General features: G+C 39.8%; 3 protein-coding genes across 4 annotated transcripts; 2 read left to right on the top strand and 1 right to left on the bottom strand.

Annotated features, from left to right (window-relative positions):
* Positions 1-38,104: 38,104 nt before the first annotated feature.
* On the bottom strand, positions 38,105-116,379 carry LOC126613691 (uncharacterized). The gene is made up of 2 exons (XM_050281271.1): positions 116,261-116,379; positions 38,105-38,607 (listed from the first exon to the last, which is right to left on the bottom strand). The coding sequence occupies exons 1-2, from the start codon at positions 116,376-116,378 to the stop codon at positions 38,192-38,194; spliced, it is 534 nt and encodes a 177-aa protein (XP_050137228.1). The 5' UTR covers position 116,379; the 3' UTR covers positions 38,105-38,191.
* LOC126613692 (copper-transporting ATPase HMA4-like) lies at positions 47,836-50,580 on the top strand. Of its 2 annotated transcripts, XR_007620170.1 has the most exons (3): positions 47,836-48,536; positions 49,323-49,725; positions 49,922-50,580. XR_007620170.1 is itself a non-coding variant. In XM_050281272.1 (2 exons), the coding sequence occupies exons 1-2, from the start codon at positions 48,306-48,308 to the stop codon at positions 49,593-49,595; spliced, it is 504 nt and encodes a 167-aa protein (XP_050137229.1). In that variant the 5' UTR covers positions 47,836-48,305; the 3' UTR covers positions 49,596-49,910. The 2 variants fall into 2 exon arrangements, 1 of the variants encoding a protein (XP_050137229.1); XM_050281272.1 differs by lacking the exon at positions 49,922-50,580 and having other exon boundaries at positions 49,323-49,910.
* Positions 69,828-70,582, top strand: LOC126613690 (nuclear transcription factor Y subunit B-9-like). Its single transcript, XM_050281270.1, has one exon. It carries the CDS (start codon positions 69,844-69,846, stop codon positions 70,498-70,500), a length of 657 nt encoding a protein of 218 aa, XP_050137227.1. The 5' UTR covers positions 69,828-69,843; the 3' UTR covers positions 70,501-70,582.
* Positions 116,380-144,179: the final 27,800 nt, after the last annotated feature.

Here is a 144,179-nt window from a genome sequence, read left to right as displayed (position 1 = left end):
AATTGCATTCATGATTCATAGAATCACAACTGGAAGTAATCAATTCATATTGCATATATGTTCATGGCTTTGAATTTCCCCTTAGCTAAAACGAGTTTAGCTCCTCATGTTCAGAAAACAAAGATAATTAAATTTAAACATTGAAAACAAAGAATGAAAACATCTAAAAATGCTCCAGCAATCCAATCTTGAATGGCAAGCACGTCCAAGGGTCCTCCTTCTTCTCTTTGTTGCGACACAAGGTGTGGGAAGATCGATGAGTGGTAAATTATGGTGGTGGATGGATATAGGTGAGTTATGGTGAAAGGTGGATGGGTGGATGATTCTGAATGGTGTGGCAAAGGGCTTTATTTATAGGGAAAAGAAAAGCATGGCTGGGAATTAAATTGGGAAAGAGTTTAATGCTCCAAATCCTCCAAGAAAAGGGTATCAATCAGAATCCAAGAGGAAAAAGGTATGTGAGGTGCGGCAATCTTAGAAATAAAGGGGAATGTGACTTCCTTGCATGGCAAGGAATGATTCCTTGCAGATTTGGTGCGGCAAGGCTTAAAAGGAATGGGAAATTGGTTTGCTTATGTGGCAAGGTATTTTAGGAATGTAATTAGGTCTGAATTTAAGTCTCCTAATTTAATTAAAAGATCGTCCTTGCAGTAGAATTTAAGTAGTGAAGGATTAGGAAAGTTTAGGACCAAATAAGGTAACTTGGCTAACATTCCTTCTTTCTTGATTGCATCCTTAACTTCCTGTTTTCTTGAATTTATTTTCTTATAACTTTAGCATAATCCTAGCCTCTTTTGGTCTTCAATTTCGTCCATCCACCTTGCTCCATGCATGTGATATCCATTCCAACCCCAAAACTACTCCGAAAAGCTCAAAAATGCACTTTTTTGCTACTTTAGCCCTTTGGAACTACAAACACACGAAAATAGCTTAAAATACTAAAATAAATATGAGCTAACAACATAAATGCAAGAAAACAAGCTAACTAAGTTAAATATGCTCCTATCAGCCTTTGACTTTGGGTGCTGTCGTCTTTGGGGCCAAGAGCTAGGTCAAATTCTTTGTAGCTCGTCTATTGACCCCCTGACTATGATTGCTATGTTGACTTTTCCATGAGGGCATTAGAGCTTCGTTATTCCTTCCAGATTATGTTTATGCTTTTGTCAGCACATCAACGTGTCATCGATTAGTCTCCTTTTATTTCCTTTACTCTACTTAGAGCAAGGTAGCGAAGTAGTTGATGGTACAATTTTCATCTTGTGTAACTGATTCTGGCTAAGGATGGCATTATGGGGAGTTAGGTAATCCATGATGTGGAAGGTTACCAAGTGGTTATAGGGCTCTGCCTGGACTGCTAGCTTTATCATCCTTAGAGATCAGATCGGAGCCTCGTTGAAAAGGTAGAGGGTAGTCTTTCCTTTGTTGATGTTATCAAGAACTCCCACTTTTTGATAGCGTCATTAAAGAGGACGTTAACTCCTGACCCATTGTCAACTAAGACTCAACATACTAATGCGTTAGAGATCTGTACCTTAATGACAAAGGCATTATCATAGGGCGAATAAACATCTTCCAGATCCTAATCGGAGAACATTAGGATATTGAAGTCGATGGTCAGTGGTTTGTTGATAGAGGCCACCATTCTCAGTTTCTTATAAGTCGCATTTCTTTCTCTCCAGGTGTTTCTAGATATTCTTGTTCACCATATATGTAATTCACTTCATGGAATGTCTATTTCTTTAAGTATTGGACAGGGTGGAAACCTCGAAGTCTTCTAGATATCCTTCGGTGTTCCTTGGGGGCCAAACGTTGAGGAGGTTTTTCGAAGGTTAGATCAATAACTTCGTTACTTCAGGTTGTTAATTCCATGAAGCAAGAAATAGCTTCTTTTAGATCTTCATCTTTTCATGTGGGCAAGTCTTGCAGGTTGTTTAGCCTGGGGACTTCATCGGACACTTTGTAGGGACAAATAAACTTCCATCCCGTTTTCCCACTTCTTATCTATGACGGTTACCCTGTCATATTCTTAGTTTGTGTCAATCGTGGGAGCGACAAAGCTGTCACATATGATGATTTGGTAAAGAGCTTTCTCACTCAATGAAAGCATTAGTTGTTGGAACAAAATTCGCGTAACACCATATGTGAAGGAAGTGCAAAAACTCAAGTAACCTACAAGACAATAAATAATCATGAGCAAGATAGGATCGAAGGGGTATGCCGGCTAAGGGCTCTTCATCGATCAAGTTAGTAAACTGTTTTAGACTCAAGTAGTGGGCAATGAAATGTAAGTACAAAGTTATGATACTAAAGATGAACCATAGATATGTGTATCCATATCATAAGGAGAGATCTTTATAGGGTAAAATCCTTGATCCAAGCCAGGAGAATCCTAAAGGATATCTAGAAGTAGATATTGCACCATTTTAGGACTTGTGATTCCTTGTGGTGCAAGCCCTATATTATAGGAACTCTAAGACTTATAAAGGATCTGATTATGTCTATATCCGAATTAGATCGTGTGTTTTGCAAAACAAGTAGTGTTATCCAGCAGAGTTGCTAGGACTCCACCTCTTGCCCTGGAACAGCGTGATGATGGCATCGCTGCTTCGTTTGGTCCAACTTCGCTCGAAGTTAATGAGTCCACGATCGGAATTCTGAGGTAACTGTATTCGGATTAACCTTACTCTGGCCCTGGAAAATCATGGTCTAACACCTAGGTAGCATTAATTCGGGGAAATGCTACCTCCCAAACTTAGTGTTTATAAATATTTCCATCGCAATAGTTGGAGTACCACCTTACTTCGACATGAGGTATTTGGCCCATGGAAATCCTTCTTGCCCTAGACTTTTTTTGTTTTTTTTTTTTTTTTTTTGTACCGATCAGGCTAAAGGTAAAAAGTCGTTAGGTATTAACATTAGCATTAACAAAGTTCTCTTCAACACTTATGTTTGTGGTAAAGTGATTTGGTCAAGAGGTTTTTGAGTTCAACTTTCAATGAAAGCACTGATTATCAGAACCAAATTTTGCTCTGCTGCTTCTGGTGGTGATGCCTAAACTCGTTAACTTGTAAAAGAATGAACAACCATAAGTAAGCTAAAGACCGGGGGGGGGGGGGGTGTACCGGTTAAAGGCTTTATGAAGATCAAGTTAGTAAGAAATATTAAGACTCAAGCAGTATGCAAGGGAATAAGTGTGCAGAGATTAGGTTATCATATAAGAATCCTAAAAGTGTGTATTTATACCAGTCGTGGAGGAGACCTGTTAGGATAGTAAAATCCTTATTGAACAAGAAAAATCCATAAGGATATCTAGGAAGTAGATATGCCATTCTCTTAGGAGTATGATTACTTGCAACACACACTAGTCTTTATATTGTAAGGACTTCAAGACTATAGGAAACCTATTGATTTCTTGTTAAATTAGGTTCCTAAATCTTGCGAAACAAGCATGGTCTATCTCAGTGAAGTCGACGAACTTCGGCCACTGATTCCGGAACAGGATGATGATGGCATCACTGATCTACTCCGCATCGGAAGCTGTTGTGTTTATGACCGAACTTCTAAAGTATTCATATTCTGATCCGTGTTAATCCGGGCCTGGAAAAACATGGTTCGACATAAGAGATCTTGGAGGTGGTCAATCATTGGAATTTTTGTAAAGATGATCTATGAATCAAGACTTACAAAATAGACGATTCAAATCATTGAAATTTGATGTGGAATGGGCCCCACACCTAATCCTCATTTTTTGAAAAAAAATGTGGATGCTTTTGTATAAAAGGCCATATATGTATGAAATCTCCAATATACTGGACTGCAGAAGGTGATAATTGTTCATTAACCTCCTACCATCATAAATAATTTATAGAAATTTATTCTGATGTAGAAAATAAAAATTGCTCGTGCTAAGACAAACCTAAATTCTCTATGTCGTATTCTAAAATTTGGGACCTTCGAAAGCAAAAAGAAAATAATTTACCCCTTCCATAATGAGATTGATGAATATGTAATCTCCTAATTTTGTAAAAGATGTAAATACTTTACCCCATATGGTAATTTTACAAACAACAATGCACTAATTAATGAATTCATTGATTGTATCAACTTACACATTTTATTTTTTATTTAAGAAAAATAAAATAAAAAAGAAGAGTGTTAGACTACGTGACTGTAAACACGAAAATTCTGTTTCGAATGAAACAACAACACGTGTACAAAGTAATTTTGCATTGATTTGAATTTGTAGGTTACAATCTCTGTTTACAACTTTTCCTTTGATTCAGTCTTCAAATTTGATGTAGATGGTTGATTGTTAATCCAAGGGTCGCGATGACTTGATCTCGGACGAACGGTTGTATCATTGCTTCAAGTTTTGAGCTTGAAACAAACGCGTGGATGATCATCACCTCAGAGGGTGCGGCAAAGGTAGTGTTTGATGCAGGATTTTATTGCTTCAAGGGTCTTGGCGACTTGATCTTGAAATGAACGTTGCTATAAGTTTATAAGCTTGCAACAAACTCTTGAAAGAATCGACATGTGTGCTTGTTCATTCTTCAAGGAAGTGCTTCGGCTTTGGTCAAGAGAAAGCTTTGGCTTTGGTTAAATGTTCTTCATAGAGAACTTTGGCAATGTATTAGTCTTCAAAAGTTTGGCAGAGGTTCCTCTTTGTAAAGATTTTTTTTTTACCCTTATGCTTGTGGGAGGACCTTGTATTTATAGGCTTCTCAAGGCTTGCCTTTGGGTGGATTTGGCTTTGATTTATGTCCTAATTCATCCATGGGAGAATTTAGGTATGTTTTGTGTCTTAATTTCAGCCACTTTACTCCCTTGGCCAAAATTATGAGGCCTTGTTGCCTATTTTGTGAGCAATCTTCAATTTTTGCTTGTTTTATGAAAGATGCCTTAACTTTCTTTCTAGTTTTAGGACCAATCTAGACTCTTTTGCTGATTTTTAGGAAGATTTTATATTTCCTTTGCTTGATTTGTGCCTCATGTCATTGATGACATGTCCATTTGTGATGAATCATATGTCACTGTAAACACAGGAATTCCTGCGATGAATGAGACAAGAACACGTGTACAAAATAATATTTTTTTATTGATTTCGGGGTTACAATCTCTTTTACAATTTAATCCTCTGATTCTATCTTTGTAAGACGTAGATTTGCAGATTGTGTTGTTGATCCAAGGGTCGTCGGGGTTTGATCCTAGATGAACGATTGATGAATGATGAACACTTTCTTCAAGGGCCGTCGGGGCTTGATCTTGAATTGGTGGAAGTTCTCCAAGGGCCTTTAGGGCTTGATCTTGAAGGAGGATTTCACGAAGAACGAAGAGGGTTTTCTTGATCCTTCAGGATATGCTTGAGAGTAGAGAAAATCTATGTCAATTTCCTCCTTTTGATTGCTTGATGGAGAAGCCTATTTGTAGGCTTTGAGAATGAGTCACCACCATCCATTTGTTTTGGTGGATGTTGTAGGTGGATTGGGTGGATTGTTGTAAGTGAATTGGGTGGAGTTTGTTAGGTGAATTGAGTGCGTGTTATAGGTGAGATGAGTGTATGTTGTAGGTGAAATGAATGGGGGTTGTAATTTTAATACAATTGTCAATATTTATTTCACCAAAATTTCAATGTCTACAAATGCCCCCACTTCAAGGCACGTTGTATACATGTGCCTGTCACGTGTAGAATATGCGTTTTGAAGTCCCTTAATGTAGATGTTGATCCAAGGGCTGTTGAGGCTTAATCTTGAATTGGGCCGGGAGTTTCTTTAAGTGCCGTTGAGGCTTGTTCTTGAATTTTGTTTGAAATTTCTTCAAGGGCCGTTGAGGCTTGATTTTGGATAAATTTGGACCACAAAGAGCTTCATGTGGTAGATGATCTTTGGCTTTGGTAATGGATGAATTGGCACGTATTTTTTTGTGCTTGTTAACTTTCCACAACATTGATCTTGAACTAGGTCAGAGGGTTTTTTGGCTTCCTCCAGAGGTTCGAAGTTACTCATTTTATCCGGAGTTGATTTTGATTCAAAGGTGGTGGACACTTGATTTTGAATCGGACTTGTGATTTCTTCAAGGGTCGTTGAGGCTTGATCTTGAACTTAAACATGACCACAAGCAGTTTCAGGATTTGAACACATGGTAGGTAGACACAAGATGGAGGTGATGGTCTGTTTCTTTGTTCAATCTTTCCAATTCATATTGAAGAAGGTCAGGGGATAAGGTCAGATGTTGCAAAAAATTTGCTTTGAAAGATCAAGGAAGTTCGCAGCATTTTCATATGAACCCTGAGCAGTTTGGTTTACGGTATGATCTTTAAGGGTTGTCGAGACTTTGCTCTTCAACGACAGAGCCAGCGAAAGGTTGTTGAAGCTTCTCGAGCTCTTTGATTATAGATACGATGGTGGGCTTGGATTTGACTTAGACTCCTCCATCTGGATTATGCAATTCTGCCGAGAAGGGTGTCCTGCTATAATGATTTGTTCCAGCTCATCATGCTGCATTCTTCTTTGCTTGTTTCTTTCACGTAGTAGAAGTGGTGCGCAACCCTTTGCCTTCAGAGCATCACTTTTCAGCCATTCATCCATGCTTAGCAGCTTCAGTGTAAAAAGCCAACACTATATCAACTGTCTTGAAGTATTTACCGAGGAAATTCGAGACCCGTCAATAGTTGAAGATGAACACTCGAGAGCAATGCTAGGTAAGCAACCAAGAAAAGGTTCCGGGTAATCAGTTCCCTATCGGAAGTTTGATTTCGGGTTCTGACTGATTGCTTTCTTTCTCCTTGTCCTACAGGTAAGAGCGAAGGCAAAGGGAAAAACAGGGGAAAAGCATGATATGAGATACCTTTGCTTTCAACCCCGATGATATGAGATACATTTGTTTTTGAAGAAGTAGCGGATGAATCAACACGTATTTTGTTGCGCTTGTCTCCACATGCTTCGATGTATCATCTTCATTTGCATCATCTGTTTTCCAAGCAGATGTGGTGTCTTCCTTGGAAGTACATTAATGGTTGAAGATAAGTACTTGAGAGAGATGCTAGGAAAGCAATCAGGGAAGGGATTTCTAGGCAGTCGGTTCCAAGTCAGAAGGTTGACTCCAAGTGCCGGCTGATTGCTCTCTTTCTCCTTATCTTGCAGTGAAGAAGAAGGACAAAGAAAAAGATCGGGAGAAAGCATGCTATGAGATACTCTTGCTTTTAACCCTAGTGATATGAGATACATTTGCTCTGGTGTGACTAGGTTAAAGAGGTGTTTCCAGGGAGGAAGAAAACTGAGTATGTTGAAAGGTTTCGTTGCAGATGCATTTGGCAAGGAAGAAGAGTCAGGCGTTCTGGATGTGTGCCTTGCCATAGAGGATGAAGGTTGAACTATATAGTGATTTCCCAATGGCATGCGTCCTTGTCACCCACACTTGTGGGCCAAAAGTGTGGTAGTTGGAATAATGAACTTCGCACGTTTTCAACTCTGTCAGTGATCTTTGACAAAATTGCACGTGATAGCCGAAATTTGAGATTGGGTTTGAAAAGTGTTGACGAACTTTATGCAGGAAAATCCAGCTTTTGAAATTCGAAAAGTGGTGTCTCTTCGATTTTTTTTTTAACAAGTGGTTGAGTTGCCTCTCCTTATAAAGAGGTGACAATTGTATTCAACATGCACACTTTGAAGATTGCCCGCTCGTGAAAATCGTCTCCGGTGTATTTCTGAGCTTTTACTCTATCCAACCCTTTTCTTTTAACATTTTTGAAAATGGCTTACCCGTCTAACATTTGCTTAGATTTGAGTCTCAGCAGTAACACAGGCGCACCGCGTTAGGGTAATATATAGTGCCTGTCCTTCTTATCTTTTAATGGCCCTTTTATAGTTGAAGACTTTGTGATGAGGGATGCGACAATAGCTATGGTTGTAGCTAGGAACCTCCTCACTCCTACAGATAATAAGTTGCTTTCAAGGCGGTCCGATAAGTTGGTTGTCCAAGACTTCCTGGCTCTCAGTGTTCAGTGTGCGGGCTCTGTGTCCAATATGGGCCAGCGCCTACTTGCTCGAACTCGCCAACTTGAATCATTGATTGCCGAGGTGGAAAGCTTTGGATGAGAGATCAAACGTCTTAAGCGCGAGAATTGAAAGTTGCGCATGCTTGCAAATGATTATTCGATGAGCATGAAGAGAAACCTTGATCATCTGCAGGAATTTGAAGGTCGAATTCAAAGCGACCATTAAAAGTTTGTGGTTTTCTTTCAGAGGCACCTTTTGCCTTCGCTTTCTGGCGTTCGACCAAGTATTCAGGCGCCACCTGATCAATCTTTAGTGCCTTATTCTTCTAGGGTTTTGCCGAGTGCTAAGGCTTCACGTGAGCAGCCGTTGTGAAGTTTCCCTTTTTTTCTGTTTTTTTTTTTTGTACTTGTACTTTCTCGGAGATATTAATAAACAGACTTTATTTTATCAGTGTATTGTGTTGAAACACATATCTCACGAAGATGTGTTACTTTCCTTTTTTTTTTTTTAATTTAGTATACACTTGTGAGTGGTTTGACGATAGCACGATTGGATTTCTTGGTGGGTGCTTAAATTGGCATAGGATATCATTCCTTTTTAGAAAAAATGTGAGCTCCACCTTTGAATTGGCATGCAGGAAATTATGTCAGATGTGTTAATGGGTTGCTTTTGAACATGTGCCTTTATCCTACAGCTTAATCCCACCTAGAACCCTTCTCATGGTGCCGTGCATCATCCCTGAATCTTTATATATTTTTTTTGTTTTTTGTCGGCCATCGCCTTCCCTTTTTTGTTCTATATATACCCCTCACATGGTACAGGGAGAAATGGAGAGGAGCTTGGAGCTAGATGAAGAACTTTGTGTTTTTAAATCTAAGCAGCTCCTTAGCCGATTCTAGAGCTCCCATTAAACGAAAGCAAGACCTTCAGAGTGTCTTGAGAAACCTCTTCCTCACTGCTGTGGAGGAAGGCTGAGCGTTACGTACTGCAAATGAGGAGTCTTGGTGCAGTGAGAGGCTATGATGAAGAGGTCTTTAGGTATGAGTTGACAAACTTTGGTTTTGTCAATCACATTCAAAGGCAGCAGTCATGGCGGAAAGATGAAGCTTGTATCGAGCTTTATGACCGGCTAGTTGTTTGACGGCGGTCACTAAGGTTGTTGGCAGCGGCGATGAGGCTTGTAAAGCAAGAGAATGCAACTGGCGTCGTCTGTGCCTTTGATGACAATTCCGACGCAGAGGTTGGTGTCTAAAATCAGCAGCGCAACAGATGAGGAAATTAGTGACAACTGGGTGGCCATGGATTCGTGGAGCATGCAAGAGGAAGGCAAGGGCTGAGGCCGTTGCGGTAGAGACGGTAAGGATAGTTGCTGCTGCGATTAGGGGAGGTGGTGATGTGGCTGGGCAACATTATTGTAGGGTTTGGAGCTTGTACATGTGCAACTCCCATGGTGGTTGCCGTCTCGTTTGTCAGAGACGAACAATTTGACAGAGAAGTGAAGGAGGTTGCGGTGTTTCTAGGCTGCCATCGACTGAAGCACTTGAGGCTTCAGGTCAAGTACAGGTCGAAAATGTGGTGGGGTTCTCAGGTTGTCAGCAAATCTCTGGAAATCAGGTCCTGAGTGATTTGGGTAGGCTCGATCCGAGCAGCCGGCACAGCGGCATCATAGAATGCATCGCCACTACCTTTTTCACCCCTTTCGTGCAGAGTACCAACCGTCCATATGCCTTTATCATTGATTCGAAAGTTTTGGGGCTTCGAATCCGACGGTGGAGGTGAAATCTCGTCCCGGCTCAGCCCTGAATCTGAATCTCCTTCTGTTGATTTTAACCTTGACCTTGACCTTTCTCGTTATGCTCTGCATTGTTGATGCCGTTTGTTCTCAGTCTAAGTTACCACGTTGGCGGTGGCTTTACCAGTGGACTCGCTGACCGACTCGATCTTGTACACTTTGCATTCGTTCAAGTCGATCGAGCTCCATGATTGGTTTCACCAGCGTGAAATCACAACAGAGTCGAAATAAGCGTTAGACTTCAGCGCCTCTAGCGGCGGGCTCAAGGACCTCGACAATGATGTCTCGAGAGCCAGATGGTTTAGCAATGGATCAAGAAGAATCCTAATCAGATTTCTACCGTGCATAACGTCACTAGAAATCATCTCACGAAGTGGAATCTCTGGTCGAGCACGCCTTTCTCAAGAGAGCGAAGACTAGTGAGTGAATTATTTGGGTGGACAAGAGAGGCCCGTTGTTGTATTTGAGGAGCTTAGAGGTAGTGGAGTCGGCGCGGTTGAAGGAAAAGACGAATTAATCTTAAAAGAACGCAATAGAGAGAGAAAGACTAATGCTTCCGGGTCTTACCTTTGAAGATTTTGGTGTCGAAAAGCAGCGGAGGGAAGACGAGGAAGGCGATGAGGAGAGAGACGGCTGCCGCCACTCCAACTGCGTTACGAGCTCTGATCAAGATGGGGATGATGATGGTACTTTGCTAAGAGTTTGAAGGCGCTTGACATTTGCAATGCTGCTCGTGATGGGCCATCGGCGAAAGGGACTTTGAGCCATCGATGGATTTGGAACTTGAAATGCTTGGTGAGAGAGACTCTAGGCCATCCGCGCTAACACCTAGCTCTATAGCTACAGACCTCGAACCTCTTCCAGGCCCATTATTAGCATACATACATACATTTTTTTTCGAAGAAACTTTAATTTTGTACAAAGAAAATTACAAATTTTTATTTTTTTTATTTTTTTTATGCACAATGTGTGTGTCCCCACTGATGGATTTCTTTGTTTGTAATGTCAGGAATCTTTAATCTTGAGAAGGTAGAGCATGATGCCGGGACCTTTATGAAGCTTCCAGAGGTGTAGTATTTGGAGTGAGCAGGACGTGGGCGCATCTGTGCTCTTTGCTGCCTAGTGCTTATGCAAGAGACTGCAACAGGGTTTCGCTGCGTAGTGCCTTTTGATCACAGTTTTCCCTCGGTGGTGCGCTGCCGTGTGGTGTTCTGCAAGAGACTGCAGCGAGGCTTCGCTGTGAAATATCTTTTGATCATAGTTTTTTCCTTTGGTGGTGACGTCACCGTGCGGTGAAAGAAACTGCTTGCGTAGTCGCTGCGGGGTTGAGTAATGTGATTGCACGGCATTTTGGTTTCTTCACTACTGTAGCGCGCTTTGAAGAACCATCTTATAGCTGCCCTCTTTGCCATTGCTGCTGGGAGCCTGTTCCAGAGTGTCGTTTTTACCGTGTGGGGTTATGCAAAAGACTGCAGCGAGTTTATGTTGTGTAGTGCCTTTTGGTCATAACTTTCCTCAGTAGTGACGTTAGAGTAATGCTCAACTTTGTAATACGGCTTTGTAACCAAATCATTCCTTTAAAGAAATAAAGTATTCATATTTTGAACTTGCTTTTTATTCTTCAAAGTGTTTGTGTTTTTTTTGGTGATGTGACTGTACTTGAAGTTTTAAAGTTTCAAGTTGCCTACGTACTCTCGGTTGAGGAGGGATCAAGTCATGACGTAGTTCAAATTAGTGATGGTTTTAACAGTGATTTTGATGATGATTTTGCCGTACACAGTTTATGCTCTTGTAGGCCAGGAGCTTTGGTTCGTGCAATTTAGGCTCGTGCGAACAAGGAGCATTTTGGTTGCCGTATTGCAGTTTTAGCTCGTGCAGGCAAGGAGCTTTGGTGTTTTTCAAGCGATCCAGGAGAGTCGTTCCTCGCAATCTTCATAGCAATGAGCCTTAACTGAGTAGCTGAATAATTTTTTAAGGAAGAAGAAATCACGGATGGTCGATCTTTGTGTCGAAATTTCCTCATCTTTGGAGGTTGGCAAAAACTGCTTTGCATCCTTTTTGATTGGGACGCTTGTGGAGAAGACATATGCTTCTTGTGCAGTTTCTTCGAAGTGACATGAGTCCATCCTTCAACTTTACTCGGCTTGACTGGCATGGTTTTGAAGCATGCCCCCAGCGATTGAGGTGAAGATTTTGAGTTGATAGGGCCGGAAGTGTTGTCTTCTTCCAGGATTTCTTTTTCTTTGTCCTCTTGGGCCTCCTCTTCAGTGCCATCCTCTTGGGTTTGTTGGCGTGAAGATTGGCCGATGTTGATGATGGTGCACCTCCTTACCTTTAGGGGTCCTTTTGTGTCAACCTCCAAAGTTTCTTGGCGCTTCATCCTTGAAGGAATCAAGCTTTGAACATCATCTTTTCCTGCTAGGCTGTAGAGATTTTCTTCCTTTGGCATTGTCTTCCTCTTTCTAGAAGGTTTCTTGGTTTCTTCAAGTCTTTCCAAAGCTAATTGACAAGGAGTAGAGCTGGCTATGTTGCTTTGCTTCTTAGGTTTTGACAACCTTTCAAAAAACAAAGCTTTGGGATGTTGGCATGTTAAGCCTCTTGAAGACGAAGGTTCGATTTTGACCACTAATGTGATTAAGTGCTCACGTTCTGGGTCTTGAATGATTCATCCTATCGAAGAATGACGTCCGAAGGGCAGATTTAGGCTCTTCTTGATCTTGTTCAATGCTCATGCTGATATGTTGAGTGCTAGCATTTTTCGCTTTGCTTGAAATTTTCACGGGTGCATTTGGTGTAAAGCCAAGTCCAGCTATGTTGTTGTCAACTCCGTAACCATGCTTCTTTAACTTCTTTTGAGTCTTGGTGAGGTTATGTTATTTATCGTTGACGGTGTTTGAAAATTTCTTTCCAGGATTTGACGAGGAGGTGAAGTCGTACCCAGCCTTCGGCATGAGTTTGTAGGCATTTGGATCAAAACCTTTTTTGGTCCTTTTGGTTGGGAGAAAGCTTAGTTCCACCTCTTTTGGCAGAGCTTTTATGAAGTCTTGTGGTAGTCTTGCAACCTTAGCGTTGCTTAGCTATGTCAGAGGCAAAACTGCATTCGTTTTGAGCAACTTTACATTATCCCTGTGCCGCTGTGCATCGGCTTTGCTTACTTCAGTTTCGAACGGAGATTGACCATTCTTTCTTCTTGACATTGAGATGTATCGGAAGACGGGTGTGTTTGGTCCATTTGAGGGCGTTCTACTCCCTTTGGTTGTTGCAGGTTTAGCAAGCTCATCATTGTTCTTGCTTGAGGACGACATAGCTTCTTCTTCTTGCTTCTTAGGCATAGCTTGCCACTCCTACTTTTTAGGTGTTGCTTTATCCGTCGATTTGATCTCCTTTGGAAGAGCTTCAGGCACCATGTCTCCATCCATGTAGAACTTGGCATCTGCGAAATGTGATTTAGTTTCGGTGAATTGTTTGGTGTAGCCATAGATCACCTTCACTCTTTCTTGGTAGAATTTTAAGCATTGGTGAAGAGTGGACGGTACTACTCAATTCGCATGGATCCAAGGCCTTCCTAAGAGCAAGCTGTAGGAAGTTCTTGTATCAAGCCGTAGGAGTTCACCAATAGTCATCTCCACTCGGATCATGCCCATCACTCTTTGTCCTCCTTGATTAAAACCTTGGATTAGTAGACGACTTAGGGACAGTTTATCCGCCTTGATGCCGATTGTAGTCATTGTTGACTTTGGCATGATGTTTATAACTGATCCAGCATCCACAAGCATGTAGTTGACTTTGTGCTCCCTTACATACCCAAAGACGAAGAGATGACGGTTGTGAGGCTTGGATCCTAGCAGCAAGTCTTTGTCGGTGAAGTGAATTGCGTCCTGGGTAGCACAACAAGTGGCATACGCATGTGGTCGAAGTTTCAAGCCTTCGTCCTTGCTTTCTTGTGCTTTGTGGTCATTGAGACTTGCGAAGATCGCTGCTAGTGCTCATCGCATCTTCTTTGGCAATCGTAGTGCTTCCTCAATGCTAAAGTGTATCGACATGCCTTCTTTGGGTGTGAAGGCAATTTCTCCCTCAATGGCGATGGCTTTGCCTTTTGAAGGTTCTTCTATTTCTACTTCGACCATGTGACATGCAGAGATATTGCACTGTTAGAAGAAGTCCTTCGAGAAGTATTCGTGTAAGGAGACAGATATGCGTGGCTCTTGCTCCATAGGTTCCCCAACATATGTTGGCTTAACAGGTTTTACGTTTTTTTTGGGCTTCCTACTGTTACGGCGACGGTGCTTTCTCTCTTGTTCCACCTTTGACTTTGTGGCTTGTGGTTTTGGTTTCCTTGTTTTTTTGTAGGTCGCCAATGTCCATCCTTCTTCATCATCGGTATGTGCATCTTGGTCGCTTGCCCCCAGTGATGGTTGTGTAGAAGGTGCCATGCAACTTGAGCATTGACGAAAATGGTCAGTTGTCACGTGGACAGGCACGGGATCGAAAGATCCAAATGCAATTGTAGTAGTATGTGTTGCTGCTGTGTCTTCAAGCTCGAGTTCGATTTTCCCTTGTTGCGCTAGTTTCATGATGAGCTCTTTGAGGACGAAGTACTTGCCAATAGGATGGCTCACAATACGATGGTACTTGCAGTACCTAGGATCGTTTACGCGATTCATCTCTTCAGGGCGCTTGCATTCAGGTAACTTGATCACCTTCATTTTCAGCAAGTCGTCTAACATTGCATCCATGTCTGAGTGATGCGAAATATATTAAGCACACAAATTAAACCCTCTTTTTGTCAAATTGTAGCAAAGATGTAAGTAGGGATCGTTCTAAACCGGGGATTAGGAGGGATTGCTAAACACTTGGAAACTGACTTAAAAACTCAAAAAGAAAGTTTAAAACACTAAACTAGACTCAAAGAATGCAAAAGTAAAGGTTAAAACACTTAAACAAACCTAAAACTCAAAACAGCAACTAGAAGGCTCAAAACTGCCTAAAAACCACTTTCTGGGCAGTTTTGAGCACCTACACTAATTTGGACGAAATTTGATGAAAACTTGAATCAAAATACTGAGAAACACAAATCAAAACACTTTCTAACTAATCTAAGACTTCAAATTAAAGGGGGATTTGTTTTGGACGAAAATTTAACACTAAACAGAAACTTGAAACTAAACAAATTGTAAAAACGATTTTGGTGAAATAGATGGATAAAAGGCTAGTTAGGAGGTTCTTCTCCACACATGTCACACTTGCAAACAAAACGATTTTCAGTTGTTCTTCCAATAAATTATAAAGACTCAATGCCCCGAATTAACCGTGAATTGCACTAATTAACCCTCAGTTTTTCCAGAATTTATCAAGTTGGATGATTGCATACGACAACCCAAAACATTCCCTACAAGTTCCCTACATGAATTGCATAATAGAGATACAAGCAAGAATCATTACGTTCTATGAAAAACATAAGCATTGACGAAGCATTTGTTACTATGAATTGCATGAAACTTATGCTAAGAATTCATTCAACGCGATCGATTTCAAGCGATCTTCACTACTTGTGATTATAAGGTTGTAACTATTAGGTGAAACTCCCTCATAATCTAGCATCATATTCATGCATGAAAACTAAGCGTGCACTCTCAATCAACATACATAAATAAGTATCAATCAAATAGATGAACGAATCGAATCCACAACTTATGAAATAACAACTGAATGTAATCGAATCAAATTGCAAACATGTACATGGTTTCGAATTACCCCCCAACTAAGGGGGTTTAGTTCCTCATACTCACAACACAAAGTTTATTGAATTGAAACATCAAAGACATAAGAAAGATTACACCTAAAATGCCAAAGAAGTCCACTTTGAAATCTGCACAGAAAGCTCCTCTTTCTTCTTCTCCTTGCTGCGGCAGTGAGGGTTTAGGGGCTGTTTGGATGTGATTTCGGTTTAGGGATGGATTTGGGATGATATGGTGGTTCGGCAAAGGGTAAGGGAGGTGTATGGTGGTACGGCACAGTGGGGTAGGTTGCTGGAATGGATGAGTGGCGGCTGGAATGGATGGATTTTGGGTGATGGTGGCTGCGGCAAAAGGTGGGGAGAAGGAGAGATGATTTTCTGATTTTGTGGAGAGGGCCAGATCTCTGCGGCTAGGGTGTAAGGGTGGTATATATAGGCACTTAGAAACCCTAATGAAATCAGATTTTTAACAATGGGCTAGGGTTAGGTGCGGCTTGGGTTTAGGAGAAATGGACTAGGGTTTAACATGGCAGATTTTAGATGATTAGGCCCTAGGGTTCGGCATGGGTTGAAGGTCCACAAGGAAATTTGGGTTTAGGTCATCTAAAAGCCCAACGCCAAGAATAGAAACTCTCGAAAATGGAAACCTCCAAGAATAGAAACTTCCAACTTTTAGAAACTTTGGTTACCAATTCCGATTTAGGAAAGATCGACCCAAAATGGAAACTTTTAGGCTTAGCTTTCCTACTTCAAGTAGGAAACCTCAAATCATCAACTCTTCAATTCCATCCCAACCTTGCGTTCCAAGCATGTCCTTTTCAATTCAAGCTCACTTTTTGCTCCAAAAGCTCCAAATTGCATCATTTCATGTAATACGTCCGCTAAACCTGAAAACACAAGAAAGTAGCTTAAAAGACTACTTTAACGAAGAAAACATAACAAAGATGCATAAGAACTAGCTAACTAAGGCGCATAAATATGCTCCTATCACTGAGTCAGGAAAAGGGTACACCTTCTGCTCCAATTCCCTCAAGGTGTTTTTATACCTGTCTTGGGTGCAAGGAGGCTCACCTCTCTTTATCTCCTTTGCTTTGGTCTTGGAGGAGATCTTGATAGGCACGGATGAGGTCTTGATGGGCGTAGTGTTAACGGTGAATGGTTCCTTGTGGGGCATCTTCCCAGTCTTGTCTACATTTGGGGAAAATACCTTATCATTCTTGAAGTCGGTGATCGGCTTCTTCTTCCCATAGTTGGCGATACTCAACTCCATGTTGTGGGAACGAGTTGCTAGCTCTTCAAACGTTCTTGGTTTTATGCCTTGAAGGATGTAATGTAGCCTCCTGTACATGCCTTGAACGCACATCTCAATGGCGGAGGTTTCAGAAAGCTGATCTTTGCAATCCAGACTTAACGAACGCCATACATTGATGTAGTCGACGACAGGTTCATCCTTCCATTGTTTCATACTGGTCAGCTCCAGCATGCTTACGTGCGACGCGTGCTGCAGAAGCGGTTGAGGAATTCCCTTTCTAGTTGATCCCAACTGTTGACAGATTTGGGCTCGAGGTCGGTGTACAAGTCAAAGGCGTTACCTTTCAACGAGCGCATAAACTGCTTGACGAGGTAGTCTCCCTCCGTTCCAGCATTGTTGCAAGTTTCAATGAAATGGGCGACATGTTACTTTAGGTTTCCTTTTCCATCGAATTGCATGAATTTTGGTGGCTGATAACCCTTCGGCATCTTCAAAGCGTCAATCTTCTTAGAGTAGGGCTTTGAGTACAGCACGGAGTCATGTGAGCTTCCTTCATACTGTGTCTTGATGGTGTTGGCGATCATCTTCTGCAGCTGCTGGATAGAGAGAGATCTCATGAGTGCCGCTGATTAGTCTGGCTTTAGCTTCTCTTCGACTTTCTCCGCAAAAGGCTCCTCATCCTCGTCGTTTTCCTTCTTTACTGGATTATCCCCTTGCTCGACTTTCATGTCGGGCTTCACATCTAGTTGGTTGACGAGTGCGGCGATTTGCAAGTTTTTCTCCTCCACAGTCCGTATGAGTTTTATGATCGCTTTATTCATTTGAGCCAGCTGCTCTTCGATTGAAGTTGCTCCAGTAGTCATGACTTACATGGCTATGCTGCTGCTTAAGTCGGCATCGAAAAGTAAGGGCTTCGAGTACATCATCGGGCTTTCCTCTCTTGGCGCCCTTAGCGAGGCCAGGGTGATCATGGGCTCGTGCCTCTGGTACTCTTATGCCTTCAGCGGAGCTGATGCAAGGGTGGAAGTAGTGGCAGAAAGAGCCATTGCCTTGCTTCGGGTTATGATGCCTGATGTGATAAAAGTTAAGCACACAAATTAAACCCTCTTTTGACAATTGTAGTATATGTATAAGGAGAGATTGCTAATCTAATTGAAACTGACTTAAAAACACAAAAATAAACTTAAAAACACTTAACAAGACTCACAAGACTCCATACAAACTTAAAAGACTCAAAACAGCACGAAACAACCAAATAGACTCAAAACTGACTCTAGGGAGTTATTTAGACGAAAATTAGATTCCACTTGACTCAAGACAATTAAAAACACAAACCAAAACAGATTTTAACTAATCTAACACTTCAAAGTCAAGGGGGATTGGGTTTGGACAAAAATAAAGTAAAACAAACAAATTAAAGACTAAAACAGATTTTGGACGAAAATTGGGAAATTGGATGGGTGATGGTCTGGCTAGAAGGTCCTTCTCCACACATGACACACTTGCATACAAATCAATCTCCAATTGCTTTTCAATAAACCATGAACATCAACACCCCAGATTAACCGTGAATTGCACTAATTAACCCTCAGATTTTCCTAATTTCATTGAATTGGATGATTGCATACAACAACCCAAACTATTCTCCACAAGTTCCCTACATGAATTGCATAATAGAGATACGAGCAAAGATCATTAAGTTCTATAAAAATCATAAGCATTGACGAGGCACTTGTAACTATGAATTGCATAAAACTTATGCCAAGAATTCACTAAACATGATTGTGACAAGCAACCTTCACTACTTGTGAATATAAGTTCATAACGATTAGGTGAAAATCCCTTATATTCTAGCATCAAATTCATGCATGCAAACTAAGTTGGCCACCTTAATCAACATACAAGAATAAGTTTTGAGTAAAATAGTTAAGCGAATTGCATTCACAATTTATCAAATCGCAATTGAAAGTAATCAATTCATATTGCAAGTATAATCATGGTTTCGAATTCCCCTCTAACTATAAAGAAATTAGTTCCTCATGTTCGCAATTAAACAAAGATAACTTGAATTAAACATTGAAAACAAAGATAGAATACACCTAGAAACACTCCAGATGGCTCCTTATTCTCCTTCCTTAGCTGCGACACAAGAGGATTGTGGTGGATGGTGTGGTGGATGGATGTAGGTGATTTATGGTAGAGGGTGGTGGATTAATTGCTGCACAAAGGTTTGTATTTATAGGGCTAGGGAAACCCACGAATTTCTGAAGGAAAGGAATGTGTATTTGGCACAATTCATGAAGGAAAAGGACTAGGGTTCACCAAAATTTGAAGGGAAAAGGATTGCACAATCATAAGGGAAAAGGATTGCAGGTTCTAGGGCTTCTAGAAAGGGTCTAGGCGCCAGATTTTTAGGTGCTTCTAGAAAAGATGTTTTAGCACCAATTTAGGGGTTCTAGAAGGATAAAGGTTCTAGAATCTGAAATATATAGTTTAAATGCATAATTATCCCTTAGAAATAGCTGGAATTAAGTCACAAATTGATTTGGATAAGATAGGATAAGATAATGATGCGAAATATATAAGCACACAAATTAAACCCTCTTTTTGACAATTGTAGTATAGATGTAAGTAGGGTATCGTTCTAGGCCGGGGATTAGGAGGGATTGCTAATCTATTCTAAATTAATTTAAAAATATTAAACAAGACTCAATGATACAAAACTAGGCTAAAAACTCTAATAACTCGAAACACACTTAGGATGACTCAAAATAATGAAAATGATCTGATTAAACACTAAGAACTGAAATGGACGGAAATTGAATTAAAAGACTAACAATAAAGAAAACTAACTAAATAATATAATTTAATAATGGATGGGTGTTTGGTTTTGATGAAAAGTAAATTAAACTTAATTAAATTACAGAATTGACAAAAGCATAAAATTAAGGTAAAATGATAAATGACAGACTAGCTAGAGGGTTCTTCTCCACACATGACACATATGCAACCTAAATTAATTTTCAGTTGTTCTTTCAATAAGTTGTGAATTTCAACACTTCAGATTAACTGTGAATAGCACTTTTTTAATCTTCAAGTTTTCCTTAAGTTATTGAATTGGACGGGAAAACGCATACAACAATTCAAAACATTCTTCAAAAGTCCCCTACGTGAAAAGCACAATAGAGATACAATCAAAGATCATTAAACTTTGTGAAAACTATAAGCATTGACGAGGCATTCGTAACTATGAAAAGCATGATACTCTTGCCAAGAATTTACTTAACGTGATTGTGACTAGCAACCTTTACTACTTGTGAAAATAAGTTCATAACGATTAGGTGAAATTCACTTATATTCTAGCATCAAATTCATGCATGTAAATTAAACGTGCACTCTCAACCAACATACACAAATCAGTTTTTATACGAACGGATAAGTAAATTGAAATCACAACTTATGAAATCACAACCGAAGGTAATCAATTCATATTACAGATATAATCATGGCTTTAAATTAACCTCTAGCCAAAATCAGTTTATTTACACATTATTAAAAATAAAATAGAAATTTGGAAAGATTTAACCGAGAGAAAAGAGTGCTTCAGTGCCAGTCTGCCCGTGCCTCTGGTCTTCTGCCCGTGTGGACTGCGCCTTCCCAGCTGCAAGTGCAGCTTTCTGCAATCCTCATGTCCTCACGTCAGTCCCCCTCAGTTTCTGTCTCCTCTCTCTCCCGCCTGTTTCTTTCCACTCACGCTGTAAGGGCAGTTGTCTGCCTTCTTTCCTTGTGCTGCAAAGGCAGCTCTTTCCTGTCCCTCTGCGAACTGCCCAAAGGGCAGTCCCTTTCTCCCGCTCCCAGACCCCCAATTATTTTTCTGTTTCTCGCCAATCTACTTCTCCTTCTTTTATTCTTTTCTGACCTCTTGTTCTCTGCTTTTGACTCCTTGGATTCCTTCTCCGCGTCCAGCTGCAAAGCAGCTCTCCCTCTTGGATCCCTTTCACGTTTTCTGCTTTTCTCTATTGCTCACGCTGTCTCTCCACTTCTTCTATTTAATTTCTCAGTGCTTTCTACTTTCTTCTCCTACAAACACAATAAATTAAAAGTATCATAAATACTTAAAGCTTTAACTAAATTAGACAAGACAAGAAAAGAAATATAAAAGGATGAAATATATAGTTTAAATATTGGTTTATCATTTAGCGTCACAATGGGTTGGCAATATTGTAATTTAAATTTGCTTTTGACGAATTTATTACATAAAATTTCACTTGTTCTATTTTTATTTTCTTTGCATAACAAATCCTATAAACACAAAAATAACGTAAATAGCTCAAAACTAAAAGGAACTAACTAAGAAAAGACGAGTGAATTCGAAGTAAAAATATATATAAATATGATCCGATCAGATAAGGTTAGGTTAGGCAAGGATAAGATAAGATAAGGTTGGATAAGGTTTTGGAAAATGTTCCTTCTTTTGAGCTGATTTCTTATCTTCCTTGACTTGGATTTATTTCTTCACTCTTTTCAGCACATTCCTAGCCTCTTGAACTTCAAATTCGTCCATCCATCTTGCTCCATTCATAAGCTATCCATTTGGTGCCCAAAACTGCCTAAAAATGCTCCAAAATGCACTTTCTTGCCAACTTTGTCATATGGACCTACAAACACACGAAAATAGCTTAAAACACTATAATAAACACAAACAAACTATGAAAATGCAAGAAAACAAGCTAACTAAGTCGCATAAATATGCTCCTATCAATGCCTGAAGTGATACCACCTACGACGATGACGCTCTTGTTCCTTGCTATGGTTGTGAGAACGGCTTGAGCCTTCCTTGATGCAATTTTTGCTTTTTATTGATTACGAAAATAGAGATGAGAGGCAGAGACGATCCCACTGGGCATGCCAAATTTTTAAACACGGGAATTCCTGCAATGAATGAGACAAGAACACATGTACAAATTAATATTTTTTGTATTGATTTCGAGGTTACAATCTCTTTCACAATTTAATCCTCTGATTCTATCTTCATAAGACGTAGATTTCCAGATTATGTTGTTGGTCCAAGGGCCGTCAGGGCTTGATCCTAGATGAACGATTGATGAATGATGAACACTTTCTTCAAGGGCCTTCGGGGCTTGATCTTGAATTGGTGGAAGTTTTCCAATGACCGTTGGGGCTTGATCTTGAAAGAGGATTTCACGAAGAACGAAGAGGGCTTTCTTGATCATTCAGGATATGCTTGAGAGTAGAGAAAATGTATGTCAATTTCCTCCTTTTGATTGCTTGATGGAAAAGCCTATTTATAGGCTTTGAGAATGAGTCACCACCATCCATTTGTTTTGGTGGATGTTGTAGGTGGATTGGGTGGATTGTTGTAGGTGAATTGGGTGGAGTTTGTTAGGTGAATTGAGTGTGTGTTGTAGGTGAGGTGAGTGTATGTTGTAGGTGAAATGAATGGGGGTTGTAATTTTAATACAATTGTCAATATTTATTTCACCAAAATTTCAATGTCTACAGCCACGTGGAGCTTTGTCATGCATAATTTGTATGCAACGAAATTTACATGTCTACAAATGCCCCCACTTCAAGGCACGTTGTAGGCATGTGCTTGTCGCATGTAGGAAACGTGTTTTGAAGTCCTGCAATGTGAATGTTCTAACTGAAGGGTCATTGAGACTTGATCTTGAATTAGTTTGGTTCTTGAAGGGCCTTAGAGGCGTATTTCTTAAATTGCAATGATGAATTTCATCAAGGGTCGTTGAGGTGTATTTCTTGAACAAAGCATTTCTTCAAGGGCCGTTGAGGCTTGGTATTGAATAGAAATGATGAATTTCATCAAGGGCCGTTAAGGCATATTTCTTGGACGAAACATTTCTTCAAGGGCCATTGGGGCTTGATCTTGAATGAAATGAAATTTTTCTTCAAGGGCTGTGTAGGTGCTTCATCTTGAGTGAAATGAAATTTGTTTCTTTAAGGGCCGTAGAGGCTTGATCTTGAAAGAAATGAAATTTGTTTCTTCAAAGGCTGTAGAGGCTTGATCTTGAAAGAAATTTTGAAAATGGATAAATTTGTGCATATTTATTGGGCGTATTTGATTTTCCATAATATTTGACAAGATACATTAGGCATATTTTGAATTTTTCCTTGTCGTTGTAGGAAAAATGTTTTCCTTCCTTCGATAGGAATCCCCTTCAATTTTGGTAAACGGATTACTTCCTTCAAAGTGTTGGAAAACTTTTGAAGATTTCCTTCAAGGTTTTGGAAAGATTTAATGCTTGTCCGTGGGTAAGTAAGATGTACATTTTCCTTTCCCTTTTTCTTCTTTCCCACGGTAGGGAGGAAATTTTTTTTGTTTCCTCTTTTCTTTTTCTATAGCAAGGAAGGAGTTTTGTTCCATGTTTGATTTCCATGGCAAGGAAGACAGTTTTCTTTCCCTTTTTTTATTCCCATGGCAAGAAAGGAGTTTTTATTTCCCCTTTTGATTTCCTACAGCAAGGAAGGGTATTTTTTTTCTTTCCCTTTTGATTCCCTACAGCAAGGAGGTATTTTTCCTTTCCCTTTTTTTTTTTTTGTTTTGGGAAACATGTCATCTGAATTGTGCACCCAGTTTGAGGTCGATTTCTCTTCTAGAAATTCTGAAAAAAAATATGGGAAACATAGCTTTGTCTCTTATCTTTTAGGCATATATCGCACACCTCTAAGAAAAGTCTGGAAAGCCTTCAACTTTGCATTTTCCTACAGCTGCGCAATCCTAACGGGAAAATGACTTATGCAAGAATGACTTTGAAAAATGGAATGTTAGTCTTTAAGGAAGATTATGAAATTTGGATACAATGATCCTCAGCCACTTAGCTTTCTTCTCCAATTGGCCTTGGATCAAAATGCTTCCGAAAGGTTAAATTATCACCAAAAACGTTCTGCTTGCGCAGACTTGCTGAAACTTGCCATTTTTTTTTTAAGAATTTGCTTCCTTCTTTTGGTTGGAATGTGTTTCCTTCTTTTGATTTTTCTTTTTTCTATTTGTGTATGTATTTCCCTTACAGCATTAGAAAGCAATTGACCCATATATATAGGACCAATGGGTGTGTATTTTTATTCACACACACAATTGCTTGCCATGGACTACGTTGAAACTTTTGTTGTGGGTCTGCTGCTGCTGCCGTGCCCTATAGTTGTTGCTGCTGTGCCCTATAGTTATTGTTGCCATGCCCTTTTTGCCACTTGGAGTTTGTTGCAGTGGGTCACTTTTACCGTGCGGGGTTGTGTAAAAGATTGCAGCGTTTTTACGCTGTGTAATGCCTTTTGGTCACAACTTTCCTTGGTCGTGACGTTGTCGTGCATCTTGCCACTTCTTGGAGCTTGTTGCAGTGAGTCACTTTTACTGCGTGGGGTTGTGCAAAAGACTGCAGTGTTTTTACGCTGTGTAGTGCCTTTTGGTCATAGATTTCCTCGATGGTGACGTTGTCGTGGAGTGCAAGAAATTGCTTGCGTAATCGTTGCGGGGTTGTGTAGCATTTTGGTTTTCTTTGCTATTGTAGTGCGTTTCGAAGGACCATTTTGTAGCTGCTCTCTTCGTCGTGCAGTGAAAGAAACTGCTTTACGTAATCAATGTGGGGTTGTGTGGTACGATTACGTGGCATTTTGGTTTTCTTTGCTACTGTAGTGTGCCTTGAATGACCATCTTGTAGCTGCCCTTTTTGCCTTGCTTTGTGGCTGATTTTCCTTCGTAATTGTGACTTCATCATTGTCATTTTTCAACGCTTACAAGGTTTGTCTTGCAAGTCTTTTACTTTTGTTCTTATGTCACTTTGTTTATTTTCTTGCAGCCATGGTATTTTTCAAGTGCTTTAAGAATAATACCATCACTATTCTAGCGAAGGAAGGCGATTAGCAAGATAGGGGGACGATGTTGAAGCTTTGTGCGCCATTGATTGGCCTTAAGGCGCTTATTCTTCCTGCAAAAGATAACCTGATGCATATCAACTCGTGGTCTTCTGAAGTGCCTTGGGAGGTGATGGATTTTGATCAACTAACTTTGAAGAAGAAGGCGTGTATATCAAGGATTCTTATTTTAAATCCTTCGCACCATGTTCGCGACAATTCACCGGCTTCATTTGAGCTTCTTGGTGATCGCGTCCATAACGGAGCTATGACTTGGAATAGCACCTTGTCGACTACTAGAGAAGTCATCTTTGTTTTTCTTTTCACTTTGTAATAAGGCTTTGTAGCCGAATTCTTCCTTTAAAGAAATAAAGTATTCACATTTTGAATTTGCTCTTTATTTTTCAAAGTGTTTGTGTTTTTGTTGATGATGTGACTATACTTGAAGTTTTTTGAAGTTTCAAGTTGCCTACGTATGTTTGGTTAAGGAGGAATCGAATCATGACGTAGTTCAAGGGAGTGATAGATTGTGGCGATTTTGATGGTGATTTTTTTTTGTTTTTGTTTTGTTTTGCCATACACAATTTATGCTCTTACGTCCCAAGAGCGTTAGGTGTCGGCTATTAAGCTCATGCGAACAAGGAGCGTTGTGCGTCATTTGGTGTTGTTTGCAATTTAGACTCATGCAGGCGAGGAGTGTTGTGCCGTTTGCAATTTAGACTTGTGCAGGTGAGGAGTATTGTGCCGCTCAGGGGTAGTAGCACTTCAAGAATTTTCCACTGATAGGGCCGATCTTCAAGCTATCTTCCGCCATGATTAGGTAGGCACCTTTGGTGTAGACATCTTGTATTACGTAAGGTCCATCCCACTTTGATGTTAACTTACTTTTTGTTTTCTAAGTTGTGATAATGGGCCTTCGTAATGCCAATATAAGATCTTAAGTTTGGAAAGACCTTGGGCGAACTTGCTTGTTGAACGTCTTAGATAGCCGTGCTTGGTAGCATTCCAAGTGTTGTTGGGCTTCGAGCCTCATTTCGTCGAGTGCTTCCAACTCTTGAGATCTTAGTTTTACGTTTTCCTCTTCAGTCAAGCCTTCTTGTATAGCCATCCTTAGTGAGGGGATTTAACTTCTGAGTGGCATAACAGCTTCTATGCCATATACTAGAGAATAGGGTGTAGCTTGGGTAGAAGTCTTATGTGTCGTCCTATATGCCCAAAGTGATTCGCTTATTCTTTCATGACAATCTCTCTTTGTTTAGCCGATAACCTTTTTCAGGAGGTTACACATCATTTTGTTAAATGCTTCTGCAAGACCATTGGCCGGAGCATGATATATAGAAGCATTGTGCTGCTTGAACTTGTATTTCTTCCAGAACTTGTCCACGAGTTAGTTGGAGAACTGTTTTTCGTTGTCGGTGATGATGTAGCGAGGCACATATCTGTGGATCATATGCTCCTTGATTAAACGGACGATAGTTTCCTTCTTGACTTCCCTTAGAGGTCCGGCTTCAGCCCACTTAGAGAAGTAATCCATTGCTGCTAGGATGTAGGCCTCTTCAGCAGATAATTTTGGTGCGATTGGTCACACGACGTCCAATCCCCATGCATTAAATGGCCATGAAACAAACGTAGTGTGTAATTGCTTAAGTGGTTGATGTATAAAGTTGGCGTGGAACTGGCAGGCCTAGCATTTTTTGGCGTGTTCCATGCAATCCTTCACCATGTTTGGCCAATAATAGCTCATCCTTTTGAGTTGGAAGTGCATCTTTAGTCTAGACTGATGCGCTTCGCTTATGCTTGAATGTGCTTCTTCCATGGCTTGATTAGCTTCTTCCTCACCTAGGCATCTTAGAAGTACTTATTCAAAAGAGTGTCAATAGAGTGTTCCTTTGTAGTAGAGAAAGCAAGATGCTCGTCAACGTATTTCAGAGCAGTGTTTATGATCGTCTAGAAGCTTTCCATGCTTCAAATAGTCGATAAGTGGTTGTCTCCACTCTTCAGTGTCGACTAGAAGTACTGAGATGAGGTTTGTATCATTCAGTAACATTTCAATGACGAGTGGGATCACCCATCTTTGGCAAACTGGCACATCTGCAGCTTCGTCTTCTCCTAGCACCATAATTGAGGCTAAGTTAGCGAGAGCGTCAGCCATTTCATTTTCTTTTCTTGGCACATGTTCTAGTGTCACGGCCTCAAACTTTCGGAGCAATTGAGTTGCTAGCTAGAAGAAATAGGGTAGTATTTGTCTTTATGGTGACATGAATACTACTCCTTGCCTCGCTCCGTCTGCTCGTGCGGATCCGTCGAAGAACATTGTCCATGTTGGGAAGATGTCGACGAAGAACACCTCATTGTCAAGCAAGTCATATGAGATTTTCCAATTGGCTAGGATTAAATGGTGGGCAAGGAATTCTGCTAGCGCTTGTCCTTTGATGGCTTTAGCTTGAACTTCAATGATGTCGTATCGATTGAGAAGCAATGCCTATTTTGCTAGTCGCTCTGTCAAAACTGGCTTGGACATGACGTATTTGACTGGGTCAGCTTTAGCAACCAAGTGGATGGTGTAAGCATGCATGTAGTGTCTGAGTTTTTGGACAGCAAAGACTAAGGCAAGGCACATCTTCTTGATTAGGGTGTAGTTGAACTCGGCCCCAGTGAGGGTTCTACTTAGGTAGTAGAGTGCTCTTTCCTTTTTGTCTTCATTTTCTTGAGCTAAGAGTGCTCCAATGGAACCTTCTTGTGCAACAATGTACAGGATAAGTGGTTTTCCAGGCATGGTAACTCCTAAGACAAGTGGGCTTGCCAGGTATCTTTTTATGCTTTCGAAGGTATTGTGGCAGATGTCATCCCATATGAATGAAGCGTCATTCTTCATGAGTCGACTAAAGGGTTAACCGCGTCTAGCGAGGTTGGAAATGAAATGTCTAATGAAGGCAAGTCGTCCTTGTAGACTTTTCAGCTCATGTAGATTCCTTGGCTCGGGCATGCTTTGAATGGCCTTAATCTTTGATTGGTCCACTTCAATTCACGGTGCTTGACAATGAAACTGAGGAACTTCCCAGAGGTGACACCAAATGCACATTTTAACGGGTTGATCTTAAGGTTGCAGTGCTGTAGTCTGTCGAACACCATTCGTAAATCCTTCAAGTGATCGAATCTCTTCTTGGTCTTGACAACTACATCGTCTAGGGGTGGGTTGGAAATATTGAAAACTGAAAAAACCGATAACGGAACCGAAACGAGGCTGAAAAAAACCAAACTGAAAAAAAAACCAAACCGAACCGAAATATGAAAATAAAATATAAATACTCAAAACCTGTTTGAGTGAAGATTTGAACTCTTTCCGTCCAGGTTGGGGATAGCTTCTTCAAACCAACTTGACTGTAGGCTTTGTATCGTTATAATTGTACCAGTATATTATTTATAGGTATTCTAATCTTAATGTTTTATAAAATTTATAAAGTTTACAAACCCTAGTCGTCACTCCTTTTCATTCTCACACACACACACACTCTATCTCTCTCTCATCCGCTGCTTTTCCTCTCTGCTTCCTCAGTCTCTCTCTCCCTCATTCTCTTCCTCTCTTCAACTCTCCTTCCTCTCGTCATCTCTCCAACCTGCCAAGTCCATGGTTGTAACATAGATCTTACTTTTTTAAAGGATTATCACAAGAGGCGTAGGGTTTGTGATGAATTTATTTGACAATCCCCATTTTTTCCCTCTCCAAATCTTACGCCTCTTGTCTCTCTGCTCCTCGTCTGATACACTCTCTCTGTGGACTCTCACCTACAACAACAACAACTTCTTCACTCCTTTCTAATATTCCTTTCTTTCTCCATAAACTTTCAATCTTTGCTTTTCAAATACAAGCCAAATAGTTTTACTCTGGGATTCATATGGAGGTCGCACCAGACATCCATCTTTATTCCTCCGGATTTCTTTAATAGTAAGTATTCAATTTATTCTTTTTTTTTCTTTTTCTTGTTTAATTCTTTAAGTGCTGAAAATGGTAGTTTTTTTTTTTTTTATGTATTGATTAATAGTTTTTATTTCTTTGGTTTGTTGACTATGCAATGTGAATTTATTTGTTGACTAAATTTTGTGAATTTTTTTGTTGACTATGCTTTGTGAATTTTTGAAGAAAAATTGGCTGATGTTGTTCTTGGATTTGTCTTTGTGGAGCCATATGTGCTAAAGATCTTTGGTTTTTGGATCTTTATTTTTATTAAACCCTTGGATCTCGTCTGTTTGGCTGTGTTCGGATAGGTGCTTGTGGCCGAATGTTACAATCAGCAAAGCGTTGGTTGGTTGGTGATGAAGTTTTGTGCTAGTAGGGATGCTTGGCAGCGGGTGCTGCAGTAAAAGCCTAGATTTTCTTTTGTTGTATTTTATGGCTTGGGCCTTTACTGTTTGTTGGATGTATTGGGCTAGTTTGGCAGGTCCTCTTTTGGGCTAGTTTACTAATATCCAAATCTAAATAATAATAATAATAATAATAATAATAATAATAATAATGAAAAAAACCAAACCGGACCGAAACCAAACCGAAAAAAATAAAAAAATATTTGAACCGAACCGAATCGAACCGAAATTTCGATTCGGTTTCGGTTTTGACAAAAAACCGAACAGTTTCGAACCGAACCCAGCCCTAACATCGTCTACGTAACATTCTACATTTTTGTGCAGCATGTTGTTGAAGATCCTCTGCATTGCGCTTTGATATGTAGCTCTAGCCTTCTTCAAGCTAAAGGGCATTACCTTGTAGCAGTAGATACCTTTTGGAGTGCGAAAGGTGGTTAATTCCTCATCTTTAGGAGCCATGCAGATTTGATTGTACCTAAATGAGCTGTCCATGAATGATCGTGCCTCGTGGCCAGTGGTTGCGTCCACCATGATTTCGATGATTCGTAAGGGAAAGTCGTCCTTCGGGAAAGCATCGTTGAGGTCACGGAAATCCACGTAAACACGTATTTGTCTGGATTTCTTAAGGACAATGACGATGTTAGAGATCCACTTAGGGTATTACACCTCTTGAATGAAACCTGCTTAGATTAGCTTGTCAATCTCGACCTCAATTTGTGTGAGGAGTTCTGATCGATAGAGTTTTTTAGTTTACTTTATTGGTCGATAGTGTTGTTGAGTTTGCTTTATTGGTTGTGTTCCAGGCAAAGGTCAGTCATTTCCTTGTAAGTCCAAACAAAAACGTCTTTGTACTCCAAGAGCAGTTTGTAGTACTACTCGATCTCGTATGCGCTTAGTAATGCACTTATGAAGATGCTTTGGCTCATCGCTTGTGCCTAGGTTGAGTTCCTTGAGATTATCAACCATGGCTTGCGCACCCCATCTCCAAGTTATGGTGGCACATCAATGACATCCTCCTCGGGAACTTTATCTTCCTCGTCCTCTTAGATTGTGATGTGGAAAACGTCTTGGACCTCCTCTTCAGTCTCGTCCACTTAGGCTTGTTGGCATGAAGATTAGCCAATAGGGATGATGGTGTGCTTCTTTACCTTTAATTGTCCTTTTGTGTCCACTTCTAAGGTTGCTTAGGGCTTCATCCTTGAAGGAATCGAGTTGCGAACATCATCTTTTTCTTCTAAACCATCGAGCTTTTCTTCCTTTGGCATTGTCTTCCTTTTTGTAGAAGTCTTCTTAGTCTTTACAAGTCATTCTAAGGTAGATCGTCGCGAATGAGAGCTACCTGTGTTTCTTTGTTTCTTAGGTTTTGACAACCTTTCGAAGATAGAGCTTTGGAATGTTTGCAAGTTAAGCCGTTTGAAGACAGAAGTTCGTTCTTGACCTCCAATGTGATCAAGTGCCGAAATTCTGGGTTTTGAACAACCTATCGAAGACTGATGTTCGAAGGGCGAGTTTAAGCTCCTATTGATTTTGTTCAACACTTATGCTGATGTGTTGAGAGCTAGCATTTTTCGTTTTTGTTGAAATCTTCACGGGTGTATTTGGTGTGAAGCCAAGTCCAACTTTGTTGTTGTCAACTCCATAACCATGCTCCTTCAACCTTTTTTGAGTCTCAATAAGGCCACATTCTTTGTCATTGGCGATGTTTGCATTATTCTTTCCAAGATTTGGAAAGGAAGTGAAATCGTGCCTAGCCTTTGACATGAGTTTGTAGGCGTTTGGGTCGAAGCCTTCTTCGATCCTCTTGGTTGGAAGAAAGCTTGGTTCCATCCCTTTTAGCAAGGATTATATGAAGCCTTGCGGTGGCTTTGATATTTTAGCATTGCCTAGCTGTGTTAGAGGTAAAATTGCTTTTGCCTTGAGCAACTTTATGTTGTCCTTTTGAAGTTGTATGTCAGATTTCCTTGTTTCGAATGGGGATTGCCCCCTCTTTCTTTTCGGCATCAGGGTGTATTGGAAGACAGGTGTGCTTGATCCTTTGGAGGGCGTTACATTCCTTTTGGTTGTTGTGGGCTTAGCGGACTCATCATTGTTTTTGCTTGAAAATGGCACGGCTTCCCGTCCTTGCTCTTTGGGCAAGGTTTGCCACTCCTTCTTTTTGGGTGCGACTTTGCTTGTGGACTTGATCTCTTTTGGAAGAGCTTCAGGCATTATATCTTCATCCATGTAGAACTTGGCGTCACCGAATTGTGATTCAGCTTCGATGAATGGCTTGGTGTCGCCTTGTATCACCTTCACTCATTCTCAGTAGTATTTTAAGCATTGGTGAAGGGTGGACTACACCACTCAATTCTTATGGATCCAAGACCTTCCCAAGAGCAAGATGTAGGAAGTTCTCACGTCAATCATATGGAATATTGTGCTCAACTTGAGTTCACCAATGGTTATCTTGACAAGGACCATACCCAACGCCCTTTGTCCTCCTTGGTTGAAACCATGGATTAGCAGACAACTTTGGATTAGTTCACCCACCTTAATGCTGATTGTAGTCATTGTTGACTTTGACATGATCATTATGGCTGAACCATCATCCATAAGCATGCGGTTCAGTTTGTACTTTTTCATGTTCCCAAAGACGAAGAGATGACTGTTGTGAGGCTTTGACCCTAGCAGCAAGTCTTTGTCAGTGAAAGTGATTGCATCATGGGCGGCACATCATGTGGCGTATTCATGTGGCCAAAACTTCAAGCCTTTGTCCTTGCTTTATTGCATTTCGTGGTCGTCGGGGCTCGCCAAGGCTGTTATTAATGCTCTTTGCATCTCCTTGGGCAATTGTAACGCCTTCTCGATGCTAAAGTATAATGCCAGGCTTTCTTCAGGCGTGGAAGTTTTCCTTTCCTTTATGGCTATAGCTTTGTCCTTTTAGGGCTCTTCTATCTCTACTTCATCCATGTGACAGGCAGCGATAGTGCACTGTTGGAAGAAATCATTCCGGAAGTATTCATGCAAGGAGACTAGAATGCATAGCTCTTGCTCCATAGGTTCCTCAGCATACGTTAGCTTAGCAGCTCTTACATTTTGTTTGGGCTTCCTATTGTTGCGGCGACAGTGCTTTCTTGCTTGTTCCACTTTTGGTTTGACAGCTTATGGTTTTGGCTTCCTTGTCTACTTTAAGTCACCAGTGCCCACCTTTCTTTATTGTCGGTTAGTGCACTTTGGTCACTTGCCGCTAAGGATGATTGTGTAGAAGGTGCCGTGTGGCTTGAGCATGGACGAGAATAAGCATGTGTCAATTTGAGAGGCATAGGATCGAATGATCCAAACACAATTGCAGTAGCGTGTGTTGCAGCCGTGTCTTCAAGGTCAAGTTCAATTTGTCCTTGTTGTGCCAGCTTCATGATGAGCTCCTTAAAAATGAAGCATTTGTCAACATTATGGCTCACGATACGATGGTATTTGCAGTACCTAAGATCGTTTATGCGATTCATCTCTTCGAGACACTTGCATTCAGGCAACTTGATCACTTTCTTCTCTAGCAGGTCGTCTAGCATTGTGGCCACGTCAGAGTCTGGAAAAGGGTAGGCCTTCTGCTCCAACTCCCTCAAGGTGTTTTTGTACCTATCTTGGGTGCGAGAATGCTCACTCCTTTTTATCTCATTCTTTTTGTTCTTGTAGGAGATCTTGACGGGCGCAAGGGAGGTCTTGACGGGGGTAGTGTTGACGGTAAAAGCTTCACTGGCAGGCTTCTTCCTAGTCTTATCTACCTTCAGAGCGAACACCTTATCTTTCTTGAAGTTAGTGATTGGCTCTTTTTTTTCTATGGTTAGCGATACTCAGCCTCATGTTGTGGGAACGAGTCGCCAATTCCTCAAATGTCCTCGGTTTTATGCCTTGGATGATGTAATGTAGGCCCCAGTGCATTCCATGAACGCACATCTCAATGGTGAAAGTGTCAGAAAGCCTATCCTTGCAATCCAGACTTAATGAGAGTCGTCTATTGATGTAGTCAACTGTCGGTTCATCCTTCCATTGCTTTGTACTTGTCAGCTCCAACATGCTTATGGTCCCAGCTGTTAAAGCGATTGAGGAATTCCCTTTCAAGCTGGTCCCAGCTGTTGATGGATTCAGGCTCAAGGTCGGCGTTCTAATCAAAGGCATTACTTTTTAGTGAGCGCATAAACTGCTTGAAAATGTAGTTTCCCTCTATTCCAGTGTTGTTGCAAGTTTCGATGAAATGGGTAATATGTTGTTTAGGATTGCCCTTTCCATTGAATTGCATGAACTTTGGCGGCTGATAACCCCTTGGCATCCTCAAGGCGTCAATCTTCTTGGAGTAAGGCTTTGAATATAACACGGAGTTATGCGAACTTCCTTGGTACTGCACCTTGATGGTGCAAGTGATCATCTCTTGCAGCTGCTAGATCGAGAGAGATCTCATGAGCGTTGTTGCTTGGTCCAGCTTCTATTCGGCTTTCTCCACCAAAGGCTCTTCCTTTTTGTTGGTTTCCTCCTTTGGTGGAACAACCTTCAGGTCAGCTTTGTTGTCGTGTTGCACCTCTAAACGGTTGATGAGCATAGCAATTTGTAAGTCATTTTCCTCCACGTTCCTTGTTAGTCTTGCAATTGCTTCGCTTATTTGAGCCAACTGCTCCTCTATGGAAGTTGTGCCAGTAGTCATGATTTGCATGGCTACGGGGCACAAGCTGCTTGAGTCGACGTCAAAAGTCAAAGACTCAGAGTACCTCCTTGAACTTTCTTCCCTTGGCGCCCTTAGTAAGGCCAGGGTGATCACAGGTTCATGCCTTGGGTGCTCTTGCTCATTCGGCAAAGTTGATGGAAGGGTGGAAAGGACGGCAGAGAGAGTTCTTGCCTTGCTTAGTGTTGTGACGTCCAAAGTGCCACCACTTGCGGCAAGGATGCCCTTGTTCTTCGTGTTGTTAGCGGGAACAGCTTGATCATTTCTTGATGCCATTTGTGTGGTTTTTTAAGACAGAGATAAGAGGCAGAGAGGTCCCACCAGGTGTGCTAAATTTGTAAACGCAAAAATTTTGTATCGAATGAAACGAGAACACATGTACAAAGTAATTTTGTATTGATTTGAATTTGTAGGTTACAATCTCTGTTTACAACTTTTCATCTGATTCAGTCTTAAATTTGATGTAGATGGTTGGTTATTGATCCAAGGGTCGCGATGAGGCTAAATATGTAGACACAATTTGCAAACTAAATGATGTGTCATCAATTAAAACTGAACATATTTATCAACTTTCATATCATATCATATCATTTAATTTATAAAATTTTGTTCATAAATTTAGTCTTCCAAACATTACTCCAACTTTCAAGTGTCGTTGAAATAAACCTTAAAGCATCTCCAAAGGAGATGCCAAATTGTCCACATAAGCAATAATAGTAAAAAAAGACAGCCACTAATTGTTTCCAACTGAAATGCCAAATATCATGTGGCATGACATGGAATGGCAAAAAAGGGGCTTGCTGTCAAATTTGACAGCAGCTTCAAGTTTTTTTTACTAATTTCGAAGGAGATTTCGGATGCGTCGACCTTTTTTCCTTCGAATTGTAAGTGTGGTAGAAGCCTATGACTCAAACTTTGCTCAAAAAAGGGATCAATCGGGTCGTCTTGCATTATCACCTCTACAAAAGGTCAATGCTGCTATGAGGATGCTTGCTTATGGAGTTGTTGCAAGGGTGATGATTATTGAGTTGGATTTTTATTTCTTCTATTTTCAATTAAGGGGTCCAGAACGAAATCGCGCTAAAGCTAGGGCGTCACCCGTAAGTGGCGCGCTGTGTGGCCTGAGCACAGTGATAAGTGAGCAAGGGTCGCTGTATCTCCATCGGCACCCGGATACAGTGTTAAATGAGCAAGGGGGCTATAGAAACTTCTTTTCGAACAACTCCACTCAAAGTTGTTTGGGAGCATATGCTCCTATCAACTTTACACGGGACACACAAAAGAAGTACTTTGATCCTATTAGACGGGGAATGGTGAAGAAGCTAGGACAGAAGGGTAGAGTTCAAGAGAGCAAAATGCGTTTAGGAACGTGGAATATAGGAACCTTGACGGGAAAATCTATGGAAGTAGTAGAAGTTATGGTGAGGAGAAGGATAAATATTATGTGCCTACAAGAAACTAAGTGGGTTGGTCGTAAGGCAAAGGATCTAGAAAACTCAGGGTTTAAGCTATGGTATTCGGGCACAAATAGAACGAGAAACGGTGTTGGCATCATCGTGGACAAGACCTTGACACAAGATGTTGTAGATGTCAAGAGGGTAGGAGATAGAATCATGGCAATCAAGATTGTAATAGGACAAGAACTTATCAATGTGATTAGTGCGTACGCATCTCAAGTAGGGTTGGATACGAGCTCGAAGGAGAAATTTTGGGAAGACCTTGGAGACTTGGTGCAAGGAATTGCTCAGACGGAGAAGTTATTTATAGGAGGAGATTTAAATGGACACGTGGGCAGGGAGACAGGCAACTATGGAGGTTTTCATGGTGGCCATGGTTTTGGGGAGAGAAACGAGGATGGGGAAGCTATCTTGGATTTTGCAATGGCATATGATCTCTTCTTAGCCAACACCTTCTTTAAGAAGAGAGAAGAACATGTGATCACCTACAAGAGTGGGTCGTCAAAAACACAAATAGATTTTCTTCTAATGAGGAAAGGGGATCGTATAACTTGTAAGGATTGCAAAGTTATACCAGGAGAGAGCGTGACTAATCAACATCGCTTGTTGGTGATGGATGTACATATCAAAAGAGTGAGAAAAAAGAACAAGACTTGGAAGTGCCCAAGGACTAGATGGTGGAATCTAAAAGAAGAAAAACAAGCCATTTTCAAAGAGAAAGTAATCACCCAGTGTGTGTGGGATATAGAGGGGGAAGCTAACCAAATGTGGGATTCCATGGCTAGTTGTATCCGAAAAGTAGCAAAAGAGGTATTAGGAGAGTCCAAGGGCTTTGCCCCACACCAAAAGGAATCTTGGTGTTGGAATGAGGAGGTACAAGCAAAGGTGAAGGCTAAGAAGGAATGTTGTAAAGCCTTATACAAGGATAGGACCGATGAAAATGGTGAAAGGTATAGAAAAGCGAAGCAAGAGGCGAAAAAAGCTGTGAGAGAAGCTAAGTTAGCGGCTTATGACGATATGTATAAGCGACTAGATACCAAAGAAGGAGAGTTGGATATCTATAAACTAGCTAGAGCAAGGGAAAAGAAGACAAAGGACCTAAACCAAGTGAGGTGCATCAAGGATGAGGATGGAAAGGTTCTTGCTACAGAGAACGCGGTTAAAGACAGATGGAAAGGTTATTTTCATAATCTTTTCAATGAAGGACATGAAAGGAGTGCTTCTTTAGGGGAGTTGAGTAACTCAGAAGAGTGTAGAAACTACTCTTTTTATCGTAGAATCCGGAAGGAAGAAGTGGGTGTAGCTTTGAAGAAGATGAAGCATAGAAAAGCAGTAGGCCCAGACGATATACCAATCGAAGTGTGGAAAGTTTTGGGAGAGACAGGTATAACATGGCTCACTGACCTTTTCAATAGGATTTTGAAAACGAAGAAGATGCCGAATGAGTGGCGAATGAGCACTTTGGTGCCTATCTACAAGAATAAGGGCGATGTACAAAATTGCATGAACTATAGGGGAATTAAGCTAATGAGTCATACAATGAAGCTCTGGGAGAGAGTCATTGAGCATAGATTGAGGCAAGAGACACGGGTTTCGGACAACCAATTCGGGTTCATGCCAGGGCGCTCAACCATGGAGGCAATCTATCTCTTACGAAGATTGATGGAAAGATATAGAGATGGGAAAAAGGATTTACACATGGTCTTTATAGATTTGGAAAAAACGTATGATAGGGTCCCAAGAGACATTCTTTGGAGGATTTTAGAGAAGAAAGGAGTACGAGTAGCATATATCCAAGCTATACAGGATATGTATGAAGGAGCAAAGACTGCCGTAAGAACTCATGAAGGACAAACCGAAAGCTTTCCCATAACTGTAGGATTACATCAAGGCTCATCCTTAAGTCCTTACCTTTTTGCGTTGGTAATGGATGAGTTAACAGGACATATTCAAGGTGATATTCCTTGGTGTATGCTTTTCGCAGACGATATAGTGTTGATAGATGAAACTCAGGAAGGGGTAAATGCAAAGCTTAACCTTTGGAGAGAAGTGTTGGAATCTAAAGGTCTTCGCCTAAGCCGATCAAAGACAGAATATATGGAGTGCAAGTTCAGTGCAAATGGAGGCCAAAACGAGTTAGGGGTGAGGATCGGAGATCAAGAAATACCAAAGAGCGACCGTTTTCGTTACCTAGGATCTATCTTGCAAAAGAACGGAGAATTAGATGGAGATCTCAACCATAGAATACAAGCTGGATGGATGAAGTGGAAGAGTGCATCCGGCGTGTTGTGTGACCGCCGTATGCCACTGAAGCTCAAGGGAAAATTTTATAGGACGGCAATAAGGCCGGCGATGCTGTATGGCACAGAATGTTGGGCGGTGAAGCATCAACACGTACACAAAATGGGTGTAGCGGAGATGAGGATGCTTCGTTGGATGTGTGGGCACACGAGAAATGATAAGATTAGGAATGAGGATATCCGGGGTAAAGTAGGAGTAGCCGAAATTGAAGGAAAGATGAGAGAAAATCGGTTACGGTGGTTTGGACATGTGCAAAGAAGGCCTACTGACGCTCCGATTAGAAGATGCGACTATGGGACAGAGGTTCAGGGCCGAAGGGGCAGAGGAAGACCTAGGAAAACTTTGGAAGAGACCCTAAGAAAAGACTTAGAGTACTTGGATCTAACGGAGGACATGACACAGGACAGAACACAATGACGTTCTAAGATTCATATAGCCGATCCCACTCAGTGACTTGGATTTTTCAAGTCTCCAACCGAGAAGTTTTGCTCACTCGGGAAATTAAGGGAACACTACCTCAACCTATATGCTCCACTCACAAAGCTTCAACATACAAGCTTCAACAAAAGAAAATTCAAAGAACTTAGCGAAGAAGGCTTTGGTGTATTTAACACAATACGTTGAAATGAAGGAAAGCTTATTTATTGATATCCCCGATAAGTTACAAATATGTACATATACTTGAGTCAAAATAAACAAACAAGAGGGAGCCTTCACAAAGGTTGCTTAGGAGAAGTCTCAGCAGTCGGTAGAGCCCCAGAAAGAGAAGGCACCGGAGGGGGATCATTCGGAGCCTCAGTATTGGACAAAACCCTAGAAGGAGGAGGCATCAGAGATTGATCATTTGGAGCTTCATTACGCGGTACAGCCCCAGAAGACGAAGGCAATAAATGCCTTTGGAACAAACCCACAAATCTCTGATGATCAAGTAAAACCTGACCATCAGATTCCTTCATCTGGTCAAGCTTCCTCTTCATGTTTGTAGCATAGTCATGTGCGAGCCGATGCAACTGTTTATTCTCATGCTTGAGCCCTCTAATCTCTTGTTTGAGACTCATCACTTCAGCCGCCAATGATTCAACTTGGCGGGTTCGAGCAAATAGGCGTTGGGCCATATTAGACACAGAACCTGCACACTGAACACTGAGAGCCAAAGAATCCTTCACAGACAACTCATCAGACCGTTTGAAAAGTAGTCTGTTATCTTTGGGAGTGAGAAGGTTCCTGGCCACTACCGCATCGGTCATATCATTCTTCATCACGGAATCCCCAACGGTAAGAGGACCAGTAGGGGAGACGAAGGATGGGCGCCATATGTTGTCTGGAGAAGGCGGGGCTGCCTCTTCAACAAGGTTCAAGTCAAAACGACGGTCGGAGGGGCCAGACATTTTCAAAGGTGTTGAAGAGAGAAGAGGTCGGACAAATCAAGATCTTAGAAGTGCAAGAATGGAGCTTCTACTGGTGGATATTCAAGTGTGCTTTGGAACTTAATGTCAGCCCCTATAAAAATCTGCACTCGACGAAGCTTCAGAAATCGAAGAGGCGCCTGCTCAGAAATCGAAGAGGCGTTTGCTTTCTCAAAAGCTGGGCTGCTCAGAGATTCTCAAAAGCTGGGCTGCTCAAAGACCACAAAGGCCGATCTCAGAAATCGAAGAGGCTTGCTTTCTCAAAAGCTGGGCTGCTCAGAGACCACAAGGGCCGATTTCAGAAATCGAAGAGGCACCTACTTTTCCAGCCTTGTCAGCACCTGTCACACGCACACTCAGCTTTGCGGAAATTATGGGCATTCTGTCGAAGATTTCTGGCGAAGTAGAAAGCACATGAATCGTACTGTTCAATCACCCACTTCCCACACGCAACAGTAGCTCATGGGTACCACAGATAACTTTGCCAAAGTTCTCTGACAAAGTTGAGACACGTGAAGCTTGCAGCTCCCACTACACCGCTCTGACCAAGAAGGGTAAAAGAATTGCAAAGAAACAACACTAACAAAGTTTAGACACATAAATTTTGAAGGTCTATCTACCATATTATTACCCACAAGGGTAAAGGAACAGTACCACTGCTGGATAATTGGAAAGTCCCGGTGTGTCAACCTCTGTGCTTCGTGGCAAGGTAGACTAGCAAACATGCCCAACCTTTACTCACATTCGAGAAAACACTCCTAACAAGATTGCTTGCTCCAAAATCGAAGAGGCACCGCCCTCCGAATCTCGAGAGCCAGACTCCCAACATGATTACTTTCTCAAAAATTGAAGAGAGGGTAAAGGAACAGTACCACTGCTGGATAATTGGAAAGTCCCTGTGTGTCAACCTCTGTGCTTCGTGGCAAGGTAGACTAGCAAACATGCCCAACCTTTACTCTCATTCGAGAAAACACTCCCAACAAGATTGCTTGCTCCAAAATCGAAGAGGCACCGTCCTCCGAATCTCGAGAGCCAGACTCCCAACATGATTACTTTCTCAAAAATCGAAGAGACACCGCTCTCCGAATCTCGAGAGCCAGACCCCCAGCAGGATTGCTTTCTCAAAAATCGAAGAGGCATCGTTCTCCGAATCTCGAGAGCCAGACCCCCGACAGGTCTGTAATCTTCACACGCAACATCAGCTTTCCAGATACCACAAACCACTTTTTCAAAGTGCTCTGACAGAGTTAAAACATGTGAAGCTGGCAGCTCCCACTACCGTGCTATAACCAAGCAGGGTAAAGGAATAGCATTATTACTTGATGTTAGGGAGACTCCTATATATGTCGACTTCCATCCCTAACGGACAGGCAGACCTGCAAAAATGCTCAACCCTTTCTCTTATCTGAGAGGGCACTCCCAACAAAGCCTTTCGAAATATTCAGCTTTTTTTCCCCCCGATAATACCTCTGTAAACAAGCTATACTAGAGCAAGAATATCTCATATCATCAGGGTTAAAAGCAAGAGTATCCTATATCATGCTTTTTCCCTGTCTTTTCCTTTGGCCTTGTTCTTACCTGCAAGACAAGGAGAAAGAGAGCAATCAGTCAGCACTTGGAATCAAGCTTCCAGCCAGGAACTGACTGCCTGGAACCCCTTACCTGATTACTTACCTGGCATTGCTCTCGAGTACTCATCTTCAACATCTTATGCTTCCAGGGAAGATACCGCATCTGCCTGAGGAACAGATAGGGCAAGTGAGAAGGATACAAGGAAGCATGTGGAGACAAGCGTAACAGCACACGTGCCAATACATCCACTACTCTATCAAAAGCAAAAGTATCCCATATCAGCAGGGTCGAACGTACTCTAGATTTGATGGACTTGTTTTGACCCTCAAATTCTTCAGTCGGCCTTATACTCTGGAGGAAACCAGAAAACCCTCCAGCCCAGTTCAAGAATAAGCCTGTGGAAAGTTACTTCTTCAAAAGCAAAAGTATCCCATATCATCTCTCCTCATTTTTCTTCTCTTTATCCTTCATGCTGCCTGCAAGATAGGGAGAATGTGAACAATCAGCCGGAGCTCTGATTGCTTACCTTGTCTGTCACCTCTTTCAGCAGATCCCCCAGCTCGGCGACTTGGGGGACTCCTACTACATGGTTTGTATCTCGCTTGACCAAGCATGAAACTACAAGTAAGCTTCAAGTGAAATTGATACATTACCTTGTGCATCTCCACCAGTTACAGATACCACCCCTGGATGGAGGAAGAGTACTTCTAGAGAAGATGCCACATCTACCTATGAGACAGATAAGGCAAGTCAAGACGATACCACACTCCGGTACTTAGAAGTTTCGTGGCTACGAGATCATTCTCCCACAATTTTTCCTAATGTCATTTGTATTAAATCATTCACTTGTACTCACTAAAGGAGAGCTTGAACCTATGTACTTGTGTAAACCCTTCACAATTAATGAGAACTCTTCTATTCCATGGACGTAGCCAATCTGGGTGAACCACGTACATCTTGTGTTTGCTTTCCTATCTCTATCAATTTATATACATATCCACACTAATGACCGGAGCAATCTAGCGAAGATCACAAAAAGTGACCGTTTTCGCTACCTAGGATCTATCTTGCAAGAGAACAGAGAATTAGATGGAGATCTCAACCATAGAATACAAGCTGGATGGATGAAGTGTAAGAGTGCATCCGGCGTGTTGTGTGACCGTCGTAGGCCACTGAAGCTCAAGGGAAAATTTTATAGGACGGCAATAAGGCCAGCGATGTTGTATGGCACAGAATGTTGGGCGGTGAAGCATCAACGTACACAAAATGGGTGTAGCGGAGATGAGGATGCTTCGTGGGATGTATGGGCACACGAGAAAGGATAAGATTGGGAATTAGGATATCCGAGGTAAAGTTGGAGTAGCCAAAATTGAAGAAAATATGAGAGAAAATCGGTCCCGGTGGTTTGGACATGTGCAAAGAAGGCCTACTGACGCTCCGGTTCGAAAATGTGACTACGGGACAGAGGTTCGGGGCCGAAGGAGTAGAGGAAGACCTAGGAAAACTTTGGAAGAGACCCTAAGAAAAGACTTGAGTACTTGGATCTAACGGAGGACATGACACAAATGAGCGCAATGGCGTTCTAGGATTCATATAGCCGACCCCACTTAGTGGGAAAAGGCTTTCTTGTTGTTGTTGTTGTATTTGTATTTGTTTTAGTATTAATTAATATAACTTTTATTTTGAATTATTTATATGTAAAATTTAAAGTATAAGATAGAAATTAAGAAAAAAAAAATACTGTAATAAAATAATAGTTTAATTTGACATATCAGGTGGAGAGCAAAATATGAAAATATGTCAAAATGCCACATAAGCTGTCAAATTTAAATTTTAAGTTCAAAATTTGACATCTCCTCTGGAGATGGTCTTAGTGGTTAAAAACTCATTACATTGCGCCCTAGGTAATAAAATCAAAAAAATTTCAAGGGCAATTGATCGGACAACCTATTACTCTCGGTAAATCATCCCCCTTGTACAATCACAATTCACAGACGTGTGTTATGACCGGCATTTCTAGGTTTCTCGTTTACAATGCCGGTTTGCCACTTAGACTCCACCCCTACTGGTTTAGCTATAAATTCACTTGACTAGATTCCTGCCTTTTCAACGGAATATAAAACATGTTTCAAAGAGAACTAGAGAGAGAAAGATAGAGGTAGTGAGGTAGTGAGGTAGTGAGGTAGAGAGAGAGAGAGAGAGAGAGAGAGAGAGAGATATATATATATATATATATATAGCAAAAGCAATGATAGAAATGGAACGTATGGGTGGTGGGCTTCCTCCAAGGCATGTAAAATCATCGAACCCTGGTAAAAGTCTCCCTTAGCAAATGGTGTTAGATTACAAAGGAGAGTGATTGTTATGGAATTTAGGAGGAAAATGTATATTTCAGAGAGAGGATTTACAAAGAAATATGAACCAATTTCATTTCATCATCATTTCTTATCGGAATGTGATCGACTACAAAAAAAACAATGTAGGGCACTGTTACACCTTTTCTTTCTCACACAAGAAAGAATACATCACAGTCATTCATTTCATCTATCTTATGAGATAGCTACAATTTTCACTCTACATTGCGAACTCTCATTCAATCTAGAGCATTCATTTTGGAATGTAATCCAATGGTTCTAATTAAAACAAGTAAAAAAAATGAATTGGTTTATTTCAGCTAAAACACTTAAACACTAACACTCCCTTCTAAGTTTTTAGCTGAAATCACTCCCAAAGCCTTCCTCAAATACTCGAATCTATCCCTTGCCAATGCTTTTGTAAAAATATCAACAACTTCTTCTTTAGTTTTGCAATAAATCAGATCAACTTCACCATTCTGCAGTGCATCTCTGATAAAATGAAACCTTCTGTTTATGTGTCTTGTCTTATGATGTGCCACTGGATTCTTAGATATTGCAATAGCTGAGGTATTATCACAGAGAATCTGAGTAGGTTCCATTTGTTCCTCTCCAAAATCTGATAAAACAAATCTTAGCCAGATGGCTTGAGCAGTTGCCTCTGCATCACTAACATACTCAGCCTCTGCAGTGGACAAGGCTACACTGCTTTGTTTGATTGAAGTCCAAGAGAATGCTCCAGAACCAAAGCTAAATGCATATCCGGATGTGCTCTTCATATCATCTTCATTTCCTGCCCAGTCACTATCACAGTATCCAATAAGCACAACATCTTTACCCTTCTCATATGCAATTCCATAGTCCAGTGTGCCTTGAATATACCTTAGCACTCTCTTTGCAGTTCCTATATTTTTTCCTGGTTGGATTATGCATGAATCAAGCAAGTAGATTTGCAGCAAAGATGATATCAGGTCTTGTAGCTGTTAAGTATAACAAGCTACCTACAATCTGCCTATAGAGACTCTCATCAGCTAATTCACTTCCATCTTCTTTGATTAATTTTTCATTTGTTGCAAGTGGAGTTGCAACAGGTTTGCACTCCTTCAATCCAAATTTCTCCAACAAGGTTCTTGCATATTTCTTTTGATGCAGAAAGATACTACCTTCTGTTTGAATGACACCAAGTCCCAAGAAATAATGCAATAGTCCCAAATTAGACATTTCATACTTTCCCATCATTTATGCTTTAAACTCATTCATTAATGCACTGGAACTCCCTATGTATATAATGTCATCAACATACAAAGAAACAATGAGAATTCTTGCCTCAGTGACTTTGATGTAGAGAGTTGCCTCACTTGGACTTCTGTGAAAACCAGTACTGCAGAAGTGAGAGTCAATTTCCTTGTACCAGGCATGTGGTGCCTGTTTCAACCCATACAATGCTTTCTTAAGCTTGTAAACCTTGTCCTCCTTGCCTTCAATCACAAAACCAAGTGGTTGATCTACATATACTTCCTCATTTAGAACTCCATTCAGAAATTGTGACTTTACATCAAGTTGGAACAGCTTCCATCCGTTCTGTGCAACAAGTCCAATTAGAGTCCTAATAGTATCAAGCCTTGCCACAGGAGCAAATGTCTCATTGAAATCGACCCCTTAGCCACTAACCTTGCCTTATTCTTCTGTATAGACCCATCTAGGTTTAATTTTGTTTTGTAGATCCACTTGACACCAATAATTGGCTTATCAAGTGGTCTATCAACAAGTTCCCAAGTGCAGTTTTTCTCTATCATACCAATTTCTGCCTGCATTGCCTTCTGCCATGACTCATCTTGTGATGCTTCCTCAAAGTTCTCAGGCTCAACTATGCACAGATTGCATTTTGCATACACTTTGTCAAACTCTTGAACTTCAAAGGTGTGTGAACATAGTCTTGTGGACCTGTGATATTCTGCATTGGAATTAACCTTGAACCGTTTTCAATTGATTCATAGACTTCATATGCAAACTCATCATTTACATTGCATCTGTCACTTGAACTTCTTTCTTCTCTTTGTTCTCTCATTTCCACCTCAGGTAGTGGCACACTGATAATCTTCTCAGATTGAGAATTCCAATCCCATCAAGTATTTTCATCAACTATCACATCTCTTGACACAATTATCTTCTTTGAGACAAGATCATAAAGTCTATAACCTTTCTCACATGTGCTATATCCCAAAAAAATACATTTAGTGCTGGTCTCATCTAGCTTCTGCCTTAGTTGAGTTGGAATGTGAGCATAAGGAGTCTTCTTATCAAGAGCCTTAGTGGGACATCTATTCAGAGTGTACACTGCTGTGTTGACAGCTTCTGCCCAGAAATCAAGTGGAACTCCTTTCTCAACCATCATACATTTTGCCATTTCCACTATGGTTCTATTCTTTCTCTCAGCCACATCATTTTGCTGTGGTGTATAGGCTACTGTTAATTGTCTTTCCATGCCCATTTCTTCACAAAATTTCCTGAATTCAGTAGATGTATACTCCCCTCCTTTATCACTTCTCAACTTTTTCAACTGAAAACCACTTTGCAATTCAATTGTGGCCTTAAATTTCTTAAAGATATCAAATACCTCAGACTTGTTTCTCAAGAAATAGATCCAACACATTCGAGTGCAATCATCTATAAAGTTAAGAAAATACTTATTTCCTGCTTTAGTTGTGGTTTGCATAGGTCCACAGATATCTGAGTGAATAAGTTCTAGAGGAAAAGTAGCCCTCCATAATGCTTCCTTTAGAAATGCATCTCTGCAATGCTTCCCAAAAACACATCCTTTACATATCTCATCTGTCATCTTGAGTTCAGGTAATCCCAACACCATATCATGTTCTTTGAGTTGCTTCAGACTGTTTAAGTTCAAATGTCTCAGCCTCCTATGCCAGAGTGTAGAAGACTGACACACATTAGCTTTTAGAGCCATCTGCATTCCAGATTGAAGTCTCATGGGAAAACTTCTGTTTGCTTTCATTGGTACTTTGGCTATCAAGTTTGACATAGATTCATCATCATATATAGCTGCAGTAGTACCACCAAACACCAGGAAGAAACCGTGTTCCATCATCTGTCCCACACTAAGCAGATTTTCTTGTAAACCTGGAACTAACATCACTTCCTTGATATATCTTTTCCCCATTTTGGTTTCAACTGCTAGATTGCCTTTCCCTATGACCTCAATATGCTGACCAACGCCCATCTCAACCTTAGTAGTCATAGTTCTATCAATATCAACCAGCAATTCTTCTCTTCCAGTCATATGATTGCTACACCCACTGTCTACATACCATGTGTCTTCACATTTCTTCATAGTGGCATTATTGCAGACATAGAACATTGTAGGAGTGTCATTGACTTGATTCACAAAGTTTGCATGCTGATTTACCTTCTTGCCACGACAGTCCTTTGCAATATGCCCAAGTTTATGACAATTATGGCACCTAGGTTTGTCTTTGAAGCAACATTCTCCAAAATGCAACTTTATCAATGTATGCAAGGATTCTTAGCTCCTTCAGAGGTACCTGCAGCTTTTCCAGCTTGATTTAAAGGTTTGTTATCTCCTTTCTTCCACTTTGACTTCCAATTCTTTTGTGGTTTGAACCCCTGATTTCCATTGTACTTATTTTTCTTTGGAGTAATATTGAGACTAACAAAAGCCTTCTCAATGTGAGCCTCATCATGCCTATCAATTCTTTGTTCATACCCTTTTAGAATAGCTACAACATCTTGAACATCAACAATGTCTAGATCCTTAGTATTCTCGATAACAGAAGCAATACTATCATACGATCTAGGTAAACTGATCAGCAATTTTTGGACAATTCTCTGATTACTAATATTCTCACCATAACCCCTCATTTGACTAATCAGATCAAATAGTCTAACTAGATATGCAGAGAAACTTTCATTTTCACCCATTTGAGTATATTCAAAATCACGGCGTAAGCCTTGGAGTTTCACAGCTCGTACCTGTTTATCTCCCACAAATTCTTGTTTCAACATATTCCAAGAAGCATTTGCAGTCTCTTGGATGGCGATTCTCGGAAATATCTGATCAGAAACCGCCCCTTGAATGATTCCAAGTGCCTTCGCATCTCTGACTATATTCACCTTCAATAGCTTGCTCTTAGCTGCAGTGAGTTCTTCATTCTTCTTCGCTGAAGTTTCGACACCATTTTCGACGATATCCCAAAGCTTGTGCGATCGGAATATTATCTTCATCCGAATCTGCCAGAAATCAAAGCTATCACCATTGAATACCGGCGCACGAAGATCAGCTCCACTCGATCCAGCCATATGAGACGAGATCTAAGATCACTACACTTTCTTCTCCGAGTTTTCTTCAGTGAGATAGCTCAACGGTCAGTTCGAGCTCTTCACTGTGAGCTTCACAGATTCACGCCTAGTTGCAGATGATGCAACCTGGCTCTGAGGCCATGTTAGATTACAAAGAGTGATTGTTATGGAATTTAGGAGGAAAATGTATATTTCAGAGAGAGGATTCACAGAGAAATATGAACCAATTTCATTTCATCATCATTTCTTATCGAAATGTGACCGACTACAAAAAAAAACAATGTAGGGCACTGTTACACCTTCTGTCTCTCACACAAGAAAGAATGCATCACAACCATTCATTTCATCTATCTTATGAGATAGCTATAGTTGTCACTCTACATTGCTAACTCTCATTCAATGTAGAGCATTCAATTTGGAATGTAATCCAATGGTTCTAATTAAAACAAGTAAAAAAATGAATTGGTTTATTTCAGATAAAACACTTAAACACTAACAAATGGTATCTTGCTTTGCTCTTTTATTTATTGATATATTTTTCATATTACTTGTTATAATTTCTTCTTGATGATTTTATATATGTGTGTGTGCGCATATAAAAAATAAGACTTGGTTTTCTGATTTTTTTTATTTTTTATTTTCTTATTTCATTTTATTGCATGCATGTCTATTTCTCTTCAAAATTTAGCGACCTAAATTTATTCCCTTCCTCTCTCCCATTTTTCCCAGATATGGGTTTTTCCAAGGCCGATCCCAAACTTATTGCATTCGATCCTGCATTTGGTGGTCTTTGGCATTTAATTTTGTGTTTGTCTCAGCTCCTTATTTGCTGAACTGCTAATATCATAGACATATCTCTGATCTTTTTAGGATTTTCATTGTTTTGCCAAGATTTTAACACAATTTTTTTCGTGGACGATTTTCCCTGCTTGATACAGTTTGTATGTGTTCGTGTTTTATTTATTTATTTGCGTGTTAGATTTTTGGAGGAACTCAAATGTATTTCTTCCCTGTCAGAATAAAATTAAATTTTCTGTTATTTGTTTGCTATATTTTTTACATTATTTTGTCATTACACCATGTATTATGACAATTTTTCAATTGCATGATTGATTCTGTTTTTCTTTCCTACATCAGGTTGTCATTGTTGCATTTTTGACATGGCTTGGATGGTTCATCCCTGGAGAATTTGGTCTTTTCCGGAAAACTGGATACCAAAAGGAATGGATAAATTTGAGCTGGCATTACAATGCGGTATCTCAGTATTAGTGGTTGCTTGCCCTTATGCCTTGGGACTAGCAACCCCTACGGCAGTAATGGTTGCAACAGGGAAGGGTGCTTCGCAAGGTGTTATTATCAAGGGTGGAAATGAACTCGAAAAGGCTCATAAGGTAGGACCACCTTATCCTGGGAAACAAATTGCTTTTCAATTCAGAATCTGGGTTTTCAACTTTTCATGCATTATTTTCATGTTTTTTTGCTGGTGTAGATTCATTAAACTTGTTCCTACTTACTTTTCCTTCCGAGGACATTGAAAACCTGTTGGTTCTGGTATTAGGAAAAGACAATTACTGATTAGATACTATCCATACGTCTGAGGGTGCAAGTGTAGTCCGTTTTTCTCGTCTTTCCTTTGTTATGAAGTTGCTGTCCTCGTATTGGTCTGGTCATTTTGTATTATGACCTATGTTACCAACATAGTTTATGTTGATGTTCCGTAATATAACATGTTATGCACATCATTTCTGACCAGTGAAACGTTCTGCCTCCGTTCTGTCAATGTTTAGGCTCTTGACATAAAACTAAATGCAGTCTATGTCATTGGGTATGAAGGATGTTCTTTCTGTATGTATTGGGATTGAACATGCAACTATCACTTTGGTTCTGGACGATTGGTGGCTGTATGCGCCTTGTCCATGTCAGGAAGCCATACTCGCCAAGTTTTAGATCCCCGTTTCTTGTAGATAACAGCTCTCACTAAGGGAGAGTTCTCCCCAACTCCTTTTCTGATAACAAGGCTAATAATTGTTTCGTTCTTTTTGTTTTTTTTGTTTTTTTCCTTTCTAAAATGAAAAGTTGAACAAATGGTACCTAAGTCATGAAGGTTGATACATTTTTTAGCATTTGACACTTTATTGATGTCTGGACGTGTACTGACATGCGTTTGATCCTTGCAGGTGAAAACGGTTGTCCTTGATAAAACAGGGACTCTGACAGTTGGGAAACCCGTGGTAGTCAATGCAGTAATGCAGTGCTCTTCTCCAATTTCTCATGCGCATAATAATGTCCAGGTTGGTCCTGAGGTTGAGAAATATGTTTCGGAACACGAGAATCTGGCTCGAACATGTGTGTTGGTTGCCATTGATGGAATGATTGCCGGATCTTTTGCTGTAACTGATCCAGTGAAGCAAGAGGCTGCGCGGGTCATCTCTTATCTCTTCACTCGATGAACATTACTAGCATCCTGGTTACTGGTGATAACTGGGCTACAGCAGCAGCCATCGCAAAGGAGGTTGGCATTGATAAGGTGTACGCTGAGACGGATCCACTGGGAAAAGCTGATAGAATCAAAGAATTCAGGTACGATTATGAAATAGTTACGAGGGTGGTGTGAATAAATTACAATACCCAGCTACACATGCTGCTTTATTCTGGTTTCGATGCAGATTTAAATGACTTATCTAAATTAAACTGATTTTTTTAAGAAATTTTCAAACATTATTTCTATATGAAGTTTGTTTAGCCATTTCTAACAGCTAACTGAAATTGGCTGCAGATGAAAGGAATGGTGGTGGCAATGGTGGGAGATGGAATCAATGACTCTCCAGCTTTGGTTGCAGCAGATGTTGGCATAGCAATTGGTGCTGGCTCTGACGTAGCTATAGAAGCCGCTGATATAGTTCTCATGAAGAGCAACTTGGAAGATGTAGTTACAGCCATAGATCTCTCCAGAAAAACTATGTCACGAATTCGATTGAATTATGTCTGGGCCCTGGGCTACAATATCCTTGGCAAGCCAGTCGCAGCTGGAGTCTTTTCACTGGAATTCGACTACCACCGTGGCTTGCCGGTGCATGTATGGCTGCTTCATCTCTCAGCGTGTTATGTTCTTCTCTCTTGTTGCAGTCATATAAGAAGCCTTTGCATATTCAGAGCGTCTCCAACAGCAAGTTTGCGTGATGGTGTACGTACGTCTGACTAGTTTTCAACCTTTGGTTGTTGCTTCCCTTCTTCGTTGTTGCAGCAATGAATTTGTACATGCGATCGTGATTAATAATTTAGAAGCATAAGGCCCTGATTCTTCGATTGAACTTTTGCGGATCATCTTTCGTTTTTTTCTGTTCAGAAAAACTAATAAGCTAAGTTTAGATGATTTGTGAATAGAAGAAAGTTCAACTAGAGCTTGGTTGTATGTAAACGCTGTAATAAACGTCGATTTAGTCCCGAAGCAATTATATTATATATTTTTTTGTCAATTTAAGTTATACACAGGATAACCTTCATAGGAAATATCTTCATTTTCTCATCCCTAAGCTTTTAACGTTACCACTAAGTTGCGGATCTAACTGTCAATTTGCTACTTAGTACTACGGTCTAGTTCCCCGAATAGACTGATGTTTTAGTCCCCAAATTATTCAAAGTAAAAATTAGGTCGTTAAACTATTTTTCTTAAACACTTTAAAAGCTGCCAATTTCATCTCTACTTTTATATTTGAAGCAATTATATTAATTTTTTTGTCAATTTAAGTCGTGCACAGACACCCTTTAGATAAAATATCGTCATTTCTCATCGATAAGCTCTTAACGTTACCTCTAGGTTGTGGATCTAACTGCCAATTTGCTATTAAGTACTACGGTCTAGTGGTATTCCTCTTCACTTATAGATGAGAGGCCTGAAGTTCAATTCTCGCTAAAGACGAATTTGAACTACATTATTGCTAGTCCAATGTGAGGCTAAGCCCATCTCTACCCCCTCCCCCTTAGACCAACTCCACCCCTTGGAGTAAGTTCTAAATTTTCCCTTCTATGACAAGCACCCAAAACCACTCGCGCCACATGAAGGATGCGCTCCAGCATTTATCATGGCTGCAAAGGGCAACCCCACCCACGTATTTCGTATTCGCAAGATTTTACAGTATTTTCGCTAATTTAAATAAATTTTAGATTTTAATTACTTAATTACAAAGTTTGAATTTTTTAAAATAATTATTTAATATTCGTAGACCTTCGGGGGTCACTCTTAATGTTTTCAAATTGAGCTCGACCCCACGAGCGCATAGGCGAATGCCGTTCGTGAATCGGGATAAGGAAGGAGAAATTACAGATGTTAGAAGTTTATTAAATAAAATAGGAATTTAAAATTGGCTTTTTATATTAGCACTCTACAAAATATTGAATGCACCCCATATTAAAATTTAATATTAAATAATTTATTTATCCTACTATGCAATGGCAATTTTGACCTTGTAAGGTTTAAAAAAATAAAAAATTCTATATACACCCAAAATCACTTTTTACATATTATCTATCTTCTTCAACTATCAAAACTTCTCCGACCCTCCATTGTTGAACAAAACCCTAACCAATGAAACTACAAACATGTTGATTGAGAAAAATTATTTTTGACGAATGAAACATAAAATCGATGTTTTAGAAGCTTCACATGAGGTAAGACTTCATATTATTTATTGTTTTAGTGATTTTGGCGACATATATAATTATTTAATCTTGCTTTTGATGAGTTATTCAAGCTTCTATGTTTGTATTCATCTTTTAGGGATCACAGGGATTACATGAAGAATTAAACACCTAAAATTACCACCAAATATTAAAAACAAACGACATGGGTTTCAATGATGGAATTGAAAACAACCCACATATGCTTTAAATCCCATGCGGTATCTTTTGTCAAAATGTTAGTCGGCATTATTTGTCCAAATTAAAAGCCTTATAAGATTTGAGAAATGTGGGGTGTATGGAAAATATGGGGTACATATAGAAAATGTAATATGTATATTAAGAATGTGGGGTGTAAGGGTATTATGGGGAAGTAAGTGGGGTGTTTTAAGATAATTTTGAATTGAAAAAGCAAATGTAGGGTGTATTAAGTATTTAGAGTTTATTCAACAATTTGTGGGGTGTTAATATAATAAGCCTTCAAAAATTTTTGGGGTTCCGATTCCTTTGGGAAAAGACCAATTAGAAAAGAAGAAAATGAGAGGAAAAAAAAAAAGATTAGAAGCTACCATATGGTAGCAAGAGAGGGGGAAAGGAGAGTTGAGGGAGAGAAAGGAAGGGGAGTGACCAATTAGGAGGGAAATGAGGGGAATGAGAGACTTAGCAAACCCAGACCCCCTTTTCGACCAACCAACCTGACCCAACCTTATCTTCCGATTCCGGCCACCTTTAACAACAAGACCAGTGCCATATTGATCCTCACTTTAAACTCAGTCGATCCCTCTTCCAATTTCACCCAAAATCGACAAGGATTGGAGCCTTTTTCGCGAAGAATGGCGTCGGTGGCACCGAGGGGTGCACGACAACGATCCGCCGTTTTTGAAGTCAACATCGTCGATCACCACCACCAATCGACTTCCCTCAACCCCATGAACAAAATTCATGCACTAGTTAAGGCGTCGGACTTCGTTTTAGCGATGAATCAAGAACACCCATCGAGGTGGTTTTCAGGTGTTTCCCGGCAGAATTGGACTTCGGCCTATGTATGAAAATTATTCCCCTAGTTGTACTCTATATTCCCCTAAAATTTGGTAATTTTTAGAATTAGTCGGAAAATTGGGTTTCCGTTTGCCGGAAACCACCACTTGCGAAGGCGCATGGCCAGTGGGCCAACTTTGTCTTCTGAGGCTAAATTCGATACTCTAATTCCATATTTGACATCCGATTGACGAAATCCCGTTGTTTAAACATATTTTCGTTAGATGGAGCCATTTGATCATTATAACAATCGACGATATAATCGTTAGATCATTACCAAACTTTAATATGTTATCATACATAATATTTAAGGACCTTAGGAATTTACGGATTAGGAATCCAATATACAGATCTTCCCGAATTGAACTTTAAGTTTGTGAAATCAAATATTGACCGCCATTTAATTTTAGCGATTGGTAGAGATCTGACCATTGGATCGTTCTGAAATTTTAGGATATTGTTCTAGAAGATTAATGAGACTCTTGGGAAGTTACGGATCAGAAATCCATGGGCGGATGTTCCAGATCGAATTATATAGGGTTGTGGACCCTATCGTTGACAAAGAGTTGACTTTTGGTTAATATGTTACAAATTGATCTTAAATATTACAATTAGTAATACTAGAGACTATGTAGGGCTTAGTGGGCCTATATTGGTTAGTGAGTTATCCCAGATAATATTTACCTCAGTTTACGTGTATGGGATGCCTTATTGCAATATATATGTGTATTTATCTTCTTGATAATATGAATGATATGTATAATAACTGTTATGATAATGTGAGACTAGAATCCTATTAGAAATATTCTGTAGAACTTATATGCTTGTGTGACATGTTAGTTAGTGGCCATGAGAAATTGATGGTGCAGGTGCTTATGTTGTAATTCATAGAGGTTAAGACAGGGGTAGGGAGGTTTTGTGTTGATCTAACTACACCATGTAGCAGTGGTACATGGATGTTCCTGCTTGGTATATCTGCGATAAGGGACCATACGTATTACAAAGGTGATCATGCTTGGTATATCCGCAATGGGTTATCACCGCCTGCATGATTAGACTATGTTTGTGGTCCTGCTTGGTATATCCACAATGGGGGACTATACGCATTCTAGGAGTGATCATGCTTGGTATATCCACAATGGGTGATCACTACCTAGAGTTATAGGATACATTCTTGCTTGGTATATCCGCGATGGGGGACTATTAGAGGTGATCATGCTTGGTATATCCGCGATGGGTAATCATTGCCTACGTTTTTAGACTATCCATATGGTTTTGCTCGGTTTATCCATAATGGGGGACCATACGCATTCTAGGAGTGATCATGCTTGATATATCCGCAATGAGTGATCACTACCTAGAGATAGAATATGGTCCTACTTGGTATATCCACGATAGGGGACCACACGTATTTCAAGGGTGATCATGCTTGGTATATCCGCGATGGGTGATCATTGCATGTACTATTAGATTATGCCTATGGTTCTACTTGGTATATCTACAATAGGGGACCATATGCATTCTAGAGGTGCTAGGGATTAGTTGTATTTGGTACATTTCGATAGGCGAACATATTTTAGTTAGATTTTGTTAGGTGGTCCTGAATCCCCACTCTTGCTCATTTTCATAAGGTTAGTCCAACCTTAAATTTAAACTGAATAGGAATTGATCACAGTAGACATTGTGTTTCTAAATTAGATTTATCTACTTGGAATCCAGGTAAGGAATTATGTAGAATTCCTTTATTAAATTTCGTGAATTGATATGTGATCTTATTGATTGATTAACGTAGTTAAATGTCAATAACGTGCATCTTTGATTCTTGGGATTGATTAATTGGAGTGATTGTGGATATGATTGTTATTACTATAATCAGATTCATTGACCAATGTGGCTAGAGAATAATATTTTTCTTCATTGGTTGTTGATTGAGACGTTGCATGCTATAAATTGCAATATTATGTTGAAACATAGTGATTTATAAGATGGATGAAATGGAAATCTTGATTGTCATGTGGGTTTGTTATATAGCCCTGAATCTAATAATTTCATGCTTGTCAAGTTCTAATAATTGATTGAAGAATGTTATGTTTTTCTGCTTGAACTTACTTTGAGAAACGTCAGAGTGTAGTGAATGGTGAACTATGAATGGCTTGATCCCTTCTTAGGGTACGTAGGCAGTGTAACATAAAGGTTAAATGTAGCCATGAAATAAAAGAAAATGAATGCGTGGTTAAATCATTGATTGTGCTTTGGTCTTGTCTCGGAGGCGAGACATGTTAAATAAACAGGAATGTATTAACGTCACGTGTCAATCTTCGACGTATGTCGGGATCAGGGAGTGACACCAGCAATTGTTGGCCAAGAAAAGTGAGCCAACGACTCTTTTGAATGATCAACAGCTAAAATTCAAACAGGTCGTTGGTTATCCAACGGTCCACATTTAATTTAGTTAATGTTTTGGTTTTATATTAATAATTTCATTGAATGCAACAACTAATATCTAATATGATCAAATCCAACGGTATCAAAGAAGATCTAACAACCCAAATTTAAATCCAACGGCTAAAATAATTAAAAAAAATTATTTAACTCAAAATTCACCCAAATTTAATGATTTTTCAATATTTGTCGAAATTTAAATATTTTTAGGTTAAAATGTTCATAAAATTAAATTAGAATAGTGTACATAATTTAACTTAAAAAAAAATTAGCCTAAATTTATTCTTTAATAACCTCGAGCTAAAAAATTTAGGCCAAAAGTATTGGAGTAGAAAAGTGATTTCTGGACAGAAGTCAAGGGGTACATCCCACTATTATCACATCATCTGGAACAGACAGTGGTTCATACATGACACACCGACCTAAATCAAGGCATGCTGGCCGTCACATAAGGGTGGCGTAGCCATGTGCAGAGTGCGGAAGCAATGGAGAGACAAGTACTAATTATACAACACCTAAGGGTGATCTTAGATTTATGATGTTCTGTCAGAACCAACGTCGAAATCCCCGTGAGCCACCAAAGCACTTCTACCTAAAACCTGGAAGGGCGCAAAACAGAAAGTGTGAGTGGGCAAAAACAAAGCTTTTCAAAATCATTACATTTCTCAAAAGTTCTAACCCCGCACCCTAAAAACCTGTATAATTGCCCAAATAATAATAATAATAATAATAAGCTGTATCAGAAATCATACTCAAGATGAAAATCCATAGAAGTATACCATGCCAAAGTATCTTAATGCAATGCCGCAAGTAGTCCAGACAAAATATATCAATGTCAGATATCGTATCAGTCGAATCCCTTTAGCTCAATCTGTATGGCTAAGTCTATAGCTCATAACCAATCTCAATCATATCATATCAAATCCTGCACATGAGTCGGAACCACCTAAAGTGGTTTGTACGACAAGACTAGGTGTAAAATAACTATGCTCTAGTGCTACGATCACTTGAAGATTGTGCGAATGATCGCAGGTCACCTACGAGTCAGAACCACCTATAGTGGTCTATACGACAAGCCTGTGCACCTAACTTGGATCCAAGGTAAGCATATGGTGCGGGAGGTGAACATCACGTGAAGGACTGTGCCCTAACTCTAGGCGGGAGCACTAACACCGGGGTGCAGGTTTATGAGCTCTCAATATATCACATCATATTTCGCATAACTGAAGTAACCTCATATATTTAATTTATGAACTTACCTGGCACTTACCTATGCGTCCGCAGCACCAATCATAAATATATGCAACTACTAATGCATAAATAAAATAGGCAGATACTTTACATGGCCTTTCAACACGTATAATCATTCAAATTCATTTTCTAGGAAAAATCTCAAGTATATAGGTATATACGGAAAACCAAAAGCCCACTCACTAATATGTTGAAGGGTCATAGCCCCTGAGCCTCGATTGATGGTGCTCGTCCTCAGGATAGGTCTCACCTATATGCGAAATAACTGAATAAACATTATTGAAAGCATATATACAAAACTAGGAAATAACTTCTCATGTATTGCTCAAATGGGGTATTTGAATATACCACCATGACCTACTCAACCTCAAGAACATCCTCATATTTTTAGAAAAAAATTTCATGACCCCACGCGCCGGCCAAGGAAGGCCAGATGTGCGGCTCATGCGCAAGCACGTGCCTGGCACACCAAACGGATTCCCTAACGGTGTTAGGGAATATTCCGTTAAAAACTAGAATATGCCATTAATTATACCTGACAGCGTCAGAATATTCCATCAACTATGATGGAATATGCTTCTCCTTCTTCCTTGGTTCGCCGGAGCCTAGCGTCGGTGCCGCTGCTATCGCTGGAAATTGGGAAAATAATCAAACCTTCATATCTTCTTCGATTCTCAACCAAAATTCACGAAATTTGTACCAAAATGAAGCTTACAATGAGTAGAACAAAACCTTACCAATTTAAAGCCCTAAAATCCATGAAATCTCGCTGGAAAAAATCTTGATTTGAAACTCGCAAACTGGGACTTCCCGACGTCCAAAACACTCTAACTTTCTTCCCCAAGCTTCGTGAAGGTGTTTTAAGGCTCCCTATAACCTTAAAACTCTATGAAAAATTCACAATCACAAGTGCATGAACAGTACTCCAAATCAGGGTTCTCTGGTTCTCGGGTTTTCGAGGGTTTCACGCACTACAAGGTATGGATGTGTTCCTGAGTTCACAAGGAACACAAAGGGAAGGTTGTCCATACGTTGTATGGAAAATGGATAAAATCCGAGAGAGGGAAGAGAGAGAGAGTCAACAGGTAAGGGAATGGGTTGGTGTGTGTGTATGGTCCAGTTTGTAGCCAATCACAACAAACAACAACCATAAATTTTAAGTTCCAAAAACTTAGGAACTAATTAAATTAGTCTAAAACCTAAACTCAAACCACAACATCACACACAGTGTACTCAACATCCAAAGGTATTCTAGACATTTCACATAATCAAGGAATATCTTTCGGGACGGGCTGTGACAACCTACCACCTTAAAAAAATTTCATCCTCGAAATTCACACAATAAATACAACCTACTAATAATCATAAAACAACCTTGTATACATTTCTCTCATCCGATCTTTTGTCTCCCAAGTGGCTTGTTCCACCGAGTGATTCCTCTACAAAACTTTCACTAAGCGCACGATCTTATTTCTCAGAACCTTATCTTTCCAATCCAAAATAGTTACGGGCTCCTCATCATAAGTTAAATCCGGATTAATTTCCAAGGGTTGATGAGGTATCACATGAGAAGGATCTGAGATGTAATGACGAAGCATAGAAACATGAAAAAAATCGTGCACTTTTGATAACTCTTGAGGTAACTCAAGCCTGTAAGCAACCTCACCGACTCACTCGGTGATCATATACGGTACAATGTACCCAGGACTCAGCTTGCCTTTCTTTCCAAATCGTACTACACATCTCCATGGTGATAGCTTCAAAAATACCCAATCACATACATTATACACCCTGTCAGTGGCATGTTTGTCTACTAGACTCTTTTGACGATCCTGAGCCGCTTTTAGGTTATACGTAATCACCTGAACATTTTGCGTAGTCTCATCCATGATCTCAGGGCCCACCAAAATTCTTTCGCCAACCTCTGACCAACATAGAGGTGTATGACAAGATTTACCATAGAGAGCCTCGAAAGGTGACATACCAGTACTAGAATGAAAGTTGTTATTGTAGGCAAATTCCATCAAATCCAACCGCTTATGCCAAGCATCACCAAACTGCAACACTGAAGATCTCAGCATATCTTCCAACGTCTAAATAGTCTTCTTTGATTAACCATCTGTTTGAAGACGATATGTTGTACTATAAAGTAATCTCGAACCAAGACCTTCCTGGAATGCTATCCAGAACTTAGAAGTGAATCTAGGATCCCGATCCAAGATAATACTAACTGAAATCCCATGGTACTTCATCATCTTTGATACAAATAATTCAGCTAATCGGCTTAAAAGATATTTTTCCCTCACAGGAATAAAATGTGCTGACTTAGTAAGCCGATCAACTATCACCTAAATGCCATCATAACCATTCTATGTACGAGGAAGCTTGTACACAAAATCCATAATAATATTTTCCCATTTCCACTGTGGAACAGGAAGTGGCTGCATCAATCCAAAAGGTTTCTTTCTTTCTTTTTTGACTTGCTGACAGATGACACACCTACTCACATATTTAGCAATTTCTCTTTTCATACTTGGCCAATAATAAATGGTCGAATGGTATGATACATTTTTGTACCTCCTGGATGCATTGCATAAGCTGAAGTATGTACTTCATCAAGAATTGCCTTATTTAATTCCATATTATTCGGCACATACATCCTACTCTCCTGCATAAGCATGCCATCAGTTTCTCGAATTTTGAAGTCTTTCTTCTTTCCTCGATTCCTTGCTTGAATTATTTCCTGGGTCTCTTCATCATCCATCTGAGCTTCAAATACACGATCAATTAAAATTGGCCTGACTTGAAAATTTGCAAGTAAGGCTTCCTCTCGATCTTCCACTCCTAACTTCACTCTAGTGGACCTCAAATTCGCAAGAAGAGGAACATAACAAGCGCACAAAACATTAAGTCTAGCTGGAGTCTTCCTACTAAGTGCATCAGCCACTATATTCGCACGACCAGGGTGATACTCAATCGTGCAATCATAATCACTAAGCAACTCAATCCACCTTCGTTGCTGAAGATTAAGATCCATCTGAGTAAAAAAATACTGAAGACTTTTATGATCTGTGAAGATCTTACATTTCTCACCATAAAGATAATGTCTCCAAATCTTCAAAGCAAAGATGATAGCTGCTAACTCCAGATCATGAGTAGGGTAATTCATCTCATAAGGCTTCAATTGTCATGAAGCATAAGCAATCACCCTACCATGTTGCATCAACACACAACCTAGGCCATTTAAGGAAGCATCACTGTAGATCTCAAAATTACCACTATCATCTAGAAGTGCCAAAACAGGTGCATAAGTGAGATAATATTTCAACTGCTGAAAACTTTGCTCACAATTATCATCCCACTCAAACTTAACTTCTTTTCTAGTCAATCTTGTTAATGGCAAAGCAATGACTGAAAAATCCTTAACAAACCATCTATAATAGCCTGCTAAACCAAGAAAACTCTGTACCTCGGTAACGGTTCGAGGTTGCTCCCAATTTTCCATAGCTGCCACTTTTTGAGAATCCACTTGAATACCTTGAGCAGAAATGACATGTCCCAAAAATGTCACTTAACTCAACCAAAATTGACATTTAATAAACTTAGCTTACAACTAATGTTCCCTTAATTTCTTCAACACCAAAGTAAGATGTCGAACATGTTCTGCTTTAGACTTAGAGTATACCAAAATGTCATCAATAAAAATAATGACAAACCTGTCTATATATGGCTGGAATACTCGATTCATCAAATCCATGAAAGTTGCTGGTGCATTTGTTAATCCGAACGGCATCACAAGAAACTCATAATGACCATATTGAGTCCTAAAAGCAGTCTTAGGAACATCCTCATTGTTGCTCTTCAATTGGTAATAACCAAACCTCAAATCAATCTTAGAAAATACACAGGCACCTCAAAGTTGATTAAACAAATCATCTATACACGGCAATGGATAACGGTTTTTAATTGTTACCTGATTTAATTGCCTATAATCAATACATAGCCTCAAAGTCCCGTCTTTCTTCCTTACAAACAAAACTGGAGCTCCCTAGGGTGAAGTACTAGGCTGAATAAAACTTTTATCAATTAATTCCTGCAACTGGACTTTCAATTCCCTCAATTTAGCAAGAGCCATTCTATATGGAGTTAAAGATATAGGATCCATACCTGGAACCAAATTAATGGTGAACTCCACATCTTGATCTGGTGGCAATCTAGGTAAATCATCAGGGAATACATTAAGAAAATGTCTGACTACTTAAACATCCTCCATACTACTAGAAGCAACATCATCCAACACTACTTGAGCTAAATATCCCTGGCAACCTTTCGATAACGACCTTTTTGCTCTTACAGTAGAAATAACGATGTGCCTCACCCTACTACGTTCACCCACAAAAGTGACTTCAGATAATCCAAGACGATGGAAAGTAATTGTTTTCCCGTAGCAATCTATCTTGGCACAATTATAATGTAACCAATCTGTGCCTAAGATTACATCAATATCAACAATGTCTAACAGGATAAGATTAGCTGGCATAACCACCTCTTCCACCATCACTGGACATCCTGGATATACACAATCAACATAACATCTATCCCCTCTAGGCATAGCAAACTCTAAATCATACCCTAAAGGCGTAGGATGAGGTTGCGTCACTTGAGCAAATGTATAAGAAATGACGGAATGCGTAGCACCATAATCAATTAAAACTCTAGCAAAGTGACCAAGAATCTTTAACGTACCCATGATCAAGTCTAGATGATTCTGAGCATCTTGCAGAGATATATTGTTAATACGTCATTGGGTTTGTTGTCGTCCCCCACGACCTCTATTAGCTTGATTACCTCGCCCCTGACTTGGCTGACCAGATTGCCTTGAAGATCCTGCACTACTGGAAGCAATCTCTACTTGTTGGGGCTGTCCTCCCTGATACCACTGAGATCCACCAGCTGGAATGAGAGGATACGGTGTATACCCTTCAGGATACTGAGAATACCCACTCTGGTAATAAGGATCATGCGAATACTGATACTGCCCTGAAGCATAAGGAGCGGTATCGCCCTGATAATGGTAAGCACCACCTTGACCCATCTGACCATAACTACCAGACCCTGGAACTTGCTGGATTGGCGCTGGTGGTGGCATAGAAGTCTGCTGGGGCCTTTGTTGACTCAGGGGACAATTTATAGCTCTATGTCCCAACTGCCCACACGTCAAATATCCACTGGTGCCTCTCCTACACTCCCCAAAATGCCTATTATTACATTTGCGGCACAAATGAGCACTTCCTCTTCCAGCATCTCCCTGCTTCTGGAATCTAGGACCTCCTGAAAATCTACCACCTCTCCTCTGACCAGTGGCACTAAAACCTCCACTAGAAGAACTGGAACTAGTTCCACTCCTCTTAAAGCTTTGAGTCTTGCGAGGTCCTTGAGAAGACTGACCTTTACCTTTATCATCTCGCCTCTGATTCCCATTCTTTTTTTCTTCATTTTCACTCTCACTGGGCATATTCTCTGAGTCCTCAACCTCAACAAAATCTCATAAAACTTCTGGTAAGTAGCATAGGGAGTCAAGGTTGCTATAGAACGCCATTTCTTTTTAGTACCCAACCTGAAACGACGGAGCATTTCAACCGGATTAGCAGCAACCTCCAGATGATAGCGAGACAAGTTAGTGAATCTCTTATAATACTCATTTGTCGTCATCTTCCCCTGCTTTAATTGAGTAAACTCTTGCTTTTTGCAATCAATATACTTAGGGGGAATAAACCTTTTCTGAAACAACTGTTTAAACATTTCTTAGTCAACTGTTTCCTTTGGGGACAATTGATAAGACTCCTATCTCCATACGTATTTCAGGGGTGATCATGCTTGGTATATTCGCAATAGGTGATCACTGCATGTACTATTAGATTATGCCTATGGTTCTACTTGGTATATCTGCAATGGGAGACCATACGCATTCTAGGGGTGCTTAGGATTAGTTGTACTTGGTATATTTCGATAGGCGACCATATTTTAGTTAGATTTTGTTGAGTGGTCTGGAATTCCTACTCTTGCTCATTTTCATAAGGTTAGTCCGACCCTAGATTTGAGTGAATATGAATTGATCATAGTAGACGTTGTTTTATAAATTAGATTTATCTACTTGGAATCCAGGTACGGAATCATGTAGAATTCCTTTATTAAATTTTGTGAATTGATATATGATCTTATTGATTGATTAACGTAGTTAAATGTTAATATCGTGCATCTTTGATTCTTAGGATTGATTAATTGGAGTGATTGTGGATATGATTATTATTACTATGATCAGATTCATTGACCAATGTGGCTAGAGAATACTATTGTGCTTCATTGGTTGTTCATTGAGATGTTGAATGCTATAAATTACAGTATTATGTTGAAACATAGTGATTTATAAGATGGATGAAATGGAAATCTTGATTGTCATGTGGGTTTGTTATGTAGCCCTAAATCTAGTAATTTCATGCTTGTAAAGTTCTAATAATTGATTGAAGAATGTTATGCTTTTATGCTTGAAGTTACTTTGAGAAACATCAGAGTGTAGTGAATGGTGAACTACGAATGGCTTGATCCATTCTTAGGGTACGTAGGCAGTGTAACGCAAAGGTTAAATGCAGCCATGAAATAAAAGAAAATGAATGTATGGTTAAATCATTGATTGTGCTCTGGTCTTGTCTCGAAGGCGAGACATGTTAAATAAACAGGGATGTGTTGATGTCACGTGTTGATCTTGGACGTATGTCGGGATCAGGGAGTGACACTAGCAATTGTTGGCCAAGAAAAATGAGCCTTTTGAATGATCAACGGCTGAAATTCAAACGGGTAGTTGGTTATCCAACGTTCCAAATTTAATTTAGTTAATGTTTTTGTTTTATATTTATAATTTCATTGAATCCAACAACTGATATCTAATATGATCAAATCTAACGGTATCAAAAAAGATCTAACAACCCAAATTTAAATCCCACGGCTAAAATAATTAAAAAAAATTATTTAACTCAAAATTCACCCAAATTTAATGATTTTTCAATATTTGTTGAAATTTAAATATTTTTAGGTTAAAATGTTCATAAAATTAAATTAGAATAGTGTACATAATTTTACTTAAAATAAATTAGCCTAAATTTATTCTTTAATAACCTCGAGCTAAAAAATTTAGGCCAAAAGTATTCGAGCAGAAAAGTGATTTCTAGACAAAAGTCAATGGGTACATCCCATTATTATCACATCATCTGGAACAGACAATAGTTCATACATGACACACCCCGACCTAAATCAGGCCATGCTGGCCGTCATGTGAAGGTGACGTAGCCATGTGCATAGTGCGGAAGCAATAGATATAAAAGGAATTATGAATAAACAAAAACCAAATCAACTAGAGTATTAGATAAGATAAGGTGCCAATGTGAGATTAAGTGTGAACTACAAAACTAGAGCATAAATAACCTAAGTGTAGTCAAGCAGGACAGGTACTAATTATACAACACCCAAGGGTGATCCTACATTTATGATGTCCTTTCAGAACCACCGTCGAAATCCCCATGAGCCACCAAAGCACTTCTACCTAGAACCTGGAGGGGCGCAAAACAGAAAGTGTGAGTGGGCATAAACAAAGCTTTTCAAAATCATTATGATTGGTGCTGCGATTCCTTAGCCGTTCCTTAGTAGTTGCATATATTTATGATTGGTGCTGCGGACGCACAAGTAAGTGCCAGGTAAGTCCATAAATTAAAGATATGAGGTTACTTCTGTTATGCGAAATATGATGTGATATATTAAGAGCTCATAAACCTGCACCCCGGTGTTAGTGCTCCCGTCCAGAGTTAGGGCACAGTCCTTCACGTGATGTTTACCTCCCGCACAATATGCTCACCTTGGATCGAAGTTAGGTGCACAGGCTTGTCGTACAGACCACTATAAGTGGTTCCGACTGATAGGTAACCTGCAAACCAAGGAACGGCCAGACGCGCGGCTCACGCGCAGGCACGTGCCTGGCACACCAAACGGATTCCCTAACGGCGTTAAGGAATATTCCGTTAAAAATTAGAATATGCCTTTAATTATACTTGACGGCGTCAGAATATTCCGTCAACTTTGACAGAATATGATTCTCCTTCTTCCTTGGTTTGCCGGAGCCCAGCGCTGGTGCTACTGCTATCACCAGAAACTGGGAAAATAATCAAACCTTTATATCTTATTCGATTCGCAACCAAAATTCATGAAATTTGTACCAAAATGAAGCTTACAACGAGTAGAACAAAACCTTACCAATTTAAAGCCCTAATATCCATAGAATCTCACCAGGAAAACCTCGATAATCCGGCCAAAATTTGAAACTCATGAACTGGGACTTTCCGACGTCCAAAACACTTCAACTTTCTTCCTTGAGCTTCGTGAAGGTGTTTTAAAGCTCCCTATAACCTTAAAACTCTTTGAAAACTTCACAATCACGAGTGCATGAACAGTACTCCAAATCGGGGTTCTTTGGTTCTCGGGTTTTCGAAGGTTTCACGCACTACAATTGGTATGAATGTGTTCCTGAGTTCACAAGGAACACAAAGAATACCTTTACAGCCTTGATCCATGACTGGAAGGGAAGGTTTGAAGGTTGTCCGTACGTTGTACGGAAAATGGATAAAATCCGAGAGAGTGAGGAGAGAGAGAGTCAACGGGTAAGGGAATGGGTTGGTGTGTGTGTGTGGTCCAGTTTGCAGCCAATCACAACAAACAACAACCATAAATTTTAAGTTCCAAAAACTTAGGAACTAATTAAATTAGTCTAAAACCTAAACTCAAACCACAACATCACACACAATGTACTCAACATCCAAGGGTATTCTAGACATTTCACATAATCAAGGAATATCTTTCGGGACGGGCTGTGGCAATACAACAGTTAACACAAAGCAGTGTAGTGCAGTGCCATGCATATCAAAAATAAAAACATGCAATTATTACAAACTGGATAAAATTGCAGTAAAGTGATCATCACCCAAGTCCGTAGGTGGAAGCCTCACTAGCAAGCCACTTGTCACTCTCAGAAGTTTCCTTGTTCTCGCTATATGTCACATCCCGACCCGAGCTCCATCACATCCCAGGCTCGACTCCGCTGTAGCACGATATTGTTCGCTTTGGGCCATGACCACGCCCCCACGATTTTGTTTCTGAGAACTCACACAAGAACTTCCCAGTAGGTCACCCATCATGGGATTCCTCTCGTGTGAACTCACTTAACTTCGGAGTTCCAATGGAACTTGAAGCCAGTGAGCTCCCAAAATGCCTCATGCTAGGTAAAGATGGGAATATACATATAAGGCTTAGATGATCCACTCCCATGGGCGATGTAGGATGTTACAATCCACCCCTCTCAGGGGCTCGACGTCCTCGTCGGCACACTTCGGCCAGGGATTGGCTCTGATACCAAATTGTCACATCCTGACCCGAGCTCCACCATATCCCGGGCTCGATTCCGTCGTAGCACAATATTGTCCGCTTTGGGCCCCAACCACGCCCTCACGATTTTGTTTCTGGGAACTCATATGAGAACTTCCCAGTGGGTCACCCATCATGGGATTGCTCTCGTGCGAACTTGCTTAACTTCGGAGTTCCGATGGAACCCGAAGCCAATGAGCTCTCAAAAGGCCTCGTGCTAGGTAGAGTTGGGAATATACATATAAGGCTTAGAGGATCCACTCTCCTGGGCGATGTGGGATGTTACACTATGTCCTAAGGGGTCGACAAAACAATGTGTCAGTGGATCAAGTTTATCTAGTCAAAATCATTTAAACATAATAACCACCGTTTTGAAATCACATATGAGTCAAAAATTACATAATAATAATACTACCATTATAGTAATAAATTTCATATCTCAGCTGTCATCATACCAAAGTAAGTAACTCAATCATATACATAACATCATTCAAGTTGTATAGCAAGCAAGTGAAATGACATCTACCTGATTGATGACTAGTGTCTACTAGAGTATCTAGCCTCTACTAGAAATATTGGTACCTGCCTGCAATAAACCTATGGTCACAGCTAGCTATACGAGATGTATGTTGACCATGTGGTGAAATTAAATCTCCAATAGCCTCAAGATATCATTTGAAATATAACTATATTCAAGTCTCTTCAAAGGCCATCCAATAGTAGTATGCATCAGCATATATAATAGTTTATTTAAAAATGTTTAGCTTTTGAAGGGATCCACTCACAAGTAAATAGAGTGTCCTTCCTCGTTTTTTGAAAAAAAATGTGGAACCTTTGTAGAGAGAGAGAGAGAGAGAGAGAGAGAGAGAGAGAGAGAGAGAGAAAAAGCAGTGACAGAAATGGAACATATGGGTGGTGGACTTCCTCCAAGGCATGCAAAATCATCGAACCCTGGTAAAAGTCTCTCTTAGCAAATGGCATCTTGCTTTGCTCTTTTATTTATTGATGTATTTTTCATATTACTTGTTTTAATTTCTTCTTGATGATTTTATATATGTGTGTGTGCGCGCATATATAAAATAAGAGTTGGTTTTTGGATTTTTTTTTCATTTTCTTATTTGTTTATGGAATTTTATTGCATGCATGTCTATTTCTTTTCAAAATTTAGTGACCCAAATTTATTCTCTTCCTCTCTCCCATTTTTCCCAAATATAGTTTTTTCCAAGGCCGATCTCAAAGTTTTTGCATTTGATCCTGCATTTGGTGGTCTTTTGCATTTAATTTTGTGTTTGTCTCAGCTCCTTATGTGCTGAACTGCTGATATCACAGACATATCTCTGATCTTTTTAGGATTTTAATTGTTTTCTCAAGATTTTAACACAATTTTTTTCGTGGACGATTTTCCATGCTTGATACAATTTGTGGGTGTTCGTGTTTATTTATTTATTTGTGTGTTCGATTTTTGGAGGAAGTCAAATGTATTTCTTCCCTGTCAGAATAAAATTAAATTTTCTGTTATTTTTTACATTATTTTGCTCTATTGCTAACAATTTTTTTAAACCAGATCTAAATGCCCCTTTTATTTATTAGTTTTTGGCCGAATTTTTGCTACAGCTCATCTAGCTAGTTCGTTTCAAAGTAACGCTTGCTCAAATATAGGTTGCATTTTTATGTAACCACTCATGGATATCTGGTTCAACGATTGTAGTAGTGTTGTGATGATCTGTACTATACACACACATAATTGTTTCTTATTAATATGAAAAACATTATTAGCTCTGCCTTTACTTTGATTATTAGAAATTAGAAGGATTTCAGTCACTCAAAAATCTTTATTTTTCTTTACATATTAGAAGATATATATTCAAATCTGATATTTTACAGAAGAATTCAAGTAGTTATAAGGCAATATACCATCACATGTAAAATCTTGAGGAGCTGATATGGTTTCGGGCTGGGAAATGAGTTTTGAAGTAGGACATATAAGGGGGGTCGTTTCCTGTGTGGGACCCAATTTTCCGGTTCTTAAAAGAGCCGTTTACACAGTCACAGTGATACAGTGATACGTGGACATGCAAGCGCGTGAGTTGTCAATTTATTTTTTTATTTTGAGCTTACTGTGGAAACATAATCATGGGCAGGTGAGCTCGTGAAGTTTACGCGCATGTTAGGGTTTATGGTCTGCACATATCGTTCTCTGGTCAATCACTATTCACCCCGATTATTTGGATTATCAATAGTCTATATAGGAAAAACTGATATTATTCTCATCCTAATATTTTATCTTCCTACCCATCTTTTAATGAATTTTTTAATTACAAATTTGTCCATTTGTACAAAGACTGATAAAGACATTAATTATCTTGCTTTGCTTAATTTAAAAAAAAAAAAAAAAGGTTGGGGGTGGGAGACTATTTGTCTACCTTAAACCCTAACTCATATTTTCATCTCTTTCATTCAAAGAAAGTAAAAAAATATCAATGGACTTAGAAGATGACTTTTTTTATTGAAGAGGTGGAAGATGACGCTTCTACGGAAGAGGTAGAAGATTATGTTTCCATTGAAAAGGTAGAAGAATAATTTGTGCGTGGGCCATTTGAATTTGTCCATCGTATTTTTGAATTTAGCGTTGTCTAATTCTTTTGAATTTGGATATCTCTATTGTTTCCATTTGAATTTACAGACCTTAGTGGTTTTCATTTACATATTATTTGTTTAAATTTTTTAAGAGACAATTTTTTAATTCCATATGTATGTATATAATAAAGGTTATTTTGAGAATAATAGTGGGTGGGGAAATAGCATTTTATTTTTTTTTAACCTTTTAAGGTGGATGGGAAAATAAAACAATGAGATGGGTCTAGTAGCTCTCTATAGGAAAAGACAACAAATGTCAAAGACTAACAGTTCATGCAATTTTATGGATGGTCAATCATTCGTATTTATGTAAATGGTTGATATTCGTTGATTGTTGCTAATTTTATGGTAAATTTCAAGTAAGTTAATTAGGAAAGGGATCCGAAGCCTAATCCACCAAAGCCACAAATCTGGATTCTTGAAACTTGTTCTAAAGGCTAAAAACAGGAGCCCCATTAAAAGTTATAATAATTTTAGCCGTTGAATTAAATTTCAAGGGTCTGGATTTGTGGCCTTGGTGGATTAGGTGGAAGGGATCTGGAAATGATCCCTTCCAATTAATTATTCACTAAATTCGACATTTCTCATACATATTGCATTCAATGAATTTTTAGATTCAAGGGTGGACACGTCTATAACTGTGTATTAAGTGTTCCTAGTGGTAAGTTTACAAACCAAATAGGATTAGGAGTAAGTCTACAAGATAAGAATCAAAATAGACTAGATTCCACGTTATTGTGGCATCCCAAGTTACTAATAGAAGAATATGTGAGGCATTCTCAGCATTACATGTCATTATATTGGTATACAGTTTATGGTAAGTAGTGGCAAAAACCTCTTTGATTGGCCATGCCATTTACAATATCTGCACATACACGCAGACAATTAATGATTCAAACCCCATTAATATACACCCTCACCCTGATTAATATAACCGTAAACCATGTCTTCCTTACCCATTAATTAAGTGACCACAAGTTGTTACTTTCAACGTTTCTCGGGTTTGCATGGCCCTCGCTTCCACAAATAAGTTTTTCTTTTTCTTTTTTCTTCTTTATCTTTTTTTTTTTTTCGAATTTAAGTTACTCATTTATGATCGTATCTGTACAGTGAATAATTAGTTGACTTACATTAATTGTTTTCTTCCCACCTTGCACGCAGCCAACGCCAACAGTTCCGACGGCGGCAATGCCATCGCAAACACCAGCAACCCTGCCAAACTCCGCCGGCAATAGCGACAACAACACTGAACAGAAGGCTCCGCAGTGCCTCGTTCGCGAGCAGGATCGGTACATGCCGATAGCCAATGTGATACGCATAATGCGGAAGATATTACCCCGGCATGCAAAAATATCTGACGACGCCAAGGAGACCATGCAGGAGTGTGTGTCCGAGTACATCGCCTTCATAACCGGCGAGGCCAACGAGCGCTGCCAGCGCGAGCAGCGCAAGACTGTCACTGCTGAGGATGTCCTCTGGGCCATGGGAAAGCTCGGGTTTGACAACTACGTCGAACCCCTCACCATTTACCTCCGACGATACCGGGAGTCAGAGAGTTCCGACCGCTCTCAGTTTGTGACGAGGGAGGAGCCCCAGCTAATGGACTATTGCCCTCCTGGGCATGCTGGGCCCCAGGTTGCAATGATGCCTCCCCCGCCACCATCTTATGGGCCGGAAAATTATTTCGGGCCCCAGCATGGTCCTCCCATGTATGACCCCTCGATGATGGGAATGTTTAGGGATGGTTCCTCCTCTGGTGCTGGTGGAGGCGGGTCATCGTCGGCTTCTGGGGCGCAGGGTGAGAACTCGTTGGCGGGGTTTGACCCGTTTGGTCACTTCAAATGATCACCACAGTTTAAAGAAAGGTCTCAGCTGTTTAATTAAGAGACGTAATGAATAAATAATTGCATTAGTTTGCAATTAATTAGTAGTTATAAGTTATTGTGGTTGTAGTTTATCTCTATGTTTTAGCATGGTTGCAAAGTGAGTTTTCTTCCTTTGAGTTCAAGGACAAGTTGGTTCCAGTAATGTAATGAATAACTTCATCCCTGAATGTTCATTCCTTGTATTACATGTTCAATCGTTAACTTCATCCTCTGGATGTTCATTCCGTGTATGATATGCTCAATCGTTAATAGAGCTTTTCTATTTTGGATACAAGGAGCAAATAGCTGGTTCGGCTTCTGGGGTGCAGGGTGAGAACTCGTTGGGGGGATTTGACCCGTTTGGTCACTTCAAATGATCACCACAGTTTAAAGAAAGGTCTCAGCTGTTTAATTAACAGACGTAATGAATAAATAATTGCATTAACCATTGAATCTGTGTTGGGAAAGCTTGATGGGATCAAGAGTGCAACAGTGTCGCCCATTGAAGGCCAAGCTGCAGTCAATTATATACCAGAGCTCATTAATGTCAGTGAAGTTTAAGGACTTCTCTAAGATGCTATTTTTCCGCCTTTCTTCAAAAAACTCATCTTTTAAAAAAATTTCACTAACATTTGTTAGACACGATTACCACACCAAAGTTTTTCAGTAGTGTATTGGTATGCCTTGTGGGCACTTAGCATATGATGTTTTTCTATGTTAGGCAAGAAAAATTAAGGAAGCTGTAGAAGATGCTGGTTTCCCTGTTTCTGAATTTCCACAACAAGATGTAGCAGTATGCAGACTGAGGATAAAAGGAATGGCATGCACCAGCTGCTCCGAGTCTATTGAGTGCGCTCTTCGAATGGTCGATGGAGTGAAAAATGCAGTTGTTGGTCTAGCCCTTGAAGAAGCAAAGGTTCACTTTGATCTCAACCCCACTGATACTAGTTGCATTATTCAAGGAATTGAAGATGCTGGCTTTGGGGCTGAACTGGTTAGTTCTGGGAATGATGTCAACAAACTTCATCTAAAACTTGAACGAGTTGATTCTCCAGAGGATATGACTATTGTCCAATCTTCGTTGAATCAGTTGAAGGAGTAATAATGTTGAAGTCGACTTGGCAGAGAAGAAGGTGGCTATTACCTATGATAAAGACCTCACAGGTCCAAGATCTCTTATACGTTGTATTGAAGAAGCTGGGCGTGAATCCAAGGTGTACCAGGCAAGCTTGTATGTTCCTCCAAGACCAAGAGAAGCTGAGCGGAAACGTGAGATTCAGATGTACAGGAACCAGTTTTTCCTTAGCTACCTATTTTCGGTTCCTATATTTTCATTCTCAATGGTACTTCCGATGGTTCCTCCTTATGGAAACTGGTTAGACTACAAGGTTCACAATAGCTCATTGTTGGCCACCAGTGCAGTTCATTGTTGGCCGGAGGTATTTAATTTGTATATTTCTATTCTTTTTGTTCTTGTCATGAGTTTTGTAGCGACAACTTGTGAATCAATTACTTAAAGGAGCAAATACTAAATATTGATTTTGGATGACCTGTCAGGTTCTATGTTGGATCATATCATGCGTTGAGACGTAGATCAGCTAATATGAACACCATGTATTATGAAAATTTTTCAATTGCATGATTGATTCTTTCTTTCTTTCCTACATCAGGTTGTCATTGTTGCATTTTTGACATGGCTTGGATGGTTCATCCCTAGAGAATTTGGTCTTTTTCCGGAAAACTGGATACCAAAAGGCATGGATAAATTTGAGCTGGCGATATAATTTGGTATCTTAGTATTAGTGGTTGCTTGCCCTTGTGCCTTGGGACTAGCAACCCCTACGGCAGTAATGGTTGCAACAGGGAAGGGTGCTTCGCAAGGTGTCTTATCAAGGGTGGAAATGCACACCAAAAGGCTCATAAGGTAAGACCACCTTATCCTGGGAAACAAATTGCTTTTCAATTCAGAATCTGGTTTTTCAACTTTTCATGCATTTTATTTTCATGTTTTTTTTTCTGGTGTAGCATCATTATACTTGTTCCTACTTACTTTTCCTTCTGAGGACGTCGAAAACCTGTTTGTTTTGGTATTAGGAAAAGACAATTACTGATTAGACACTATCCAGATGTCTGAGGGTGCAAGTGTAGTCCGTTTACTCGTCTTTCCTCTGTTATGAAGTTGCTCTCCTCGTATTGGTCTGGTCATTTTGTATTATGACCTATGCTACCAACGTAGTTTATGTTGATGTTCCGTAATATAACAAGTTATGCACTTCATTTCTGACCAGTGAAACGCTCTGCCTCCATTCTGTCAACGTTTAGGCTCTTGACATAAAACTAAATGCAATCTATGTCATTGGGTATGGAGGATTTTCTTTCTGTATGTATTGGGATTGAACATGCAACTATAATTTCATAGTTGGAATCTGTCTCATATGACTCTTTGGTTCTGGACAATTGGGGGCTGTATGCACCTTGTCCATGTCAAGAAGCCATACTCGCCAAGTTTTAGATCCCCGTTTCTTGTAGATAACAGCTCTCACTGAGGGAGACTTCTCCCCAACTCCTTTTCTGATAACAAGGTTAATAATTGTTTCGGTTTTTTGTTTTTTTTTGTTTTTTCCTTTCTAAAATGAAAAGTTGAACAAATGGTACCTAAGTCATGAAGGTTGATACATTTTTTAGCATTTGACACTTTATTGATGTCTGGATGTTTACTGACATGATCCCTGCAGGTGAAAACGGTTGCCTTTGATAAAACAGGGACTCTGACAGTTGGGAAACTCGTGGTAGTCAATTCAGTAATGCAGTGCTCTTCTCCAATTGCTCAATGGAGGAGTTATGTGCTGTCTCTATTGCCACAGAGGTTGGTGCTTATATTTCAAATTTGTACATTAAAAGCTTCATTTGCGTAGTTGCATTAAAAATGTTAGTGTTTGTAGAGTAGTTAGGATGAGATAAATCACTGTTTATGCTATCGTAAAATTGTTTTGTCAATCATGCTAGCATTCCTCTATCTGAGAAATATGTGGGCAAATAGTGAATCAAAGAGGTTAGCATTGATAAGGTGTACGCTGAGACAGATCCACTGGGAAAAGCTGATAGAATGAAAGAATTGCAGCTACGATTATGAAAAAGTTACGAGAGTGGTGTGAATAAATTACAATACCCATCTACACATGCTGTTTTAAACCGATGTTTTGAAGAAATTTTGAAACATTATTTCTATATTAAGTTTGTTTACCCATTTCTGTTGGAACTTTTATGATCATGTGGGACTCCCAGTCCCACATCGCCCATTTCCCATCTTTAAGTCATCTTTACAAGTGTGTTCTCACACTTATGGTTTGAAAAGAATTGGGCCAGACCATGGACCTTGGGCATTAGACTTGGAGGGTTTGGGTGTATATATTAAATATCAAAGATGGGCCTTGGGCCGTGAACCGTATGAACTGACGTGTGTCAAGATATGATATGTGTGATACTTATTGTTTCGATTTACTACCAAGAATGATCAGTTCAAGATATTAAATTCACTGCTTCATTGGGTAAATCCGATAAGTACTCAATAGAGAAGGTTCAAGTCCAAAAGCCACCTATCCCGATGCACATCATATCTAAGTTCTCTAGAAAGACGTTACTAATTTACTTAGTATCTTATTTTCTATTCAAATGTGGGGTATTGCTAGAGTTTGAATAGATAATGTGGGGTATTGTTGGAACTTTTATGATTATGTGAGACTCCCTGTCCCACATCCCCCATTTCCCATCTTTATAAGTGTGCTCTCACACTTATGGTTTGAAAAGAATTGGGCTAAGGCCATGGACCTTGGGCCTTAGACTTAGAGGGCTTAGGTGTATATATTAAATGTCAAAGATGAGCCTTGGGCCTTGGGGCTCTTGGGCTCGGATGGACGAAAACACAAGTTACGTTTTTGATTTTTTGGATTCAGTTTTTTCTGAAAGGATAAAACATATTGAACAATTATGTCCATTTTATAACTGATAAGAATGAACAGCTATGTTTGTTCAAGTTATGCCATTATATATATGGCAATAAGATCAGAAACTTAACATAGAATTTCCAACGCTTCCTTTTTCATCTTACACAGAGAAACACACAACCAATTCGCCAAGAATCCAAGTTCGAGTGCAAGAACTTGGATTAGATAGTTGTATCCTGCAAGATAGACGTCCATTGAACTACTGCACGGGTGTAGGGGCGAATTTCTATCTTAGGTGATTGCGTTTGCAAGCCTCTATCTTCAAGAACAAGTCAGTGATTTGTGATTTTATATGTAATTTACTTAAGTGTTTGTATTTTGATATTTATTGTATCTGTTGTTGAATTTCTTATTCAAAATAATATGTGCAAATTATATATACTGTATCAGTGACATTTGATTGGTTTCTAACAATCTAAGACAGAAATTTGTGAAACCATGGATCAATCAAATGTTGGTGTCGTCAAGCAACACGTTGAGAAGCCTGAGAAATTCAAGGGAGTTGATTTCAAATGTTGGCAACAGAAAATTTTGTTCTATTTGACAACTCTGAACTTGAGCCATGTGATTACTTCTGAGGCCCCTAAAGCGCCAAAAAAAGGAGATATTCATGCTGAAATTCTGTAGGCTATAGAAGCCTGGACTCACAGTGAATTTCTATGCAGGAACTACATTCTGAATGCTTTAGATGACTCTCTGTATGATGTTTATTCATCATATAAGACAGCGAAAGAACCGTGGGAGTCTTTGGACAAGAAGTATAAGTCTGAAGTGGCAAGTTCCAAGAAGTTTGTAATTGGAAAATTTCTGAATTATAAGATGAGTGACACAAAGTCTGTTGTCAAACAAGTTGAAAAACTCCAAGTGATTGTTCATGAGTTAGATGCAGAAAATCTTGGTTTGAAAGAAGGTTTTGTGGTTGGCTCTATTATAGAGAAACTGCCTTCGAATTGGAAGGACTTTAAGATTTATCTGGAGCATCTAACTCAAGACATGAGCATGGATCAATTGATTCTCAAATTGCGTGTGGAAGATGATCATCGCAGAAATGAGAAGTATGATGTCTCATCGTTGGAGGCAAAAGTCAATGTTGTGAAAGGAGGTGACTCACACAAGGCAAGGCACAATCAGAAAAACAAAGGCAAGGATGTTACAAAGAAAGCACTCACGGCTGTGAAAGGGAAAACCTTCAAGAAAATGAAAGGAGGTTGCTGGGTTTGTGGAAAGACAGGTCATAGGGTAAAGGATTGCCGCCATAAGAAGGATCAGAATTCTGAGAATTCCAATCAAGCAAACGTTGCAGAAGACAAGTTTGTTGCAGTTGTATCTGAAGTCAATTTATTGACTAATTCCAATGACTGGTGGGTTGATACAGGAGCAACAAGGCATGTGTGTGTTGATCGGAATTTATTTGTCACTTACCAATCTGTTGATGGTGGATAAAATCTGTACATGGGAAATGTAACTGCATCTGCCATTGCAAGGAAGGGAAAAGTGATGCTTAAACTCACTTCTGGAAAAGAGCTTTCACTCACCAATGTTCCGCATGTTCCTGATATTCGCAAGAACCTGATTTCTGAATCGCTTCTGAGTAACAAAGGTTTCAAAATTGTGTTTAAATCTAATAAGTTTGTAATCACCAAGGGTGGGGTGTATGTGGGAAAGGGTCATCTGGCTGAGGGGCTCTTCAAACTTAATGTACTTTCTGCTGATGCTATTAATAAGAATAACAAGCCTAGTGCCTCTTCTGCTTACTTGATTGAGTCATCTACATTGTGGCATGCAAAATTAGGTCTTGTTAATTTTCGTTCTCTTCAAAGAATGGTTAACTTAGGCCTATTGCCCAAATGTTCCATGAACAAAGTATCTAAATGTGAGATATGCACAGAATCTAAATATGCAAGACACTCATATAAATCAGTGGAAAAATCCAACGAAATACTTGGTTTAATCCATAGTGATCTTTGTGATTTCAAATCCACACCAACTCGTGGAGGAAAGAATTACTATATTTCTTTCATTGATGATTGCAGCAAGTACTGTTATGTCTATTTGATTCATAGTAAAGATGAAGCTTTAAACATGTTTAAGACATTTAAAGCCGAAGCCGAAAATCAACTAGACAAGAGAATAAAAGTCTTAAGATCGGATAAAGGTGGTGAATACAAATCTAATGACTTTGCAGAATTTTGTTCAACACATGGAATAATACATCAAACGACAACACCATATACTCCTCAACAAAACGGAGTGGCTGAACGAAAAAATCGTACATTAAAGGATATGATTAATTCCATGTTGAACAGTTCTGGTGCACCACATAATTTATGGGGTGAAGCACTCTTTGCTACAAACACAATTTTGAACCGAATTCCACATAAGAAGACTAATCAATCTCCTTATGAAATCTGGAAAGGTAGGTTACCTACATACAAAACCTTGAAAGTGTGGGGTTGTCTTGTGAAAGTTCAAGTGCCTCTTCCAAAGAGACAAAAACTTGTACCAAAAACAGTGGATTGTATATTTATTGGTCATGCCAATAATAGTTCAGCATATAGATTTTTGGTTCATAAATCTGAAATTGCAGATATTCATGTAAATACAATACTTGAATCTGCCGAAGCTGAGTTCTTTGAGGAATTTTTTCCCTATAAAGATAGGTCATATGTTTTGAACAAAATAGTACATGATGATACTACAAGAAATGATGACGAAAATCATGCCTCAACTTCTAGAGTTCAAAGCCAAGATTTGGAACCACGGAAGAGTAAAAGAGCAAAAATTGCAAAGGATTTTGGTCCTGATTTCCTCACTTTTGTAACTGAAGAAGAGCCTCAAACTTATAAGGCTGCATTAGAATCATCTAAAGCACCTTATTGGAAAGAATCTATTCAAAGTGAAATAGAATCCATCATGCAAAATAATACATGGGAATTGGTTAATTTACCTTCTGGAAATAAACCAATAGGACACAAATAGATTTTTAAGAGGAAATTGAGACCGGATGGTACCATAGACAAGTATAAAGCTCGTCTAGTTGCCAAAGGGTATCGTCAAAAAGAAGGAATTGACTATTTTGACACTTATTCACCCGTAGCTAGAATAACTTCTATAAGGTTATTAATAGCTATAACATCTATGTACATGTAAACACGGAAATTCCTGTGATGAACGAGACAAGAAACACATGTACAAAATAATATTTGTATTGATGATTTAGGGGTTACAATCTCTTCTACAAATTTAGCCTCTGATGCTATCTTTGTAATGGGTAGATTTGATGTTGTTGATCCAAAGGGCTGTCGGGGCTTGATCTAGGGATGAACGAATGATGGATTATGAACACTTTCTTCAAGGGCCGTCGGGGCTTGATCTTGAATTAGTGGAAGTTCTTCAAGGGGCCATTGGGGCTTGATTTTGAATGAGGATTTGACGAAGAACGAAGAGAGCTTTCTTGATCCTTCGGGATTTGCTTGGGAGCTTTAGAGTTTCCAAGCTTCAAGGTTTTGGTGTGAGGTGAATTGTTTATGAATTGGTGTCCCAAAATGAATGCCTTGGCCTCCTATTTATAGAATTCCAAAACTTGATATTTTGGATTTAAATAATTAGATGAAATAAATCATTTCTGCCAGGTGTTGATACGTGTCCTGTTTGATGACTTTTCCAACTTATTTCGATTTTTTTGTTTAGACACACGCTACGTGTAAAATTTATGTAATACATGAGCGTTGAAACTTTGATTTATAGGTCAACATTTATTTACAGAAATTTCGATGTCTACAAATGCCCCCACTTCAAGGCGCGTCGTATACATGTGCTTGTCACGTGTAGGAGATGCGTTTTGAAGTCCCTTACTGTAGATGTCGATCCAAGGGCCATCAAGGCTTGGTCTTGGACTGGCTGGTAATTTCTTCAAGGGCCGTCGGGGCTTGATCTTGAATTTGGCTGGAAGATTTTCTAGTTTCCTCCAATTGTTGATTTTCCACAGGCTTAATCTTGAACTGGGCTGGAGGGGTTTTCTGGTCTCATCCAAAGGACTTTCCACAGACTTAATCTTGAACTGGATTTGATTCAAGGGTGGTGGACACTTGATCTTTAATCAGACTTGTGATTTCTTTTAGGGTCGTTGAGGCTTGATCTTTGAATTTAAACATGATCACGAGCAGTTTCAGGACATGCATGCTTTGAAAGATCAAGGAAGTTCGCCGCATTTTCATATGAACCCTGAGCAATTTGGTCAACTGTATGATCTTCAAGATTGATGGGCTCTTCTTCCAGTTGGTGACTTGATCTTTAAGGATTTGATTCAATGGTGGTGAATCGGCACGTGCAGCTCATAACTCCTAGCGAGTTGACCCAAGAATTTGAGGGTCAAAACGAGTCCACAACCCAGAGTGATTGCAACCCTGATGATATGAGATACTTTTGATTTTGAAGAAGTAGCGGATGAATCGGCATGTGCTTTGCTGTGCTTGTCTCCACATGCTTCAAGGTGTCATTTTTTACTTGCCTTATCTGTTCTTCAGGCAAATGTGGCATCTTCTTGAGTTCCTCAACTCAAACTCCTTCTGCTGAGTTGATTGTGCAGGTTGTATTCTTCTCTGCTTGTTTCTTTCGCCTAGCAGAAGTGGTGCGCAACCTTTTGCCTTTAAATGGTCCTTCAGAGCATCACTTTTTAGCCACTCATCCATGCTTGGCAGCTTCAGTGTAAAGAGCCAACACCATATCAACTGTTTTGAAATATTTGTTGAGGAAATTCGAGATCCTTTAACAGTTGAAGATGAGTACTCGAGAGCAACGCTAGGTAAGCAACCAGGCAAAGGTTCCTAGCAATGAGTTCCTTACCAGGAGCTTGAGTGGAGGTTCTGACATATTGCTTTCTTTATCCTTGTCTTCGCAGTGAAGAGGGATGACAAAGAAAAGGATAGGGAGAAAGCATGTTATGAGATACTCTTGCTTTCCACCCCAGTGATATGAGATACCTTTGCTCTAGTATGACTTGGTTGAAGAGGTATTTCCAGGGAGGAAGAAAACTGAGTATGTTGAGAGGTTTTAGTTGGAGATGTATTCTTGGTAAGGAAGAAGGGTTAGGCGTTTGTATTTTCAAGGAGGAAGAAAACTGAGTTTTGGTTCCGGACACATTTGGCAAGGAAGAAGAGAAATTGGATGTGTGTCTTGCTATAGAGGATGGAGGTCGAATTATATGGTGAGCTCCCAACAGTAAGTGGCAGGGTGGATGTGGCCTTGTTTCCTATGCTTTGTCGGCCAAAAGTCGGGTAAGTGGGTATGATGGACTCCACACGTTTTCAACTTTGTCAGTGATCTCTGGCAAAGTTGCAAGTGATAGCCGAAAGCCGAAACTGCGTCTGAAAAGTGTTGACAGATTTTACGCAGGAAAATCCGGGTTTTGAAATTCGAAGATCGGTGTCTCTTCGAATTTTTTTTTTTTGAACAAGTGGTTGTGTTGCCTCTTGTTTTTAAAGAGGTGTCAATCATTTTCAACTTGCACACTTTGAAGATTGCCCGCCTTTGAAAATTGTCTTTGCTGTATTTCTGAGATTTTTACTCACTCCAACCCTTTTCTTTTACCATCTTTTTGGAAATGGCTAACCCATCTAACATTTGTTTAGATTTGAGTCTCAGCAGTGACGCAGGTGCACCGCGTCAAGGTAATATATGGCGCCCGTCCTTCTCATCTTCTAATGGCCCTCTTACAGTTGAAGACTCTGTAATGAGGGATGCAGCAACGGCTACGGTTGTAGCTAGAAACCTTATCACTCCTAAAGATAATAGGATACTTTCACGACGGTCCGATGAATTAGCTGTTCGAGAGTCCCAGGCTCTCAGTGTCCAGTGTGCGAACTCTGTTTCCAACATGGGCCAACGCTTACTTGTTCGAACTCGCCAGGTTGAATCATTGACAGCCGAGATGGTAGCTCTTAATCAAGTGATCAGACAACTGAAGTATGAGAATAGAGAGTTGCATGTGCTTGCAAATAATTATTCGACGAGCATGAAGAGGAAGCTTGATCAGTTGCTGGACTCCGAAGGTTGGATTCAAAGTGACAATCGGAGATTTGTGGATGTATTCCAGAGGGACCTTTTGCCTTCGTCATCTGGAGTTCGACCAAGTATTGAGGCTCCGAATAATCCATCTCCAGTGCCTCCCTCTTCTAGGGCTCCGCCGAGTACTAAGGCTTCAAGTACTGAGGCTTCACATAAGTGACATTTGTTGAGACTCCCTCTTTTTATTTATTTATTTATTTTTATTATTTTTTTTTACGCACTTGTAATTTTTTTAGAGATATCAATGGACATGCTTTATTTTATTCAGTATGTTGTGCTAAAACGTTCTGACTAAGATGTGTCACTTCTTCTTTTTTTTTTTTTTTTTTTTTTTGGTGCCTGACTATTCTTTCACCTCCCTTTTCCTTTCAGACGGAAAACTTTCTTCCTTTTTTTTTTCTTCCTTTCAATCATTCTGTCTCCCTTCTGTCTCACCATTTTTTTTTTTTGAATAGTCACCGCATTTCATTTGCTTCTCCGAGGACCTTTATATCTATATATATGAGATTGCTCCTTTGCTTGTACACTCATTATACAGCTTCAGCTACTGCGTTGCTTACTGCCTTGCATCATCACTGCACCATTGACTAGCAATCCTGTGCTGCTGCTTTTACTTGGTGAGTCACTTGAGTATATATATACGGAAAGCTGCTGTTGTAGTTTGCTTTATCGCTATTGTAGTTTGCTTTATCGCCGTGCATACATATATATATATAATATAATGTGCTTTGCCCTCTGCAATTCCTTCATGTTGCTTTTACTTGGTGAGTCACATGCGTGTGTGTGTATATATATATATATATATATATATGTGAGTCTTTTGAGCCATGCATACCATTTCCATTTTTTGAGCCATGCATATATGTATATATATATATATTTGTCCCATCACCATCACTATTTGCGTCTTTTCAAGCCATATATATATATGTATGTATGTATGTATGCATGTATGTATGTATGGAAGTTGATCGTCTTGTCACCGTCTCCATTCTGTGCACTTGTCCTATCACCAAACTGTGCACACATATCTATATATATATATATAAAACATTATATAATGTTTTTTTTTTTTACGCACAATGTGTGTGTCCCCACTGATGGATTTCTTTGTTTGTAATGTCAGAAATCTTTAATCTTGAGAAGGCAGAGCTTGACGCTAGGATATTCGCGAAGCTTTTAGAGCCGTGGGTGTGCTTGTGCAAGAGACTGCAACGAGGTTTCGCTGTGTAGTGCATTTTGATTATAGTTTTCCCTCGGTGGTGCGCTGCCGTGTGGCGCTGTGCAAGAAACTGCTTGTGTAATCGCTGCGGGGTTGCGTAGTGCGATTGCGTGGCATTTTAGTTTCTTTACTACTGTAGCGTGCTTTGAAGGACCATCTTGTACCTGCCATCTTTGTCGTGCTGCTCAAGTTTTGTGGCTGATTTGCGGTCATGGTATTTTTCAAATGTTTTAGGAACAACACCATCACCATTCTTGCGAAGGAAGGCGATTCACAAGATGAGGGAACAATGTTGAAGCTTTACCCGCCACTAACTGGTCCTAAGGTGCTTGCTTTTCTTGTGAAAGATAATTCCACGCATATTAAGTCGTGGTTTTCTGAAGTATCTTGGGAGGTGGTAGACGCTGTTCAACCAAATACGAAGAAAAAAACGTGCACATTGAGGGTTCTTATTTTGAATCATTCACACCATGCTCGTGACCATCATCCGGCTTCGTTTAAGCTTCTTGGTGATCACATTCGCAGCGGAGCCATAGCTTGGAATGGTACCTTATCAACTACTGGAGAAGCCGTCTTTGATAAGTTTTATTGGGAATGGCTTGAAGATGTCCTAAGCCGATCTAAAGATGTGCTTACTAAAGCGGGCCTTTACCACGCTGTGTACGCATCTTTGTTTAGTTATGATCATCACCCTTCCGTCATTCGTGCGTTCTTTGAGCATTGGTGTTCAGCGACCAACACACTTCACACGGCGCAAGGGGAGATGTCAATTTCACTTTGGGATCTTCACAGGATAGGAGGCTTGCTGATCCAAGGTAAGTTTTATGACGAGGTTGTTCCCAGCGCGGAGGAACTTTCTCTTTGCAATAACCGAATATTGCCTGTGAGTTGCCGCTGTTTGTTTTGGGCGTATCACAAGCTTTTCCAAGATGCTCAAGGTAAATCAGGCGTGATGATTTCCTCATGGATCCGATTTTGGTACTGGGAGGCTATGAGGTATAAGAAGTCTTTGAACAAAAATGGCTGTAACAAGACCACTAGGCCAAAGGGAGACTCAGACCCGTCTGGTGTTATTGGCTCAACCAGGCGCCGCTCTTCTGACGAGTTGAGAACGTTTGAGGATCTTGGCATAGCATCAGAGCATGTGGAGGAGTCTTACCTAGCTGCTTTCTTAGCTTGCTGGCTTTGTAAGTTTGTTTTCCCGACAAGCAACGTCAACTTGATTCGTCCTGGAGTTTTCAAAATTGCTAGCAAGATGGCTGCAAGTGAGTCTTTTAGCCTTGCTATTCCAGTTTTAGCCAACATTTACAATGGCTTGAGCATTGTTTCGAACTCGGCAAGCACTGAAGATCGTGCTGCGGTGCTTCCTTACCACTATGTGTATGGTTGGTTGGGTGAATATTTTGGCACTCACTTTTCTTTGACGACTCTAGACAAGTCAAGGCCTTCTTCATCGACTGCAGCCAAGATGGAGCCTTTGATGGCGAAGTATTCTGGCGTGCTCTTCGCGAAGAGCCTTGATGATTTGCAGGCGCGAGCGCTATTTGAAAGTTGTGAAAATTTAAGGATGGACCCTTTAGCGAGAGTTGGCTGGGCATGGCGAGGCATCGTAGACAATTCGCATCTCCGCTCGTCAGACTTGTCTTATCTTATAAGTCTTCTTTCGGGGTTTGTTTCTTTGCGACAAGAAGGCCGATGCATTGTTCAGCCATATAGTCCCCACCGTTTCAGCAGGCAATTTGGTTTTATCCAAAACTTGCCAGGCAAGCTGAAGGAAAAGAACCAATCAGCATCCTTGCAAGCCGTGTATATGCATTGGGAGTCTTGTACCCGTGCATGTACAAATGTTGTTATCACGCTGCCAGCCAAGGATGAGTTCAAGAGTAATCCAGTGACCCCCGTTTATGCTCGTTGGTGGTCAAAGGTATATTATAAGAACTTGGGGATGGCAAGTGGTACCAATTCTTCTCACTCGGGCAATGATATGTCGAGAGAGGGCTGTCATGTGGTTCCTATGCAAGTGGTAGCTCTTGATTGCACCAGTGTGGCTCCCTTACAAGATAGACCTGTAGCTTTAGCTCCTTAACGCCCATGCTTGTCTCCTCGACATCCAGATGCTTCTGAAGAGGTGGGAGATGAAGTTGACTCACACGAAGATGGATTTATTTTGCAACAGCGTCAACAAGTTTCAAACAAGCATCCACTTGAGGATGCTCAGGTTGACAACGATGTCAATTTTCGTCATAAGAGGAAAGAAGTGTTTAGACCTCCTCTATTCGATGACCGTGTGCCATTTGAGAGAGATGTACGTACTTCATTTTTCTTGTGATTTCTTATGCTTTCATCATTTTGGCTTTCGTTTCTAACATCTTTCTTTGTCTTCTTTAGGTTGGGCCTTCTTGTTCTTTTGATTTGGTAACTGCAGATGTTTACTCCTATACGGAGATGCTATTTGCGGGTGAACTACCTACAGACAGGGAGATCGGGGATCCGCCTGGTGCAGAGCTTGTTCCAAATCCGCCGAACTTCCCAAGTTTGCCATGTGTAGGTGAAGGTATGCAAGAACCCGTCATGCGTCCAACACCTTTGCCAGCTAGCTCTGAGATCTTTTTTAGAGGGCCGAACCTTAGCGGTACTGAGCAAGTCATCCATCGCATCAGTCTTGGTGTGGCAATGGATATCAAGAGCCATATAGAGAAAAGGATTTCTAAGTGCCCGTTGGAAGACCTTACGTTGCTCAATGAGGATTTGTCGAAGTTTGTTTATGTGATTGACAACCTTAACGTTGATTATTCATTCTTGAAGATCAAGATTGCTGAACTTATGGCCGCCTCGACTGAGTATTCTTCCTTGCGTGCTATTTCCTTGGAGAAGTTGAGTCCAGATGTTAGAGCTCATCAGCTAGCAACAATAAACTCGTCACTGGCTCAAGTCCAGTCTTTTCAGCAAGCTGCTTCGGGAAATTATCAAGTTACAGAGACTTCTTTAACTTCTGTCCAAGAGCATCTAGATGTGTTGGCGAGAGAGCGAGAGCAGTTGGTAATCGAAGCATCGCAACTTGAAAGTGTTCTCGCGGAGCAGGGAACTACACTTTCTCAGTACCAGGAGGAGATTTCACACCTAGAACGAGAGAAATGCATGACTATGGAGTGGCCCATCTTGTCTCCCACCGAGGCAGAGACTTTGAAGACTTTGGAAGGCTTGCTTGAAGATCGTCTTCGTAGTTTTGGGGACATAGTTTTCAAGTAGTATCTTTTTTTTTTTGTAATAAGGCTTTTGGAGCCGGCTCATTCTTTCAAAGAAATAAAGTATTTACATTCTTGAATTTGCTCTTCATTCTTCAAAGTGTTTTTTTTTTTAGATGGTGTGACTGTACTTGAAGTTTTGACGTTTCAAGTTGCCTACGTACCCTCTGTTGAGGAGGGATCAAGTCATAACGTAGTTCAAATGAGCGATGAATTTAGCAGTGATTTTGATGATGATTTTGCCGTACACTGTTTATGCTCTTGCGGGCCAGGAGCGTTGGTTGTCGCCTTTTAGGGGTAGTAGAGCTTCAAGAATCTTCCATTGATAGGGCCAATCGTCAAGCCGTCTTCTGCCATGATTAAGTAGGCGCCGTTGGTGTAGACTTCTTATATTACGTATGGTCCGTCCCACTTTGACGTGAACTTGCTTTTCGTCTTGTGAGTTGTGATGATAGGCCTACGCAATGCGAGGACGAGATCTCCAGTTTGGAAAGACCTTGGGCGAACCTTCTTGTTGAATGCCTTGGATAACCGTGCTTGGTAGCATTCCAAGTGTTGTTGAGCTTCGAGCCTTTTTTCGTCGAGTGCTTCCAGCTCTTGAAGGCGCAACTTTGCATTCTCTTCATTAGTCAAGCCTTCTTGTATAGCCATTCTCAGTGAGGGGATTTGACTTTCGAGCGGTAGAACAACTTCCACGCCATATACAAGAGAATACGGCGTAGCTTGGGTAGGAGTCTTATGTGTCGTCCGATATGCCCAAAGTGCTTCGCTTATTCTTTCATGCCAGTCTCTCTTTGTTCGGTCGATCACTTTCTTTAAGAGATTGCACAATGTTTTGTTGAATGCTTCCGCAAGACCGTTGGCTGGGGCATGATACATGGAAGACTTGTGCTGCTTGAACTTGTATTTCTCACAGAGCTCATCCACGAGTCGGTTGGAGAATTGCTTTCCGTTGTCAGTGATGATGTAGCGAGGCACCCCATATCGGTGGATGATGTGCTCCTTGATGAAATGGACGACAGTTTCCTTCTTTACTTCCCTTAGGGGTATGGCTTCAGCCCATTTGGAGAAGTAATCTATTGCAGCTAAGATGTAAGCTTCTCCTACAGATGACTTTGGAGTAATTGGTCCTACGACGTCCAATCCCCATGCATCGAATGGCCATGAAGCAGCTGTAGGGTGTAATGGCTCAGGTGGTTGGTGTATGAAGTTGGCGTGGAATTGGCAAGCTTGGCACCTTTTGGCATGTTCCAGGCAATCCTTCACCATGCTTGGCCAATAGTAACCCATTCTTTTGAGCTGGAAATGTAGCTTTGGTCCAGATTGATGCGCCCCGCATACGCTTGAGTATGCTTCTTCCATGGCTTGATTAACTTCTTCCTCACCTAGGCATCTCAGAAGTACTCCTTCAAAAGAGCGTCGGTAGAGTGTTTCTTTGTAATAGAGGAAGCAAGGTGCTCGTCGACGTATTTCGGAGCGATGTCTAGGATCGTCTGGAAGTTTTCCATGCTCTAAGTAATCGATCAGCGGTTATCTCCACTCTTCAACATCGACTGGAAGTACTGAGATGACATTTGTATCATCTAGTAGCATTTCGGTGACGAGGGGGATCACCCATCTTTGGCAGACTGGCACGTCTGCAGCTCCGTCTTCTCCTAATGTCATGCTTGAAGCTAGGTTGGCAAGAGCGTCTGCCATTTGGTTTTCTTTTCTTGGCACATGTTCTAGTGTCACAGTCTCAAACTCTTGTAGCAGTTGAGTCGCCAGCCGGAAGTATGGGACGAGATCATCTTTCCTTACCTCATATTCAGTTAAGAGTTGATTGATTATGAGCTTGGAGTCGCCAAATACCTCAAGGGCTGTGATTCCCATGTTGATCGCCATTTGGAGTCCGATGATCAGTGCTTGGTACTCAGCGACGTTGTTGGAGCATAATTCGTTTAGTTGAAAGGAATAAGGTAATACCTGCTTTTGTGGCGACATGAATACTACTCCTGCCCCTGCTCCGTCTGCTCGTGCAGATCCGTCGAAAAACATCGTCCATGTCGGGAAGATGTCGATGTAGAAGACTTCCTCATCAGGCAAGTCGTCTGAGATTTTCCAATCAGATGGGATTGGGTGATCAGCAAGAAAGTCTGCTAGCGCTTGTCCCTTTACGGCTTTAGCTGGGACGTAGATGATCTCATATTGGTTAAGTAGTAGCGCCCATTTAGCGAGCAGCCCTGTCAAGACTGGTTTGGACATGACGTATTTGACCGGGTCAGCTTTAGCAACCAAGTGGATGGTGTAAGCATGCATGTAATGCCTGAGTTTTTGGATGGCGAACACTAAGGCAAGGCACATCTTTTCTATTGAGGAGTAGTTCAACTCGGCACCGGTGAGGGTTTGGTTGAGGTAGTAGAGCGCTCATTCTTTCTGGGATTCATTCTCTTGCGCCAAGAGTGCTCCAACTGAACTTTCCTGAGCGGCGATGTACAATATGAGTGGTTTCCCGGGCACAGGCGCCCCCAAGACAGGTGGACTTGACAAATACTTTTTTATGCTTTCAAAAGCATTGTGGCATGCTTCGTCCTATACAAACGGAACATCCTTCTTCATGAGTCGGCTGAACGGTTGACAACGCCCTGCAAGGTTAGAGATGAAGCGTCTGATGAAGGCTAGCCGTCCTTGTAGACTCTTCAGCTCGTGCAGGTTTCTTGGCTCAGGCATGCTTTGAATGGCCTTGATTTTTTATTGGTTCACTTCAATACCACGGTGCTTGACGATGAAGCCGAGGAACTTTCCGGAGGTGACACCAAACGCACATTTTAACAAGTTCATCTTGAGGTTGTATTTTCGCAGCCTTTCAAACACTACTCGCAAATCCTTCAAGTGATTTGATCTTTTCTTTGTTTTGACCACCACATCGTCCACATAACATTCTACGTTCTTGTGTAGCATGTCATTGAAGATTTTCTGCATTGCGCGTTGATATGTAGCTCCAGCATTCTTTAAACCAAAGGGCATCACCTTGTAACAGTAGATACCTTTTGGAGTGCGGAATGCTGTTAATTCCTCGTCTTCAAGAGCCATACGAATTTGGTTATATCCAGAAGAGCCGTCCATGAATGACAGTGCCTCGTGGCCAGTGGTTGCGTCCACCATGATTTCGATGATTGGCAAGGGGAAGTCGTCCTTCGGGCAAGCGTCGTTGAGGTCCCGGAAGTCTACGTAAACACGTATTTGTCCAGATTTCTTAAGGACAATGACGATGTTGGAGATCCACTTGGGGTATTGCACCTCTCGAATGAATCCTGCTTCGATTAGCTTGTCAATCTCTGCCTCGATTTATGGAATGAGCTCAGATCGATAACACCTTTGAGTTTGCTTTATTGGTCGTGTTCCAGGCTTGACTGCAAGATGATGCATAGCGATGATAGGGTCAAGGCCGGGTATTTCTTTGTAAGTCCAAGCAAAGACGTCTTTGTACTCTGATAGCAGTTGGTAGTACTCCTCTATCTCGTCTGCTCTTAGCAGTGCACTTACAAAGATGGGTTTTTGCTCTTCTTTTGTGCCCAAGTTGAGCTCCTTGAGATCGTCAACCGTGGCTTGCCCCTCATCCTCAAGTTGCGGTGGTGCAACAGTGACATCTTCTTCAGGGATCTCGTCTTCTTTACCTTCTTGGATCGTGATGTGGAAGACATCTTGGGTTTGTTGGTATGAAGATTGTCCAGTATGGATGATGGTGCGCCTTCTCACTATCAGCGGTCCATTTGCGTCAACCTCCAAGATTGCTTGGCGTTTCAACCTTGAAGGAATTAAGCTTCGAATGTCACCTTTTTCTGCTAGCCTGTCGAGCTTTTCTTCCTTTGACGTTGTCTTCCTATTTCTAGGAAACTTCCTGTTGTCTTCAAGTCTTTCCAAAGCTGACTGACGAGGAGGAGAGCTAGCCTTGTTGCTTTGCTTCTTAGGTTTTGACAACCTTTCAAAAACAGAGCTTCGGGAGGTTGGCTTGTTAAGTCTCTTGAAGACGGAGGTTTAGTTTTGACCACCAATGTGATCAAGGGTTGACGTTCTGGGTCTTGAATGATTCATCCTATCGAAGACTGGCGTTCGAGGGGTGGATTTAGGCTCCTCTTGATCTTGTTCAATGCTCACACTAATATGTTGAGTGCTAGCATTTTTCGCTTGGCTTGAAATCTTCACGGGTGCATTTGGTGTGAAGCCAAGTCCAGCTTTGTTGTTGTTAACTCCGTAACCATGCTTCTTCAACTTCTTTTGAGTCTCGGTGAGGTCACGTTCTTTATTGTTGACGGTGTTTGAAACCTTTTTTCCAGGATTCGAAGAAGAAGCGAAGTCGTACCCAGCTTTTGACATGAATTTGTAGGCGTTCGGATCAAAACCTTCTTCGGTCCTCTTGGTTGGGAGAAAACTTGGTTCCGCTCTCTTTGGTAGAGCTTTTACGAAGCCTTGTGGTAATCTTGCAACCTTAGCGTTGCTTAGCTGTGTCAGAGGTAGAACTGCATTCGTCTTGAGCAACTTTACATTATCCATGTGCCGCTATGCATCGTCATTGCTTGCTTCAGTTTCGAACAGGGATTGACCATTCTTTCTTCTTGACATCGAGATGTATCGAAAAATGGGTGTGTTTAATCCATTTGAGGGCGCCTACTCCCTTTGGTTGTTGCAGGTTTAGCAAGCTCATCATCGTTCTTGTTTGAAGACGGCATGGCTTCTTCTTTTTGCTTCTTGGGCATGGCTTGCCACTCCTGTTTTTTAGGTGTTGTTTTACCCATGGTTTTGATCTCTTTTGGAAGAGCTTCAGGCACCATGTCTTCATCCATGTAAAACTTGGCGTCTGCAAAATGTGATTCGGCTTCGGTGAATGGTTTAGTGTCGCCATAGATCACCTTCACTCTTTCTCGGTAGAATTTTAAGCATTGGTGAAGGGTGGACGGTACTACTCCATTCGCATGGATCCAAGGCCTTCCTAAGAGCAAGCCGTAGGAAGTTCTTGCATCAATCACGTGGAATATCGTGCTTGACTTGAGTTCACCAATAGTCATCTCTACTCGGATCATGCCCATCGCTCTTTGTCCTCCTTGATTAAAACCTTGGATTAGTAGACGACTTAGGGACAGTTCATCTGCCTTGATGCCGATTGTATTCATTGTTGACTTTGGCATGATGTTGATGGCTGATCCACCGTCCACAAGCATGCGGTTGACTTTGTGCTCCCTTACGTACCCAGAGACGAAGAGATGACGGTTGTGAGGCTTGGATCCTAGCAGTAAGTCTTCGTCGGTGAAGTGGATTGCGTCCTCGATGGCACAGTATGTGGCACATTCATGTGGCCGAAGCTTCAAGCCTTCGTCTTTGCCTTCTTGCGCTTCGTGGTCATTGGGACTTTCTAAGACCGCTACTAATGCTCTTCGCATCTTCTTTGGCAATCGTAGCGCTTCCTCAATTCTAAAGTGGGTTGGCAGACCTTCTTCGAGCGTGAGAGTTTTTTCTCCCTCAATGGTGATATCTTTGCCTTTTGAAGGTTCTTCCATTTCTACTTCGACCATGTGGCATGTAGTGATAGTGCACTGCTGGAAGAAGTCATTCGTGAAGTACTCGTGCAAGGAGATAGGAATGCGTGGCTCTTGCTCCATAGATTCCCCAGCATACGTCGGCTTATCAACTTTTACGTTTCTTTTGGGCTTCCTACTGTTGCGGCGACGGTGCTTTCTCACTTGTTCCACCTTTGGTCTTGTGGCTTGTGGTTTTGGTTTCCTTGTTTTTTTGTAGGTCACCAATGTCCATCATTTTTCATCCTCGGTATGTGCATCATGTTCATTTGCCCCCGACGATGGTTGTGCAGAAGGTATCGTGCAACTTGAGCGTTGATAGGAACAGTCAGGTGTTGTTTGGAGAGGTACGGGATCGAAATATCCAAATGCAATTGTAGTAGTATGTGTTGCGGCCGTGTCTTCGAGGTCGAGCTCGATTCGCCCTTGTTGTGCTAGCTTCATGATGAGCTCTTTGAGGACGAAACACTTACCCACAGGATGGCTCACGATTCGATGGTACTTGCAGTATTTAGGATCGTTTATGCGATTCATTTCTTCAGGCCGCTTGCATTCGGGTAGCTCGATTACCTTCTTTTCTAGCAAGTCGTCTAACATTGCATCCATGTCTGAGTCAGGAAAAGGGTACGCCTTCTGCTCCAATTCCCTCAAGGTGCTTTTGTACCTTTCTTGGGTGCGAGGAGGCTCACCTCTCTTTATCTCCTTTGCTTTGGTTTTGGAGGAGATCTTGATAGGCGCGGAGGCGGTCTTGACGGGCGCAGTGTTGACGGTGAACGCTTCCTTGGAAGGCTTCTTCCTAGTCTTTTCTACATTTGAGGAGAACACCTTATCCTTCTTGAAGTCGGTGATCGGCTCTTTCTTCCCGTGATGGGCAATACTTAGCTCCATGTCGTGGGCACGGGTGGCTAACTCTTCAAATGTCCGTGGTTTGATGCCTTTAAGGATATAGTGTAACCCCCATTGCATGCCTTGGACGCACATCTCGATCGAAGAGATCTCCGAGAGCCTGTCCTTGCAGTCGAGGCTTAGATTACGCCATCGGTTGATGTAGTCCACGATTGGCTCATCCCTCCATTGCTTTGTGCTTGTCAGCTCTAGCATGCTCACGGTGCGGCGAGTGCTGTAGAAGCGGTTGAGGAATTCCTTTTCTAATTGCTCCCAACTGTTGATGGACTCAGGCTCTAGGTCCGTGTACCACTCAAAGGCATTTCCTTTCAGCGAGCGTACAAACTGCTTAGCGAGGTAATCCCCTTCTGTCCCCGCGTTGTTGCAATTCTCAATGAAATAGGCGACGTGTTGCTTCGGGTTTTCCTTTCCATCGAACTGCATAAAATTTGGTGGCTGATAACCCCTTAGCATCTTCAAAGCGTCAATTTTCTTCGAGTAGGGTTTTAAGTATAGTACGGAGTCGTGTGAACTTCCTTCGTACTGTGCCTTGATGGTGCTGGCGATCATCTCTTGTAGTTGTTGGATAGAAAGAAATCCCATGATTGCCTCTGCTTGGCCTGGCTCCGGTTTCACATCGATTTTCTCCACCGAAGGCTCTTCATCCTCGTCGTTTTCCTTCTTTACTGAACCATCCCCTTGCTCGATTTTCACGTCGGGCTTTACATCTAGTTGGTTGACGAGTGCGGCGATTTGCTGGTCTTTTTCTTCCACAATCCGTGTTAGCCTTGCGATTGCTTCATTCATATGAGCCAGCTGCTCATCGATTGAAGTCGCTCCAGTAGTCATGACTTGCATGGCTGAGTTGCCACTTGTGTCGGCATCGGAAAACATGAAACCAGAGTACTTCCTTGGGCTTTCCTTCCTTGGCGCCTTTAGCGAAGCCAAGGTGATCACAGGTTCATGCCTCAGGTGCTATTGTTCATTCGGCGGAGTTGATGCAGGGGTGGAAGAGGCGGCAGAAATAGCTCTTGCCTTGCTTCGAGTTATGACGCCCGAAGTGACACTGCCTGCGGTAATGACGCTCTTGTTCCTTGCATTGGTTGCGAGAACAACTTGAGCCTTCTTTGATGCCATTTGTGCTTTTTTGCGGATTCAAAGATAGAGATGAGAGGTAGAGATGGTCCCACTGGGCGTGCCAAATTTGTAAACACGGAAATTCTTGCGATGAACGAGACAAGAAACACGTGTACAAAATAATATTTGTATTGATGATTTAGGGGTTACAATCTCTTCTACAAATTTAGCCTCTGATTCTATCTTTGTAATTGGTAGATTTGATGTTGTTGATCCAAAGGGCCGTCGGGGCTTGATCTAGGGATGAACGAATGATGGATGATGAACACTTTCTTCAAGGGCCGTCGGGGCTTGATCTTGAATTAGTGGAAGTTCTTCAAGGGGCCATTGGGGCTTGATTTTGAATGAGGATTTGACGAAGAACGAAGAGAGCTTTCTTGATCCTTCGGGATTCGCTTGGGAGCTTTGGAGTTTCCAAGCTTCAAGGTTTTGGTGTGAGGTGAATTGGTTATGAATTGGTGTCCCAAAATGAATGCCTTGGCCTCCTATTTATAGAATTCCAAAAATTGATATTTTGGATTTAAATAATTAGATGAAATAAATCATTTCTGCCAGGTGTTGATATGTGTCCTGTTTGATGACTTTTCCAACTTATTTTGATTTTTTTGTTTAGACACACGCTACGTGTAAAATTTATGTAATACATGAGCGTTGAAACTTTGATTTATAGGTTAACATTTATTTACAGAAATTTCGATGTCTACAGTACAATCTCGAGATACATCATATGGATGTCAAAACTGCATTTCTAAATGGTGAAATAGACTAAGAAATATATATGGAACAACCTGAAGGTTTCATTGTCAAAGGTCAAGAAAAGAAAGTTTGCAAATTGATTAAGTCATTATATGGACTTAAACAAGCGCCTAAGCAATGGCATGAAAAATTCGATCATAATATGATCACAAATGGATTTGTGATCAATGAAAGTGATAAGTGCATTTATGTTAAGCAAACAAAAATTGCTTGTGTTATTGTATGTTTATATGTTGATGACATGCTTATACTGGGAATAAACAAAGATGTGATTAACTTCACAAAGAAAATGCTAAATTCTTGTTTTAATATGAAAGATATGGGAATAGCTGATGTGATTCTTGGAGTTCGAATTCTAAGGAATTCAGATGGATATGTTCTAACTCAATCACATTAAGAAAGTGTATCTCAATTAGAGTATACCCAAGTTATAGGTTGCTTGATGTACATTATGAATTGTACAAGACCTGATCTTGCTTATTCAATAAGCCGACTAAGTAGGTATTCAAGTAATCCTGGAAGAGATCATTGGAATGCTTTAATAAGGTTATTACGATATGTAAAGCATACAATGAACTATGGTTTGCATTACACTCAATATCCCCCAGTATTAGAAGGATATAGTGATGCAAATTGGATTTCAAGGAGCACAGACACTAAATCCACAAGTGGATATGTATTTACACTTGGTGGAGCAGCTGTGTCATGGAAATCATCTAAGCAAACGTGTATACCACATTCAACAATGGAATCAAAGTTTATAGCTTTAGATGCAGCTGCTGATGAAGCTGAATGGCTTAAAAAATTTAGGGAAGATATTCCATTATGGCCAAAGTCTATGACTGCAGTATATATACATTGTGACAGCATGGCTGCACAAGGTCAAGCAAAAAACGCTGAATATAATGGAAAGTCAAGACATATAAGGTGACGACATAAAACCATTAGACAGCTACTCAAGAATGGAACTATTTCCATTGATTATATTAAATCTACGGAGAATATTGCCGATCTTTTGACAAAAGGCCTATCTAAGGATCAAGTAGCATTTACATCGAGGGGAATGGGTTTAAAGCCAACTCAATGAGTTATAACTTGACGGAAACCTAACCTAGCTAATTGGAGATCACATGGTCTAGGTTCAATAGGCAAACTAGTTGAGGAAAACTCAAAGTAAGAAACACACAATCCTTACTCATTTCTATGATGAAAACAGTGTGTTGCCTGTAAGACGTAAAGGGTGAATCAATATTCTTAATAATGCTAATATCTTATGGTTAAGATGAATATAACAGGCTATTCTTAATTAGCATTACCTATATGAGATTCATGTGGGGTTGCATCTTTGAGAATTGATATGGCTACAATGCTGTAAAGGTCTTATGAAATCAAGATATGTTCATGACCAAAATGAACACAACCGTATGAATTGACGTGTGTCAAGATATGATATGTGTGATACTTCTTATTTCGATTTACTACTAAGAATGATCAGTTCAAGAAATTAAATTCACTGCTTCATTGGGTAAATCCGATAAGTACTCACTAGAAAAGGTTCAAGTCCAAAAGACACTTATCCCGATGCACATCATATCTAAGTTCTCTAGAAAGACGTTACTAATTTACTTAGTATCTTATTTTCTATTCAAATGTGGGGTATTGCTAGAGTTTGAATAGATAATGTGGGGTATTGTTGGAACTTTTATGATTATGTGGGACTCCCTGTCCCACATCCCCTATTTCCCATCTTTATAAGTGTGTTCTCACACTTATGGTTTGAAAAGAATTGGGCTAAGGCCATGGGTGTATATATTAAATGTCAAAGATGAGCCTTGGGCCTTGGGGCTCTTGGGCTCGGATGGACGAAAACACAAGTTACGTTTTTTATTTTTTGGATTCAGTTTTTTCTAAAAGGATAAAACTGATTGAACAGTTATGTCCGTTTTATAACTGATAAGTAGCTGATAAGAATGAGCAGTTATGTTTGTTCAAGTTATGCCATTATATATATGGCAATAAGATCAGAAACTTAACATAGAATTTCCAACGCTTCCTTTTTCATCTTACAAAGAGAAACACACAACCAATTCGCCAAGAATCCAAGTTCGAGTGCAAGAACTTGGATTAGATAGTTGTATCTTGCAAGATAGACGTCCATTGAACTACTGCGCAGGTGTAGGGGCAAATTTCTATCTTAGGTGATTACGTTTGCAAGCCTCTATCTTCAAGAACAAGTAAGTGATTTGTGATTTTATATGCAATTTACTTAAGTGTTTGTATTTTAATATTTATTGTATCTGTTGTTGAATTTCTTATTCGAAATAATCTGTGCAAATTATATATACTGTATCAGTGACATTTGATTGGTTTCTAACAATTTCTAACAGTTAACTGAAATTGGCTGCAGATAAAAGGAATGGCGGTGGTAATGGTGGGAGATGGAATCAATGACTCTCCAGCTTTGGTTGCAGCAGATGTTGGCCGTTGCAGCAGATGTTGCCATGGCAATTGGTGCTGGCACTGACGTAGCTATAGAAGCCGCTGATATAGTTCTGATGAAGAATAACTTGGAAGATATAGTTACAGCCATAGACCTCTCCAGAAAAACTATGTCACGAATTCGATTGAATTATGCCTGGGCCCTGGGCTACAATATCCTCAGCATGCCAGTCGCAGCTGGAGTGTTGTTCCCTTTCACTGGAATTCGACTACAACCGTGGCTTTCCGGTGCATGTATGGTATTCTCTCTTGTTGTAGTCATATAAGAAGCCTTTGCATATTCAGAACGTCTCCAACGGCAAGTTTGCATGACGGTGTGCGGTAAGTCTGATTAGTTTTCAACCTCTGGTTGTTTCTTCGTTGTTGTAGCAATGAATTTGTACATGCGATCGTGATTAATAATTTAGAAGCATAAGGCTTTGATTCTTCGATTGAACTTTTGCGTATCATCTTTCGTTTTTTCTGCTCAGAAAAATTAATTAGCTAAGTTGAGATGATTTGTGAATCTGAAGAAAGTTCAACTAGAGCTTGGTTGTATGTAAACGCTGTAATAAACGCCAATTTAGTTCCGAATTATTCAAAGTTAAAAATAGGTCTGTAAGAACAACCCAAGTTCATATTAGCATGCTTTACTAGGTCACGATCAAATGTAATTAGAAAAGCTTACCTAGTGCAGCCATGGTGGTTGTTAATAGTACACAAGAGCTCTGAAGAAGACATGGTTAATTGCATAAGGAATCCTTCTACTCACTCAAGACCTTTATATTCTTATGGTGATAGAACCCTATGTCGAAGAATGTCTCCTTGGTGAGCAGGGAACTCCTACATATATAGAAACAATGGCTGCCAACTCCGATCTATCGTGGGTGAGTTGGTTATTATCCCGTTGTATCAAGTTCAGTGGAAAAAGGGGTAGGAAGTTGCATCCTAAGCATTTCAAATGTGTTTCCATAATTATAGGACGTTAGTTTTCCACTTATCAAACTCTTATTGAAGTTGTATTATCCGCATGTAATTCCACCTTATCACAAGTAGTTAAGTCCACATAGGATTCCTACATTCTCCCACATGGACGCTAACTAGTTGTGGCTTCGAAATTTCATGTACTATATATACATAACTTCATTCCTTTGTGATCACTTGAGTTCTACGCAACTATCATCTTATACACATCGACCAGTAATCATTTCGAGTTCGAACCTCAGGAAATAATGCATACAATAATGTTGCATTCACCCTGAAACCACAATCCACAATCCACAAATTCATACCATATAATGCTGATAAAGACATACATTTATACACATTCTAAACACAGTTCTTGATGCATACCCTATTTCATTTGCCATTTATCCACTTTACCTTTATTGATTGAAAGTGGTTTGCCATCTTCAATCACTGGATTTCTTTTCCATTTTATTGCATAACAGAACTCAATCAAATGTTCTTTGGAACAAAGATCAGACATTTAAGTGCAAGTCATAAATTAAAACATCATACATTCAGGAATGACAGACTTAAAGTAAGTAAACTGAATAAAGGGAAAAATACATATTAGGTTGTTAATCCCACGCTTCAACGAAACCCAACTTGTCATGCACTCTAGAACCACAAGTATTTAAACCCAAACTGTATGATGTTTCCTTATACCATAAATGGATTTATTGTGCCTTTATTTAATCATACAAAACCCAGGTTTCTTCATGTATCGTCTTTGGACAGACACACTTCGAACAACAGATTTCAATATGTTGTCAATCATCTTTATGAATCAAAGATATAATAATGATGAAGTATCGCAACATTATCAAGCACTGAAATTGATTAATGCATACAATATATTCATTGCATTTAGTTGACTGAATAAGAAACATGATTCTACAAGAGCAACAGAAACACAACTACTTATGCATGTCAGAATGTCGATCTCACTCCCACATTTCCACTATTTGATATGTAACCTTATTGTATAACAACCATTTAAAAGATTAAGAAAACAACCAAGATTTCAAGTCTTTGGACAAGAAAACAGTCAACTTAATTTTTTTTTAAATGTTACTATTCATACATTCCTCTCACATGAAACAACATCAAAATATGATACAAACATATTCGATCCTTTATCAAACTCCAATGAGTTTGCTTAATGCTTCCAGTGAAGCCTCAATTATGCCTTATGCAAATAAACTAATTATTCAATTAATAACCATGACATGCAATTTTATGTAACACCTTTGGGCAAGAGACATAAAATATCAGTTATGCAATCTTAATCATGCATCCTTATTTGCATAGTTATTTCACAAAAATTTCAAGTTACAACTTGACACACCCCGACCTGGAATGTCCACTAGGACTCTAAATCAGGTTGTACTGGCCGACACCTGGAAGGTGACGAAGCCATAAAGTGTAGTGATGTGGAAAATGTGAATAAATTTAAAACCTAAATGTGCCTATATATAGACTGTGCTAGTGAACGGAAATGAACCCATCTCACATGTGACGTCAGAGCATAAGTAAAGTACAATAGAATTGGTAAAGATCATACCCTCAGAAGTAGCCACATATACTGAGACTTGCCAAGAATCCTCATCAATACGATTGCTCAGCAGTTAAAGCCTGGAGGGGCGAAAAAACAGAAAACGTGAGTGGGCAAAAAGCTTTTGAAAACACATTTCTCTTTCTAAACATAATAACTCCTCACAGTAAAACCCGTATAATTTTCCCAAAAAATAGCAATACGTACGTATATAGAAATCAGGCTCGAGAGTAGTGAAAACCAAGTATATGCTATGTTGAGTATCTCAATAATAAATATGTAAGCCAGGTGAAACAATTCAATGCAAAATGACATGTCAGCCAAAGTCACCTAATGTGACTTGTACGGCTGAACCTATACTCAACATTCTAATCATGCACACGAGTTGGAACCACCTAAGGTGGTTTGTATGATAGGGCTGGGTGCAAATAACTACGTTCAAGTGCTAGGATCACGTAAAGGTTGTGCGATAAATCACGGGTCATCTAAGAGTTGGAACCACCTATTGTGGGTTGTACGACAGGGCTGTGCACCAAACTTGGATCCAAGGTGAGCATGCGGTGCGGGAGGTGAACATCACATGAAGGACTGTGCCCTGGCCACGGGCGGTAGCACTAGCACCGGGGTGTAGAATAATGAGCTTTAAATGCATCTCATCACAATCATATACACTACAATCTCTATCATCAACATTTACTCACCTGGAACTTACCTGAGCATCTGTAGCGTCTGTAGCGTCTGTAGCGTCAAATACTAACATACATAACTACTAATACATATTCTAAAATACAAAACAATTGACATGGCATTTAAAATGCAAAATAATTTCAATCAATTTTCTGGGAAAAACGTAAAGCATATATACATATATTGAAAACCAAAAGCCCACTCACCTGGATTCCGCGCTACAGCTCCCTAGCACACACATCAAGGCGTCACGAACAATCGGCGCCTAGAACAATTAGCAAATCATGTCTAAGAAATCTTATTGATAGAATATGTAACTCACATAAAACACATCCCTACGTAATTTGATCCGGAAGATCCGCACCATGCATTTCTGGTCCTTTACTTCCAAAGATCCACATTATGCTTATAGAACAACATCCTAAAGTTTCATTACGATCCAACGGTTGGATCTCCGCCAATTACAAATTCAAGTGGCAGTTAACATTTTATTTTATCAACTTATAAATCCAATTCAGGAAGATCCGTACGTCGGATTCCCGATCCGTAAGTTTCTATGGTCCTAAAATATTACTTACTACAACATATAAAAGTTTGGTGACGATCCAATGTTCAGATCGTCGATTCATATTTTTACCAAGTAACATATCTTAATCAAACTAGGTTCACAATAATCAAATCACATCATACGGATATCAAATCTAAGATCAAGATATCGATTTAATGTAAAATAGCATCGGCGGTCCATTGGCCACGTGCCACCGCCGGTGGCGGTCTGTCGCCCCAACTCGCCGAAAAATTCAACTATTTTTAAAAATTACCAAATTTTACAAGAATGAAGATCTCAATGAGTGGAGCAACTTTCATACCTGTGACTAAGGCCAATTTGGCCGGGAAAAGCCCCAATTTAGCTCGAACCGTACGGAACCTTAAACTTGGGTGTGTTCGATTGGATCTCCAAACTCACTCTAACACCTTCAACATTGCTTGGGATTTGTTCCTAGGGTGAGGGGAGCCTAATGGTGGTGGTAATTTGCTGGGTTAATTTCACAATCGTTGGATTTCGCCATGGCACCCACGGAACCTACGGGTTTCGTTCTACTCGAATTCAAGCTCAAACCCAATAAAATTTGGTTGGAAATGGAAGAGCGGATGATAAGGATTAGTTTTTAGGTGGTAGTGAGGGTTAGATCGTCGGAAAACCAACAAAAAAGTGTCTGGAAGGCGACAGTGTGGGTGGTGCCCAACAGGTTACACAAGCCAACCCGTGTCTCCCCCTCTTTTCTTCTCTCTTTTCCCCTCCTTTCTTTTTGTTTTTTCTGATTAGTCACCTCATTCCCTCCTTGGCCCATCTGTTCCCCCATCTCTCCTTTTCTCTCCTCAACTCTTTATCTTGGCCACCCGCATGGCAAGTTTCCTACTGCTCCAAAATTGCTAGAGCCTTTTAGATGAAGGCCAATTTACAATAATACTCATAACTTTAAACGTTAATAACTCTCTTGTTATAGCTCCAAATCACGTCCCATTTGTGCCCACGCATTTGCAGTGACAAGTACTACCCAAATACATCAAGAAAACAAATTTTACATGACACAACAAGACAGTTAATAAAAATCAACGTATTTACCTAAAAAGGGCATTTTCGTAAATTCACTTATTAAAGTTATAAAAATCATAATGTTTAGGGATGGGCTGTTACAATCTACCCCCCTTTAAGAAAATTTCTTTCCCGAAATTTAAATAACTGGGTAAATTTAAAATACTCAAAAATAGGGAGAAAATATGTTTGTAAATACATACACAAGGAAGAAATCGAGTTAGAGAGATTGCATAAAAAAGAATGTCATTCTGTCGCGATCGGATTGCAATTATTCCTCTTTCATGCCTCCAAGCTCATACTTTCTTCGTCCTTCAGCATAATACTTCAATATAAAATTCTTTACGAAAACCTCAAGCCAAAAATAGATATGTAAAAACATAATGTCAAATTACGTATATATAAATAATAACATAAAATTAAAGTAATTATACTGAAATCAAAAACCAAACATAGAAAAATTTCACTTATACTTTCGTAAACGGACCTAGATACCCACTTGCTTAATGAACCCAACAATAAGTTATTGGTATTACAGTCTGCAGCCCGCAATACCAATAACTCACTATCGTCTCGACAAACAACTAAGGAATTCTCGAGGGTGCAATATTACCATCTTGCCCCTTATTGGGAAATACACATACATCGCCTAAACAAAGTCTCAATCGTGCTCACGCACTACCTTCTCAGGCAACATCGCCAATATCATAAAACTTTTCATATCACAATCTCGATCATTCAAATACATGTTTGCAACACTCTTCTATAAATCACATAATGCGCATAAATATTTATACCATTTCTCAAACAATGCCATGCTCATAACCAGGAATGTAACCGCAGTTACACATGACTCTAACAAGGGTAAGTGTCTACCAATTATGTACTGTGCATAAAATCTCTGTATATTGGCTCTAATGGCATCATATCTAAGCCAAAATTGTATCCATAGTTACAAGCAACTAAAATGAAGATAATGGTACGTTGCAACCAAGCTAATGGTGGAACGAACAAAATGCAACTCATCCACTAAGTTCTGAGTAACTCGTTTCAGTCTAATCATTAGTCTAGGGGTGGAAATGTGATACTAAACAACATCTAATACTCATAACCTTCATAAAGACTTCGAAAGGCCTGGAAGTGAAACATGCAACACGATGAGATATAAATATGCCAAGATGATAATCTTGTTGGGTTTTTGTTTGCTTGAACTTATATAGAAGTCTAGAAACAGCTTTCTCATAATGCCATCATCAAAGCAAACAGAGAAGAAACTGTGGTTATCCAGGAAGTTTGGACTTTATTTCCTCAAACATCCTTTCTACTCTAACCAAAGGTGAGGTGCGCCTAGACTGAGAATTCTCTTCAAACACCTTAAGTGGAGCCTCAATTTTAATTCCTTTCTTATCTCCACATTTGATCATATCACGAACGACAACTTTTAGATCACGTCATGCGAAAAAGTTAACAACATCCCACTTCTATCTTAGTTATCTTCACAAGTGTCATGTTGTTGAAATTTCAATGCCCATTTTAAGGAAAGAAATCATTGCCAATACTTTAAGCTTTGAGGTTGAAAGAATACGGCTTTCCACTTAAGTAAAGCTACCACCAATTGAAACACCACATAAGCATAGCATTGGTTCAGCATCATGATTATTGATTTTCACATTCTCTACACGTACAAAATACCTCATACTGAGTGTGTATAATGATACTTCCCAACTCCACTCATACAACAAAAGTGATTATAACCATTCAAACTATTTCTTGATTGGTTAAAGCTAACGTAATATCGATACTCGAATTTTCCAACTGAAATAGAATAGGATAAACTGAAAGTGTTCAAGGGTAGATATGTCTTTTTTATACAACCGGACTGATACACGATGATGCACTCGTAAATGTTGATTTAGTCCTATTACTGACACTATTAGAAACTTAGCTCATTCCATGGGTAAATGTACTTAAGAAATTCTAAGGTTGATAAGGATTTTGGCCACGTTCTCCACAGAAATGTTATTTGATTTTGCAAGCAAAGATGGTAGATGTTGACTCCAAGTCATAGATAATATGGCTCATTCCAAAAAGTTCTACACATTAGAAATATAGGTGATAATCCGTCATGCTGCCTCTGCATAACTGAAACATCCAAAGAACACGTCATTATGGATTTTAGAATGATTAACGGCTCAAAGACATAGAACAAAGATGAGGTGCAGCAACACTTCGGTTGTCAGAAACTTTATTCATTTCTAACATTACAACTAAACTAACTTTCCTTGGTTGTGATTGAGGAAAAACACTATAACTGAAAAATCTCTAACCAATTGTCGATAAAATCGACAAGACCAAGGATATCTCGAATTTCACAACACTTTATGAGAATTTCAACAACTTTCTTCCGCTGCAACCTTTTTTTTTATTTGGAAAAAAAATAAAAGAGTTTCGTCCACTGCAATCACGTCTCCCAAGAAGAGTATCAATTTACTCAAAGTTTTTAGTCGAAGAATCTGGTAATAAGCTGACTAATAGAGCTTAGAGAATTTGGTCTCATTGTCGAGGTAGATAAGAAGATCATTGATAAGACCTCTATGAATTCGTCAGACCATGCAAGCAAACTCGGATTACAAAGGTTGGTTGGCTAAACCATCAATTAGAAGTAGGTTTTAAATCGATCGAGTTGCTAAAATCTAGGTACAAACCTAGGGTTTAGTCTTTCGCCCTCGTGAATAGGTTTGAAGTTCCCTAGATAAAATGTTTGATTGGGTAATTCCTTAATTGTAAGCTTTAGTGACTAAGTTCTCTGAATGAAGTAGGACTCGATCGAAAAGTCAAAAGGAAAACTGATATAGGAGTTGTTCGATAAGAAATAGGGAGAGTAAATGTGGCGTTAACAAGGTGAATCACTGGTGTATTCTAATTCTCGCATTCGGTGGCATCCCAAGTAGAATTTTAAGAAAAGATGTTAAAGGCATACCTCCTCGAAACGTGCAAATCTACTAACTAACTCTACGACATGAACTAAAAGTTCTTCACAGTTTTCTCGACACTCAAAACATTCTAGTAGTGAGATGTCATTTCGTAGTTCGATTCTACAGTCCCCTTGCGAAAGTGATCAAAAGGTGGATAGTCAAAGAAGGTTTGATTACCTAAATAGGTAATATGGTTAACATAATCGTGAGTTTACTGTCTTAATACAAGGTTTGCTACTAAGTTCCCACTATTGAGTTTTTTTTTTTTTTTTGGCTTAAATAATCACTGTTAATCAGTCCACCAGTCGTGCTGCTAATTGACACATATACAACATTTTGATATTGTTCGCTACCCTGAAACTGTAAATCGGTGTCCTAGCATAAGGGTATCACTCCTAGATACTAGCATGTGTCCAGTATCAGAAGTTATACGACCAGAATACTGGTTGACGGCCCCTGGATATCGGACAATATCGTTAATTAATAGCCCCACCATAGGCTGATTACAAGTTAGAGCCCGCTTGGGGGAATGGTTTTGAATGATTGGTAAGGAATTGGTCCTGTGAGGTGCTTCATTAATTCTAGGGAAAAATACTTTCTACTTTGGAATTTCTACTAACCGTAGGTGTAACAACTCGCACACCTTTGCCTATACTCATCAAAATACTGAGTACAACACTAACAGAAAATTCAGAAACTAGCATTGGTTGGGACGTCCTAAGGCCAGAGGAAGATTTTTCTTACAATTTACTTTAGGACAGACTTAAAAGGGAGTCGACCTTCCTCCTGAAGATCCGGAATGATCACTAGTGCGTTTGGAAATATTAGTGTTATCAGGGACCAAAATGATTGTCCCAAGATGTTCTTCATAGTACCGTATTGTCACTAGAGACATTTCTGGGGTCTTGACGAGAGTAGACTTCATAAGAATTCTAATGGGTGGTAATCTAACGGACATTGCCAAGGAACCAAAACTATTTCTGATTTTCCCAACCTTAAAAGGTTTAATAATGATGGCTAAATAGTAGTGATGGGATTGATCTATAAATCCCTGACGATACACCCATATTGATACCTTAATCTTGCGTTAGGGCCATCAACTAGTCTCAAATCTACATCTTTCCTTGGCAGGAAAGTTCTTCCCTTTAAGTCAAAAAGCATTCAGCAAAGTAATCTTCTAAAATGTCGACAAGTCGGCAAAACTGCCTATAACTTAGGAAAAACTAACACATTATTCGTAGTCGACGAGGTGGCAAGTTTCGAAAATTAGGCTCAAGAAACTCGAATGCTTTCATCACGCGTATGATGGATGCAATATTGCCCAACTTATGCTGTGATACCAAACTGAATCACCCTGACCTAGAATGTCCACTAAGACTCCGAATCAGGTTGTGCTGGCCGACACCTAGAAGGTGACGAAGCCATAAAGTGTAGTGATGTGGAAAATGCGAATAAATTTAAAACCTAAATGTTCCTAAATACAAAGTGCGCTAGTGAGCGGAAATGAACCCATCTCACACGTGATATCAGAGCATAAGTAAAGTACAGTAGAGTGGGTAAAGATGAGACCCTCAGAAGTTGCCACATATACTGAGACTCGCCAAGAATCCTCGTCTATACGATCCCTCAGCAGTTAAAGCCTGAAGGGGAGAAAAACAAAAAACGTGAGTGGGCAAAAACAAAGCTTTTGAAAACACATTTCTCTTTCTAAACATAATAACCCCTCACCGTAAAACCCGTATAAGTTTCCCAAAAAATAGCAATACGTACGTATATAGAAATCATGCTCGAGAGCAGTGAAAACCAAGTATATGCCATGTCGAGTATATCAGTAATAAATATGTAAGCCAGGTGAAACAAGTCAATGCAAAATGATATGTTAGCCGGAGTCTAACACACCCTGACCCAGATTGTCCACTAGGACTCTAAATCAGGCTGTGCTGGCCGAAACTTGGAAGGTGATGAAGCCATAAAGTGTAATGATGTGGAAAATGTGAATAAATTTAACACCTAAATATGCCTAAATAGAAAGTGCGCCAGTGAGCGGAAATGAACCCATCTCACACGTGACGTCAGAGCATAAGTAAAGTACAGTAGAGTGGTAAAGATCATACCCTCAGATGTAGCCACATATACTGAGACTTGCCAAGAATCCTTGTCAATACGATCATTCAGCAGTTAAAGCTTGGAGGGGCGAAAAACAAAAAACGTGAGTGGGCAAAAACAAAGCTTTTGAAAACACATTTCTCTTTCTAAACATAATAACCCCTCACCGTAAAACCAGCATAATTTTCCCAGAAAATAGCAATACGTACGCATATAGAAATCATGCTCGAGAGCAGTGAAAACCAAGTATATGCCATGTCGAGTATCTCAGTAATAAATATGTAAGCCAGGTGAAACAATTCAATGCAAAATGATATGTCAACCGGAGTCACCTAATGTGAATTGTACGGCTAAACCTATAGCTCAGCACTCTAATCCTGAACACGAGTCGGAACCACCTAAGGTAGCCTGTACTATAGGGTTGGGTGCAAATACGTACGCTCAAGTGCTACGATCACATGAAAGTTGTGCGATAAATCGCAGGTCACCTACGAGTCGGAGCCACCTATTATGGTCTGTATGACAGGGCTATGCACCAAACTTGGATCCAAGGTGAGCGTGCGGTGCGGGAGGTGAACATCACATGAAAGACTATGCTTGACCACGGGCATGAGCATTAGCATCGGGGTGCAGGATAATGAGCTTTAAATGCATCACATCACAATCATATACATTTTAATCTCTATCATCAACATTTACTCACCAAGAACTTACATGAACGTCCACAGCATCAAATACTAACAAGCATAAATACTAATGCATATTCTAAAATATAAAACAATTGACATGGCATTTAAATGCAAAATCATTTAAATCAATTTTCTGGGAAAAACGTAAAGCATATATACATATATTGAAAACCAAAATCCCACTCACCTGGATTCCACGCGACAACTTATTAGCACACACATCAAGGCATCAAGAACAATCGGCGTTGTTTGTACCATACTTGACCAATCCTGAAACTACTGAGCACCAGTCAACGTTATACCGTCAAGGACCCAGAAGAGTTTCCCTTTAACCAGGAGGCCAATCACAAAGCGACACGGGTAGACATTAGAAGCCAATCATAACACGACACGTGTCAACATCCAAAGCGAATCACAACACCACACGTGTCAATGTCAGAACAAAGCTAGAAACTCTCTTCTATAAAAGGAGATCATTCTCCCATAATATTTCCTAATGTCATTTGTACTAAATCATTCACTAGTACTCACTAAAGGAGAGTTTGAGCCTATGTACTTGTGTAAACCCTTCACAATTAATGAGAACTCCTTTACTCCATGGACGTAGCCAATCTGGGTGAACTACGTACATCTTGTGTTTGGTTCCCTGTCTTTATCCATTTACATACTTATCTACACTAGTGACCGGAGCAATCTAGCGAAGGTCACAAAATTAACATTTTTTGTTGTACCAAAGTCCCCACTGATTTTGTGCATCAACATTTGGCGCCGTCTGTGGGAACGACACTTATTCCCATTTTCTTCAGCTTTGTTAAGCTGGTTTCCACCATTTGTACACTATCTTTTGACCAGGCATCCCTTTCCAACATGGGGAGCGAAGGAAGCCACAGCACGCAGAATGACACCCTTCTTGCACTTGGTGCGAGGTAATGAAAGAATGAAGAAAAGAGGGTTGCTCTTCAAGCTAAAGTCGACAAGCTAGAAACTCAGAACAACAAGATAGCAATGAATAATGAGGTCCTCCAGGAGCAGTATTAGAAGCTATTTGAGACGCTCCACGAAACTAGCCGTACTCAAACACGCGAGCTCGTTACCCCTGTGGACATCAACCATCATCTAAGTGCCCCCCAACACGGAGGGTCACCTTCCTTCGACATGGGTATCCTTGATGAGGAGCGAGCTAATCATCAAAACATTGATCAACATGAAACTTCTCTCAACCCAGCTGCTTCGACCCGAAGCAGGAGAAGTGGAGGAAGACACCTCCTTACAAAATGAGTGGAAGGATCGAAAGCCGTCTTTCATGACTGTTGAGATTTCCTAAAGCAACGTCGAGATAATCCCATCCATGTAAGCTCGAAGATCAATGACCCAATGGTCTCTGAAAGACTCGGTCCCCTCCCATGTCCCAGGTTGGCTACCAATTTGGGGAAGGGGCAACAAGTCCTAGAAAAACACGAAGGTATAGGGGACTCAAAGATGTTCTGATAGACATACCTTGGAAGTCACTACGGCGAGTCCAGGGAAAAATCACATGCTCTTGATCAAACCTTCATACTTCCAAAAGGAAATGGAGATTTACGAAAAAAACTCCAGTGGTACAAGACTCCACTCAGGACCTTCTTGTCCTACAGCTTCTTAAGGAAGTAAACAAGTTGAAGGTCGAACGATAAGTTGAGATACCTTATTGGAACCAACCTAAGCCTGGCCCTCTTACAAGGAGGATCCTCGACACCCCCTTCAAGCAAAGACAAAGCAGAAGTTTGGCTTGTAACCCTATACTGGAAAGGAGGACCCGATTGAACACCTTAACCTCTTTGAGTCCACTATGGCATACCGGATGCACACCGACAAAGAGCAATGTCTTCTCTTCCCCTCCACCCTCTCTGGCAGAGCTCTAAACTGGTATTTTCGTCTTCCACCTGCGACGGTAGACTCATTTGAGGAATTGAGGAAACTGTTTGTTTCTCAACACATTTTCCAGACCGATCGCTTGCACTCTGCGGATGACTTATACACTATTCACCAGAAGCCAGATGAGTCATTACGTATGTATACTGGTCGCTTCAATCATGAGTATTCCCGTTGTGCCAAGGTAGACGACAAGGCTGCCCTCAAAGCTTTCATGGCAGGCCTACGTGATTGTTTCTTCAAGTACATGATCAATGCCAACACTTGGAAGACTTACTTTGAGGTGATGGCACATGCTTACAACCATGCCTCCGCTGAGGCAAGGACATATCAAGGGAAACCCCCCACAGCCACCCCTTATCAGCAAGTAAGAAGTGGAAGCCAAATCCAACCAAATGAGAAGACCTCAACCTTCCAAACAGCAGCGGTGCCTCCTCCTGCCTTACTTAATACTTCGCCAAGTCAACAGACATATCAATCTCAATGTAAAAGGAAAGATTTCCATCCTCACCAGTCTCATTTTAGTAAAAGGAGTAAGGGACACTATCGCGATAACCAAGGGTATCGCCACGATAATGCCCTTCCCCAGGCAGTCAAAATAATGGGCCAAGCACGTGTCAAGACAGGCCTTACCCCGAGGTATGAGACATACACGCCTTTGAACGCCACATGCGTGGCCATTTACCCCAGCATAGCACACCTGATACCAAAGCCAATGTCGAGGCAGTCGGGTTACAAGCCCATGAAGAACACAGGCACGTTTTGCTGCTACCACGAACATAACGGCCATGACGGCGAGAAGTGTATCACCCTTCGTGATCATATTGAAGCTTTGGCGCGTGAAGGAAAAATTGATCGATTCCTCCTTCACTCTTCAAGGGATAACCATAACCAACTCCAAATGAATGTGATATATTCTATAAGCAGCGACACACCCATATCTGAATCTTCCAATAGGGCCATGAAAAACAGCGAACGAGCTTTACGGCCTAGCCACCAAGTGTTTCACGTGGAAGATATCAGGGGAGGCAAGTATCAAAAGCCTAACTGGGATCCAATATGTTTCTACCCTGAGATAGAAAGATGTATCATCTACCCTCACAACAACCCACTAATCGTGGAGGCTCACATAGCCAACTTTGAAGTAAGACAAATCCTGGTAGACACGGGGGCTTCGGTCAATATCATGTTTGCTGAAGCTTTCAGGGCACTTAATGTAGTTGAAAAGTTGCTCGATCACTCGATTTCTCCTCTGATAAGCTTCTCCGGTGATATTGTGCAACCTATAGGGAGCATACACTTACCTTTCACCATTGGTACAGGCCCTTACACAGCTACCATTACCACTAACTTCCTGGTAATTGATTGCCCAACGGCATACAATGTCATCTTTGGACGCACAGGCATCAATGATCTCAAGGCCATGGTATCCACACATATGTTATTGATGAAATTTCCAACCCCTTATGGCAATGGTTACATCAGAGGAGATCAACTTAGTGCACGGTCATGTTACAACACTTCGATCAAGCAACAACACCTGCCTGTGCCCAAGGAAACCTTTTCTATACATGACCAAGTCATAAAGACCAGCTCGAACGAAGCCAACTTGGATCTTCATGGTGGTAACAGTCAACCCTACGATCCTCGAGATTACTCATTCACCCAGCAAGCACAACCCGCTGAAAAGATGGAGAAGGTTTCTATATCAAAAGATTATCCAGATCGCATGGTGAAGATTGGCACCACCTTGCCACCACCTATTCAGTTGGCATTGATCTCTTTTTTGCAAGAGAACACTAAGGTCTTCGCCTGGTCATACAAGGACATGACAGGCGTCTCTCCCGATATCATATGTCATCGCTTGAATTGATCCCAAGACCAAGCCGGTGAGACAGAAGCAAAGATCTTATGACGCTGAACGATACGAAGCAATGAAGGCAGAAGTTGAAAAACTCAAAGGCATAGGCTTCATTCGCGAAGTCAATTACCCAACATGGGTAGTAAATGTGGTCCTTGTTAAGAAAAATATGACCAAAGAAAGTCTCTTGCTCCAAAAGGTCTTGTGGAGAATATGTGTCGACTACATCGACCTAAATAAAGGATGCCCGAATGATAGCTTTCCTCTTCCTCTCATAGACAGACTTATAGACTTTACGGTAGGGTGTGAACTCCTGAGCTTCATGGATGCTTACTCAGGATACAACCAAATCCTCATGAACCCTCCGGACCAAGAACACACATCATTCATAACTGATATGGGACTATATTGCTATAAAGTCATGCCCTTCGACCTAAAGAATGCAGGAGCGACTTATCAGAGACTGGTCAATTCAATGTTCGCTGAACAGATTAGAGAGCATGGAAGTTTACGTTGATGATATGCTAATCAAGAGCAAACATGCTGACCAACACATCACCAACCTATCTGAAACTTTCACCATTCTGAAGAGGTATCGAATGAGGTTGAACCCCAACAAATGTGCCTTCGACGTAGGCTCTAGAAAATGCTTAGGCTTCATGATAAGCCAACGAGGCATTGAAGCTAATCCCGAGAAGATCAAAGCAATCATCAACATGAAAGAACCGGTAACTTCAAAAGACATCTAGAGCCTTACTGGCAAGGTGGCAGCATTAACTAGGTTCATCTCTAAGGCCACAAATAGATATGTTCCTTTCTTCAAAACACTTAAGAGAAGTAAAAAGTACATTACATGGACGGATGAATGTGCCGAGGAATTCAAGAACCTCAAAGACTACATGAGTAAAGCCTCTCTGCTCTCCAAACCTGAGGTTGGTGACACTCTCATTATCTATATGTCGTTATCGACTTCAGCAGTAAGTTTCTTTCTCATTCGAAATTATGGTAATGTCAAACGACCTGTCTACTACGCTAGCAAGGCCTTACAAGATGCGGAGACATGATACTCCAACATTGAGAAATTGGCTCTAGCATTGGTTATGTCTGCTCGAAAACTTCACCCTTACTTCCAAGCACACTCCATTATCTTGCTTACCAATCATCCTCTTCGATAGATACTCCAAAGTTCTGACACTTCGGGGTGAATGATCAAATGGGCGATAGCATTGGGTGAGTTTGACACCTCCTACCAACCAAAGCCAGCTGAGAAGGGCCAAGCAGTGGCAGACTTCATCGCCGACTTCATATATCATGTTGACATTGTTTCTACACCTAAAGAAGTGGTGTCATTACCCTCGAAAGCTCAGAAAATAGAACCAACAACCCCAGCATGGAGTCTATATGTTGATGGCTTGTCCAACCAACAAGGTTGTGGAGCGGGACTAGTCGTTACAACCCCTGACAAAGTGGTGATAGAGTATGCTCTTCGTTTCAAATTTAAGGCGTTGAACAATGAGGCAATATGAAGCCCTCCTAGCAGGTTTACGTTTGGCCAAACACCTTGGGGTTAAACGAATTGATATCTTCAATGACTCTCAATTGGTGGTTAACCAGGTCACCAACAACTTTGACGCTAAAGATAGCTCCATGGCAGTATATCTGGCACAAACACAATTGTTGCTCAAGCACTTCCACTACCAGATCACCCAAATTCCTCGAGCGGCAAACAGTCATGTAAATGCTTTGGCTCGCCTGGCCTCAGCGGTGGAAGACAAGATTGGGAGAAAAATTCAGGTCAAATTGTTGGCAGCACAAAGCACCATGGCTACGAAACTGTGCAACTTACAACAGGGGGATAGTTGGATTACCCCGATTTATAGATTCCTTGCTCATGGCACCCTTCCAAATGATAAAGTCCAAGCTAAGCAGATTCAATACAAGGCTACCCGTTACTTGATCATCAATGACCAACTCTACAAGCGGGGTTTTAACCTACCATACCTAAGATGCCTTACACCCGTAGAGGCGGAAATTGTCCTTCGGGAAATACATAAAGAAGTCTGCAGAGATCATGTTGGATCACGATCCCTAGCACACAAGCCCTTTCGCCAAGGATGGTACTGGCTAACACTCCACCAATATGCCATCAGAATATCCCGTTCATGTGATAAGTGTCAACGCTACGCAACTATTCCCTACTCCCCTCCCGAGCCGCTCACTCCTATGATTAGCCTTTGGCCCTTCGTCGAATAGGGACTCGATTTGATCGGCCCAATGCCTGCAGGGAAGGGCAAGGTCCGCTATGCAATCGTTGGAGTTGACTATTTCACAAAGTGGGCTGAAGTAGAACCCTTGGTAACCATTACTAAGGCAAAAATAGAAGACTTCGTATGGAAGAACATCCTTTGCAGATTCGGCATTCCCAATGCGATAGTCACTGACAACGGGTGACAGTTCGACAACAATAAGTTCAGGATGTTCTGCTCTAAGTTCAACATCAACTTATGTTTTGCCTCCCCAGCTCATCCCCAGTCTAATGGACAAGTTGAAGCCATCAACAAAATAATCAAGCGAACTTTGAAAACCAGCTTGGACAAGGCTAAAGGTTGTTGGCCAGAATTTGTACCCCAAGTTCTTTGGTCATACCGTACTTCATATCGGACGTCAACATGAGAAACCCCATTCTTAGTTGCCTTTGGTATAGAGGCAGTCATCATAGTTGAACTTGAGCAAGCAACGTTCCGAGTCCAGAATTACGTGCAAAGTGAAAATGACAAACAACTTACCCTCAACTTAGATCTAGTCAAAGAACAGGAATGTCGCCTACAAGCAGCGCATCTCCAACTACTATGACTCAAAGGTCAAACCTCGTTCTTTCAAAGTGGGGGACTGGATATTGAAGAAAAGATTACTCTGTGACAGAATCCCAAGTGAATGAACACTTAGTCCAAACTAGGATGGACCGTTTGAAGTTGTTGGCATCAGTCGCCCTGGCTCCTACAAGCTTAGAAGCTCCGATGGTAAGACCCTTGGATGGAACGCTGATCACTTGAAGTACTATTACAAGTAAACTCACATTATACAAGTGTTATGCTTCAGCTGTTCGGCATCCTATGTAATGAAAACTATTTGTCATGAATTCAATAAAGAGATGATTTAGACAACTCGGTCATAATCCTCTTACATTCTTTGCAATGAAACACTCGGATTCAAAGCTTCAACATGAATGTTTCCAACATGAAACAAAGTCTAAGTATATGTCAACAAGGCTATACAAATAAACGAACAGCTTCACAGTATATTCGTTCAATCATACATTCCAACACATTCATATATAAGCCAACTGTGCTTCGAAATGGTTCAACATACTTTGTGTCATTTGACACTTGCTACAATGTGCCTCAACACCATGCCCTTATTCATGAAAGGAGTTCAACCACAATTCTCAAAAGCCTGGCACACTCTTGATCAAGACAGTGTGAAGCAAAACCGATTTATAGTGCCAACAAGAGCTTCATCAATGGAAGGAAACCACAATTCCCAAAAGCTTCACACACTCTTGATCAAGACAGTGTGATGGAAAACCAATTTATGGTGCCAACAGGAACTTCATCAATAAAGGGCAACCACAATTCTTAAAAGCTTCACACACTCTTGATCAAGACAGTGTGAAGGAAAACCAATTTATGATGCCAACAAGAGCTTCATCAAAGGAGTTCAACCACAATTCTCAAAAGCTTCACACACTCTTGATCAAGACAGTATGGAGCAAAACCAATTTCTGGTGCCAATAAGAGCTTCATCAATGGAGGGAAACCACAGTTCTCAAAAGCTTCACTCACTCTTGATCAAGACAGTGCGAAGCAAAACCAATTTATGGTGCCAACAAGAGCTTCATCAAAGGAGTTCAACCACAATTCTCAAAAGCTTCACACACACTTGATCAAGACAGTGTGAAGCAAAACCAATTTATAGTGCCAACAAAAGCTTCATCAATGAAGGGCAACTACAACTCATAGAAAGCTTCACACACTATTGATCAAAATTGTTCGAAGCAAATTCAATTTATATGGTTCATCCAAACCTTTGACTACTACAAGGTGTGGCTTGCATCACAATCTCTTGCTCAACAGTGTGGAAGCAAAATTTGTATATGTTGTCTCTCCCACATTTTCAAATTTCTAATTTCCCAAAAAAAAAAGGAAATTGGGAAATTCAACAAATTTCTAGTTTTCCCAAAAAAACAAAAAAAGAAAAAAAAAAAGGGGAAATTCAACAAAGCTTCATCAATGGAGGACAACTACATATTCTCAAAAGCTTCACATTATCTTGATCAAGATAGTGTGAAGCAAAATCAATTCATGGTACCCAACAAAAGCTTCAACTCCAAAGCTTCACCTACAAAGCTTCAACTCCAAAGCTTTACCTATAAAAGTTTCAACACAAAAGCTTTACCTACAAAGCTTCAACTCTAAAGCTTCAACACAAAAGCTTCACCCATAAAAGCTTCACCCACAAAAGCTTCACCCACCACAAAAGCTTCACCTACAAAAGCTTCACCCATAAAAGCTTCACCAACAAAAGCTTCACCCATAAAAGCTTCACCCATAAAAGCTTCACTAACAAAAGCTTCACCCACAAAAGCTTCACCCAACACAAAAGCTTCACCAACAAAAGCTTCACCCACCACAAAAGCTTTACCCACAAAAGCTTCACCCACCACAAAAGCTTTACCCACAAAAGCTTCACCCACCACAAAAGCTTCACCTATAAAAGCTTCACCAACAAAAGCTTCACCCATAAAAACTTCACTAACAAAAGCTTCACCCACCACAAATGCTTCACCTACAAAGCTTCAAAACAAAAGCTTCCCCTACAAAAGCCTCAACACAAAAGCTTCACCTACAAAAGCTTCACACTATCTTGATCAAGATAGTGTGAAGCAAAATCAATTCATGATACCCAACAAAGCTTCAACCTTAAAGCTTCACCTAAAAGCTTCAACACCAAAGCTTAAAATATATATATATATATATATATATATATATATATATATATATATATTTAAATTCGAAAATTCAAAAATTCAAAAATTCAAAAATTCAAAAATTCAAAAATTCAAAAATTCAAAAAATAGAAAGAAAAAAAAATTGCCTAGGCCTCCTCTTCTTTGGGCCTAACAACTTTCATAACAAATATATATATGAAGGAGGAGTTTTGGGCTACCACTTACAAAGGAAATGCCTCATTCGTCAACTCCCTCCACCGGAGACTTGGAAGACTCCTACCATATGCTACTGCACCTTCGGAAGTCTCATAACCACTCAGTGACTTGGATTTGTCAAGTCTCCAACCGAGAAGTTTTCCTCACTCGGGAAATTAAGGGAGCACTACCTCAACATACATGCTTCACTCACAAAGCTTCAACATACAAGCTTCAACAAAAGAAAAAATTCAAAGAACTTAGTTAAGAAGGCCTTGGTGTATTTAACACAATACGTTGAAATAAAGTAAAGCTTGTTTATTGATATCTCCGATAAGTTACAAATATGTACATATACATGAACCAAAATAAACAAACAAGAGGGAGCCTTCACAAAGGTTGCTCAAGAAAAGTCTCAGCAGTGGGCAGAGCCCCAGAAAAAGGAGGCATCGGAGGGTGATTATTCGGAGCCTCAATATTGGGCAGAACCCCAGAAGGAAGAGGCACCGAAGGTTGATCATTTGGAGCTTCATTACGCGATACAGCCCTAGAAGATGAAGGCAACAAATGCCTTTGGAACAAATTCACATACCTCTGATGATCAAGTAAAATCTGACTATCAGATTCCTGCAGCTGGTTGAGCTTCCTCTTCATGTTTGTAGCATAGTCATGTGCGAGCATGTGCAACTATTTATTCTCATGCTTTAGACCTCTTATCTCCTATTTGAGACTTATCATTTTAGCCGCCAATGATTCAACTTAGCGGGTTCGAGCAAATAGGCGTTGGGCAATATTAGACACAGAACCTTCACACTGAACACTGAGAGCCAGAGAATCCTTAACAGCCAACTCATCAAACCGTTTGGAAAGTAGTCTGTTATCTTTGGGAGTGAGAAGGTTCCTGGCCACCACCGCAGCGGTCATATCATTCTTCATCACAGAGTCCCCAATGGTAAGAGAACCAATAAGGGATAAGAAGGATGGGCGCCATATGTTGTCTTGAGAAGGCATGGCTACTTCTTCACCAAAGTTCAAGTCAAAACGACGGTCGAATAGGCCAGACATTCTCAGAAATGATGAAGGAGAAGTGAGATGCAATAAATCTCTGAAGTACAAAAATAAGGGGAAAATTCCTGCAAGTAATAACTCTCTGAACGTACTTCTTGCACATAATTGGTGCCCCTATAAAAGAAAGGGCAACAGGGCCGTTGGTTCAAAAATCGAAGAGGCACCACTCTCCGAATTTTGAGAAGCAGATTTTTCTAAGTAAAATATGTCGACAATCCCCACACGCAACATCAGCTCCTCGAGTACCACAGATAACTTTACCAAAGATCTCTGACAAAGTTTAGACACATAAATTTTGAAGGTCTAGCTACCCTACCATTACCCACAAGGGTAAAGGAACAGCACCACTGCTTGATAACTGGAAAGTCCCTATGTGTGACAACCTCCGTGCTCCGTGGCAAGGAAGACTGGCAAAAATGCCCAACCTTTACTCACATCGAGAAAACACTCATAACAGGATTACTTGCTCAAAAATCGAAGAGGCACCGCTCCCTGAATCTTGAGAGCCAAACTCCCATCAGGATTGCTTTCTCAAAAATCGAAGAGGCACCGCTATCCGACTCTCGAGAGCCAGACTCACAACAGGATTGCTTTCTCAAAAATTGAAAAGGCATCGCTCTCCGAATCTCGAGAGCCAACATGATTGCTTTCTCAAAAATTGAAGAGGCACCGCTCTCCGAATCTCAAAAGCCAGACTCCCAACAGGATTACTTTCTCAAAAATCGAAGAGGCACCGTTCTCCAAATCTCGAGAGCCAGGTCCCCGACATGATTGCTTGTTCGAAAACCGAAGAGGCACCGCTCTCCGAACTTCGAGAGCCAGATTTCCTTAGATAATGCTTATTTGCAATCTTCACACGTAACATCAGCTTTTCAGATACCACATACCACTTTTTCAAAGTTCTCTGACAAAGTTAAAACACATGAATCTTGCAGCTCCCACATTGCTATGACCGAGAAGGGTAAATGAATAGCGTTACTGCTCGCTGTGGGGACAATTCCTATATATGTCGACCTTCATCCTCCACAGCTAGGCAAACCTGCAAATAAAAAAATGCTCAACTTTTCTTCACATCCGAGAGGGCATTCTCAGGAGAGTCTTTCGAAATACTCAGCTTATTTTCCCCCCAATAATACCTCTGCAAACAAGCCACACCAGAGCCAGAGTATCTCATATCATCAGGGCTAAAAGTAAGAGTATCCCATATCATGCTTTTTCCCTGTCTTTTCATTTGGCCTTGCTTTTACCTGCAAGACAAGGAGAAAGAGAGCAATCAGTCAGCACTTGGAATCAAGCTTCTAGTCAGAAACTGACTACCTGGAACTCTTTACCTGATTACTTACCTAGCATTGCTCTCGAGTACTCATCTTCAACATCTTATGCTTCCAGAAAAGATAATATATCTGCCTGAGAAACAGATAGGGCAAGTGAGAAGGATACAAGGAAGCATGTGGAGACAAGCGCAACAGAACACGTGCCGATTCATCTATTACTTTGTCAACAGCAAAAGTATCACATATCATCAAGGTCGAACGCACTCTTGATTTGATGGACTTGTTTTGACCCTCAAATTCTTAAGTCAACCTTATACTATGGAGCCCAGTTCAAGAATAAGCCTGTGGAAAATTACTTCTTCAAAAGCAAAAGTATCTCATATCATCTCTTCTCATTTTTCTTCTCTTTATCATTCCTGCTACCTGCAAGATAGGGAGAATAAGAACAATCAGCCGGAACTCGAAATCAAACTTCTGATCTTGGACTGATTGTTGGGAGCTCTAATTGCTTAACTTATCTGTCACCTCTTTCGGCGGATCTCCTAGCTCGGTAACTTGGGGGACTCCTACTACATGGTTTGTATCGCGCTTGACCAAGCCTGAAACTACAAGTAAGCTTCAAGTCAAATTGATACATTACCTTATGCATCTCTACCGGGTAAAGATACCACCCCTGGATGGAGGAAAAGTACTTCCAGAAAAGATGTCATATCTACCTATGAGACAGATAAAGCAAGTGAAGACGATACCACTCTTCGGTACTTAGAAGTTTCGTGATAACTCAGTGGCTTGGATCTTGCAAGTCCCCAACCGAAGAGCTTCCCTCACTCGGGAACTTAGGGGAGCACTGTTTGTACCATACTTGACCAATCCCGAAACTACTGAGCACCGGTCAACGTTATACCGTCAATGACCCAGAAGAGTTTCCCTTTAACCAGAAGGCCAATCACAGCGCAACACATGTCGACATGAGAAGTCAATCATAGCGCGACACGTGTTAACATCCAAAGCCAATCACAACACGACACGTGTCAATGTCAGAACAAAGCTAGAAACTCCCTTCTATAAAAGGAAATCATTCTCCCACAATATTTCCTAATGTCATTTGTACTAAATCATTCACTAGTACTCACTAAAGGAAAGCTTGAACCTATGTACTTGTGTAAACCCTTCACAATTAATGAGAACTCCTCTACTCCATAGACATAGCCAATCTAGGTGAACCACATACATCTTGTGTTTGCTTCCCTGTCTCTATCCATTTACATACTTATCTACACTAGTGACCGGAGCAATCTAACGAAGGTCACAAACTTAACACTTTATGTTGTACCAAAGTCCCCACTGATTTTGTGCATCAACAGGCGTCTAGAACAATTATCAAATCATGTCTCAGAAATCTTATCGATAGAATATGTAACTTACATAAAACACATCCCTACGTAATTCGATCCGGAAGATCCTCATCATGGATTTCAAATCCCTTACTTCCAAAGATCCACATTATGCTTATAGAACAACATCCTAAAGTTTCATTACGATCCAACGGTTGGATCTCCGCCAATTACAAAATCAAGTGGCGGTTAACGTTTTATTTTACCAACTTACAAATCCAATTCAGGAAGATCCATACGTCAGATTCCCTATATGTAAGTTTCTATGGTCCTCAAATATTACTTACTATAACATATTAAAGTCTGGTAACGATCCAACGGTTGGATAGTCGATTCATATTTTTACCAAGTAACGTATCTTAATCAAACTAGGTTCACAATAATCAAATCACATCATACGGATATCAAATCTAAAAGCAAGATTTTGATTTAATGTAAAATAGCATCGGCGGTACACAGGCCACGTGCCACCGCTGGTGGCAGTCTGCCACCCCGACTCGCCAGAAAATTCAACTATTTCTAAAAATTACCAAATTTTACAGGGATGAAGATCTCAATGAGTGGAACAGCTTTTATACCTGTGACTAAGGCCAAATTGGCCGGGAAAAGTACCAATTTAGCTCGAACAGTACGGAACCCTAAACTTGGGTGTGTTCGATTCGACCTCTAAACTTACTCCAACGGCTTAAACATTGATTGGGCTTTGTTCCTGGGGTTGAGGGGAGCCGAGTGGTGGTGGTAATTTGCTGGGTTAACTTCACAATCGTCGGATTTTGCCATAGCACCCACGGAACCCATGGGTTTCGTTCTACTCGAATTCAAGTTCAAACCCAATAAAATTTGGTTGGAAATGGAAGAGGGGAAGATAAGGATTAGTTTTTAGGTGGTGGTAAGGGTTAGATCGCCAGAAAATTGACGGATAAGTGTTCAGAAGGAGGCGGTGTGGGTGGTTCCCGATGGGTTACACGGGCCAACCCGTGTCTCCCCCCACCTCTTTTTCTTCTCTCGTTTCCCCTCATTTCTTCTATTTCTGATTGGTCACGTTATTCCCTCCTTGGCCCATCCGTTCCCCCATCTCTCCTTTTCTCTCCTCTACTCTCTATCCTGGCCACCCACGTGGCAAGTTTCCTATTGCTCCAAAATTGTTGGAGCCTTCTAGATGAGGGCCAATTTACAATAATTCCCCTAACTTTAAACGTTAATAACTCTCTCGTTATAACTCCAAATCACGTCCCATTTGTGCCCATGCATTTGTAGCGACAAGTACTACTCAAATACGTCAAGAAAACAAATCTTACGGGACACGACAAGACGGTTAATAAAAATCAACGTATTTTCCTAAAAAGGGCATTTTTGTAAATTCATTTATTAAAGTTATAAAAATCATAAATTTTAGGGACGGGCTGTTACACAACTCAAATCATGTCTTTGGACAAGGGGACAAAGTAGGCTTTAAACATTTATAAAATACTATACACTGTATCACAGTTCAAGTGATTCTCTAATCCTCTCCTTTGAAAGATTGATCTCATGTAATGAACTGTCACTCACAAAATTTAATTAAGAATTCCTTGAACAAAATTTCCTAATAATTCCAACTTTGGTGAAGATTTATTCAAACATTTGTTCAAGTATAGAGATTATTAGTGTTGATATCCTGCATAAAACTTTAGCATTTCAATTTGATTGTAGAAATCATCTAAACATTGAATGAGAAATAAATTATCTACACAAGTAAAATCTAATTATAAATTTTTTTCACTTGTATCAGGTTAAACCTTGCAACCTACCAGCCATATTCAAGTTCAACGTAAATCCCAATCTCCACTCCCCTTTGCTTTAACATACACACACAACATCGAGTTCAAACTGAAATTAAATGGTTTTGATGTGTTTACGCACTTGCTTACCAATTAAATCATGCTCACATTTCATATGCACAATAAAAATATATTGCTTTACCACATCAATGCTAGAGTGAGATTCAAAATATATGTATACAGTCACTTTTAGAATAAGATAACAAAAACTTACTAAGAGTAGCATAACACCAATGGCTATTGCCAATACATATTTAGGTATCAATATATATTATACTGCAGTCAAGAAGACATTACCTGTATGCAAAGAGTGCAACATCAAACAACGCAGATTTATGTTACATCTTTGGGCAAGAAAGATAAACTATCGAATATGCATTATGCAAATACCGAAACAAATTTAAAGCTCTGTTTCCAAGCTCCCACTGATCAAAGTGCTCCACCATTGTCAAGCTTTTGTTTAGCTTCAATGGAATGCTTATAATACCAAGCCCATTCGGTCTGAATCTTTCATCAGTCCACAATATTTCAATATACTGCATACAATATTTGTACATATACACAATAACGGAAATAAAACCTCAACCATTAACATGATAAAATTCACGAGCACATAAGTCCATGCTTTAATAAAGCAAAAGGCAAAATAAAATGAAAGAACAACCCTTACTTTCATACAGCAGCTGAGTCAAATGATTCAACCACACCTATGTTTGCAGCATGATTCATGAATACCCCTACTGCCAAACTCGTCAACCAAGCTCATCAACTTTTGGCTTCATCAACTCAATACACTTTTTACTCCCACACGACAGCACCAATTCCAAGACAGAGTTAAAGGAAGCAGCCCACTGGTACAAGGCAGCTGAAGAATTCACACGTTGGTAATAGCAAGCCAACTTTGATCACTCAAAGCTTCATCCATCCATCTTGCAGCTGTATATGATTGCATACGCAACGGGAGGTGTGAAATAGTCGAGAAATACCTGGTGCAGTTCAAGACAGCAATGCCCTTCAACCAATGGCCTGTTTGCAAACACAAATGTCCCAGAAAAACAGAGAATTCACTAACATTAATCGAAGAATTATAGTGCCCAGGATCAAAATATAATCAACGACAATAGTAATTAAAAGAATCGAATTTGTTTAACATTCCACCAGATACAATGTTCAAATTCACAAATCAAAACACTCAAAATATTCCCTCCTAAGCTTAATAATAAATGAACTCCAAAATCCAGAGTGATCAGATCAACTTTGGAGCGTTTATCGAAAGCAGTTAAAGCCCGATGATTTCTCTCAGTAACGATTCTAATCAATGCTATACTTTGTATGCGTTCTCCTAGTAAAGACCATAATCAAAATCTCAAATAAACATTGATATAAGATCACCCCCCTGAAGGTATAAAAACACAGGATCAATCCAATGGCTGATGTGCTACCAGGTGTAAATAGATTAAGCTGATATGTTTGTTAAGTTTGTTATGAGCTAGCTTAGTCTGTAAGGAAAGTGAAGTGTATATATAGCAATAGTTTGTAATGATTCAGTGTGAAATAAACAATATAACAGAAGAAGAATTGTCTCTCTCTCTCTCTCTCTCTCTCTCTCTCTCTCTCTCTCTCTCTCTCTCTCTCTCTCTCTCTCTCTCTCTCTCTCTCTCTCTCTCTCTCTCTCTCTCTCTCTCAGTGTGAAACCTCCATTGTTTAAGCTTAAAGCTTTTCTTCTTACATGGTATCCTCGCCGGGTCGGCACGTCTCGATCCTAATTAGGTGTTGCTTCTGCTGTGTTGCTTTTGCTATCTTCGATTCTCTCTTCTCACTTCATTCTCTGTGTTGATGGTATGAATTCTTCTCTCGTGAATCTTTATTGGTCTGGCGAAGTATGATCTGCAATTCAGTTGTGTTTCTTGCACGCAAACTGTTTGATGATATGTGTGAATGACTCTTTCTCTCTGAATCTCCCAATTCTTCTCAACAATTTCTGACTATTACTCTGGCAAAGTGAAGTGTGTGTAATTACAAACCCTAGATTCTCAATCTCTTCCAGTTTTCTTCAATTTTTCTCCAAGAATTTCGACGGTATGGTGACTGCTGCACAATTACAGATAGTTCAGTCTCCAATTACAAACCTGATTCCTATCATTCCGGTAACAATACCAATAATTCTGGTGGCTATAGAGGTCAACATTTCAGAGGGCGAGCAAGAGGCAGGCATCCATTTGGTAATAATTTCAGATTCTCTGGTCCTAATAATAGTCCTGGCATTCTAGGCCCTGCGAGACCACATGTCTCTACCTGTCCCGTGCACAACAATGATATCCCTGTGTGTCAGATTTGCAACAAACGTGGTCATATTGCGGTTGACTGCTTCCAGCGCCATTCTTCTACTATTGTTACCTCATCACCAGTGCAATGTCAGATCTGTTGCAAGTTTGGTCACTCTGCAATGCAGTGTTATCATCGTGCCAATTTCTCATTTCAAGGAAGACCTCCACCATCCTCCATTACTGCAATGCAAGCTAACTATCAGCCATCTGTTCCTCAAGAACAATTTTGGGTAGCTGACACTGGTGCTACATCACACATGACGTCTGATCTGTCCAACCTCAATTTTGCTGCTCCATTCACTGGCACTGACACAATTACCACTGCAAGTGGTGCAGGTTTGCAAATCTCCCATACTGGTTCTTCGGTTTTGCATACTCCAAAATCTGTCTTTCAATTAAAGACTGTATTGCATGTTCCGAAACTGTCTCAACATTTGTTGTCTATCTATCAACTGTGCAAAGACAATAAATGTCGGTTTATTTGTGATGAGTTTTGTTTCTGGATTCAGGACAAGATCACAGGGAAGGTTCTTCTTCAGGGACTGTGTAGAGCTGGTCTATATCCCATTCCATTATACATACCATCATCCATTCTCAAACAAGCATCACCGACACCTCATTTACACAAACAGCAACATTGTTACCTTGGTCAACAAGTGACCACAAGCTTGTGGCACAACAGATTAGGACATCCCTCAAACACTATTGTTTCTCAAATGTTGCAACAATCACAAGTCCCATTTTCTGTGGATTGTTCTAAACATGTTTGTGTATCCTGTTTGCAAGGAAAGTTTACTAAACTTCCTTTTTCATTTCCTGCAAATAAAAGCATAAAACCCTTAGAAATCATACACAGTGATGTGTGGGGACCATCACCTACTTTGTCCATTGAGGGTTTTAAATACTATGTACTTTTCATTGATGAATGTACCAGGTTTACCTGGATATTTCCTTTAATGAATAAAACTGAGGTGTTTCATACCTTTGTGCAGTTTCATTCTTTTATACAAACTCAATTTTCAACTGCAATTAAGGTTTTTCAAAGTGATGGTGGTGGTGAGTACATTGGTACCCATTTCAAACAATTTTTGGGATATGCTGGACAATATAAAGGATATATCTGTTTTAATCCCCTTACCAAAAAATTTTATGTGTCGAGACATGTGATCTTTGATGAACACACTTATCCCTATTTGACTCTCATTTCTCAATCTCATACTACACAGTCACCATCATTGTCTTCCTCACATGTTATACCACCATCAGTCACACTTCAAAATGTTGTTGGATCACACACCTCTTCATCATCATCTACATCATTACATTTAGCCCCTCGAGCTCCAGAGTCTTCTTCTATGATCTCTAGTGCTTCAGAGTCTTTGGCATCTCCCACTACAGCTCCAAAGTTATCAAATCCTTCACCCACCAATCCTATGCCTTTGCCTACACCTTCTACTTACCCAGATATGTCACCCTCACCCTTGATGGCTCCTATCTCAGCTACACAGTCCCCGATCCCTGTTGATCCTGATTTTCAGCAAGAAAGTCTCACTGTCGTACTGCCAGTACCTTCTGTCAGTTTTCATCCAATGCAAACAAGGTCCAAGAATGGGATTTCTAAGAGAAAAGCTTTCTCAGCTTCTGTCACCTCATCAGTCGTGCAACTTACAGAACCATTTTCGTATAAAACAGCTAGTAAAATCCCTGAATGGCAGGTTGCCATGCAAGATGAGATTCATGCTTTGGAAGCCCAACAGACTTGGACACTTGTACCTCTCCCAGTTGGCAAGAACTTGGTTGGTTGTAAGTGGGTGTACAGGCTTAAGAAGAATCCAAATGGGTCTATAGCGAGGTATAAAGCTCGCCTTGTAGCTAAAGGCTACAGTCAAGAGGAAGGCATAGATTATACTGAGACTTTTAGTCCCGTAGTCAAGCCAACCACTGTCAGGTTAATTCTAGCACTTGCAGCTCAGTTTAATTGGAGTTTAAAACAATTTGATGTTCGAAATGCATTTTTACATGGTGATCTCCTTGAAGAAGTTTATATGAGTCAACCTCCGGGGTTTGTGAGCTCTTCTCATCCTTCCAATTATGTGTGCAAACTTCAAAAATCCTTATATGGCCTTAAACAGGCCCCCAGGGCATGGAATGAGAAATTTACGAGTTTCTTACCGGGTTTAGGCTTTAATGCCTCTCTTTCCGATCCTTCTTTGTTTGTTAAGAAGCACCCTACTGGTATTGTGATTTTATTACTCTATGTGGATGATATCATCCTAACTGGCAGCAGTTCTTCTCTTATTTCTGAGGTCTTTTCAGCCTTGACACAAGCATTCGATATGAAGGATTTGGGTAACTTACATTACTTCTTAGGTTTGTAGATTACTTACAAGAGCACAGGCTTGTTTGTTTCTCAAACCAAGTATATTCAGGATCTTCTAGCCAAGGTGGATATGCAAGATGCCAAATCATGTGCTACACCCTGTCTCCCTTATCACAGGTTATCCAAGACCGAAGGCACATTGTATCATAGTCCCGAACAATATCGCAGTATTGTTGGCGCACTGCAATATTTGACCTTTACCAGACCAGATATTGCATTTGCAGTCAATCAATGCTGTCAATTTATGCACAATCCTCTGGATATTCATGTAGTTGCAGTGAAACGGATTTTACGATATCTCAGTGGCACTCTTGACTTCGGCATTCATTTCAATTCTGGACCACTACATCTTCAAGCTTATAGTGATGCGGATTCGGCCGGGGATCCTAATGATCGACGGTCAACGTCTGGCTATGTTGTTTATCTTGGTAACACTCCTATTTCTTGGGCTTCCAAGAAACAACACACGGTGTCGAGATCTTCTACTGAGGCCGAATACAGAGCACTTGCCATTACTGCTGCAGAGGTCTCTTGGATACGGAAGCTTCTTTGTGACCTTCATGTTCCTTTATATGATGCTCCTGTCTTGTTCTGTGATAATATTTCAGCCATAGCATTGTCCTCTAATCCAGTCTTTCATTCCCGAGTAAAGCATATTGAGATAGACTACCATTTTGTCCGGGAGCGTGTTATCCGAGGTGATCTAGCTGTGCAACATGTCTCTTCCAAGGAGCAATTTGCTGACATTCTTACTAAAGGCTTGTCTATCTCTTTGTTTCAAGATCATTGTTCCAATCTCATGCTTGGTTCTCATAAGCATGAGATTGAGGGGGGATGTAAAGGTATAAAAACACAGGATCAATCCAATGGTTGATGTGCTACCAGGTGTAAATAGATTAAGCTGATATGTTTGTTAAGTTTGTTATGAGCTAGCTTAGTCTGTAAGGAAAGTGAAGTGTATATATAGCAATAGTTTGTAATGATTCAGTGTGAAATAAACAATATAACAGAAGAAGAATTGTCTCTCTCTCTCTTTCTCTCTCTCTCTCTCTCAGTGTGAAACCTCCATTGTTTAAGCTTAAAGCTTTTCTTCTTACAGAAGGAACCCTCCAGTTCAAAATTTAATGAAGATTCAAAGACAATGATTCCATATTAACGTCACACAACAAATGTACCGTGGTAGTGACTTCAACTCAAAAAACCTGAAATTCACTTTCGACTCGAAAAAGGTTTATCAATTATGAGAATCACAACTCCAAGATCGGAATAAAATCAACACTTGCCACCATGAACCCAGAAATCATCATAAACCCTCAAAAGGGTTTATGGAAAAGAATGGGGCAGATATAACACATGTAGGTATGTACTCAGCCATATATTAGCAGTGATAAATCTCAAGGTTGAGGATATGTTTGATATCACAGTATGTTAATTGAAGAAGAGTTATTTTCATAGAAAATTGAGGTCTTGTTACAAGTTTATGCATATTGGTTGCAACATGAACATCAAAAAGATATCAAGAAACTGATTTCAATCAAATACCGGATTTCAATCAGATACCGATCATCGTTTGTGAAACCGAAGCAACCATGACTACCAATTCCAGAATGACAAAAGCGCAATGCTTACTGATCTAATCTCCAAAACTTATATTCCTTTTTCTGCAGTGGATAAAACTTTGGCAGCAGCATATGGCATTAGAACAATTAATCATGCTATAGAAAAACTGCAACAATCATCAAACGAATTTTATACATGCTTAAAGCATTAGGATTTCTTATTAATTCATATTAATTCATCAGACCTAGGGCTTACTAACCTGGCTCTGATACCAAATGTAAGAACAACCCAAGTTCATATTAGCATGCTTTACTAGGTCACGATCAAATGTAATGAGAAAATCTTACCTAGTGTAGCCATGATGGTTGTTAATAGTGTTGGCAATATCCACGTGCCAAAAGGTTGTTAAATTGATAAAGTTGGTTATTTCTGTTATGATTGGTTATATCTGTTAGCTTTGGAGCTAAGTTTTGTACTTTATATAACTGAGTGGTGAATCATATTGTAATTCATTCAAGTCTTTTGATAATAAAGATCATTTCATTTCTTCTCTGTTGGCTCTCTAACTCTTCATCTTCTCAATTCTTCACTACTCTTTAATTTTGCCAATGTAGTTAACATGGTATCAGAGCCACCAAGCTCACGTCATTGATTCTGGTGGTTCCATTTCTCATTATTTTCCATATGTTTCTAGCTTAGTTTCTTTCCAAATTTCCATTAGATTTTTTGTGCTTCCACGAGATTGGGTTTCTTATCTGCGATTGTTGGGATCGCAATTGTTGATTGATTGTTCTGGTTTGGAGATTTCACCACCGAGAGCTTTTCTTTCTTAGCATTGGGTTCAGATACCAGTGGTGATTGGGTAGGGGATCGCCTCTTCAATGTTTTCGTGGGATTCTTTGGATCAACAATGGTGGAAGACTTGAAGGTGCTGTCAAGGCGTAGCCCGGACAACCGATTCCTCACAACCTCCAAGAATTGAAGCTATCCACTACAGGATCTGTCACTTTGATTCTTGCTGGGCACAATTGTGTACATGTTAAAGAATCAACAACTTCAAATTTTAGCCTCAGACAAAATCCAATATCATGCTCCGTGGGTACATAATATTCCCAAGATCCCATTTCAATCCATGTGTTCCCATCTTGTTCCACCGCCTCATCTTGGCTAATTTATGATCGAAACAGAGGTGAAGATCTTCGTTCATATCTTTTCTAGTTCGGGTACAGATGCAAGGAAGTAGAATTGTCAGGTTCGCTGAATTGTCAGGTTCATTCAATATCTTGCACTCTATGTTTTTGATGGAATATCGCAGTCAAAGTTCTTTGCTTCAAATTGCATAATTGTTAGAAGTCAATAGCCAGAAGTGTATGTAGAATTCTTGCTGTGACCAAGATTGCCGTGTGCGTTCCTTGGTGGCCATCGTCTTCCACTCATGGTGGTTGTTCCCGGAGGTTCTTCTCGGTACTAAAGATTCATCAAAGCTGTGGTGTTCGAGTTCTTGAAGTTTAGTCGGCGTTATGGTGTTTGTGAAAATGCTTCAAGATTATTAGCTCTGGGTTTGTTGATTTTTGTGCAAAAGAAAACAAGGCCGATGCCATCTTTCTGCAATCTTGATTTGGGATATAAGGCCAAAGTCATTATCTCGGTGTAAGTTGTTTGTTTCCTCCACAAGGCCGATAGTCGGAGTGAAAAGTTCAGTCTCAGATATTGTGTGTTACTTCTGAAAGGCCGATAGTCGAAGTAAAGTTCTTGAAAAGTCTTGTTTGTTGTTATTGTGTGCAACTCCATTAAGGCCGATTGCCGGAGTGTAGTTCTTGTTGAAATCTTGATTAGTAATTCTTGTATTCTTGTATTTTTGTCAAGATGGATGATTCAAATGTTAAGATTGCAAAAAGAACACCAAGAAAGAACAGAGGATTAATTGATGATGGGAGCAGGGCTAGGAGTACATGGACAAGAAGCACATCATAGTTCTGCATTTGTCAAAGCATTCATTCAATCTCAAAATGGGAAACCCAGTTGAGATTGAGGGGGGATGTTGAATATATCACTGCCAACTCATCTCTGTCATCTCATCAAAATGATTGTAAAGGATTGGATGATGTAATAGTTAGTTGAAAGAGTTAGTTAGTTCTCTAGTCAGCTATATATAGCTATTGTAAACAGATAGTAAACTGAGTTCATTGAGTTTAATACAAAAGCTTCATTCATTTCTCCCTCATATTTCTCTTCTCTCTGTAAAACTTCATTTCTTGATTTTATAGAGCTCTGAAGAAGACATGGTTAGCTGCACAAGGAATCCTTCTACTCACTCAAGACCTTTATATTCTTATAGTGATAAAACCCTATGTCGAAGAATGTCTCCTTGGTGAGCAAGGAACTCCTACATATATAGAAACAACGGCTACCAACTCCCATCTATCGTGGGTGAGTTGGTTATTGTCATGTTGTATCAAGTTCAGTGGAAATAAGGGTTAGTGGAGGGCAGTTGCATCCCAAACATTTCGAATGCGTTTCCATAATTATAGGACGTTAGTTTTCCACTTATCAAACTCTTATTGAAGTTGTATTATCCACATGTAATTCCACCTTTATCACAAGTACTTAAGTCCACATAGGATTCCTACAAGGTCGACTATTTTTCTTAAACACTTTAAAAGCTGTCAATTTCATCTCTACTTTTATATTCGAAGAAATTATATTATTTAATTTTTTGTCAATTTAAGTTATACACGGGACACCCTTTAGAGGAAATATCGTCATTTTCTCATCCATAAGCTCTTAACGTTACCACTAAGTTGTGGATCTAACTACCAATTTGCTACTTAGTACTACGGTCTAGTTCCCCGAATAAACTGATGTTTTAGTCCCCAAATTATTCAAAGTAAAAATTAGGTAGTTAAACTATTTTTCTTAAACACTTTAAAAGTTGCCAATTTCATCTCTACTTTTATATTTGAAGCAATTATATTACTTTTTTTTCAATTTTAGTCATACACAGACACCCTTTAGATAAAATATCGTCATTTCTCATTGATAAGCTCTTAACGTTACCTCTAGGTTGCGGATCTAACTGCCAATTTGCTACTTAGTACTACGGTGTAGTGGTATTCCTCTTCACTTATAAATGAGAGGCATGAGGTTCAATTCCAGCCAAGATTTAGGACAAGGTTAGTGGAGGAGCCCACTTGTGCGAGTGGAAGAGAGAGAGTTGGATGACAAGTGCCCAAAACCACTTGCGCCACATGAAGGATATGCTCTAGCATTTATCATTGCTGCAAAGGGCAGCCCTACCCATGTGGGTGTGTCCAGATGTGAAATCCTGTTCTTGGATTTCACTATTGTAATTTACGTATTTCGTATTGGAGGGATTTTATAGTATTTTCGCAAATTTAAATTAAGTTTAGATTTTAATTACTTAATTACAAAGTTTGAATTTTTGAAAATAATTATTTAAAATTCGTAGACTTTCAAGTAGACCTGGCAATTTCTTACACGACCTGTTAACACAACACGAAAAATAACGGGTTTCGGGTCAACACAATAACTAAACGGGTCATTATCGGGTCACACTATAATAACCCATTAATAACTGGTCCTTAATAGGTTTACATGAGAGTTACACGCGGGTAACTTGTTCCGACACGATAAGAAAAAAAGTTATTTTCATGATTTTAATTTTTTAAACTACTAAAAAAACTTACTATAAAATACAATAGATATAATGAATATGTATATATTGTTTATTAATTATTATTCTATTATTATTCTATATAAATTTTAAAATTTAAGTTTTATTTATTTTTATAGTATATTATAGGCAAAGGTTGAGATTAAAAATCATAAAACACATTAAAAATAAAAATATCAAGTAATATAAAAATACCAAACACATTAAAATAATTATAATAATTAATTTACATGTGCAAAAAATATGAAAAAATACGCAAACGCTCGTAGTGGCATCCTCTATGCTTTGAGGATGGGTATATGATCGTTTGAATTTTTAAAACTATACAAACCCTCAGGAATAGTATTTTTAAGGGAGTTCAAAACAAACAAAATTCATAATCATTAATGTCTAAGTCTGAAAGATGTGAAAGCATAATAAACGTTCATAATTGCATCCTCAACGCTTAGACGATGATTACATGGTTGTTTAGATTTTTAAAACTCTCCAAATCTCATGAACAGTGTTTTTTATTTGAGTGCAGAATTAATAAAATTCATAACAATTATTGTAGAAGTGTGAAAAATGTAATCACTCGTAATGAAAAGCTTTACAACTTTCATGATGGGGTCAACTTAGAAATTTAGTATGTATATATTAATTTAGTATTATGTTTTTACATTTTTTTGGGTCAAATTATGTTTTTCATCTTCATTTTTATTGATTTAAAATATATTTTGCTTAACGGGTAACGGGCTGGGTCATATTACCTGATAATATTAACGGGTTGATTTCGGGTCATGTCATATTACTCATTTACCTTAACGGGTATTACACAACACGACCCTTTAAGCTATCGAGTATGACACGAAAACGACACGACACGAATGACAAGTCTACCTTCAAGGGTCACTCTTAATGTTTTTGAATTGAGCTCGACCCCACGAGTGCGTAGGAGAAGGCCGTTTGTAAATTGGGATGACGAATGAGAAGTTACAGACGTTAGAAGTTTATTAAATAAAATAGGAATATAAAAAAAGAAAAAAAAGATTAGAAGCTACCAAATGGCAGCAAGAGAGAGGGAAAAGGAGAGTTGTGAGAGATAAAAGAGGGGGAGTGACCAATCAAGAGGGGGAAATGAGGGAAATGAAGGGAATGAGATACCCAGTAAACCCGAAACCCCCTTTTCGACTAGCAGACCTGACCTGACCTTATCTTCCAATTCTGGCCACCTTTGACGACGGGACTGGTGCCATATTGATCCTCACTTCAAATCCAATCGATCCCTCTTCCAATTTCACCCAAAATCGACAAGGATTGGCGCCCTTTTCGCGAAGAATGGCGTCGGTGGCTCCGAGAGGTGCACGATGACAATCCACCGTTTCTAAAATCAACATCATCAATCACCACCACCAATTAACTTCCCTCAACCCCAGGAACAAAACCCATCCACTAGTTAAGGCATTGGAGTCGTTTATTTGGCGATGAATCAAGAACACCTATTTTTAGGGTTCCAGACAGATCGAGGTGGTTTTCATGTGTTTCCCAAAAAAATTGGACTTTGGCCCATGTATGAAAATTATTCCCCTAGTTGTACTCTATATTTCTACAAAATTTGGTAATTTTTGGAATTAATTGGAAAATTGCGTTTCTTTTTTGCGGAAACTACCACATGCAGTCGCGCATGGCCAATGGGCCGACTTTGTCTTCTAAGGTTAAATTCGATACTCTGATTCCATATTTGACATCCGATTGATGAAATTCCATTGTTTAAACATATTTTCATTAGAGGGCGCCACTTGATCATTATAACAATTGACAATCCAACCATTAGATCATTTTCAAACTTCAATATGTTATCATACATAATATTTGAGGACCTTAGGAATTTCCAAATCAGGAATCCAATATGCGGATCTTCTCAAATTGAATTTCTAAGTTTGTGAAATCAAATGTTGACTGCCACTTAATTTTAGCGATTGGCGAAGATCCAACTGTTGGATCGTTCTGAAATTTTAGGATATTGTTCTAGAAGATTAATGAGACTCTTGGGAAGTTACAGATCAGAAATCCATGGGCGGATGTTCCAAATCGAATTATATAGTGTTGTGGACCCTATTGTTGACAAAGAGTTGACTTTTGGTCAATATGTTACGAATTGATCTTAAATATTACAATTAGTAATACTAGAGATTATGTAGGGCTTAGTGGGCCTATATACATTAGTGAGTTATCCCAGATAATATATACCTCGGTTTACGTGTATGGGACTCCTTATTGGGATATATATGTGTATTTATCTTCTTGACAATATGAATGATATGTATGATAACTGTTATGATAATGTGAGCCTAGCATCCTATTAGAAATATTCTGTAGAACTTATATGCTTGTGTGACATGTTAGTTAGTGGCCATGGGAAGTTGATGGTGCTAATGCTTACGTTGTAAATCATAAGGGTTAAGATAGAGGTGGGGAGGTTGTGTGTTGATCTAACTGCACCATGTAGCAATGGTACATGGATGGTCCTGTTTGGTATATCCACATTAGGGGACCACACGTATTACAGGGGTGATCATGTTTGGTATATCGACGATGGGTAATCACTGTCTACACGATTAGACTATGCTTATGGATGTGCTTGGTATATCCACAATAAGGGACCATACGCATTCTAGGAATGATCATGCTTGGTATATCCACGATGGGTGATCACTACCTAGAGCTATAGGATACAGTCCTGATTGGTATATCCATGATGAGGGACTGTTAGGGGTGATCATGTTTGGTATATCTATGATGGGTGATCACTACCTACGTTTTTAGACTATGCATATGGGTCTGCTTGGTTTATCCGCAATGGGGGACCATACGCATTCTAGGAGTGATCATGCTTGGTATATCTGCAATGGATGATCACTACCTAGAGATAGGATGTGATCCTACTTGGTATATCTGTCATAGGGGACCATATGTATTTCAAGGGTGATCATACTTGGTATATCCGTAATGGGTGATCACTACCTGTATGATTAGATTATGCTTATGGTACTACTTGGTATATCCGCAATGGGGGACCATACGCATTCTAGGGGTGATGAGGATTAGTTGTACTTGGTACATTTCGATAGGCGATAATATTTTAGTTGGATTTCGTTGAGTGGTCTGGAATCCCTACTCTTGCTCATTTTCATAAGTTTAGTCCGACCTTAGATTCAAGTGAATATGAATTGCTCACAGTAGACGTTGTGTTTATAAATTAGATTTATCATGTTATTACTTGGAATCCAAATAAGAAATTATGTAGAATTTGTTTATTAAAATTCGTGAATTGATATGTGATCTTATTGATTGATTAACATAGTTAAATGTTAAAATTGTGCATCTTTGATTCTTAGGATTGGTTAATTGGAGTGATTGTGGATATGATTGTTATTACTATGATCAGATTCATTGACCAATGTGGCTAGAGAATAATATTGTGCTTCATTGGTTGTTCATTGAGATGTTGCAGGCTATAAATTGCAGTATTATGTTGAAACATAGTGATTTATAAGATGGATGAAATGGAAATCTTGATTGTCATGTGGGTTTCTTATGTAGCCCTGAATCTAGTAATTTCATGCTTGTCAAGTTCTAATAATTGATTGAGGAATGTTAAGCTTTTCTGCTTGAACGTACTTTGAGAAACGTCGAAGTGTAGTGAATGGTGAACTACGAATGGCTTGATCCCTTCTTAGGGTCTGTAGGCAACCTAACGCAAAGGTTAAATGTAGCCATGAAATAAAAGAAAATGAATGTGTGTTTAATTCATTGATTGTGCTTTGGTCTTGTCTCGGAGGCGAGACATGTTAAATAGACAGGGATGTGTTGACGTCACGTGTCGATCTTGGACGTAAGTTAGGATCAGGGACTGACACCAGCAATTGTCAACCAAGAAAAGTGAGCCAACGGCTGAAATTCAAACTGGTCGTTGGTTATCCAATGGTCCACATTTAATTTAGTTAATGTTTTTGTTTTATATTTATAATTTCATTGAATCCAACAGCTGATATCTAATATGATCAAATCCAACGGTATAAAAAAAGATCTAACAGCCCAAATTTAAATCCAATGGCTAAAATAATTAAAAAAAATTATTTAACTCAATTTATTCTTTAATAACCTCGGTCTAAAAAATTTAGGCCAAAATTTAATAACCTGGACAAAAGTCAAGGGGTATATCCCATTATTATCACATCATCTAGAACAGACAGTACATACAACAGTTAACACAGAGCAGTGTAGTGCAGTGCCATGCATAATCAAAAGTACAAACATGTAATTATTACAAACTAGATAAAATAACAGTAAAGAGATCATCACCCAATTCCATAGGTGGAAGCCTCACTGGCAAGCCCACTTGTCACTCCCAGAAGTTTCCTTGTTCTTGTTATGTCCTAAAGGGTCAACAAAACAATGTGTCAGTGGATCAAGTTTATCTAGTCAAAATCATTTAAACACACTAACCCCCGTTTTGAAATCTTATATGAGTAAAAAATTACATAATAATAATACTACCATTATAGTAATAAATTTCATATCTCAACTCTCATCGTACCAAAGTAAGTAACTCAATCATACACATAACATCATTCAAGTTGTATAGCAAGCAAGTGAAATGACATCTACCTGATTGATGACTAGTGTCTACTAGCAATATCGGTACCTGCAATAAACCTATGGTCATAGCTAGCTATACGAGATGTATGTTGACCATGTGGTGAAAATAAATCTCCAATAGCCTCAAGATATCATTTAAAATCTAACTATATTCAAGTCTCCTCGAAGGCCATCCAATAGTAATATGCATCGACATATATAATAGTTTATTTAAAAATGTTTAGCTTTCGAAGGGATCCACTCACAGGTAATTAGAGTGTCCTTCCTCGTTAGGCTTCTTGCCTGAATCCCCTTTAACCTCGTGTATACCTATAAATGTAATATTTAGCTTAAATAAGCATTTCTAGACATTCTAAGAAAATTATCCGAACTACCATTTAGGCTTTGAATTTGCACAAATAGAGGGCATCTGGTGATTTAGAATGACGAATCGAAAAACCTAAGATAGTTCCTTATGTGCCACCGTTCTTTGGCCTTGCGTCCACACGAGCCATCACGCAGCAGGAAAATGCACCGCCGTCATATCACCGTCGCCAACGAGCAAGACACTATACTCGTCGTCAGCATTTGGCGAGTAATCGTTACACTCGCCGTCTCTGGTGCCACGCGCCGATCATCTATAGAGTTTAGCCCAAGAAACAGAATATACCTACCTTAGAGGTATATGCCATTAAATCTAAAAGCATAGTCATTGTTGCCGTCAACTTTAACGGCCACTACCATTGACTGTCGTCTGCCATCACCGAGACCTCTCTCAAAACTGCAGCAAACCCAAAACATGATTACATGCTCGAATAGACTTATTTCAACGTGTTTTGAACCAGAATTTGAACAAAACCTCACTAATAGGTTTAAAACTTACCCCAAAACAAATTTAGGACAAACGGGGGTTGAATCCACCTTGGATTCAATAGAGACTCGTCAAATTTCGTCGTCGGATTCTAGAAACGAACACATCGAGCAAGCATGTAAATTTCGTGAGTTTTCCAGCTCAAAATCCACACGCAATTGAATATTTAATTACCTAAAATCCACACATCGGGCGCGTATCTCGTGTCGAATACGCAAATGGACACGATACACCTCTGATACGGTCGAATACGCGTTGGATACATATCTAGATCAACGGATACGATGTTTGACAGATGGATACGGGTATCCGACGGTTTAGATACGGGTATGCGACTGTCTGGATACGAATATCTGCACCATGGCCTTTGACGCAATTTCGTGGAAGAAAACCTCATAATGGAGATGACGCAATCTGGTGAAAGGACGCCTCGCGAAGAAGATAACGCAATTTGACGGAGGAAGGCGTCACACGGAGACTACCCGATCTGGTGGAGCAGGCTTCGTGAAGAAGATGAGTTTCTGTAGAAAAAAAACAACACCACAGTTTGTTTTTTTTTTTTTTTCTTTTAGGGTTTAAATGAGACTAAAGCCTAAAACTACATAGCCCACCGAATTTACACCACTACCATCCTTTTTTTTTAGAGTTTGAATAATATAAATTAAATTTTGAGTAATTAATTTTTTTATTGCTATTTAAAATATATTTTTTAAATATATATTTATTATATAAATTGTCGTATCCATGCCGTATTGTGTCTTAGAAATTTGACGTATTCTCGTGTCGTATCATGTCGTATCCTCATGTTCGTGTCCATGCATCATAGCTGGTTGCAACAAAGTTTGAGCACCACCAGTCATGAACTCTATGACTATTGGTCGAAATTGCTCGTCGAAAATAAGGAAACATGCACAGTATACTACAGAGATTAAAACCCTCAAATCCCAACTCAACCTCAATGCAGATCATCATAGAACTAACCCTAGAACTTAACATCAGTCAAGAATTAAATATTAGGCGAGAAACCTCACCTGGGGTTCAAGAATAAAGCTCAAGGCTCTCGGCTTCAATGGCAAAGCACCTCACGGTGCTCCGATGATGCATGCAAGACCATATTCTTGTTCCCCAAGTCCCATGGGTTTAGAATATGTAGATTTAAGGTTAGATTGGTGAAGGAATAGGTGATGGTGGTAATTGGGACTCATAGTGCTAAAAATAGAGGGAGAGAGCTTCGAGAGTTAGAGAGAGTGAAGTTGCAGGAATTGAAGAGGAAAGAACCATAGTGGGGCATAATCCCCACTTAAAATAATTTTAAGTGAAATTACAATTTTTCCCCCACACTAATTCCATGACAAAATATAACCATCGTAACTCCAATTTCAAATTTATTTTCGTCCATGCATTCATGAATACATAAACCATTTAGAAAAATGTAAGAAAGTATGAGGAACTGAAATTCAAGTCAAGGCTTGATAAATACTCAAGACATCCAACTAGAGGCATTTTAGTCATTTCACGTGATTCAAGAATAAAATATAATATTTTAAGGTACTAGTTGTAACAGGGAATAGGTACGGATTTTTTGCACTAGTACCATGATCGCTAGCCATTTTGGGTGGTGCACTTTGACGATGAACTTGGCATCTTTGAACTTGTTGATCTCTACCTCTATCGTATTACTTCACTCTGTTCCGTGATTCCGTTTGCATTGGATAACTGGTCTGGCAATTAGGTCCAGGTTGAGACAATGGCAGATCACAAAAGAATCGATTTCGGGCATTTCTTTTGTTGACCAAGCGAACACATCTTTGTTTGCCCACATGAAGTTGGTGCACAACTATTTTCCATGATCGATCAGTTTGATCTGATCTTAGATTTTCGCTACGGTCTATCGGATCGAGACTGGTACTATAGCATCTTTGTCTGCCTTTGACTTTGGGTATTGTCGTATTTGGGGTCAAGATCTAGGTTAAATTCTTTGTAGCTCGTCTATTGACCCCCTGATTGTGATTGCTATGCCGACTCTTCCATAAAGGCGTTAAAGCTTCGCTCTTCCTTCCAGATTATGTTTATGCTTTCATGAGCACAGCAATGTGTCGTCGATTGGTGTCCTTTTATTTCCTTTACTCCACTTGGAGCAAGGTAGCGGAGTAGTTGATGGTAGCTGGACGGGACAACTTTCATCTTGTGTAATCAATTCTAGCTGAGGATGGCATTATGGGGAGTTGGGCAATCCATGATGTGGAAGGTTACCAAGCGCTTATAGGGCTCTATCTGGACTTCTAGCTTTATCATCCTTAGAGATCAGACCTCAGCCTCATTAAAGGTGTAGAGGTTAATCTTTCCTTTGTTGATGTTGTCAAGAACTCCTACTTTTTTATTGCATCCTTGAAAATGACGTTAACTCCTGACCCGTTGTCAACCAAAACTCAACATACTAATGCGTTGGACATATGTACCTTAATGACAAGGGCATCATCATAAGGTGAATGAACATTTTCCAGATCCTAATCGGAGAACATTAGGATATTGAAGTCGATGGTCAGTGGTTTGTTGATGCAGGCCACCATTCTCGATTTCTTATAAGCCGCATTTCTTTCTCTCAAGATGTTTCTAGATATTCTTGTTTGCCATATATGTAATTCACTTCATGGATGGTCTCTTTCTTTAAGTATTGGACGAGGTGGAAACCTCGAAGTCTTCCAGATATCCTTCGGTGTTCCTTGGGGGCAGGATGCTGAAGAGGTTTTTCGAAGGTTAGATCAATAACCTCCGTACTTTGGGTTGTTAATTCCTTAAAGTGAGAAATAGCTTCTTTTTTATCTTCATGTTTTCATATGGGCAAGTCTTGCAGGTTTTTTAGCTTGGGGACTTCATCAGACACTTTACAGAGACGAATAAACTTCCATCACGTTTTCCCATAACTCATCTATGACGGTTACCCTATCATATTCTTGGTTTGTGTCAATCGTGGGAGCAATGAAGCCGTCACTATCGTCAACCAAGCTTTCCTTAGTAGACATGTTAATTGGTATGGTGATCTGGTAGAGAGGAATATGAGTTCTCACTCAATGAAAGCATTAGTTGTTGGAACAAAATTCGCATAACACCATATGCAAAGGAACTGCAAAAACTCGAGTATCCTACAAGACAATAAACAATCGTGGGCAAGATAGGATCAAGGGGGTGTGTCGGCTAAAGGCTCTCCGATAGTCAAGTCAATGAATTGTTTTAGACTCAAGCAGTGGGCAATAAAATTCAAGTATAAAGATTATGTTACTAAAGATTAACCATAGATAGGTGTATCTATATCGTAGGGATAGATCTTTCTAGGGTAAATCCTTATTCTCAGCCGGGAAAATCCTAAAGGATATCTAGAAGCAGATATTGCACCATTTTAAGACTTGTGATTCCTTGCGGTGCACGTCAATTCCTATATTATATGAACTCTAAGACTTATAAAGGATCTGATTATGTCTATATCCGGATCAGATCGTGTGTTTTGCAGAACAAGCATGGTTATCCAACATAGTCGCTAGGACTCCACCTCTTGTCCCGGAATAGAGTGATGATGGCACCGTTACTCTGTTTGGTCCAGCTTCGCTCGAAGTTAGTGAGTCCATGATCGAAATTTTGAGGTAACTGTATTCGGATCAGCCTTACTCTGACCCTGGAAAATCATGGTCTCACATCTAGGTAGCGTTGAATCGAGAAAACGCTACCTCCCAAACTTAGTGTTTAAAAATATTTTCATCATAATGGTTGGAATACCACCTTTCTCCGATACCAAGTCTTTGGCCCATGGAAATCCTTCTTGCCCTAGACTTTTTTTTTTTTTTTTTTTTTTTTGCACCGATAAGACTAAAGGTGAAGAGTTGTTAGGTATTACCGCCAGCGTTAACAAAGTTATCTTTAACACTTATGTTTGTGGTAAAGTGATTTGGTCAAGAGGATCTTGAGTTCTACACTTAATGAAAGCACTGATTATCGGAACCAAATTTTGCTCCGCTGCTTGTGGTGGAGATGCCTAAACTCGTTAACTTGTAAAAGAACGAACAACCATAAGTAAGCTAAAGACCAGGAGGCGTGCCAGTCAAAGGCTTTCTGAAGATCAAGTTAGTAAGAAATATTAAGATTTAAGCAATATGCAAGGGAAGAAGTATGTAGAGATTAGGTTATCAGATATGAATCCTAGAAGTGTGTATTTATACCAGTCGTGGAGGAGACCTGTTAGGATAGTAAAATCCATATTGAACCAGGAAAATCCATGAGGATATCTAGGAAGTAGATATGGCATTCTCTTAGGAGTATGATTACTTGCAGCGCATGCTAGTCTTCAGATTGTTAAGACTACAAGACTATAGGAAACCTATTGATTTCTTACTAGATTAGGTTCCTAAATCTTGCGAAACAAGCATGGTCTATCTTAGCAAAGTCAACAAACTTCGGCCACTGATTTCAGAACAAGATGATGGTGGCCTCGCTAATCTACTCCGCATCGGAAGCTGTTATGTTTATGACCGGACTTCTAAAGTATGCGTATTCCGATCCATGTTAATCCGACCCTAGAAAAACATGGTTCCACATAAGAGATCTTGGAGGTGGTCAATCATTGGAATTATGTCTAGGTCCAAAGATATAACTCACAAATCGCTCTCTTTGTTCTTCAATATGTTTCTTTGATGCTTCAACTATGAACCTATACTTCTTAAACGGGATTTCCATAACTATTGATTGTTTTACTTCCGTTGCTTATGTATATAAATTATGAATTGTATATGCATGCAAGTCATTAGAACTTCCATAGAAATCTACATAGTTCCCTTCATTATATATATAGGAATACGCATACTTTAGAAGTCCGGTCATAAACACCATTATAAAAAATATGCATACTTTAGAAGTCCGGTTATAAAAAAAAACATGGTTCCACATAAACATGGTTCCACAACTAATTGGGTTCAAAAAAATTAACGAATATTTCGTTATGTAATAAACAATAAAATTTTATCTTGATAATTAAATAGGCAAATGGTTTTGGATTGAATTGAATTTTCTAAGGATGATCTATGGATCAAGACTTACAAAATAAACGATTCAAATCATTGAAATTTTATGTGGAGTGGGCCCCACACTTAATCCTCATTTTTTGAAAAAAAAAAAATATGGATCCCTTTGCATAAAAGGCCATATATATGAAATCTCCAACATATTAGACTACAGAAGGTGATAATTGGTCATTATCCAACTACCGTAAATAATTTATAGATTTTGATGTAGAAAATCAAAACCGCTCGTGCTAAGACAAGCCTAAATTCTCTGTGTCGTATTCTTAAATTTGAGACCTTCAAGAGCAAAAAGAAAATAATTTACCCCTTCCATAATGAGATTGATGAATATGGAATCTCCTAATTTTGTAAAAGACGTAAATAATTTACCTCATACGGTAATTTTACATACAACAATGCACTAGTTAATGAATTCACTAATTGTATCAACTTACACATTTTATTTTTTTATTTAAGAAAAAAAATAAAAAAGAAGAGTGTTAGACTACGTGACCATCAATGATAAAATGATGGGATGCTTGGACTTAAGAAAATTACATTTTTAGAGAGTACATTGCAATTGCAAATGAGTACAGATCCTCTCCGGATCTAAAAAAACTGAGCATAAGGATCAAATGATCCAGGCTGATGAAATTTGATCCAACAACTACAATTATTATAACTTTTAGAGGGCCCCTTGTTTGTAGCTGTTAGATCAAATTTCAACGGCCCGGATCATTTGATCATTAGGCTTAGTTTATTTTAGACCCGAAGAGGATATGTACTCATTGCAAACAACTTCATAAACGAAAATAAATAGTAGTTTATTGAATGAGGATCCCGGGGATCCTCCAATCGTGTATGTTCATTGTACATCTTGTGGGCAGTTTTCGTCTGGTACGGTTTATATTTAATTTTAAATAAAAAAATTTATAACGATTTCTGACTGCACAATGTACGATAAAAGGACATGATTGGTTAAGTGATTTGGTTAAGAGGTTTTTGAGTTCAACTCTCAATGAAAGCACCAATTGTCGGAACCAAATTTTGCTTTGCCGCTTATGGTGGAGATGCCTAAACTCGTTAACTCGAAAAGAACGAGCAACCATAAGTAAGCTAAAGACTGGGGAAGGGGGGGAGGTGCGCCTTTCAAAGGCTTTCTAAAGATCAAGTTAGTAAGAAATATTAAGACTCAAGCAGTATGCAAGGGAATATGTATGCAGAGATTGGGTTATCAGATATGAATCTTAGAAGTGTGTATTTATACCAATCGTGGAAGAGACCTGATAGGATAGTAAAATCCTTATTGAACCAGGAAAGTCCATGATGATATCTAGGAAGTAGATATGACATTCTCTTAGGAGTATGATTACTTGCAACGCACACTAGTCTTTAGATTGTAAGGACTTCAAGACTATAGGAAACATGTTGATTTCTTGTTAGATTAGGTTCATGAATCTTGCGAAACAAGCATGGTCTATTTCAGCGAAGTCGACGAACTTCGGCCACTAATTTCGGAACAGGATGATGGTGGCATCGCTGATCTACTCGGCATCGGAAGATGTTATGTTTATGACCAGACTTCTAAAGTATGCGTATTCCGATCCGTGTTAATCCGACCCTAGAAAAACATGGTTCCACATAAGAGATCTTGGAGGTGGTCAATCATTGGAATTAAGTCTAGGTCCAAAGGTACAACTCACAAATCCCTCTCTTTGTTCTTCAATATGTTTCTTTGATACTTCAACTATGAACCTATGCTTCTTAAACGGGATTTCCATAATTATTGATTGTTTTACTTCCGTTGCTTAGGTATATAAATTCTGAATTTTATATGCATGCAAGTCATTAGAAATTCCATAGAAATCTCCATAGTTCCCTTCATTATGTATATATGAAGCCTTTAAGGGAAAAGATCCCCATTTTTTTTTGGGATGTGCTATCCACACACCCTAAATTACTTCTCACACACCCCTTGTTAATTTATGTTCGTTGATCTTCTTCAATTCATCCGATCCGACGGTCGAAAATTAAAAGGGTGTGTGAGAAGTAAAATGGGGTGTGTGGATATCACACCCCTTTTTTTTTTTTTATAAAAATGGAGATTAGTTGTGAGGTCCACACCACATCAAACTTTAACGATCTCAATCGTCTATTTTTTAAGTTGCACCTCATATATCATCCTTGCAAAATATTAGCCAAATCAAAAACATTTAAGACATCTAATTGGGTTCAAAAAAATTAACGAATACTTTGTTATATAATAAACAATAAAATTTTATCTTGGTAATTAAATAGGCAAATGGTTTCTGATTAAATTAATTTTTTTGTAAGAATGATCTATGAATCGAGACTTACAAAATAAATGATTCAGATTGTTGAAATTTTATTTGAAGTGGGCCCCACACCTAATCGTCATTTTTTGAAAAAAAATGTGGATCCCTTTGCATAAAAGGCCATATATATATGAAATATCCAGCATACTGGACTATAGAAGGTGATAATTGGTCATTAACCTCCAACTATTGTAAATAATTTATAGAAATTTATTCTGATGTAGAAAATAAAAACCACTCGTGCTAAGACAAGCCCAAATTCTCAGTGTTGTATTCTTAAATTTGGGACCTTCGAGAGCAACAACAACAACAACAAAGCTTTTTTCCACTAAA

Source organism: Malus sylvestris, chromosome 2 (genome assembly GCF_916048215.2).
Source record: "Malus sylvestris chromosome 2, drMalSylv7.2, whole genome shotgun sequence".
NCBI lineage: Eukaryota > Viridiplantae > Streptophyta > Magnoliopsida > Rosales > Rosaceae > Malus > Malus sylvestris.
Note: the sequence above shows the minus strand (reverse complement) of the source record. Positions and strands in the feature narration are given on the sequence as shown.

Coding starts and splice junctions, on each gene's coding strand:
- LOC126613692 (XM_050281272.1), top strand. CDS start 48,306: ATGGCTTGGATGGTTCATCCCTGGAGAATTTGGTCTTTTCCGGAAAAC. Junction 48,537..49,322: donor AACTCGAAAAGGCTCATAAG/GTAGGACCACCT, acceptor TGATCCTTGCAG/GTGAAAACGGTTGTCCTTGA.
- LOC126613690 (XM_050281270.1), top strand. CDS start 69,844: ATGCCATCGCAAACACCAGCAACCCTGCCAAACTCCGCCGGCAATAGC.
- LOC126613691 (XM_050281271.1), bottom strand. CDS start 116,378: ATGACCGCTGCGGTGGTGGCCAGGAACCTTCTCACTCCCAAAGATAAC. Junction 38,608..116,260: donor TCTCAGTGTTCAGTGTGAAG/GTTCTGTGTCTA, acceptor TTCAGTGTGCAG/GTTCTGTGTCTAATATGGCC.